The sequence below is a fragment of the Musca domestica genome, unplaced genomic scaffold, assembly GCF_030504385.1.
Source record: "Musca domestica strain aabys unplaced genomic scaffold, Musca_domestica.polishedcontigs.V.1.1 11, whole genome shotgun sequence".
Taxonomy (NCBI): domain Eukaryota; kingdom Metazoa; phylum Arthropoda; class Insecta; order Diptera; family Muscidae; genus Musca; species Musca domestica.
The window spans coordinates 12,359,881-12,465,848 of record NW_026712133.1 but is presented as its reverse complement, the minus strand read 5'-3'; the positions used below and the strand labels follow the sequence as shown (position 1 = coordinate 12,465,848).

The 105,968-nt window shown below is 35.7% G+C and overlaps 2 protein-coding genes across 3 annotated transcripts; one reads left to right on the top strand and one right to left on the bottom strand.

Moving 5' to 3' along the window:
• The first annotated feature begins 32,243 nt into the window (after nt 1-32,243).
• Nucleotides 32,244-95,468, top strand: LOC101897890 (uncharacterized). 2 transcript variants are annotated; one of them, XM_059131183.1, is made up of 6 exons: nt 32,244-32,437; nt 33,029-34,130; nt 61,911-62,014; nt 86,764-86,880; nt 86,944-87,419; nt 89,884-95,468. In XM_059131183.1, exons 3-6 carry the CDS (start codon nt 61,913-61,915, stop codon nt 90,233-90,235), a joined length of 1,047 nt encoding a protein of 348 aa, XP_058987166.1. In that variant the 5' UTR covers nt 32,244-32,437; nt 33,029-34,130; nt 61,911-61,912; the 3' UTR covers nt 90,236-95,468. The 2 variants fall into 2 exon arrangements, with proteins under 2 accessions (XP_058987166.1, XP_005175885.1); XM_005175828.4 differs by having other exon boundaries at nt 32,244-34,130.
• A 3,618-nt stretch (nt 95,469-99,086) lies between these two features.
• Nucleotides 99,087-104,223, bottom strand: LOC101897722 (protein farnesyltransferase/geranylgeranyltransferase type-1 subunit alpha). Its single transcript, XM_005175827.3, has 3 exons — nt 103,956-104,223; nt 103,540-103,894; nt 99,087-99,768 (listed from the first exon to the last, which is right to left on the bottom strand). Exons 1-3 carry the CDS (start codon nt 104,089-104,091, stop codon nt 99,279-99,281), a joined length of 981 nt encoding a protein of 326 aa, XP_005175884.1. The 5' UTR covers nt 104,092-104,223; the 3' UTR covers nt 99,087-99,278.
• Nucleotides 104,224-105,968: the final 1,745 nt, after the last annotated feature.

The window sequence follows — 105,968 nt, the reverse complement described above, 5'->3', positions numbered from 1 at the left end:
TGCAGGTTCTGGCATGGTGCAATAAAAGGTAAGGTGGAGCTACCAGCTGATTATGATGTTTTTTTCTAAGTGTGCCCGACTTCTGCCAATTTTGTGTATGTATTTATTGTTCTGAAGAATAGAAACAAAATATTTTCAAAATCAATGATTGGAAGACGTGTAAATTGCGGGACGCGCATTGAAGTTATTCGCCAGTTTTGCCATGTAATTGAAAGATCGAACTTTTTCGATCATATCAAGCATTTCATTAATTTTTCGCACTGTTTAACTGATTTTAAAAAATGAGGAAAATAATAAATAAATGAAAACGACTTGGTTGCATGTAAATTTGACAGAATGCGGGCATAGCCTCAGGGCTGTATTTCTATAGTTTTACGAAGCTGTTCTACCCAACTGTTTTCATTTATTTGATATTTTGTGTTCACTTTTAAAATGAGTCAAATATCGCGAAAGATGAATGAAATTCCTGATATGATCCTAAGTGTTCAATCTTTCAATTCCGTGGCAAATCTGGTTAATATCATTAGTGCGCGCCCGCAGTTTAAGTTTCTTCCAATCATTGACTTTGAAAAGATTTTGTCTTTGTTTTTCAAAACAACAAACACATACACAAAATTGGCAGAAGTCGGGCACACTCAGAAAAAAATTGTAATCAGCTGGGAGCTCTACCTTACCTTTTTATTGTACCATGGTTCTACCTCCTTATTGTATCATGGGTTCTGGAACAGAGCATATATTAAAAAAAAACAAGTTTAATTCATTCGTTTGGTTTTAAAATATCCTGAAAATATTGCATATTTTCAGTTGTATGCAAATCCATCGCTTCATCGTCTAATTTCTTATGTTGTACTTTCCATTGATTGCAAATGCTAGCGATGAGAGGATCAGGTGATCAGGTCAACAAATAATTAAATAAATCTTCGTTAACGCAATTTCGTTATGTTTCTCTATTTCCCTTTCCTGATCTTCTTCTGATAGATCTCCGATTTGTAGGATGCGATTATAGGATATTTTGTCACAGTGACAGACATATTTCGTCATCCATATTTTGTATTATATATACGCCCAGTTTCCTTGGTATATTTCTCAAGTTTTATCGCATCAAATTTTTCATTGCCTGCAAAGTACATCGGTAATCGTTTTAAATCTTGAAATAAAATTTATATCCACTACTGTTATTTAAAGATTTTACTCCAGTTCCGAATTATATAATACTTATTCGGGGACGTCGTTTAACTTGCTGGATGTGGTCCCACATATAAGACAGCTGGATGAAACTTTAAAAGCCAAAAATAAATATAATTCCCCTTTCAAAAAGAGGCGATGCTGAAATTAAAGTGGTAGATCGTGTCATGTAGAGCAGTGTCATATGCTGTTCTATCAGCGGATGATCTTTGGGGTCAGTATTCACTCTTCTATGACTGCGTCAGTGTTAATATTTTTTAATAATGTTTATCAAGAGTATACCCCTCTCTTTCTTTTATATCTCTCCAGCTGTTGGAGGCCTTTCTCTACAAGTTTTGACAGATGTTTTAGTCTGTTCCAGAACTGCTAGAATGAAAAACGTTTTACTACTATAACCGTTTTTTCCTTTATGATATTGAAAAAATGGCAAAACTAGTAGATTCTCTTGCAGGTTCTCGGACACAGCATAGGTTTATTACGATTATAACGCCATCAGGAGGGCTTGAAATACCAGAGGGGAAGATGTTAAACAGTTGGCCATCATGGGGATTTGTATGGATCTTCGACAGCTTGTTTCTGTTTTCTACGTACAACTGACTCCCACACATGTAGTTGACGATCCAACGCTTCAAACTATCTCATAGGGTCCTTCAGCTGCATGGCATGAACAACTGATGATAAAAGTAACATCGGCGCCCTTGTCTGGCTTCATTATCGCGTTGCATCAAAATCGCCACAGAAATCCAGTCTGTATGACTTTGCGCTGTATGACTTTGCACACTTTGGTATTTTTTAGAGCCAACCTTGCTTTCCAAAATACTCCCGACACAAAAGTCCAACGGTGGCCATTGTGCACTGGAAATGAAGCGAGGAACCTCATTTCATAACCATTCTTTGGTGGCGCGTGCTGAGTGCGATGGTGCTGAGTCCTGTGAAATGTTCAAGGTCTGCGGCCAAAATGTTTGCGTGCCCAAGACTTTAATACAAGCTCCAGAATATTTTCGCGATAATAATCGGCATTTTTCTGATGCCACGGTCGAATAATACGAGCGGAGAGGTGCACATTTTCAGCTGACCTCTTTGGCAAGTAAACACGATCATTTTGTTTGGTTACAAACTGCTGGACAACGAATGTTTTATCATCAGAGAAAACCAAATTCGACAGTTCACCACTTTCGGCCAAGCGAAGCAACTCTTTAGCCCTTTTGAGTCTATTTTCCTTCTGTTGCGGTGTAAGTTCTTTCACTTTTTTGAAATTTTAATGCCTTTACCCCGAGCTCATTTTTCAACATTTGCCGAATGAAATATTGCGATATTTTCAGCTCATGAGCCATTTTTCGGCCTTTTCGGACCATTTCTGTTGATATTGCTTTGTTCTTCCGTCCACTTCCATGACGTCGGTCTACGCTACCAGTATCATGGTAACGAGCGATGGTACGGGACACAAAAGATTTATTCACATTTAAATGCTGAAATGCTTTTACGATAGCCACTTGTGGTTTTCCAGCCAAATATAAAGAAATCACACTATCACGCTAGCATTCCATCAAGAATAACTTTTTTTTTCTGGAAAATTGCTTTTGTACGCTTCTAAACAATATAATGAGCCGTCACTGGAATAATTTTAACAACTGTCGGACGAGTGGCTTAGAAATGACAGCAGTCTGAAGTTGGTAGCAGTTTTTTCATTTCACCCTGTATGCTTATCAGCTAACCTATTTATCTCAAAAGTCAATTCTTTGACTTTGGAGTCATTGTTTCGTGCGAATTAGATCATTTGCTAACCCTGCTACTCTGTTGGGAGATTTGGCCTTATTTCTGGTATTGAACCAACAGATACAAAGCCAAAGGCTGTAGCCAAAAGCAGTGATGGTTTCCTGGAAGAACCTATCTACTATCTGAACATCAGAGGATTTGGGCAGTTCATTAAAGTGGCAATTGATGTTTGCTTTGAAGTCTTGCCAATTGGTTATTTCATGGTTAAGAAAAGCTCATAAAGTCAGGTGGTCTACTGATGGCGACCATAATGGGGAGGGGGTCTAGGGAATATGTAGCTGTTTTGATCGCTCCTGGTAGGAGAATTGTTTCTCCGAGCAGATCGGTTGCATAGAACCAGTCATCGCGGGATTGCATAATCTGCATGGTAATTATTAAGGCCTTAACACATTATGTGAAACCGTTTCCATTCATTTTCACTCGGATGCCGTAATGAAAAATGAGATTGTCGACATATGAGTGTAAGGAAATACAATCGGTACGGATATTTCTGTGTTCGGGATATTTCTTTTGTTTTCTAATTTCTGTCTCTTCACAAAAATGATTTGACTTTTGGATGGGAAAGGAATTTCCAATAAAACAACACAAGTACGTTGCAACTTGTTGTATTCATCTGTAATTGGCCCGAATCCACTGCAGTCCATTTTACCACAGTCGATAGTGTCAATATTTGTTGTCCTCAATGAACATTGGTGTTGTGTCACCGACCGTCCAAACGACTAACCAATTCTGTTACAAAAGAAAAACCTCCGAACAAACAATGTACGTACATATGTATGTAAGGCTAGCGTATGTGTGCAACGACCTATAACTTTGGCCTTATGATGGTATTTACACTCTGCTTAGTGCAGTTGTCGTCAATATCAAAAGTTAGTGATTCATAAACTCTTATTAGGGATAAACGACGAGGGGTTAGAAGGGAAAACTGAACCGAATGACTGTTGTGTGGCTTTCTTTTTTTCGGAGAACATTAAAAATTGGCATGTACTTACATGTGTTCTAATATAGTTCACTAGGAATTTTTATTTGCTGCCATGCATAACAATGAGTTGGATACACTCGAAAAGGAAAGGCAGTTCAATTCGCAAAAAAAAAAAATTGAAACATTCTGAATTCACAGATTCAAAGAAGTTGTGAAGAGCTGTGGAGTTAGATCCTTCAAAAAAGTTGATCTTACAATTTTTGCTAGTTTTTCGTTCCCGTAGTTTTGAGGCAATTTAACAATTTCTGGAAATGGCAATATTTATTTTTATTGCGGACAAATTGTTTTGTTTTGACAAATCAGCTGAGTTTTTGCAAGTCTTTGCAGGGATTTCGTCTGTTTTCAGAGTTTTCTTGCAAAAAAGAATAAAACAACCAAAAAAGCATTCCCATCTCTGCATTTTCTGTAATTTACCTTGTCACATTTCACTACATAAAAACAGGTTCCCATCTCTGATTTGTGTATGTATAAATACAAATTTTGGATTTATAAATGCAAATTTTGACAATGAGAAGTTGTCAAATGAATATTTTTTGAAAAAATTGTAAACATATGACTCTACATCCTTGTTTCTACCATGAAAACAACCTTATTTTATCAGAACAAAGCTGATGGACAATTCCTACAGGAAAAGTAACCATCAAGCCCATTATGCGCTCATACTTGTCCTAGCTTGAGCAAAATTATACTTAGACGAAAAAAAAATCAACCATTTCATAATCAAGCCTCACATTACCAATGGGTTTGATACGTTAGTTTTCTGGTTTATATTCATCCTTGATAATACCATCTATCAGTGAAAAGGCGTTAAAATAACAAATTATCTGGGCTGTAATAAATGAAAATTTCTTGTCAGTTATACGTCTAAATCTAAGGAAGAACCATGGTACAATGATATCAAGGTAGGGCTATGATACCATATGATTTAATTTTTTTTATTTTCTTGGCTTAATATGTCATCCTTATTTGTTTATGTATGTGTTTTCTTTTCAATAACAAAAAAATGGTTCAGAAAACATTCAAATTCGGGTGTTTTCAAAATGTTTATTTCAACGTATGCATCGACAAAATCTAGAGTTTTTGTAGCGAAATAATCCTTTAGAGATATATAATACATGATTTTGAAAAGAAGTGTTGACCTTTCATTCAGTCATCGCGGTTTTCAATTATTTATTTAAAATAAATGCAACAAGTTGTTTGATTTTTTATTGTTTTGATACTAATTCTGACATTAGAAGCCAAACGGGTAGACCTCTATACTTGCAATTTTTTCAGAGTTAGCCTACCTTCTCTTCATTGTACCATGGGAAGAACTAAAACATATAGGGTAAGATAAAAGTAAGGTAAGATTTTTTTTAAACTTTATTGAATGAAAACAACAACAACAGCATCAAATTTTAGAATACCATTAGATTTGTTCGAATTGGTCACCTTTGGCACGAATTATGGCCATCAAAAGGCCAATGAAATCGTCACACGGTGCCCGAATGTTGATCTGCGGTATTTTGACCCATTCCCGGCGAAGCGCTTGCTTGAGGTCATCGGCACTTTGGTATTTTTTAGTACCAACCTTGATTTCCAAAATACTCTAGACACAATAGTCCAACGGATTGATATCCAGAGATTTTGGTGGCCATTTTGCGCTGGAAATGAAGCGAGGAACCTCATTTTGTAACCATTCTTGGGTGGGGCGTGTTGATGGCAATGATGTTAAGTCCTGTTGGAATGTCCAAGGTCTGCGGCCAAAACGTTTACGTGCCCAAGACTTTAATACACCCTCTAGAATATTTTCGCGATGATATTCGGCATTTATTCTGATGCCACGGTCGATACGAGCGGAGAGAAACCATCGCCTGTTATGGCTGCCCACACCATCAACATGGCCTGCGCCTGAGTTCTGGTGGCCAACCGAAGGTGCACATTTTCAGCTGACCTCTCTGGCAAGTAAACACGATCATTTTGTTTGTTTACAAACTGCTGAACAACGAATGTTTTCTCATCGGAGAAAACTAAATTCGGCAGTTCTTAAGTTCTTGTAAGTTCTTGCACTTTTTGGAATTCCAATGGCTTTACCCGAGCTCATTTTTCAATATTTGCCGAATGAAATATTGCGATATGTTCAGCTCACGAGCCATTTTTCGGCCACTGCCACGCGGGATTCGATCAAGTGGCTTCTTTACTTTTCGAACCAATTTTGTCGATGTTGCTGTTTTCTTCCGTTCACTTCCTTTACGTCGGGTACGCGACACAAAAGATTTATTCACATTTAAATGCTGAATTCTCTAACGATAGCCACTTGTGGTTTTCCAGCCAAATATAAAGAAATCACACTATCACGCTTGAATTTCATCACGAATAACTTTTTTCTGGAAAATTCTCACCAAAATGCTTTTGTGCGCTTGTAAACAATATAATGAGCTGTCACTGGAATAATTTTGACAGCTGTCGGACTAGTGGCTTAGAAATGGCAGCAGTCTGAAGTTGGTTGCAGTTTTTTCATCTCACCCTGTATAAATTTGACAATGAAAGGACGTCAAATAAAAAAATTAATCGTATTATTGCATGAGACTACATTTGTAATTGTACCATGCAAAATAGCAACAAAATTTTAATTAAAATATGTTACCCAAGTTTGAGACGAAATTGTCATAAACTACTGAAAATTTAATATTCAGGGATCCCTTGTTTGAATTTCACATGCCATTTTTGTTTGAGTGTACACAGGATGTTTTATTTTGATATTCGGTTGGTGAACATTTAATGAAAACAGAAAAAAAGTGAAACTGCTTCTCGAAACCATGCCATATTTGACCATGACATTAGCTCTAACCAACATGGGGTACGGATATTCGATGGACTAGTTCGGTCATACACTCACACACACAAATACACGCAGTTTGAAAACTTCGTTTACATTTGTTTACCTTTGCTTCATTTTAGACAAGAAACAGTTGTTTCAAAACAAACACAAGATGGCCCATAAACAATTTGAAATGACGTTTTCCGTTATTCGATACGAACTACAATTGGGAATAATTAAATGGACAGAACTGAAAGTGACAGTTGCAGGTACATATAGAATTCGGTGGTGTATGACATAAGTATAGGAAAAAGTCTACTAAAGTTTAATTGATTGTCGATGACAGACTAAAAATCTGTTTTTATTCATTCGAGCCCTGTGAGATAAATCATAAATAATATAAGGCCTGACTACACATCAAGTTAAATTCATATGTAAAGTGACATTCCACTCTACCTTTTGTATTTTTATACCCTACACCACATAGTGGCAAAGGTATTATGCCTTTGTGCATTTGTTTGTAACATGGACAAGAAAGCGAGATAGACCCATAGTTACTTTTGAGGATCTTCATAGAATCACTTTCTGATGTCGCATTAATTATCCGATTGATCCAAGGACGAACCCTATTGAAATTAGTGAGAATCGGTTCAAAATTCAGATATAGCTCCCATATATATGTTCAACCGGGTTAATTGTGCACAAAAGGCTAATATCAGTCCAAATGTCCTGAACTTTGGCACATCCGACCAAATTCAGTATAGAAGAAAGTACACCGGCGGCCAAAACTAAAGCAACTAAAATCGCAAAGACAATAAATGCCCTGTAACTTTTGCAAAAATAAACAAATCGTAATTATTTTTGCAGTTTACAATGAGGTACTTTATTCACTTTTAAAAAACTAAAAATTTAAAAATAATTTTGAATGAAAAATAATATATGCAAAACTAAAATGAACCAATTTTTTCTTGGTCAATACTAGAGCAAATTCTTGATTTTTTATTTAAAAATAATTAAATTTTGGCTAGCATAACCATTATTTTTGATAGCAGCTGCACATCTACGAGGCATTGAATCTATAACACGCTCAATTTGATCCATGGGTATACTTTCCCAGGCACCCTGAATTCTTTGGAAAATATTGTGCTTATTTGTTTCCAAAGGTTTTCTATGGGGTTTAGGTTTTCTATGGGTTTATTTTTGACTCCCGCAACCAAACTTTGACAAGTTTTGAGGCATGTTTAGGATCATTGTCATGCTGAAACACCCAAAATAAGCCGAATATCAGCAAAAGGGAACAACGTCATGTACAACACATCTTTGTGAACAAACAGATCCATAACTTCCTTTATTTCATGGATAGGCCATAAGTCCATAGAAAGAAAAACAGCGTCACACCATTTTTGATCCACCCTGTCTCACTTTACCCTTGCAACACTGTTTGAGTCTTTCATTTTTTTGGTTTTTCGACGGATTCCAATTAATATTATCTTTTCCAAAAGCTATCCTGGCTTTCCGATTTTTTCAAATATAAATAACTTTTTGATGGCTTACTGGCATGCAGACCAGCTGCCACTACTCGTCTACGCACTGATCTCGAGCTTATATCCAATGATAGATAGATAGATTCATAGTTACTGATAATTTGCTGTTTGATTTATGTACTGCATTTGCTTCTAGCCATTTTTAAACTTTTTTGGGCAGTACTTAAAAAACGAAAACAAACACGTGCTGTTGTAAAAAACTTCTCAAAAATGAACTATGACAAGCGAAATTGTTGAAGGAAGCAAAAAGCGATACATATAATAGTAAAAACAACAGAAATTGCAGAATGTACAACAGAGTTGCTATTGTTTTGTCCAAGCCAAAATCGGGTTAATTGACTTTACCATACATTATTTATTTTTTAAAAAATGAATTTTGGCTTTTTTGTTTTAAGTTTTAAAAAGTGAATAAAGTGTCTGATTTGAAAAGTAGAAGAACTTTCTCACTTTCTTATATATATATATTATATATATATATATATATATATATATATATATATATATATATATATATATATATATATTATCCGATATCATATTTATTGAGCACCAATTACTGGAACTTGAAAGTTGGTGAAAATCGGTTCAGATATAGCTAAAGCTCCAATCCGATTTGGGGTCTTAAGTCCCTTGCATGCGTAATATGCACAACAATGATATTAAATATCGGACATCAGATACTCGTCGAAAATACTGCCAAATTTTATCGATTTTATCAGTTCAGATTTTTATATAGCTTCGATATACATGCTCACCATAGATGTAATACCAGCTCAAATTGAATAGATTTTTACATATTCAACAGAATTTTACCATTTGGTGAAACTCCGTACGGTATATATATTGCTCCAAAAAATACGTTTTAATATGTGTTCGGCCCGGCCGAACTTAATGTTTTTTATACCCTCCACCATACTATGGAGGGTAATATTAATTTTGTCATTCCGTTTGTAACTCCTCGAAATATTCATGTCAGACCCAACAAAGTATATATATTCTTGATCAGCGTAAAATTCTAAGACGATTTAGCCATGTCCGTCTGTCTGTCTGTGTGTCTGTCTGTCTGTCTGTCTGTCTGTCTGTCCGTCTGTCTGTCTGTCTGTCTGTCTGTTGTAATCACGCTATCTTTCGAACAAATTGAGATAGAAGGCTAAAATTTTGCACACATGTATATTTTCCCAGTAGGCAGGTTAAGTTCGTAAATGGGCCATGTAGGTCCAAGTTATCATATAGCCCCCATATAACGGTACCTCCCGATATTCGGTATTTTGATGATTTTAGCGACATTATTCACCGGAATTATTTCAAATTTGGTATTTGAAGTTCGTAATGGATACTACAGCCTAAGACAGAAAATTATCTGTGCAGGTCCACGTCTTCATATGGCCCCCATATAACGGTACCTCCCGATATTCGGTATTTTGATGATTTTAGCGACATTGTTTACCGGAATCGTTTCAAATTTGGTATTTGAAGTTCGTAATGGATACTTCATCCAAAGTCAAAAAATGAGCCATGTAGATCCACGTCTTCATATAGCCCCCATATAACGGTACCCCCCGATATTCGGTATTTTAATGATTTTAGCGACATCATTTACAGGGATTCTTTCAAATTTCGCATGTGAAGTTCGTAATGGATACTTCAGCCCATACCAGAAAATTGTCTGTGCAGGTCCACGTCTTCGTATACCCCCCATATAACGGTACCCCCCATATTCGGTATTTTGACGATTTTAGCTACATTATAAACAGATTTTTCTTCAAGTTTCGCATTTAAATATTGTAATAATTTATGACAAAAGTTGCCTATGCAGGCCCACGTCGTCGTATAAGCATTCGGTATTTTTAAGATTTTAACAGAATTTTTAACGGTTTTTTTTTTTGGAAATTGCCAAATTTGTTCCAAATGGTGGAGGGTATTAAAAGTTCGGCCCGGCCGAACTTACAGCCTTTTTACTTGTTTTTGTTTCTAATGCTTTTGTTTGCTGTTATATTTCTATTACATGTTTGTCATGTCATTGTATTTAATGGTAAAACTAAACTGTCCAATCTTTGTCCAATAAAATGTATTATAGTTTTATGGCTTTGATCATACCATGTGGGAGAATTCGACTACAGTTGATGGAATTAAATAATTTCTGAGAAAAAATTGTCTTCTAAAATAGTTTGGCTTAAAATTAAAATGCATCACATATGTATGCATATTATTAGTGTCAAATTTAAATAATTATTTGGAACTACTTTCAAAATCGTTGAATATATGTCTCTTCGGTGGTGAAACACTGGTTGGGTTAAGTGTGAACCAGCGAATTTAAAGTTTCATGATTCAATGTGACTCACAATTATTTAAGTAAGTGTGTACGTAGGTTTGTTCATGTATTGTATAATATAAAACATAAAATCAAATCGTAAATAAAAAAGTGTGTTTGTGTGTTGTTTGCATGTGTGGTTGTAACAAAATTAGCGCCATAAAATAAACCAAGGACATCTTGACAAAAAATAATGAAAAACAAAAAGAGAAAATAATAGGATGGAAATTGTGCTGCTACCATAACTCAATTAAAGGAAATGTCCTTAAACAAATAATACATATAGACATACATATAGCCATAAGACTTAACGTCTTTGTTTTTATACCCTCCACCATACTATGGAGGGTATATTAATTTTGTCATTCCGTTTGTAACTCCTCGAAATATTCATGTCAGACCCAACAAAGTATATATATTCTTGATCAGCGTAAATTTCTAAGACGATTTAGCCATGTCCGTCTGTCTGTCTGTGTGTCTGTCTGTCTGTCTGTCCGTCTGTCTGTCTGTCTGTCTGTCTGTCTGTCTGTCTGTCTGTTGTAATCACGCTATCTTTCGAACAAATTGAGATAGAAGGCTAAAATTTTGCACACATGTATTTTTTCCCAGTAGGCAGGTTAAGTTCGTAAATGGGCCATGTAGGTCCAAGTTATCATATAGCCCCCATATAACGGTACCTCCCGATATTCGGTATTTTGATGATTTTAGCGACATTATTTACCGGAATTATTTCAAATTTGGCATTTGAAGTTTGTAATGGATGCTACAACTTAAGACAGAAAATTATCTGTGCAGGTTCACGTCTTCCTGTAGCCCCCATATAACGGTACCCCCCGATATTCGGTTTTTTGATGATTTTAGCGACATTGTTTACCGAAATCGTTTCAAATTTGGTATTTGAAGTTCGTAATGGATACTACATCCTAAATCAAAAAATGAGCCATGTAGGTCCACGTCTTCATATAGCCCCCATATAACGGTACCCCCCCATATTCGGTATTTTGATGATTTTAGCGACATTGTTTACCGGAATCGTTTCAAATTTGGTATTTGAAGTTCGTAATGGATACTTCATCCAAAGTCAAAGAATGAGCCATGTAGGTCCACGTCTTCATATAGCCCCCATATAACGGTACCCCCCCATATTCGGTATTTTAATGATTTTAGCGACATTATTTACAGGGATTGTTTCAAATTTCGTATGTGAATTTCGTAATGGATACTTCAGCCCATGCCAGAAAATTGTCTGTGCAGGTCCACGTCTTCGTATAGCCCCCATATAACGGTACCCCCCATATTCGGTATTTTGACGATTTTAGCTACATTATAAACAGATTTTTCTTCAAGTTTCGCATTTAAATATTGTAATAATGTATGACAAAAGTTGCCTATGCAGGCCCACGTCGTCGTATAAGCATTCGGTATTTTTAAGATTTTAACAGAATTTTTAACGGTTTTTTTTTTTTTGGAAATTGCCAAATTTATACCAAATGGTGGAGGGTATTAAAAGTTCGGCCCGGCCGAACTTACAGCTTTTTTACTTGTTTTTTTTCTAAATGGCGGCCAAGCAAGCCACTACAGCCGCTGTTGGTGTAATGCAGTTGTCATTACCATCGAACTGCCTCTACGAAGTTGCATGTATTTGTATGTATGTGTGTTTTTTTTTTTAATTTATTGGAACAACAAACAAACAAAAGTGGCGACTGACCATGAAAATATTCTAACTGGTATTGTTTTCGTCGCACTCTGTCTGACGGTCATGACTTTATTTTTAAATACCAACATGAATGTCATCACATGTTTTTATGAGTATTTAGTACCCCAGGTAATTTAGAGAAAATATTTTAACAAGATCCCAGAATTTTCAAAATCTGAATCCATTAATACACATTTTATTTCCAAATTTTGCAATTTTTGCAAGTAAATGGGGGTTATTGCAAATAATCGCAAACGACATCCCTTACTCACAAACACACACATTTACATATGCATGTATTTACCTGAATGCATTCATCCACGTGTTGCCAATAATTATTGCAGCAGAATTTTTATTTAGAATTATCAACGTAACTTGATCAAGAGCCCATTACAACTATAACAAAATACAATGCCAGTATAAGAGAAATTATAATTTTTTGAGTAAGACTTAAACGATTTTAATAATGTTTAAATTAAGTTTAAATTTACGAAATTCTCGATCTCAAATGTCATTTCAATAGCGTATACGTCAAATACTATCCAATGGATTTATGAAGACGATTTACGTGACATTTACGCTATGGAGTTGACATTTGAAATCGAGTGGATTTCGTGGGAACGTGCTCTTAGAAGACTTAAGGCCCAACAACACATAATCTTAGGTTTAATATGGCATTTTGTTAGCTTTTATATTTTTGGCAACACTGCTTAAAACAACTCCCGCGCGTTTCGTGTTTTGTTTGATTGTCAAAAATGTCCAGTTTGGTCTATAATTTAACCATAACTCTACGAATAAAGCTTGAAAATCATTAAATCTCGGTATCTCTAAATTTAGTACTATTTAGTACACCCATAGTACACATTTCCAAAACCACTTCCATACCTCTATTTCAGATACCAACAGAGACCTCAATATCAAATTTGAGGATTGCAGACCTATTCCCTCAACTAATACCAAATTTAGTGCCATTTAGTACTTTTCTTACAAAATATAAGACACATATTTTTAAACCACTGCCAAATCTCAAACACAGATACCATCAGTAATCTAAATATCAAATCTCAGAGTTATATCTCTATCCCTTTACCCAATACCAAATATAGTACCATTCAGTACTTTTCGTACAATTATAGAACACATTTTAGAAACCACCTCCCTATGTCCAGGCTACACATGAACAGCGTCCCTAATATCATGTTCAAGATTTAAAAAACTATCTGTTCACCCTATTGTACCAAATGCAGTACTATTTAGAACTTTTGGTGCGCTTGTAGTACAAACCTCCAAAATCACCTCTTTACCACAAACATACCACCAATAGGGCCCCAATGCAAAATTTCTCCCTAAACTGTCCCATGTTTCGTACCATTTAGGACATTTCGCATTCTTCGTACACATTTCTAAAACCACATTCATATTCCCAATTTGATTCTCACACCAAATTTCAAGTTTTAAGCTCTGTCCGTACCAAATGGTACCATTTCAGAAGTTTAGTTTAAAGTTCAAATTCCAAAAAACCCTTTGGTACATCTATCCTGTACTCCATCAGTGACTCTCATTGCAAATGTCATAATTCTAGCACATTTCGTTTGTCCAACTTTTTATTACTTTTCGTACTCTTTTAGTACGAATTTTCATGAAACTAGACTTCTCACATGCCTACGTATGCTCGTACAGCTGTTTTGTCTGGGAGTTGATTATTTTATATAGGTAGATGCATAATACCAAATTTAGTCCTTTTGGGACTTTTCTTCCACGTAAGTATTCATTTCCAAATCCAAATTCCAATTCCAAACACACTAATGTCGACCATATTTCAAATTTTAGTACTATTTAGTAGTTCTAGGATAAGTATTTCTAAAACAATCTCCATATCTCAGCACTACACACCATTTCTGAACCCAACTCCAAAATTTAAAAATCTAACTATTTATTAGCTTTTATAACTTTGTACTTTCTTATTTCCAAAAATATTTCCAATTTTCTGGATTTCAGCTCTATAGGTTCACACAAATCCAATTTGGACCAAATTTAGTACTATTTAGTACACATGAGTTCGAATTGCCAAAAGTTCCTTCATAACCCAATTCTATACTTCAACAGTGATCTTAATTTCAGGAATACAGCTCTATAGGTTTGCCCTAATCCAAATTATACCAAATTTAGTACCATTTAGTACATACCCCAATTCTTCACACAAATCCATATTTAGTACACATAAGAATTAATTCAAAAACTTCCTACATACACCAACTATACACTCCACAACTTCCAAAACTACCTCCGTAGCTCAATCATACAGTTCCATAAAAATAATGTTTCCAAATTTCAGAGTACCAGCTCTATCCTCCAAATTCAAATTGTACCAAATTTTAAAGTAAACAAATTTAAAATTTTATATTAAACAATTCCAAAACAACCTTCCTACATCGACCCTACTCTTCAACATTGATTCCCATTCTAAATTTCAAGTTTTTGGCTTTAACCGTTTACCTGATACGAAATGGTACCAAATATAGTACATTATAGTACTTTTCGTACACTTATTCTAAATTTAAGAATTGTCGTCAAATACAAGAGGTACCATGTTCAGTAGCTTTTAGTCCGTTCTAGTACGAATTTCCAAAAAAAACCAGCCACCTTCGGACCAAGTGTGACCCTCACCCAAAAATTCAAGATTCTAGTTTCAGCCGGTTGGTCTGGGCGTTGATGAATTGTCAATTACTTTACTCGATATGACGATATGCTAAGGTATTTTGCCTTGTATATTTAAAGTATATAACTCCTTTTTTGGAGTTCTGATAGGTGGCCACATCCACTTCGATTGCTTCCGTATTGGGGTTCTGTTGCATATGTTACCCGGCCCGTATATTATAGATGAGGATATTGCTCTTTTAAACTTATCGGAAACATTTTGTTAGGAAAAACTGGCGGGAACGAGAAGCATTTATCTACCGGATGTAATTTAACCTTTAACTATCAAGACGTACAATAATGACCCTAAATGATAAACTTTGTTGGAAACTTCCGAACATTGTCTCTTTTAAGAATACAAAATTATGGTAATCATTAATCTTTATTTGAATGTTGTAGTTCCCCTTACTATTGAAAGCTCATCCTCATTAAGGGTCATAACATGGATAACCACAAATAAAAGCCAACCGAAAAAAGCCTACTCGCTCCGTTGTTGAAGAATTGCGTGCCAGTTTGGCGTCAAATTGGCGTATGTGCTAGATTTTCACGAACAGTTAAGTGAAGCAATGGCCGTTTGGCAACAACACCAAAAACAAACACTGAATCAGCCACACACACATACGCACAAACACTAACATACACACACACAGAGAAGAAAATGAATCGCGTGATATTTTAATCTGTCGTTAAATGGCAAACTCAAAACAATGCCGTATAAACGCCAAAAATAATATTGAAAACTCCCTGAATGCCACTTAACACAAAGGCAGAACAGATACGTATATTTGTCAGCATGGATTACACAATTTTACTTTGCACTTCTTCCTCTTCTTCGGTTCGAGCAACACTTTTAGTCATCAATCGCATATGAATGGTAAAATTGTTGGTCTTTAGTGATAATACCAAGCAACAATGGTGGGATCATGGACTGGCAGATGGGGAACTCAAAGTCGTGGTGTAGTAGTTTGGTAGAGAAAGGCTCCAAATGGGTTCGAGGAAAAATCTCTTTGGGGGGATCAACACCATTCGACTCTTTTAGTTTTCTAGTCATGATGGTATAATACCGGCAATGAAATTGAAAAATGCATTTGAATCAGTGTTTGCTATTTTCAGGAAATCTCTAATTCTTGTCTCAGATTTTGCTTCGTATCCAGTCTATAGGGAAAGCTAAAGAAGCTGGGAATTGTAGTCACTCTCGGTACGATTCTGGGGCAGAAAAATTGAGGAGCGCGAGAAAAATGTCTCATTGCCCTCTAAAAATGACACTTTTCACGTTTTGGTCATACACGAATTCTGAACTTACCTACAAGTCGGGATATTCTGGGTGAACATATGTCCACCTATTTCGACTTCAACTTCATGGACGCAACTATACCGGAGAAAGACGCTTGGGCTGGTGAAGAACCTCTTCTGGAAGGTGTGGACATTTACCCAGATGGTTTCAAGATGGATGAAGGTGCAATCTTTCCAAATTCAATTATTAAACGCTCATATTAACTTAAAACAATTATTAAGTTTGTCAGACGGAGTTTGTTGCAATCAAGGAACAGCGGAAATGGTAAGCGAACTTTGTAGTAACTGGACCAGTGACTATATATGTCGATAGCCAGGCGACCCTCAGAGCTATCAAGTTAAATCGGGAGATATTCTTGACTTAAAGAAAACACTTCTTGAAATACGCGAATTCATTAAGCTTTGTTGGGTTACAGGACATAATAATATAGCGAGGAATGAAATGGCTGACGAACTGGCGCGAAGTGGTTCCCACTATTCAGATATCTCACATCAAATTGGGATAACGGTGGTTTGACTATTGTAGATTATGTCAGGACGAAGAAGATGTAGAGACGATTAAACATCTACTATGCACGTGTTCCACGCTGTCAAGCAAGATACATAGTCTCTTCCGTAGGTGAGATATAGAAACTCTAGCGTTCTTCTCAGACACAGATCCCGTCATCATCTATAGGTTTTCTAAAAGCAGATATTTTAGACAGATATTTTCTATCCCTTATTCCTTTTTTAATTTATATATCTTTCCTAGCACCATTAATTCTTCCTAGTCTGCGAGTGAAGCAGCTGTCAACTTCAGTGCTGTTTAGCATCCTGTAGTCTAACCTAACCTAAATGGGGATCTATATCGAAGCAGGAGCCAAATAATTAATATCAAAGGATCTGAAGTTCGTACTATTACTATTTAGACCAAGGATCGCTGTTCGTGAGAAAACTAAGAGTGCAAAAACAACACAGATAGAACAACCACCACTTCAGTCTCTGCAGTGTTCGATGATGCAATGATTTTAAACACGATGATCATGGGGAGATCCAGAGTTACTCTCAAAGTCGTCGTTGTGGAGTACGGAAGCAATTGCATATGTATAGGTTGGCGACCCCCGTAGACATTTAGAAACCCACGGTACTTTAGAAGAGATACCCTTTCTGAAATTTTAGAATGAGGGTCGAACACAAACACATGGCGGAGACGGATTGCAAAAACCTGATTTGGCCAAAAGGTTGTAGGATGATTAGTATTAAAAAAATCTAATGATAAAAAAAATCTTTTAAGCAAAAACATTACGGAAGGAGATTAAATTCCTACAATCACTTAGATTCCAAATAGATATGAATATACCAACAAAAAAGGAGTCAAAAAAGGAAAAATTTAAGTAAAACAATATGTCCTTGATGGGTATGCATATATGCATACCTGTGTAAATTCATTTAAAGTACACATTCTTATTCCAATATGTGACTTCTCTCTCAATTCACCGCCAATACATCTCAGTACTAAAAATAGAAAATTTCGTAAATTTAAAAGTATTTTTTTTTCAAACTTAGTTTGTTTTAAATTAAAATCCTTTTAGTTTAGGTGTTGACCTTGAAAGCTTCACACAACAAAAGCAAACATAAATATTGGCGCTGGTGCGTATGTGTGTGTGTTTTGTTTTCCTTTATATCCTTTGGCCCCATTTGTATGTCGCCGGTCTCCTCAAAAAAAAGGAAAGTTCTAAAATACATTGAATGTTTGTCAGCGAGAATGTCTGTGCGTGCCTTTGTGTAAATGTTTGTGTTGTTGTCGTTCAGTAACTGTTTCATTTTTTGGCAGCCAACCATTCTTCACAGCGGCAAAGAAGAACAACAACGGCTTCCATTAACAAGAAATACGCACATTCCCATACATACATATATTTATAAAATAATTGTTTTAGTAAACGTTTGATTCAATCTTACCGTGGCTCAAAATAAAAAACAAAAATAAAAAATATATATAAAATTCGTCAGAAAAGTAACAAATTAGGAGGAGCATGTGCCTCATGTGCCACACTAAGTACATCCTTGAATTGTAACGAGGTGATTATATGACATAGTCCTAAATTCATACCTCACAATATTTTTATCACACCTAAGTCAGATTCACTGGGGCTGTTTGTCAGTTCTCCTACCAGGAGCGTCCCCAACGGCGGATAGGGGAGATGGATGATCACACTATTTTGCAGGAACTAGGGAGTCACTATTACGAACTGATTGGAGCGGATTAGTGTGATCTCCCGTTTCTGGGGATCTTTGGATTTCCCCCTAAAACAAAAAACAAAACATCGAAGAAGACGGAAAAATGTTACGGTGCAGGGCCTAAATAACCAAGTACCGGTGGGTGCTTGCGATCGAGCCAAGAGTCACACCTCGCCGTTATCCAACGATCGTGAGCAAATTTCTTCCGAAGATGTGGGTACCTTGGCATCTGTGGTCGAAGGTATTGCCACAAGCACACAGCCTTTGGGCAAAAAAAAAAGACAAAGAGTCTGAGGATCTCCAGGGAAGCGTACGCTCGACCCAGCCTTCAACGAATCCCAACACTACCGTTTTGCAAATCCCAACAAAGGAGTGTTGCGATGGAAGAAGTGTGCGACAGCTTGGCGAAGCTCACAACTAAAACGAAAAAGTTGTCTGGGGCTCAACGGCAAAAGCTAAGGAAGCAACAGACGAGAAAAATGCAGAGTCGCAGAATTCTTTAAAGGGGGCTACGAGTACTCCCCCACGCCTCCATTGGAGGTTCTGCTCCCAGAGGAACAGAACACTGCAAAGCCGCCGAAAAAGAGCTTCCCCCCTTCTTGGACCTCGCAAAGAACTGTAGTAAGAATCCATTGACCGAGGGGGCGAGGTTGGCCCCAACATCGAAAAGGTGAGCCCGGCCGCGAAATCGACTGCTAAGCCTGGGATTTCTGAGAAGAAATCCCTAACCCGACAGAAGGAAAAAATAAACACAAGTAAGATACACAATGGATTAATTCACGATCCTTGGAAGTTAAGAACGAGGTCTTTGGACTAAACCATTGTAACTACTAACTGTTCTTGCCAATACAGGGTCATACCGAGAATTTGTATAACATGTCACAAAAATTTATGTTTTCTTTTCTCTCCAGTCCGTCGGAACTTCCGCGGCTGGCAAGCAGGGCAAAACAAACAGGTAACGAAGTACTTATGCTAACTCACATCATATTAACACTAACAAAAGGATCCAAGCCCTACTAGATTATCTAAATACTAACGACCTAATAATTCTTAACATTGGGAATAAAGCAACCTTTGTACTTTTTGTTCAGAAAACCTTATAAACGAGAATCAAAATTGGAGGGTTTCGGATGAACACTCCTTTTTGGATCATCGGTAAATAAGATTTGAAATCACACGGCCACCACCGAACCCCAATAAGTTTTCGGAACAAATCCAAGACTGACTAGAAGTTTGGGAGACTAGAAAAAGAAAGACTAGGGCAAAGCAACTTTGAAGGCCTAAGGATAGATAAAATAGTCAGGTATGTCAACAGGTTAACGGAGACCTCAGTAAAGTCATTTGAATAATGCTGTTCCCTTCAGGGGAGGAAATCTGCCTAAAAAAAACTCTGGATGACAGGGGAAATTCGTAACAAAGGAAAAGATGCCCGAACACGGCTTAACAATAGAGCTCAACGTAAAAAAAACTATAAGTAATCTGAGATACCTATCATAATAAATCTAAAGAATACAGGTTGATAGCATAAATGATGTTTCAAAAATTAAAAAGTTTCTACACAAGCCGAGACAATGTTAGATGATATGGAAACAATAGAGTATTGCAACACATGAAGATATATCGGTAGATAGAGGAAGGACTAAGGACTTTAACCAATGAAGGCTTTGAACCAGTCTGGTATGCAGAAGACGTTATAATACTTCTGAGGGGAAAGAACCCTAACTTGCTGTGCAGAAGGGCCGAGTCGGCTCTAAAACTTGCTTACAACTGGGCCAGATCGAGAGGTCTTAACGATAACCCGGAAAAAACTCTGTGTTTTCTCCAGGAAAACTAAACTGGGCGATTTCGATAAGCCAGACTTACTGAATAAGACAATCAACATTTCCAATAAGGTAAAATATCTGGGCGTGATTCTAGATGGGAAACTTAATTGGGGAGACCACATCCAAGAACGAGCAAATAAAGCTAATCGATGTTGAGCAACGTGTAAAGGGGCTATATGGTGTTTCCAAGAATACAAGGATGACTCAATGGCTATTCAAAAGCTTAATTAGACCTGCTCTAACATACGAATCAGTAGTCTGGTGGACAGCTATGCATAAATAATGTAATACTAAAATATTACAGAAAGTCCAGCGAATGTCTGCGGGCTTTAGAGAAAAGTCCAACTAGGGCTATAGAGAAAATGTTGAATGTTCACCCAATATATATCCAGAGACGAGTGGATAAATAAAGGCCACGTGACATTCCATCAAACGATTTTACAGGTAACAACGGGATACCTGAAACAATTGTATCTGCCTCCTGTGAAACATTAATTCCCACCAGAGACTCGCAAATGCCGACTGGAAACTGTTGTTATACAGGTGGCTCAGTGCGAGGGGGATTTTTTTCATTGAAGAACCATATACAGTAATCTCTTTCCGTAATCACCCAATCATAATAAGACCGCTAAATGTGTCATGTCTAAAGGGCAAGAGACGTATATATTTCCCTATGGAAAAATAAAAACGTAGGGGAAACCACAAAAATTCTGTGGCGCGACCCCAATGAGATAAAAACGAAGAACCCTTTATTATTAGGCAAGAAAGAGATTAGTGGGGTAACAGGCATCCTTACTGGTCACCTGGGCGTACAAGCTCACCTGAAGAAGATAGGTAGATAACATACGGGGAAGATGATGATACTTTGGAGCATTTTTTCTGCCAATGTCCAGAGTTTGCAAAAATCAGATCCCAATTCAATGGAAACGACTTCATACCAGACCTAAATCAGATCATGATCATGAAACTGAGTTTCAAATATAATAGACAGTAAACTGACCGTCTTCTTAAAACAAAAAAAAAACAAGTAAAAAAAGTTCGGCCGGGTCGAACTATGAATACCATTTGGAACAAATTTGGCAATTCTCAAAAACAATAAAGTCCGTTAAAATCTTAGAAATACCGAATGTAGCCATTATATTAGGGTCAATATGACGACATGGACCTGCATAGGTAATTCTTTTCATAAGCCAATACCGATTATCGGGAGGTACCATTATATGGGCGTTATACGAAGGCTTGGACTTGCACAAACAATTTTCTGTCTTAGGATTTAGTATTCATTACGAACTTCAAATAGCAAATTCGAAACAATTCCGGTGAATAATGTCGCTAAAATCATCAAAATACCGAATATCGGAAGGTACCGTTATATGGGGCTATACGAAGACGTGTACCTTCATAGACAATTTTCTGCCTTAGGCTGTAGTATTCATTTCGAACTTCAAATGCCAAATTTGAAACAATTCCGTTGAATAATGTCCCTAAAATCACCAAAATACCGAATATCGGGAGGTACCGTTATATGGGGGCTATATGATAACTTGGACCTACATGGCCCATTTACGAACTTTACCTGCCTACTGGCAAATTAAACATGTGTGCACTTTTAGTATATTTATATTATTTTTTAACTCTACACAATTAAACATTCTGGGTAGAGTCTAACACTATGCTTTAAGATGCTACGTGAAAAAATCACTTTACATATGACTCTAACGTCATGTGTAATCTAACCTTTAATTGAATATATTTAATATTAATTAATGATATTTGTTTTAATGATATTTTTTTTTACTTACTAAGCAAATATTGAAATTAATGCAATTAGTCTTAATTTTTTGCTTTTTATGTACTTACTTTTAGCTCCTCACATTTACTCATTTTGAGCCACTGTATGTTTGTTCTGTTAATTAAATAAGATGTATAATAATTTTTATACGAATTTTCCACAACATTGCCAAAAATTGTGTGCCGCATTTTCCGATTTTCGCTCAACAATTCTGCTCTGTTTATTTGTCAGACAGTCGCTGAACCAAATTACTTTTTGACGTTAAGTTTGCCTTAATTATGTCTTCCTTTATAAGGATTGGTTATTCGAACTCAAACTCATTTCTGAGGAAGAGGCAGGATTAATTACGTGATATTTTTGTTGTGTATGGCTTCCCATCGCCTACAACAGGTCAGTTGCTTTGATTAATTTGGAGACTCGTGTTAGTTACCAGATGTTTCGCATGAATTTCAAGGTTACAATAGGTTAGGTAGGTTTCTTGTGAATACCTACTGTGTATTGTTTTGGTAGATTGGAGGACATGCCTTTTGAAAAGTTAAGTCAAATTGTTAAATTGTTATTTAATAAAAAGATCCTTCGAGTTTAAGGCAAGTTTTTTTTTTCATTTTCCGATATTTTGCAATTGGTCTAAACATATTGGAAATTAGGTCGAATAAACTCACAGTGACAAACATTTAATTTGTAAAATAAATGATTGCAAATGTTATTCAGAAGTTTCGTGATAAAACAAGATTCATTTAGGTCAGTGAATTAGCAGTGGTGAGTAGACCTCAGGCTGTTTGTAGCAAAAATAGTGCTAGGGAATTGATAAAGTATAGTGCTAGGGAATTGATAGAGTTGAGCGGTTTCATTTTTTATAACTGTGGTTCTTGTTTCTTAACCTTGTTGTACCATTGGAACGTTGTTAGATAATTTTGCGTTGAAGCGAAAATGTTAAATTAATTAGAAGTCCATGGTAGACACACACATTAACGCGCACCGTTATTGCCATATTCAACCTGTTGTTGTTATTTCAGTAAAAGTATAAACTGTAGTAGTAGCTAGCATTAGCGACAGTGAGCTGCAGATTCGAACTCGAACGGTTATTCCACCAATTTCCGATTCATCTTATCGTCTGCTGCCACACCCTACATATCGACTACAACCCCAATACCAATGACATAATTACTTTCAGTTCGTCAACATACAACGGCCACTCAGCGGAGCTCCCGATCGTAAACAACATGAACCCCAATACCGTAATTCCCGATAACCCACAACACTTCAACACTCGTCGTCCACATTTCATGGTTTAAATATCATAATTCATTCTACAATCAGAACACCTCAACCTAAAAATCAGCATCGTCATTCTCGACCACCTTCAATATATGATATACTTTTCCGACGTATTATACATATATCGAAAAAGTCGTAAACCTAGGTAAATAGGCCCGAATTGCAATCTGAACATTATACATAATAACTGGCAAATGATATCCAGATTATCTTCAAATCGTCAATCAACTTAATGTCAACACTAGTATTCCCATTTCCCTGCGAATCGTCATGAATATCGAATTACCAAACATCAACTTCAAGTAAAAAAGTATCGGTCGATCGGTTTTGCCGACAGATGTATACTCTCAGCCAATGTTCCATTATTTTAAAATATTTTGACTTCTGTTATGAATTTAATATGATATATAATATTTATATCATATTTATTTAGGTCCGATACGAAATGGACAATATTGACCCATTCTTTCCAAACCCACTCCATAGATGGTCAAGAGTTTGAAAATTCATAATTCATATAAATCCAATTATGGGAAATCATAAATTACATATTCTGGATAAGAGACATATATTTACATATAGGAAGATGTAAAGAATCGCTGAGTTGTTTCGCAATTTATTACAGATAAAAGTATTGAACATTTTGTCCCTTTGTGGGTGAGGTACCAGAAGGGGTTCGCAGATATATAGCATCTTCACAACAGATCTTTCATTAGCAAAAATGTTTGTGTGTGTGAAATTTGAAGAGAGTGGGATGCTTATTTCTATTTCTTTGAGTGTTATGTTTTTCAAAATTTTGAACGTTTTGTGGGGGAGGTACTTGATGGAGTGCACCGATATTGTCCATTTTCACACCTGACAGAAATACTAGGATTTCCAAAGTTGTTGCAAAATCCGTTTATCCGTTCTACTTCTGTGCAAACAATATATTTTTGAAAATTTCGACCTTCTCTGGTGGAGGTACCAGAAGGAGTGGACCGCTATTGTTATCTTAACACCAGACCTTGGGTTTATATAAATATTGGGATGTGTGAAATTTGAAGACAATCGTTATGAGAGTTGTAATTATTCAAAATTATGACCACTTGTGGGGGAGGTACTTGATGTAGTGGACCGATATTGTCAATTTTCACACCTGACCTAGCAAAAAAAATATATTTTTTGAAAATTTCGGCCTTCTCTGGGGGAGGTACTGGAAGGAGTGGACCGATATTGCCCATCTCCGAACTCAATTTAAGTTTGACTATAATATTACGATGTACCAAGTTTGGGCCAAATCGGATACTCCCTTCGAGAGTTATCGTGCGCACCACCCATACGGGCGGATATCGCTAGATCGACTCTAAATGCCCTGAAACGGATTTGGTCCAAAAACCATTAGGGTCTAAAACCATTATTATTCGACTAGCCACGTTTTGACCGTATCAAATGATATATACCCATCCTCTCTAGCCATATAGCTGAGGGTATAACTACTACGATAATCGATTTTCCGGTTATAATATGAAAAAGTTGCGAAATTAATAGATTCTTGTGGGTTCTGGAACATACCATAGATATTAAGAAGGAACTTTAAAAATGTTGTAGTCGAATAAAAAGCTTGAATGAAACCCGTTATATGGGAACTATACGAAGCTATACGTGGTCTTACATAAGTTTGTTTCTTGTCATAGGCTGTACTTATGACAAGAACTTTAAATACGAAATTGGAAACAATTCCGTTAAAAATTGTCGCTAATATAATCAAACTGGAAACAATTCCGATGAATAATGCCGCTGATATCAAAATACCAAATAAAAGGTGGTGCCGTTATATGTGGGCTATATGAAGACGTGGACCTCCATAGACAATTTACTGGCATAGGTTGTAGTACCCATTACGAGCTACAAATAGGAAATTTATAACAATTTCGGTGAATACTGCCCCTATAATCCTCAAAATACCGAATACCGGGAGGTATCGTTATATGGGGGCTATCCGAAGACATGTAGACGGTAGTACTCATAACGAACTTGAAATACTAAATTAGAAACAATTTCGGGAAAAAAATCGCTTATTTGGGGGCTCAGTTGTATGGGGGCTATACGATATCGTGGACCTATAAATACAATTATCTTTCAGCGCGTAAAGTACTCAAAACAAACTCCTTGTGTCGATTTTCAGACAATTCCATTAAAAATGTGGCTAAAATCATCAAATACCGAATATCGGGAGGTACCGTTATATGGGGTGTATGCGTTATCGTGGGCCTTATATGTGGTGCAGTTATATGTGGGCTATATGAAGACGTGGACCTATATAGACAATTTTCTGCCATATGATGGAGGGTATAAAAACATGTGAGCATAGTTTATCTCAAACAGCTACACAAAATATATCTTCGTTTTATTACATTGGAGTTTCTTTGGGTTTTCTATCTAATCGTTTTAAGCTATGATGCTGAATCCAATCGATGTTCTGTTATTCACATAAAGGCACTAGTAAAGGGTGTTTTTTAAGCTAGATAGAACTTTAAATTGTAAAAAGTAACACAAAAAATTAAATTTTGATGAAACTTTTTTTTAAACAAAACTTTGCTGTGAAAAAGATCTGCCAATAGAACTTGAGTCGAACCTGGAGAGTTTCTAGTGTATAATTCGCATATGCTAATTTGCAATAAGTTCGAAATATATACTACTTTCCAGAGAATGGCCCTTGTAAGCCATCATCCACACCAAATATGCCTGATGAGCCGCTTAACCAACGGCGAAACGCGTCGCATAGTGGTGAGTGTGTGATAGTGTCTATCTGGCTTTCCTTTTCACTGCAAATTCCTGATCATTAAGCTCGTCTCAAAAGAGAAAACAAACACATAAATCATAAAAAAACAAGTAAGCAAAGACTACAGTCGAGCGGGGCCGACCGTTGAATACCCTACAACACTATAATAAACCATACAGTTTATATAGGAGTGATACACGAAAGAACTCCACAAGATATTGTGACAAATAATAAAAGAAAACCATCGGGTTTCTTTCTCTAATTTTCGAATAATAGCAATTTAAACGAATTTGCTCATTTCCAATTTATTGGTAGATGTTGCACGTAAATGGTCTTCCTAGATCTGGAACCAATATTTCCCAAAGACCTATAATCTCTCAGAAGTGGCAAAAGATTAACATTTATTATTGGTTTTTGACTGAAACGCATCTATATGAGATACAGACATTTGACTATATTCTTCAACGAAATCAGCGTTAACGAAATCGTCGGAAGTGCGTCTTTCCTGTATTTGTGAATTCTCCAAAAAGTCACTGGAATGGACATTTTCGTACTTAGTCTACAAAAGTTGGCAAACCATTTCACACATTGAATATTTTTGGATGGCCATCCGAAACTGCTTGGCTTTTGCAATGTGCGGTAACCCCTATTAAAATGTGCATGCGGATCGGGCGATAATTACGACCTGCTGACAATTTTGGAGTTTTTGGCCCATTTCAACCCCTAAATATATAGTGATCATCTCCAAAAAGAGTAGGCATCTATTCTGATCCTCATATTATCCCCATGCAAAATTTCGTAAGGATCGGGCCATAAATGCGATCTGTATATGATATCCTGATATCCTAACTACTTAGTTTTGCTAGCTGTAGAAATATTACCAAATGTTTAATTCAAAATGAAAATATGCCAAAAATGTGACAAAATTGAAAAAAATATGAGAAAATTTTACAAAATCAATTTTTTCATCTTTAGAGAGTTATTTTTATGCGATTTTTTTAGACGTTTTATGTTTCCTGCCAAGAGGCCATTCTGAATTAATGAGAACTGTCGAAATCAGTTCAGCCGTTCTCGACATATAAGAGATCTTTCAAGCATATCTTCTTTGATAGACATATATATCGCACATATTTTGCTATATATACGATTTGTTGGATGTTAACATCAATGTAAAGATCAGAAGTAACCTTGTCATGGCTTTGTGGTTTCGCCAGGATTTAAAATATTCGCGGGTTAATGAAAAATTTTGAATTTTTTCAATACAAAATATATGATCTATTTTACCCGCTAAATATTATCCGATGACCACCCAAATTGGTAGGCTTCTTCCCCGCCTTAAACTCTAGCTACATGCGAAATTCCGAGTCGATTGGTCTCCAATTGCAACCTGTATAGGTACTGCAAAATCCGACATTTTTTCAGTATTTGGTCCATTTCAACCCCTAAATATTATGCGATCGTCTCCAAAAGCAATAGGGTTCTATTCTGAAATTTTGTGAAGATCGGGCCATAATTGCGACCTGTAGAGTGATTACAAATTAACATGGACAGACGGACAGACGGACGGACGGACATACATAGCTAGATCGACTCAGCTCGTCAAGATAGGAAGATCCATATATACTTTCCTATGTGGGAAATCAATATTTCGTGGTGTTACATAATTTTTGGCCCAATCAAACTTATAATACCCCCAACACATAGTGTTGTAGGGTATAAACATATGATCTTCACCTTAACAAGACAAAACTCGAAACTTTTTTTATTTGTTTCAGTATACTCTGATAAATCATCATGATCATAGACTCACGCTTGAACAACGCTACGAAATTATCCAAATTTGCTTTGAAAATCAGGCTCTAGAGCAGTTGGCAAATGACCCGTTGTTTTATCGCAAAATTGTATTCAGCGATGAGGCGCATTTTTGGCTTAATGGGTTTGTTAATAAGCAAAATTGCCGCATATGGAGTGAGACCAATCCACAAGAGAGCCTACAGACTCCATTTCATCCAGAAAAATGCATCGTATAGTGCGGTTTTCACGCTGGTGGCATCATCGGACCTTATTTCTTCAAAATAAGGTTTCAACAGGATGGCGCTACGTGCCATACGGCGAACGCAACCATCGACTTATTGAAATCAAAATTTGGCGATAAGTTGATTTCTAGAAGTGGACCTGTCAATTGGCCTCCAAGGTCGTGCGATTTGACACCTCTCGATTATTTCCTGTGGGGCTATGTGAAGTCACTGATTTATGCTGATAAACCAGCAACAATTGACGCCTTGGAGGCCAGCATTGTTCGTGTTATTCGTGACATACGGCCAGCAGTGCTCGAAAAAGTGGCCAAAAATTGGACGTCCAGAATGCACTTCGTCAAGAACAGCCGCGGTGCCCATATGCCCGAAATCATTATTATACCCTCCACCATAGGGTATATTAACTTTGTCATTCCGTTTGTAACATCTCGAAATACTCATGTTAGACCCAACAAAGTATATATAGTCTTGATCAGCGTAAAATTCTAAGTCGATTTAGCCATGTCCGTCTGTCCGTATGTCTGTCTGTATGTCTGTTGTAATCACGCTATCTTTCGAACGAATTGAGATAGAAGGCTAACACGTGTTTATTTTTTCAGTAGGCAGGTTAAGTTCGTAAATGGGCCATGTAGGTCCACGTTTTCATATAGCCCCCATATAACAGTACCTCCCAATATTCGGTATTTTGATGATTTTAGCGACATTATTCACGGGAATTGTTTCAACTTTGGTATTTGAAGTTCGAAATGGATACTACAGCCTATGACAGAAAATTGTCTGTGCAACTCCACGTCTTCGTATAGCCCCCATATAACGGTACCTCCCAAAATTCGGTATTCTGATGATTTTAGCACCATTATTCACCGGAATTGTTTCAAATTACGTATTTAGAGTTCGTAATGGGAACTGTGTCTATGTTGGTCCAGGTCTTCGCACAGCTCCGATATAATGGTACCTCCGTATATACGATATTTTGATGATTTTAGCCACATTATTCACCGTTTATTTCAAGTTTCGAATTTGAATATGGTAATGGCTAATGGCAAACAATGCCTATGCAGGTCCACGTCGTATAGACCCCAATATAAAGGCAATATTCGGTATTTTTAAAATTTAACAGAATTTTTAACGGATTTTATTTTTTTAAATTTCCAAATTCGTTCCAAATGGTGGAGGGTACTCAAAGTTTGGCTTGGCCGAACTTACTGCTATTTAACTTGTTTTCAAATGTTAATGTCACGTATTGATCTTTCGAATAAAAAAACAATTTTGATTAAAATTTAGTTTTTTGTGTTACTTTTTACAATTTCAAGTTCTATCGGGCTTAAAAAAACACCCAGTATATATCAACAGGTGAAATGTACAACATTATTTTTCATAAACCACTTATATAGAATGTCGCAAGTCGACCCAACTGAGTCTATGTTATACATAACAAACTAAAATCACGTACATAAATAAGTACATTCATATTTATTCGTTTGTGTGTATCCATGCCGACTTGGGCCGACTACACCTGTTTACTTTCGTTTGCTTGTAAATTATGTATTAATGCATGGAAAGTGTACATAAATAAGTTCAGTCACAGACACATGCACATCGTACTTCGTGTACATTTTGCGGATATTTTCGTTTCAAAATCATGGATACAGACAGAATTATGTTTTACTACAACAGCAACAACAACAACAATTATTACAAACAAAACAACAACAGCGGATTACAGTCTCGTACGGACAACATGAATTTATCTGCAAACTGTTGTTATTGTTGTTGTTGCTGTCAAGTCTTCAGAAATGAATGCTGAAAGCACGTGTATGACGAATTTGTTGTTGCAATTTTTATAGCAAGGTGAAAAAACTCCACATTGTTCTCAGAGAGCACGTGCACGCTGACTAACATGAATATCTCTCACCGGACTGCAAAAAATCAACCCTCATGAGAATTGTCGCTCCTCTACGCAAATGCGAAACTAATCGCATTCGCCAACACATATTTCGAATGACATTCATTCACTGGAAGCGATGTCCGACATAATTTCACAGATTGCTTTCGCATTCAGACAGTGATGAGAACTTGGGTGTTAGTGATGTTAATATCTTATTATGTTGTGTGTTACCATCTCGATTCACACTGATTTTTATGAGTAACCAGGCTAAAAGTGGACACTTGTCTTAAACAAGGATGCAACAGTCAAGAAATTTGTTAAGACAAGTTATCTGCATGTTTGCTCAGTTACGAAAAACCGCTTGAGTCAACAACGCTTTGAAAGTAGGATTCAAAATCTGAAAGAAAGGCCTCCTTTATGCTCCCTGGCAGCCACAAAGACTGTGATGTCTTCAAGTTAATCATTTATATAAAAAATCAGAAATCATTGTAAATTTCTTACATTTCTCTTGCTACTGGAAGAGGACACGATGGCTATTTCACAGGAACAAAAACATAATATTTATCCTGGTTTATTTTTGTGTATTTTGAGAGTCATCATTTGAAGTTATATATTGGGCGCCATATTGTATAAAGACAAGAAAGAACAACGAAGTTGGCTGTAGTCCGTCAGCTACTATTTCATAAAGATCTCATAGCGTTCAGGAAGAATCGGGTAGAAACGAAAGGAAACAATGAAAGCGTTACAGAGATCCAAGTGAGCAACTTTTTTTAGAATATTTGGGCGTTAAAATTAATTTCGGATTTCGGTGCATTACTGTAAACAGACCGAAGTTGTGTTAGAACGTAATATATTTTTCGTGGGGAATTCCGATATTTTAGTCTTGTTCCAAGTGGCGCCCAATGCGTATTATTATATTTTTTTTTGGTCATAAATTTTAGTCTTGGGAAAATGTTTTTTGAGAAATTTTAGGATTCTTCAATAACTTCCCAATAGAACCTGGAGTCATGTCGGATGTGTCGTAGAGCTGAATCTTTTCTCATAGCAAATAATACGTCGCCATAGCAAATAATACGTTGCCTGAAGCAATGACCTGACAGTCATAAGCGTATGACACAATCGAATCATATGCTGGGGGAACGGCAGGCTCCGCATGAATAATATTTAATTAATAGGACAAACGAAACAGCTTTAATGTTTTCAGTGTCAGTGATTGTGTGCGTAGCACTTTAGATTCAGAAGTTTTTGTCCCAAGTGGTGCATTTGATGCTATGTTCGAATATTATATCTTTATTTTTAGAGCTTAAGATCTCGGGCTGTCGTTCTTTTCCTTCTTCTGAATTTGATGTTTATTTGACTCCTTGGTCCTTCTAAGAACGGTCAGACTCAAAGTTGGAGACTAATTGGGTTTGGATTGTATCGATTGGGCATTTAAAATAATATTTTATTTTCTTCAGAACAACTGCAAAGTATTTGTCTGGGATATAACGCTCTATACCTACTTAGAAATACTGTTTTGCATAAATATTCCCCAACGATAGAAATCACATTTAAAGGGTTAATAGAGGGTATGAATTGCAACGTTATTTACGCTCTCTCTCCCTTGCAAACTCTCACAAATACCGGCAATATACAGACAAGACACGTGTACCCAACAACATTATGACAACAATGACAACAAACGTGTGTTGTAATTTAAGGGTGGTAATGCTTAACGCTCTCTCGCTCCCTCTCTCTAAAATGCATTCAATCAACATTGGGAAATGAGAATGAGAGAAACATTTGCATTGAGTATTGAAGAAAAAAAACTTTTGCCATAATTTTGAATCACAACAAAAAGAAAGGCGGCTGATTTGTTGTTATGGTATCACACAAACAAACATACACACACACTCACGGATAATTTGCAAAGAGCACAACAAAAAGCCGCCCCATTATTACAAATGTGTAATGGACTACATTTGTTCGTCCACACGAAAACAGCCGCAATGGCAACAACAAAAAGTCACGAGACAGAATAGGAAAGCAAAAAAAAAAAACTTTGAGAACAACAGAGAAAGCCCTTGCTCACACACACACACACACACAGTCATACATGCATGCTCACCGCCAATACACGGACACGCATGCAGAAACCTAAATAAAAAAGCAGGAAAAAAGAGTCATAGTGCAACATCTGCTCCTTGGCCAAACATCAGTACAACGCCAGTCAGTATCCGAAGAAGAACAACGAACCAGAAGAGGAGCAAAAAAATAGTTGCAGACGTTTAAAACGTGAATCAACCAACCAACTACTCCTAAAAAAAAGGAAAAATTATCTATTTTTTGTTTAAAAGAAACGGAATCCGCAAAAGCAAAGTAAAACCTATCGAGAAAAAAGTAGATATTCGAAACAACGTCCTACATTTTTATGAAACTCTACGCTAAGTTTTAAGAAAAAAAAAATACACACTCACATACATACGGGATAGAAATCGAGGCAGAAAACGGCAATTGAAAATCGTAATGCACTTTGCAAAAACGCAGTGAACTTGAAATAAAAGATATTTAAATTACATTTTTAGTATACTTGTATCTGTTGCAAAAAAAAAAAAAGAAAACACATACCTATCTACCAACAGACGGAAAGAAAAACCATATGTGTGACATCGGCATCTGTAATCTAAACTGTACGCACTGAATCCCCCTATAGTTTGTTGGGGTACCCCGCACATTTTCATTTCTTGTCTCGTTTTGTTGTTTGCCTGCCAGCCTGCCACGGACAGCGAATTTCCGAAAACCCCAAAAGACATTTGGCTCCATTCAAGTTAAGGGTGTGAGTCTTGCTGTCTGTCTGTCTGTTTTATGTGTGTCTGTGTGTGTGTGCGTGAATCTGTGAGTTTTGTTAAATGTGAAATTGGTGTTGAAATATAAAAGGAAAATAAAAATTATAATACCTACTCATCACAGCTAAGCTTCTATCTTCAAAAAAAAAAAAGAGTATATATTACCTTAAATCAAGGACATAGAGAAATCATCATACGCTCCCAAGTAGAGTCGAAACAACACCACTTAACAGCAACAATAACAACTAATTCAAACCAAAGCTGAGTCACGCAGTGTTCAGCAACAACAACAGCAACAGTGAAAATTGTTCGGAAAAAGCCTCATAAACCATTAAGGCAACCAGCCAACACACATTCGATATCAAAACACGCGACTTTAAACACCACATCACTCGCTAGTTCGCTTGTCGTTCCAAAGCCGAACACAAACTACAGTTGTGTTTTGTGAAAAATAAAGCAAAAAAGAAAAATTGAAAAAAGAAAATCAATCTTCAGACAAAAAAGAAAACGGAAAACCTCAACACTTCAAAAAAAAGGAGCAGAAACTCTAACCTCTTCAACCGACCAATCAATCTTTTTTTGAGTCAGGCCAATTGGAGGTGCTCCGGGGGGAGTTGAAACACACCAAACAACTGCATACCGAGCATAATAAAAAACAAGTCCAACTTCCTTCGATTTCGCAAACAACGAACGGAACCAAACAACAAGAACAACAAAACAAAAACTAAAAGGCAAAGACAAACAGCCTCCCGTCATCTCCAAACACTGTAACGGCCGCCCTATTTAAATATCAACAACATACCTATTTGGATTATTCAAAATTACTTAAGTAAAATTAATTCTTACAAAACCAACCAAAAATTTGTTTTGAAACCAAACAAAAAAATCTGTGATTAAAAAAATATAAAAAATAAAAGTATATTTTTTAATACTGCACCCTTTACTCAAAAATTTCGCCATACGTTTTTTGTGCACTTTTTTATTTTGATAATAACAACTACCAAACACTACATATTTAATTAGAAACAAAGAAAAAAACAAAAACAACAAATAAAATAAAACGAAAACACAACAACTGCAACTGCAACACAGGCCAAAGGAGCAGAACAGAACAACATTTGCAGCAGAGCAGCAGCAACATCACAAAAAAAAAAAACTGACAACCAACCAAAGACATCCCACTTTTTTTCCTCTCACTCGTGGCATTCTTAGCCAAAAGTTTATTTGTAAGTACAATAATTGTCTTTGTCGTCCCTTTTTTTATCAACATCTCTTTATCCACTCGCTCACTCACCTGTGTGTATTAACAAGAGGTTTTTTATTTATTTGTTTTTAAATGTATTTTATTTTAAATGCAACCCAGCGAAGTGAAATGACAGTTTTTTTAAATAAAATTGGCATTGTTGGTGCCATTTCTATGTCGGTTTAAAGATCTTAGGAAAGTGATTCTAAATTTGGTAAAAGGTGGCCAAACCAGTGATATAAAATCCACTGCTAGTGAAAATATGTGTGCTCTCAAAATTATAAATTTTTCAAAATAATGGAAGAAGTTAAAAAAGAGTGATAAATACATTTCAATATCAGTAGATTATTTCAAGGTACCCCCCCAAGTCTTTAGACGGTTTAAACGTCTCCATTGTGTTAATCGAATTTAAACTGCTTACAAGGGACTCGGTCCTTGCAATTTAAACGCGTAAAAAGGCAGCTAAGTTCGGCCGGGACGAACTTTTAATACCCTCCACCATTTGGAGGGAACTTAACATTTTTCAAAAAACTTCCGGAAACTACCACTTAAATCAAAACTGTTATAGCGACATTTTTTACCATGGACTGTACCCATTATGTACTTCAAATACCAGATTTGAAACAATTCCGGTGTATAATGTCGCTAATGAAAATACCGAATATCAGGAGGTACCATTATATGGGGGCTATATGAAGATGTGGACCTGCATACAAAAATGTTTGTCATAGGCTGTAGTACCCATTACGAACTTTAAATATGTAATTTGAAATAATTATGGTAAATACTGTCGCTTAAATCATGAAAATACAGAATATCGAAGACGTGGACCGACATGGTCATTCCCATTTACGAACTTAACTTGCCTACTGGTAAACTATGCGTGTGAGCAAACTTTTAGCCTTCTACCTTAATTCGTTTAAAAGATAGCGTGATTACAACAGACAAACGGACAGACAGACAGACGGACATCGCTAGATCGTCTTAGAATTTTATTATCAAATCTTCTAAAATACCAAATATGAAAAATTTACCGAATGTCGGTGGGTATCGTTATATGTGCGCTATAGAAAAAAGTGGAACTAATTATTCAATGTTCTGTCACCGGGCTAGAACCCATTATGAACTACAAATACCAATTTTTATTAAAATGTCGAATATGGACATTTTCGTGGGAAATCATAAAAATACCGAATATCGGGAGGTACTGTTATATGGGGATATACAAAAACGTGGACCTATACACACAATGTTTCGCCACCGTAGCTATAACCCATTATGACCCACAGATAACAATTTTTAGACAAATTCGTGGGAAAATGTAATAAAAATCATCAAAATACCGAATATCGGGAGGTACCGTTATATGGGGGCTATACCAAAACGTGGACCTATACATGCAATGTTTCTCCACTAGAACCCATTATGACCTACAAATACTAATTTTTAGACAAATGCTCGAAAAAATGTTTCTTCACCGGAGCTATAACCCATCATGACCAAAAAATTTAAATTTTTAGATAAATCTGGGAAAAAATGTAACAAAAATCATCAAAATATCGAATATTGAAAGGTACCGTTATTTGGGGACTATACCAAAACGTGGACCTATACATACAACGTTTCGCCACACAGCTAGAACCCATTATACCCTAAAAATGCCAATTTTTAGACAAATCCCTGAAGTAAAGTGGCAAAAATCATCAAAATACGCGAATATCAAATCGGTATAGATTTGGATATAGCCCCAATATACATTTCTGGCCGATTCCATATATTTGATGCATTAAACACGCTGTGTACGCAACATTTTAATGAAATTTGTAATGTGTAATGGAATTTGTCTAAAAAAATTGCTTTGATGCACCAAAAACGCTATGTATCTCTAATCCAAATAAAATTTGGAATGTGTAACGGAATTTAATACGAACATACATTTGCCAAATTATATTGAAATCGGTACAGATTTGGATGTAGCTTCGTTTATTTGATGCACCAACACGATACTTATGTCCGATTCCAATGAAATTTGACATGAGTGACTAAATTTGGTACAAAAATAAGTTTGTCAAATTATATTCAAATCGGATCAGATTTGGATATAGCTCTTATATTTATTTTCGGCCGATTTTACATATTTGATGCACCCAACGCGAATCCTATTCCAATGAAGACGAAAGAGAGACGAAATTTGGTACAAAAAAATAGCCAAATTATATTTAAATTGGTTGAGGTTATGTATGTTATGCACCAAACACGATATGTATGTCCGATTCCAATGAAATTCAGAATGTATGGCTGAATTTGGTTCCAATAATAAATTTGAATTTGAAATTACTGAATTTGTCTTATTTGCTTTTAACCCAACAAATATTCCTATATAAAATTTTGAATGCATATCAAATCAAAAGGGGTAGAGAAGCGCACCGGGTTCAGCTAGGATAATATATATGGTGAGCAATAACCGGAAGAAGATTTATATCGAAGCTATATAAAAATCTGAACCGATTTCGATATCATTTGGCAGAGATATTTTCGGCCAGTATCTGATGTCCGGTATCAAATATCATTGTTGTGGAGTGCATATTACGCATATGAGGGACTTCAACAGTAAATCGGATAAAACATAAACATAAGAGCTATAGTTACAAAATTACATTTGGTGCACAAAACCCTGAAATCGGATGAATATGAATATGGGAGCTATATTCAAATCTGAACCGATCTTGACAAAAGTTTAACCACTTATTTCTGAGCTGTATCTGATATCTGGTACTAAAGATTCTTTTTGTGAAGTGTTGAAAACGTTATTCGTTTGTAAGACAATTCATGCTTTAATTATTGAGCAAACTGAAGATATTTTACAGTAAAACAAAACACGGAATGTGCGTGAGCTGTTAAACTAGTATTGCTAAAAAATGAAAGCGAAAAAAATCATCCTTTACAATGTCTTAAACTTAAAGTTTTCTTGAAAAGAATTCCGTTCAAAATAGATGAAATATATGAATATATATTTTCATTTCATTTTGGACCACTCCACAATTGATATATATTAGCCTTAATCAGCCTTTTTATCGCCGACACTTTTACTGGGAAACAAAGATAACAAACACATAGTTGTACATATGTATGTTTGTACATACATACCCACGAGAGGGAATGTTGGGGTTGATAGAATGCACCAAACACATGTTCATGTCAATAATAATGCAGTGCGAATGCAAATTATGGCATTGTTTTTGATTAATTGTTGTTGTTCTTTTTTCGTAGACTAGACTTGTTGTTGGAATAGTCATAATCGTGTGTGTACCGAGATATCACTTGTACGTACAGCTGTTGTGGATTTGTGGAGATTTTTCTCTTTGTGTGATGCTCTTTGAGCCCAGTGTGTGATGCCCAGTGAGCGTATTTTCGGAAAACTGTAGGACTTTGATTTTTAAGAAAAAATATTAATATTAAATGAATAAAAATATTTAAAATGTATTTCAATGCATCCATTATTTATTCATTTTACAAGAAATTTGCTTCTTTCTAACAACCCTAAATACCAAATAATAACCATTTCCAAAAGTGTTCAACGCTATATACCTGGAAAAGGCCAGACCTTTATATGGGGAAACATGGAACAAAACGTGTACCAATTTTGATTTCTTTTGTTTTTTTTTTGTCGATCAGAATGCCAAATTCCAAATTTTAGCCAATGTCATTTGAAAACATGGTCCAACCCTTCAAAATGCCTAGATTTTTTTTACTGCACAGAAAGAGAAAGGATAATCTAATTTTGCTCAACTTTACAAATCCTGATATTTGTATCAGTGCTAGGTCAGGCGTGAAAATGGATAATATCGGTCCACTCCATCAATTACCTCCTACACAAAGGGTCCAAATTCTGAATAATTATAACTCTTATAAAATGCGATGTAAGTGTAAAATACACACCTCATAATATTATTATTAAACAAAGGTCTGGTGTGAAGATGGAATATGTGAGTCCACTCCTTCTGGTCAAAATTTTGAATATTCATGAAGGTCATAAAACACGAAATTAATATCCGATTCCATTCAGACTTGGCACATCTAAATATTTCCATAAACACTAGATATTTTATAAAGATGGTACAGATCGGACTATTTCTTCTTCCCACTTAGGCTTCAAGATTTTGAGAAATCAAACGCTCAAAGAAAGCGAAATAAGCATCCAACTCTCTTCTATATATATCTGTGAACCCCTTCTGGTACCTCACCCACAAAGGGTCATAATTTTCAATACTTTTATCTGTCATAACTTGAGAAACAAGTCAGCAATTTTTTACAACTTGCTGTATCTAAATATTTTTCTCAATATAAATGTTAGAATTTTTTGTTATTTTGTCCATACCAAGATTTTTATCTGTATTGGATGAAGTATGAAAATGGAATACATCGGTCGACTATATCTGGTACTTCTCGCACATTTTAACATTTTCTAAAAATTATAACATATCTCACATAAAGTGAAGGAAATGACCTATATAGTCCAAACCTGGCCCGTCGCAATATTTATATCACATTTATTAAGGTCCGATAAGAAATGAACAATATTGGCCCATTCCTTCGGAACCTTCTCCATAGAGTGTCAACAATAACAGAAGTCAAAATATATTTAAATAATCGAACATTGGCTGAGGATATACATCTGTCAAAAACCGACAACCTTCAAGATCATGAATATTTTTAAAATCTTTTATTTTCTCACTTTCATCATTAGGAAATCGCAAGAGGTTCGATGCAAAAAAGACAGGTGTGATTGTTATCGCTTCGTTGGCTACAATAGTTTCCCAAAATACGCTTCTATTCATGGCCAAATATTTTTTTTAGTTTTCAATGTAGCGTAGCTTTTTCCTCATCCGCCTAGATGGACGAAAACACAGCATTGTTATTCCTAAAAAAAAAAAAATACCATGCGTTCCCAAAAATTCCACACAGACATTTGCACTTTAAACGATAAAAGTTGATTGTAAAGAGTCACTTAAGTAGAAGTCTGTTATTTTTTTACCATTAAAAAAAGATTAAAAAATATGTATTGAAATTTGATTAATATAGTAGGACTGACCCGCAATGCTTGGTCCACCTTTAAGTGTCATCTGGTTGCATCTCATTATAATTAAGCAGGCGCCATGTGGCTTTAATCAATAGAGAAATTTATAGTTGTGCGATTAACCTATTGACATCCCTGTCTATTTCATCCTTACTTACGCAATCAAAGTTCCCTTTCCCTAGCCTTTCTTTTACCAATCTCTCAAACTTCATCCAGAAAACTTATTGGATTAGGCGGCGGCCGTGTTAGTTCAAATCTTACATACCGATCATCCGAAAAGAAGTGTTCATCCGAAACCCTCCAATTCTGATTCTCGTTTAACTGAACAAAAAGTAATGTCTAAAACCTCCTCCTAATTTTATTTACAAAGGTTGCTTCACTCCCAATGTTAAGAATTATTAGGTCGTTAGTATTTAGCTAACCCACCAGCCGCTGCAGTTTCGACGTAGTCGAACGGTAGGTATATTGACGCTAGATATGCTGCCATTCCCCTTCTTCAGTACTATTGCGTCCGATGTTGACAACTCTGGGGAGAAAAGAAAACATAAATTTTTGTGACATATTATACAAGTTCTCGGTATGACCCTGTACTGGCATAGAACAGTTAATCCAGAGACCTTGTTCTTAACAGCCCAAGGTCCCTGAATTAATACAAAGTATTAATTAGTTCCATCAGAGCTATAGTTGCAGTTTTGCTCCGATGAAGATTGATCTGGATGATCCTCCTGTAGACGGGATTCTTGAGAGTCGCTGATGGTTTTTTGAATCCCTGTTTTGTGTTACTTTGGGGCTCTTCTTTCTTCTCCTCGCTGTCGCTTCTGATTTCATCACCTAGGCCGATTCTCACCTTGTTGATCTTCAATCTGACCGTATTTGAGACATAAAAAGCTTTGCCCTTAGTCTATGGCCATGTCAGAATGGCCATGGAGAGATCGTCAATTCCAATCACAAGGAGAGTGATATCTTCCTCCTACTACCTGTGGAATACTTCCCATATCTTCACATCCAAGGTCTTGTTTTGTCTTCTAAAGACTTGTAGCAAACGTTCAGTCTCGAACTTGCTGCCAAAACCTCTGACGTATACCGTCGAATTAGTCAGGCGAGGAATATCATATTTTTCCTCGCCAGCTGGAGGCTGCCGTTTTCCTACGGAGTTTTATCTTCCCGATAATCTCCTTTAGGGCGGCAATGTTTGAATGTGTAGCAAGCTTAAAGAACAATTTGTCGTCTTTTATGCCGCTACTCATGATGGAAATTGGATCACCGCCTTCCATTATGTGATCCAAAATTTTATTGTTGGCCATTTCCTTTATCGTCATCGTCTTTACGTAAATTGCCTGAACCTTTGTTGTGTCGATCAATGTGTAGTGCATTTCGTCTCTATAATATTTGCTGGCTGCTTTTGCGTAAGATGGTGGCTTCTTATCAGTTTCCCCGGACGGCTACCTCTTCTGTCGGGTCAGGGATTTCTTCTTAAAAACCCCAGGCTTAGCAGTCGATTTCGCGGCTGGGCTCACTTTTCGGTGTTGAGGCCAACCTCGTCGCCCTCGGTTAAAAGATTCTTATTACAGTGCTTGATTGGGTCTTCCCGGAGCACTTGAAGGTGGGAAGCTCTTTTTTATACCCTCCACCATACATAGTATGGAGGGTATATTAAGTTCCTCATTCCGTTTGTAACTCATCGAAATAATCATTTTGGATCCAACAAAGTATATATATTCTTGATCAGCGTAATATTCTAAGACGATTTAGCCCTTTCCATCCGTCTGTTGTAATCACGCTACAGTCAAAACGAATTAAGATAGGAAGCTAAAATTGCACAGATCTCTCTTTTGTCTGCAGGCAGGTCAAGTTCGAAGATGGGCTCGGTCCACGATATCGTATAGCCCCCACATAACGGTACCCTCGATATTCGGTATTTTGATGATTTCAGCCAAATTTTTCAACGGAATTGTCTGAAATTTTACACAAGGAGTTTTTTGTGAGCACTTTACCCCTTGAAAGAGAACTTTCTATATAGGTCTACAATATCGTATATCCCCCATATATCAGCAATTTCCAATATTCGGTATTTTTAAGATTTTAACAGAATTTTTTAAAAATTTATTTTTTTGAAAATTTACTAATTCGTCCCAAATGGTGGAGAGTATTCAAAGTTCGGCCGCGGCGGCTTCGCAGTGTTATGTTCCTAAGGGAAGCTGATACTCTTCCCTGACTCCAATGGAGGGGGGTGGCACTCGTAGCCCCCTTTCGAGCATTCTGCGACTCTGCATTTTTTATCGTCCGTTGCATCCTTAGTTGAGCCCCAGACAACTTTTTCGTTTTGGTTGTGAGCTTCACACTTCTTCCATCATTTTGTGCATCTCCTACTTTGTTGGGATTCGCGAAACAGTAGTATGTTTGCTGCTGCTGCCAGATTCAGAGTCTGAGGCACTACCTGTCGAGCGTACTCTTCAGGCTGTATACTATTCTTTTTGCACAAAGACTGTGGGCTTGTAGCAATACCTTCGACCAGAGGCACGCACATCTGCTCACGATCTTTTCTCTCTTTACCTTCTTCTCCGATTGCTTTTTGTTTTAGTCTCTTTTTTGACCGCGTGGAATCCGAAGATCCCCAGAGACGGGTGATCACACTATTCCGCTGCAATCAGTTCGTAACTGTGACGCCATAGCGTTAAATTGTACGATCTAGTGGTACAATTAACTGGTTCCTAAAGTAAAATATTCACCGAACTCGAACTAATTCATTGTTACGCGTGCTGTGTGGCATGAGCACAGTCACGTTAGCACTCACCATTCACCGTTACATTACGATTCGCATTATCTTTCAAGAAGTACGGTAAATGAAGCCACCAGACCAAAAATCTCAACAAACCGTGACTTTTTCTGGATGCATTGGTACCTTTCACAATGCATCTGGCTATCTTCACTCCAAAATAGGCAGTTCTGCTTATTTGGGTACTGATTGAGCCAAAAATGCGACATTTTCAATATCCTACACCACATTGTGGTATAGGATACTATATATTTGTGCATTTGTTTGCAACAGGAAAAATGAAACGAGATAGATCCATAGTTAATTTATTTGACCCAAGGACGAAACCTATTGAAATTATAATTGGTTCAGAATTAGATATAGCTCCCATGTATACCATCGTCTGCTTTCTTTTTTATTGTGCAATATTAGCCCACATACTTTGAACTTTGGCACATATAATAGAATGCATTCTTGAAGCAAATTTCAAATTTGGTGAAAATTCATTCAGATATAACTACAGCTTCCACATATATATGATTCATCTGATTTGACGTTAAAGTCTCCCATAGCTGTAATGAATTTTTCTGATTTCTTTACTGATATATGACATTTCGATGATATTTCTTGTTTTTAGAGGATCCTTTCATGTTGAATATTTTACCAAGCCTTATACGACAGCATAAAATGACTCATATGCATGTAATCGAATTCGAAATCAACCAAACAAAAAAAGAACATGAGCAAATCATTAATTTCAACCTCCTTCAAAACACAGATGTAAACATCTAACAAATGTATTGCCACTCATTTGTTGGTAACCGAGACGGTGAAGCTTTAGAAATGTTAATTAGTTATTTAATCAAACCCTTCCCCCACCCACATCATCCTACCCATCCCTTAAAACAAAAATGTCCATATGCTTGTATGTGTGTGTGGGTGTGTTTGCATGTCGATAGCTATGGAAATAATTAAATCGAATAATGTTGCTGAGAAATTGTTTAACAAGCCTTTTGCATTGACATTGACCATGGATGATGGCGCTCTGTAATTAATGTTGGAAAAATTAATTTGTTGTTGTTGTTGTTCTCCCGTTTCATGCAATTCAAAATGTTCGAGTTTCTGTTCTGTTATGAGTCCAGTAAGACCACTTGAGATTTAGATACACATCTTTCAAATATCTATTTTAGTATCGCACAGTGCCATAGTAACTAGATAACGTAGCAATGAAATTAATGAGGCTACCGAATTCTATCGACAAATCTTAAAATGTATAAATGTGTGTGTGTCATTTCTGGAAATGTATCGAAAATATCGACACCTACAATTTTAATAGCAAAAAAAAAATTGTTTTATTAATGAATGAAATGGGGAATAGGGGAATCCTGAAATGCGTTTGGGGGTGAGATTACTCCCCGACACAAGCAAAAGTGTCTGCTCGAGCAACGAATAAACCTGAACGAATACGATTTATATGGAAACCACTTGAGTACAAAATGTAAGTCTACATTTAAATTAGGCATTTTTAAGGGTCTTCTTTTACATGAAAACCAGACTAAAATCCTTATATCCATTAAATGTAGAATATATTTGCATTGGGGTCCCTGCCTGAGACAAAAAACTAAAGTGGAATAACTGCGACATGGTGTATAACATTCCTCTTCTTATTGCTTCTTCAAGCACAGCCCTGAGGGTATCTATAATTTGATAGGTTGTACTCCACACGTCTTTTTGAACGAAATTCGTTTTATGATATTTGAAATCGATCTAGCGTCGATATTCGTCCGTTTTTCTGTATGGCTGATTAAGGCATGCATCAGCTCCCGAAGGGATTATCCCATTCGCTCTATACTTAGTACATTGTAATGATTGGAAATTAAGATAAAAACCTGCAAATAAAATAACATATTTCCTTAAAAATTAAGGGAACATCAATGTAAGACCTAAGACTCAGATTCCGAAAAGAATTGAATAGATCCTCCACTCTTTTTTGTACTTCGCACAACTTATAAGGTTATATCCAGTATTCATAAGGGATAGTTTGACACACTCCCTTTGGTACCGGTGTTAAGTACAGATATTGCCCAAACTAGGCACTATCACGCAGAAGTCAATGAGAAAATGGACGATATCGGGAACGATTTCTCGTAGAAGAGGTGTTATATCCCCCAAAATTCTAAGCCCATTCAATTGGAAATTTTCATCAAGACCCTCGAAATAAATTTAATCGAGAAATTTTTATATATCTGACCTACAACCACCTACATGGATCTACTTTTCAATTGACAACAAAGAGATTTTCCATGCTCTGAGAAACTATTTGAAATCAAATCGATTGGAAAATATGGCCAAGACCGTCGGAATAGCTAAAATCATAAGGTAAGGGCTGTATCGAAACATAGACCAACATTGAAAATTTTTTTCAAGGATTGTTTTTAAAGAGCGTTTTTTAGCTATTTTCATATTAGAAACACTTATTTAAGTAGCTTACGCACGTTTTGTGTTTTGTTTCACTTGAAAACATCTTCAGTTTGGTCTATAATTTTACCATGAATCGTCTCACAAATGAACAAATCTTGGAACACGTTTTATTTTCAAAATTCTAAATGTTCAGCGTCTTAACTCATTTTTGGCTCAATGGCTGGGGTTTATGCGCTGGCGGCAACATCACCCCGTACTTCTTCAAAGATGCTGCGAATCGTAATGTAACTTTGAATGGTGAGGGCTACCGTTAGATGAAATCCAACATTTTTTCCAAAATTGAAAGAGCTTGACCTGCATGGCATGTGGTTTCCACAAGACGACACCACACGTTACACAGAACGCCTAACAATGGACTACTTCTGAATCGAGGTCGGTAAACCATTTATTATATCCTCAGTCATATGGCTAGAGAGAGTATATATCATTTGATACGGTCAAACGTGCCTCATCGAAATAACGGTTTTAGATCCTAGATCTCTTTGAACCAAATCTGTTTCAGGACATTTGGAGTAGATCTAGCAATGTCCGTCCGTCTGGTTGGTGCGCACCATATCTCACGAAGGGAGTATCCGATTTGGTCCAAATTTGGTATAAAGTAATATTATTGTCAATCTTAGATCGATTTCGGAGATGGGAAATGTCGGTCCACTGTTGGTCTGGTACCTCCCCCACAAAAGTTCGAAATTTTCAAAATATATTTTACTGCACAAAGAGAAAAGATGATCCGATTTTGCTCCAACCTTGCAAATCCTAATATTTCCCTCAGTGCTTCGTCAGGTGCGAAAATAACAATATCAGTCCACTCCATCAAGTACCTCCCCCACAAAAGGGTCAACATTTTGAATAATTATAACTCTTATAAAATGTGATATAAGAGTCTGATTGTCTTCAAATCGCTCACATCACAATATTTGTATTAACCCAGGGTCTTGTGTGAAGATGGAATATATCGACCCACTCTTTCTAGTACCACCCCAAACGGTCAAAATTATTCAAAATGAAGCTCATAAAACGCGAAATTAACTTCCGATTCCATTCAGACCTGATACATCTCAATATTTCCATCAACATAAGATCTGTTATAAAGATGGCAGAGATCGGACAATTTTAACTGGTATCTCCCCCACAAAGGGTTAAATTTTTGAAAAACCAAAACAATTATAAAATACGAAATAAGTATCCGGTTCTCTTCCATATTTCACACATCCCATTGTTTCTACTAACACAAGATCTGCTGTAACGATGGAGTATATCGGTCCACTCCTTCTAGTACCTCCCCCACAAAGGGTCAAAATTTTGAATATCCATAAAGCTCATAAAACGCGAGATTAACATCCGATTCCATCCAGACCTGATACATCTGAATATTTCCATGAACACAAGATCTGTTATAAAGATGGTAGTGATCGGACCATACCTTCTGGTACCTTCCCCACATAGGGTTAACTTTTTGAAAAACCAAAACAATTATAAAATACGAAATAAGTATCCGGTTCTCTTCCACATTTCACACATCCCATTATTTCTAATACACAAAATCTGCTGTGAAAATTTGATATGTAGAAGGAATGGGCCGCTTCTGGTACCTCCCCTACAAAGCTTCAAAATTTTGAATATTCATGAAGCTCATGAAACGCGAAATTAACATCCGATTCCATTCAGACTTGGTACATCTCAGTATTTCCATCAACACAAAACCTTTTATAAAGATGGTACAGATCGGACAATTTCTCCTGGCACCTCCCCACAAAGGGTTAAATTTTTGAAAACCCAAAACAATTATAAAATGCGAAATAAGTATCCGGTTCTCTGTTGTGAAGATGGGATATATCGGTCTACTCCTTCTGGTACCATCCCCACAAAGGTTCAAAATTTTTAATACCCATGAGGCTCATAAAACGCAAAATTAACATCCGATTCCATTCAGACTTGATCCATCTCAATATTTCCATTAACACAAGATCTTTTATAAAGATGGTAGAGGTCGGACAATTTTTTCTGGTATCTCCTTCACATAGGGAAAAACAAAACTCTCAAAGAAAGCGAAATAAGCAACCAACTCTCTCTAAAGATCACTCATACAAACATTTTTGCTAACACAAGATCTGTTGTAAAGATGATACATTTCTGCGAACCCCTTCTGGTACCTCACCCACAAAGGGTCACAATTTTCAATACTTTTATTTGTCATAACTTGCGAAACCAGTCAGCGAATCTTTACAACTTTCAATATCTAAATAAGAATAAGAATGAGATGAATATGGAATTTATGATTTCGCATAAAATTAGATATAAATGTGATATTTTCTTGTAATTTTTATCTGTATTAGATGATGTATGAAAGTGGAATGCTTCGGTCGACTATATCTGGTACCTGACGACCATTTAAATATTTTCTAAAAAAATATCGCACAAGGAACCAATAAAGTCCAAACCTGGCACGTCGCGATATTTATATATATATTTATTTGGGTACGGACGAAATGGACAATACTGGCCCATTCCTTGGAACCTACTCTATAGAGTGTCAGCAATTTGAATAATCGAACACTGGCTGAGGGTATACATCTGTCGGCAAAACCGACCAATACTTTTTTACTTGTTTCTGTTCCATTTTGTTATTCAAGATTTTAGTTCTTTGTGGAAAAGGTGTAGGATGTGAAGATCCATTTGTAAATTTTTGCTTTCGCTTCACAACGATATTGAAACACGTACATAGAATTATATAATGAAATTCTTGAGAAGACCTCTGGCAATGATGTGCAAAGAAGGCGTAATAGGAGTAGTAATTATTGTTTTTTTTTTAATTAAATCTCATTGAGGCAGTCCGTTACATAAACTATGTTTAAAAAATCGTTTTCTTTTTTAAAGACCAAACTTTATATCACCTTTTGCACACTTTATATTTAATATAGGTCAGATTTTAAAGTATAGTATTTTAAGTGAAATTGCGACCTTTCAACTTAGTTTATCTTGTTCCCTTTTCATATGTTGAAAATAAAACTATATCTGATAAGTCCAAACAACAACAAGTCACAACTTCTAAAAATACTCCAATGAGTAACACATACATACTTGGTTGACAGCAATTTTTATGGCTTTTTCTCGTCGACTAGTCATAAAGTGACCCCATTAGAAATTCGGCAGAGCATTTGAATAACGCCAACAACTCGAACAATAAAGAAATAAAATAATAAATCCTAGCAACGGCAATTTGTTGCCATAAATCAGAATCGGAAATACGAACATATTTTTACATAACAGTTTGTAACATATAGCTCTTGTATGTGTGCTGAGGTGGAGCTCAAAACAAAATTATCAATTGGATAATACATAAAATTAAATTTAAAAATAAAATTCAAAAATCAAGTTTTTATTTCTGTGGCCAAGAAAGTGGAATAACGCAATAATGCTAGCTGAGGAGCAATAATAATCCTATAACTTTACATTATATCCTAATTCGAGTCCAACATTAAATTTCCAACAAATAATAAAATGTTTAACAATCTCAGAAGAATCTAATAATATTAAATGAAGGAGCTAACCTTAATGGCACCGATATGCAATTTAAATTCCAAACATTCTATAAGTAATATTATCATTTGGACATGGAGACCTCTGTCGTGATTTTAACAGATATATAGTGGAAAAAGTTGGATATAACCTGGAAAATTTACCATTTTTAAGCAGCCAGCCAAAAATTTCACTTAGGCAAATATTTTCCTAAAAAATTTCTTCCTGGTTTTTTTTTTAGGATTTTTCAAAATTGTTATTTCAATAACACACTGTATTGAGTATCTCAGGAATGTCGGTTAGCAAAAAATATTTTAATATGTTTTTTCCGGCATATGTCATTGGCTGTTTTTTTTAAGCAGGAGAGTTTATTTCTGATCTTAATTTCGAATAGCCCTTAATTTGAAATATGTTTGGTATGTCTTGAGAGCTCATATTTTCAATGTGAATTTTTGGTACAATAATGAACCCATTCCATAATTGTACACACTGTAAAACAAGTAAGGAAAGGTCAAACGTCGTGTGGGGCCGACTTTTCGATTCCCTACACCACTATGCGTATTTAGTAGAGCTCCCGTGACAAAAAAAGTTTATATTGGGAATTTATGTGAAGTAGATCGTACCAACTATGACCAAATAACATTGCTGTATAATGCATGATATGACTTCGATAAGGATTATATTAAAAAGTATTTATTGGAGCAATAGATATAGCGGACCGAGTTTCACCAAATGGAAAAAATCGGTTGAATATGAAGATATCTATTCAATATATGGTGAGCTATAATTGTAAAATCAGATGAAGGTATATATCGAAGATATATACAAATCTGAACCGATCTGGATAACATTTGGCAGAGGTATTTTTAGGCTGTATCTGATGTCCGGTATGAAATGTCATTGTTGTGAAGTGCATATTAGGCATGTAAGGCACTTAAACCTACAAATCGGATGAAACATATATATGTGACCTATAGCTATATCTGAGCCGGTTTTCTCCAAATTTGAAGTACTTGCTTCTCCAATGAATTTGGTCGGATGTGCCAAATTTCAGGTCATTTGGATTGATACTGGTCATTTGGTACACAATAAACCTGATATCGGATAAAGATATATATGGGTGCGTTATCCAAATCTGAACTAATCTTGACAAAAATTTCTAGGCTGTATCTGATATCTGGTACAAAAGATTATTGTTGTGGATTATATTTTACGCATGTGAAGGACTTTAACACCAAATCGGATGAAATATTGATATGGATATAGCTATATCTTTCGTTCGTTAATGTACTTGCTTCAAGACTGAATTCGGTCGGATGTGCCAATATTCAGGCTATTTGGACTGATATTGGCCATTTTGTGCACAATTAACCAGAAATCGGTTTAAGACATACAGGGTGAGATGAAAAAAACCAACCAACCAGCCAGCCAACTTCAGACTGTTGTCATTTCTAAGCCACTCGTCTGACAGCTGTTAAAATTATTCCAGTGACAGCTCATTATATTGTTTACAAGCGTACAAAAGCAATTTGGTGAGATAATTCCAGAAAAAAGTTATTCGTGATGGAATTCAAGCGTGATAGTGTGGTTTCTTTATATTTGGCTGAAAAACCACAAGTGGCTAGTGTTGGAGCACTCCAGCATTTTAATGTAAATCAATATTTTGTGTCTCGTACCATCGCTCGTCCCCGTGATACTGGTAGCGTAGCCCCATATCAAGGAAGTGGACGGAAGAAAACAGCAACATCAGCCAAAATGGTTCGAAAAGTAAAGAAGCGACTTGATCGAAACCCACGTCGCAATGACCGAAAAATGGCTCGTGGGCAGAACATATCGCAATATTCCATTCGGAAAATATTGAAAAATGAGCTCGGGCTAATGCCATTGAAATTCCAAAATGTGCAAGAACTTACACTGCAACAGATAGAAAATAGACTCAGTGGAGAGCTAAAGAGTTGCTTAGCTTGGCCGAAAGTGGTGAACTGCCGAATTTGGTTTTCTCCGATGAGAAAACATTCGTTGTCCAGCAGTTCGTAAACAAACAAAATGATCGTGTTTGCTTGCCAAAGAGGTCAGCTGAAAATATGCATCTTCGGTTGGCCACCGGAACTCAAGCGCCTGCCGTGGTGACGGTGTGGGCCGCCATAACAGCCGATGGTCGCTCTCCGCTCGTATTAATCGACCGTGGCATCATTATCGTGCCGAATATAATCGTGAAAATATTCTCGAGGGTGTATTAAAATTCCAATATGACTTAGCTCGCGCCATCCAAGAATGGTTACAAAATGAGGTCCTTCGCTTCATTTCCAGCGCATAATGGCCACCACCGTTGGACTATTGTGTCTGGAGTACTTTGGAAAGCAAGGTTGGCACTAAAAAATGCCAAAGTGTCGACCACCTCAAGCAAGCGCTTCGCCGGGAATGAGCCAAAATATCGCAGAGCAGCGTGTGACTGTTTCATTGGCCGTTTGTAGGCCATAATTCGTTCCAAAGGTGACCAATTCGAGCAAATCTAAACTTATTCTAAAATTTGATGCTATTTCCGACATTTTTGCTTTCATTCCATAAAATTAAAAAAAATTAAATTGTGGCATTTGACTTTGTTGCAGTTTTTTTTATCTTGCCCTGTATATCCATATTTTCTATTGATGTGATGTGATCTTTCCGCCTTTTAAGTAACAGGCATTTAGGTCATCATATATTCCTTTTTGAAATGAAAACTTTTGGAAAATTAATATGATGGGTGTTATTTACTACACAAAGAGATGCATTTTACTTAATTTATTGCAGACTTGAACATATGAAACAACAAATTAATGCTGTCATGTTTTGCAAATAGTTCGTAATCTATTGATGTTGATATGACAAGATTGTGTTGAATTTCAAATTGAACAATATGCGATGTCCACATTTCCGGCATATTCAGAGAGTAAAAAGCTTATTAACCATTACAAATGCCATATTCTCATGAATACATTTGTATAAACCTATATAACTTTGAAAATTTTAAAAATCAGATTTATTTGAATTACTCTCAAAATCTTCCTACTCAATGATTTAGGGTATAGCAGATACTTTCCCTTCAAAATTACTAACTAGCAGCTTCAAACAAATCGCCTTCGCCCCATGTTACCTCAATTTGCTGAAGGAATAGTAAATTACCCAATTGCTTTTTATTGGCGATGTTGTTAGGTTACTATGGCGCTACTGTGTGATACCCGCTGCTTCCAAGAATACTGGTATGTCAACCGACTCTGCCAGTGGCGAGGAAGTAAACACAACAGGAAAAGTTCAAATGTTTGGTGTCGGTAAAACGAATATCTGTGTCAAATTCTTTTTGTGAAAAAATCTCCTCCCCTCAGTCCCCAAAAACAGAAGGACAGAACAATGAAAGAGAAGTACAAAAACAAAACAAAAACTAAAAGCAACCACAATGTAATCAGACAATAAAATGTGTCAATAGTATCCAATTTGCAGGAAGAAACCATTTCGTTTAAATACTTATGTACATGCATATGTACACACACACACAGACACACACACACACATATATATATATATATATGGGGGTTTATCAAGTGGCATGTGTAGAGAATATAGCATTACAGCAGTGACGTAGAAAGTGGACGACGCTGCAACAACATCAACGACGTAGCTGTGAAGGGGAGGGAGCAACACTGCTTTATTTTATTCGAAAAAGTTCACATTTTGTAAATAATAAACCCTTTAGAAGTTGTTGAAATGTATTACTACCCCTTTAAAATGGGGGAGTCACAGGAGCCAAATTCCCTATTAAAAGATAAAGTAAATAAACGACTCGTAAGTAAATAAGCGGACCTCGGTGTGCAGCCAACTAGAAGTTGCCGTCTCTACGTTCAGAGCCATTAACCCGTCTTCCTAAAGCAGCACTAAAACAAGTGTATGCATTGGAAGCAATGTAGTTGTTGTGGACAAAAAATCCATCACTACAAAAACAAAACTTTGCTGTGAAAAAGATCTGCCAATAGAACTTGAGTCGAACCTGGAGAGTTTCTAGTGTATAATTCGCATATGCTAATTTGCAATAAGTTCGAAATATATACTACTTTCCAGAGAACGGCCCTTGTAAGCCATCATCCACACCAAATATGCCTGATGAGCCGCTTAACCAACGGCGAAACGCGTCGCATAGTGGTGAGTGTGTGATAGTGTCTATCTGGCTTTCCTTTTCACTGCAAATTTCAGATCATTAAGTTCGTCTCGAAAGAGAAAACAAAACACATAAATCATAAAACATATGATCTTCGCCTTAACAAGGCAAAACTTAAATAAACGACTTTTTGTATTACCAGAAGTTTGAAATAAATGGGTTATTTCTTGAAAAATTACAAATTTATTTTCCTCATTACCGGGTAATAATTACCGACGGCACAGAGAGTGCTCATCCCACTACAAATCCAAAGGTTATGAGTTCGAGACCCGCATCAAAGCATCATTCTGTCGAGATCCCCAAAAAACATCATTCTGTCGTTATGAAATTTTGCTTAGACACTGATATTACTTCTTGAATGTTTGGTATTTGTTTAAGTTAGCATTGCATTTTGCCACAGAATCCAGAGAGCCTGCGTTCGCCAAGTACTGACAGTAGAGGTTGCCAGCAACTCCCCTTGGAGTATACGTTCGCTTGGCATGGACTGATTTTCTCTACAACTCTCCTTGGGCCTACATTGGCACAGCTTGGATCGTAGGCAATTTTTTCAAGACATTGCTCTACAACTCTCTCTAGGTACTCTCTCAGCTCATGTTACTGTTGGAGATTTCCTGGAAGCATCGGTACTTCCAGCCACCGGTGCTTAAATATTGGCACATAAAAGAGGGTAATCTGTCGACTCGACTTACATATAATAAAACTAAGGGTGAAATAAAAAAGTGCAACAAAGTCAAAGGCCATAATTTTTACATTTTTTCTTAAATTTTATTGAATGGAAGCAAAAAATGTCGGAAATAGCATTAAATTTTATAATAAGTTTAGTTTTGTTCGAATTGGTCACCTTTGGCACTAATTAAGGCTCTCAAACGGTCAATGAAACCGTCATACGCTACCCGAATGTTGCTCTGCGGTATTTTTGGCCCATTCCTGGCGAAGCGCTTGCTTGAGGTGATCGACACTTTGGTATTTTTTAGTGCCAACCTTGCTTTCCAAAATACTCCAGACACAATAGTCCAACGGATTGGTATCCGGAGATTTTGGTGGCCATTGTGCGCTGAAAATGAAGCGAGGAACCTCATTTGTAACCATTCCTGGGTGGCGTGTGCTGAGTCCAATGGTGCTGAGTCCTGTTGGGATTTCCAAGGTCTGTGGCCGCAATGTTTGCGTGCCCAAGGCTTTAATACACCCTCCAGAATATTTTCGTGATAATATTCGGCATTTATTCTGGTGCCTAGGTTGATTTATACGAGCGGAGATCGGCCATCGCCTGTTATGGCGGCCCACATCATCACGATGGCCGGCGCTTGAGTTCTGGTGGCCAACCGAAGGTGCACATTTTCAGCTGACCTCTTTGTCAAGTAAACACGATCATTTTGTTTGTTTACAAACTGCTGGACAACGAATGTTTTCTCATCGGAGAAATGCAAATCCGGCAGTTCACCACTTTCGGCCAAGCGAAGCAACTCTTTAGCTTTCTTGAGTCTATTTTCTTTCTGTTGCGGTGTAAGTTCTTGCATTTTTTGGAATTTCAATGGCTTTACCCCGAGTTCATTTTTCAATATTTGCCGAATGGAATATTACGATTTCTTCAGCTCACGAGTCATTTTTCGGCCACTGCGTCACAGGTTTCGATCAAGTAGCTTCTTCACTTTTCGAACCATTTCTGCAGATGTTGCTGTTTTCTTCCGTCCACTTCCTTGACGTCGGGCTACGATACAGTATCACGGTAACGAGCGATGGTACGAGACACAAAAGATTTATTCACATTTAAATGCTGGAGTGCTCTAACGATAGCCACTTGTGGTTTTCCAGCCAAATATAAAGAAATCGCACTATCACGCTTGAATTCCATCACGAATAACTTTTTTTCTGGAAAATTCTCACCAAAATACTTTTGTACGCTTGTAAACAATATAATGGGCTGTCACTGGAATAATTTTAACAGCTGAGGGACGAGTGGCTTAAGAAATGACAGCAGTCTGAAGTTGGTTGCAGTTTTTTCATCTCACCATGTACTTTTATAACATTTTCATAAAATAATTTTCAAATTCTAAAAAATATTTTTCCAGAATTTGATGGGTGTTTTTTTTTTCTTTTTTTTTTTCAATAGCTCTAAAAATTTTTTTAGCTGTCGAAAATCGAAAAAAAAATTCTACAATTCTGTCAAAGTCTAAAATCGAAAGGCTACAAAATCTATTTTGTTCCCATTTTGTGTCAAGTTTGCAATAGGCCCAATTTAATATATTTAACACACCTTGTGTTGTAAATTCCTTTCAAAGAACTTTTCCTATGGCAATAAAAGTCAGGTACTAAAGAGCTTAAAAATGTCTTCTTTCGTCCAGCAATAACCTCACAATTAATAATATTACTAGACCTTCTAAAGAGATGAAGCTCGGCGTATGTCATTCGCTCGTTTATTTAACAGATATCTTGTTCCTTTCAATTTCCATGGAAAAAATAAAATGTGTCTAAAGTTAAATTCAATGAATGTCGGTAATGCAGTTTTGATGTAAATTAGATTAGGGTTTCATTAACATTGACACCAGCCAAACTAGTGGATAGTCGCAGTCGTAGATGGATCGTCGCCTTGGCAAAATGCCTAAAAACGCAAGTTAATAACACAGCATGGGCAGAGGGAGCAGGGACGCACATTAACAAGCCGCCAGCCTGTTGCTTCCAATTTACGAATTTTACACTCAAGCTCACTCACACCCACACAAACACAGAGCTAAGGCGACGGAGGAAATGCCCGAGAGCACCGGGAACAGCCAGAACAGACAAATCGATGTTGTCACAGAACAAAGTTACTTATCTGTGAATATTGTACGCCTCCTTTAACACCCAGTCATTCCGCCCACACACGGCTACTCAGACACTCTCACAAACGATGCGTAAAATATTCATTGAGAATGAGTCGAAAATTTGAATGGTGGCTGAGGGCGGCGGCAAAGGATGTTTCACACATACATACACAAATATTTTTAATAATTTTCGAAAATTGTTTGTAACCATGTGTCCAGGTGACGCACGCAATATTTTTGTATGCGTTGCATGTTCACTGAACGTTACATGCAACTGTGAGGGGACATGCTTGGGGACATTGTGTGGGTAGAGCAGCTCAATTACAGGATGTGTAAATAACAATTCGACCATGTTATTGATATTATAATCCATTACATGAGAGGCAATTTACATTTTAAGCAAAGTCAAAATAAAACATTTTTTTTTTTTTTTGAAAACCACAACAAATCCTTTTACCAACACTGAAAGTTGAAGAAGTTGTTTGATTTTGAAGGGTATATATCTTAAGTCCACTAAGCGATAGTGAGTAAAGAGAGAAATTGTTCAGTTAAGTTACTGAGAGCTAGCAACCTCTCACTGAGAAAATTCGGTGAGCAAACTCGACCTATCACAGTTGTGATTGAGTACTTTAATACACGTGTCTGTTCGATCCGATGCGAAAAACGATCAATTAAAATCATGTAAGAGATCGAGTATGATTGAATTATTCATACTCGTTGCCGCCCTCAGCTCAGTAATAATTATCCAATATCATCCTCTGATTAAAAATCAAAAATCAAATTCTGCATGATCGATCGGTTCCTAAGCTTGAAAATATTATACGTTAGGCGGAACCGAATCCATACTGTGCTGAAGTGCAGTTTAACCTCATGAGCCTGAAGAAACTCCTGACCATTTGTCTCAATGAGGTTTTTTTTGACCAGGCCTCTACCATCAGAGTCAATATTGTCAGAATGCGTGCCGGATCCACGGAAGGTGGTGGTGCCCATGCTGACAGTATCTTCCGGCAGGGGATTTCCTTCTGGGAAACTTCAGCCAGCTCACTTTCTTCGCAAAGTTCACGAAAGCCAGCTACTGTGGTGACGAGAAAGTTCTTCATCTCACTCCTTTATCAAGGGTTGCGCTGCCGAACTGCAACCTTTTGGGATCCCATTCCCTAAGAAATATTATCTTTCTCAGACGCTATTCGATAAGCAGCCATCGACTTTCGCTGATTTTATTAATGACCGCTTTACGGTGGTTATCCGTGTACATAGTCTGCGAGTAGTTTCTTTTCCGTCCGATTTGCCTTGAAGATTGGGATTTGGTGGTTTCGTTGTGACCCTTTCCAGGCTTGAGGTCTGCGGGGGCTACATCCCTCGGGATGTAGTTCGTCAGTAAATCTCCCTCTCATCAACGTCGAGGATTAGAATTCCTTCGGACCGACGAAAAGGTTCAACCCTCTTTGCCTTGCCCTTTGCGCGGAAATCATCATCAAACTTCTTTGCCTTGCCCTTCTGCGCTTTTTTGCGGGGATCTTAGTCTCAGCGCAAACAGCATTCCTCTGTTGGTATGACAGTGGGAGCTGTCCTGCCGTCATCAGTTGCGTCGCTGACAGCCACAATTTCTTTCCGGAGGGATGACCTCGAAAGCCCACCTATTTTTTTTCTTTTTAGCGAGGTCAGTGGGTGGGAGATTGAAAGCATCTTGGTCGAGAAACAGTTTGGAGGGCCATCTCATCAGTGCCGACCAATGAAGTTACGCCATGACCCTACCTGAGCTTTAGGGGAAGTGTTCTCTGTGGTTTCCGGCTCAACTTTTTTTCCGAAGGTATGACAGTGATGCCGAGACAGAAGTGACAACAGAGGGAGCACTCTCCTGACCGAATCTCAGTATCCTGTAGTTTTTTTTTCAGGGGGCAGATAATTGCTTACTTTGTCGATTAATTATGTCACATATAACGTCACGGTTCGTCATAAGTCAGTCATCCCCACTCGCATTCCAAAACGTGTCCCGCCTCTCCCGAAACATTTTTGTTGTTTGTGATTGTGGTATTTTTGTTTGCTTTTATTTTTAAAACTTTCCATTCGATATTTGGACAGTGGAGGAGATGAGGCCCTTACCATGGTGTGGTTGCCTGCATACCATGGTAAGGACTTGACAACTAAGCCTGTTGTTCGCTGAGAAGCCCAGGTATGAAGAAGCCACCGTTCGTATAGTCTGTACCCTGGCTGCAAATCGAGGAACACTAATGTTCACGGTTTACGTAACACCCCAGCGTTTGGAGTCCCTTAAGTCGACATTCTGCAAGAGTTGGTTATAGCCCTTGTATGGAACCCCAAATTTTGATAGAGGCATAGTTTTCAAGTCCAAATCGCCATCAAAATAATGCATTGTCACTCAGCCTTTTACCAAGGCAACACTTGCTATAATTTCAATATATCATAATCTTTTTATGCATCACAAAGATTTGTCATCTCCACAGGTATTATGGGATTCATTTATTATATAATTTGTTTAATGACATTGCTTGTCATTCTGAGAAAATACAATTTGAATACATTTCAGCAAACTACTCAAATTACTCATTTTCGTTCGTTATGAACCGCTCTCACATAACCATAATAAACGTGACCCATCCAAATTTGCTTCGTAATTTTTATTTATTTTTATTTTATTCCGAGATTCTGTGTCTAATAATTATAATTTCATCAAAATATGAACATTTTTAATAAGGCAACGCCTTAAAATTCTGGCCCTGAGCCAAAGGTCAAATAATGTACAGCGAGCAAATCAAAGTGAGGTAGAGAGAGAGGGAGAGCGGGGCAGAGAGAGAGAGAGAGAGAGAATGAAAGTTTCGAGTATTAGCAACCAAATTTAGATATTGCATCATTGTGCTGAGGCGGTTGCTGACTTCGTATTTGCAACAATTAAAGTTTTTTTTTGAGCTTCCAGCAGTTAAGTCGTTAAAAGCAACTGAAAGCCACCATCACCACCTCGGCCACTACAACTCTTCATTTTGGAATCTGACACAAACAACAACAACGACAATAAAAGTGAACAAAAGAAACACGCGTAAATATTTTGCATGTTTTTCCAGCTTATCTGCATATTTTTGTTTTATTGCGGTTGGAAATCTCCTCTCCTCAGTTAGTAGCCGGCCAAAGCCATCATTCATCTCCAATGACCAACAATGACAAAAAAAACAACAATGAAATACTATCTTTTTCTATATGACATAGTCATCATCATCCTCGTCAGAGCCATCGCCATTGCCAGAAACGCCGACAACGCCAGCAATGATTTGTTGTCGTAGATGTGGCATCCTTATAGCGAATATTATGGACACTCAAGGACATCATTGCTGTTGAAACGCAGTGATTTCATTTTTAGATTGTAAGATTGGATGAAATGTAATGTCGTTACATTCCAAGCAGTTAGTCAGTCCGTCAGTCAGTCCGTCACAATAATGACAACAATAACAACAAACAAATCGAAAAGTAATAATATATGCGGCATACATTTATATAATTTATTCGAAGCATACGCCAACCAGTCATCCATCTGCAGCAGAACCACCCATTTATCCATACATCCATCCATCTATCTATTCATCCATTCGCATACCTATCATTTACATTGATTTTCCACAATTGTTTCATTTTCATGAAAATGTGTTTTCTTTTTTATTTACATTTTATTTGTGTTCTCGTCTGATCTGTTTTTTTTTTACTTTCCATTCCACCAATGTTTCTCAATTTCATCATTGGCCTTGAAAGGTTCTTTCATATGGCAGGCATGAATAGGAGGAAACGAAGAAGAATGGACGAACCAAAGCCATGTGGATGATGAAAATCTTTTTAATTTAGAAAATATCCTTTTTGAGCGCAAGCGATTTTAATAACAAGCCTGGCAAACGAAATTGGGGAACAAAGTAAAGAAGAGCGTCGAAAGGGGGTGGGGTGGACTCTAAATTGACGAAAGCTGATTAAGCTTTTAACTAACGGCTCAAGAACGCAACAATAGAAACTCGTTTATCCTTAGATTGTTAAGAACAAAGGCGTAGTGGGTGTGAAAAGGACATTAAATTTAATATAAATAATATTTATGAAATGGATTTTTGTAAAGAGGCATACAATTAAAATTATAAATCCCAAAAAAAAAAAAAATAGAGAGTCAGCCATAAGGCTACAGAGGGTATATATCATTTGATACGCCCAAAACGTTCCTCATCGAAATAACGGTTTTAGACCTTAGGTCTCACTACCATCGAGTTCGGAGAGGAGCAATATCGGCCCCTCCTTCTGGTATCTCCCACACCAAAGGTAAAATTTTACTGCACAGAAAGAGAAATTGTAATCCGATTTTGCTCCATCTTTGCAAATCTTATATATTTGCATCAGTGCTAGGTCACGTGTGAAAATGGACAATATTAGCTCCCTCCATCAAGTACCTCCCCCACAAAGTGTCAAAACGTCAGAAATTAACATCAATATTTCTATCAGCACAAGATCTGTTCTAAAGATCTCCCACAAAGGTTCACAATTTTCAATACTTTTATCTGTCATAACTTGCGAAAAAGTCAGCGATTATTTATACCTATAGAATTTAGGATTTTCCATAAATTGCATATAAATATACGATTTTTTTGTAATATTGCCCATACCAATATTTTTATTTTTATTAAATGAAAAATGAAAATGTAATACTTCGGTCGACTATGTCTGGTACCTCACGCACATGTTACAATTTTCTGAAAATTATCATATATGTCATGTAAAGTGAAGGAAGTGACCAATATAGTCCAAGCCTGGCACGTCGCAATATTTATGTCATATTTATTTAGGTCCGATACGAAATGGCCCATTTTTAAATAATTGTACCTTGGCTGAAGGTATTCAGCTGATACTTTTATACTTTTTAATACTCACTACTTGCCTAATTATAATTATAATTATATATATATATATATATATATATATATATACATTTTTTTTTAATTGTATATATATATATATATATATATATATATATATATATATATATATATATATATATTAAAATAGTTCAAAATGTACAAAAGTACAAAAAGAAGAGTGGACGTGTGTTTTGTGAAAATTGATATGCATATATATATATATATATATATATATATATATATGTACTTTTGTACATTTTGAACTTTTAATATTTTTTCAGAAGTACGTATATAACACCTGATTATGGTTGAGGCAACGCTAATCGATAACATTTAATGAGAGTGCGGTTCAAGTTATGGACATGGCTACGGCGATGTTGTGTGTCACGTTGAACATTAAACACTAGAAGTTTTTCTTGCATAGATCTCAAATATCACCACATAGAGGCTTGTCAACGAATGTAATTTAGGATCTTGTATGTTACGTCTAACAAGAGTGATTCTCTCTCACATCCTAAATCATAATTATCCTATCTAGAACAAAAACAAACGTTGTTGGTTGAAACTTTGTGGATCGTAATATTTATATCAGATATCGAAAATATCGGTCCATCGATGATTTGGTCTAGCCAATGCTTGCGATGTGGACATAAATGGCAAGCCAAAACAGTTTGATGATGAGGAATCAGAAGTATTGCTCTACGAATATTTTGTGAAACAGTAGAAGGCCTTGCATTATCATCAGGTGTCACACAAATTTAATTTAATTTGAATTCAATTCCTTCAATAGCAGGTCACAAATACTGCTTGAAATCTACTAAAAATCGATTTCCTATTGTTTCGCAATTAATTGAAAAACTAATGAAATAAAAAAAACATTAAGTTCAACGATTGTTATCTATTCCAAATTTGAAAATATTTCGTAGGTAAATGTGACTAGGATTATCCAAATACCGAGTATCGGTGGGTACCGTAATATGTGCGCTATAGGAAAACGTGACCCATTATGACCTACAAATCCTAATATTTCAAAATCTGTGGAAAATCCATCAAAATACCAAGTATTGGGAGGTACCGTTATATGGGGGCTACACCAAAACTTGGACCGATATATCTCATTTTCAATACAAACCATCCTAGTCACAATACTAATTGTGGTGCCAAATTTTGAAGCTCTACGTCCGATATTTTGGGCTGTGTCGTCATTTCAACAGACAGACGACTCTGAATTTTATGCTGATTATGAATATATACACTTTATGACGAATATTTAGGGATCTTACAAACGGAATGATAAAATTAATAAAATTAATTCAAGGTGGAGGGTATAAAAATCAATCCATGTAAGGGAAATATAGTATGATACGGTATATTCCCACAAAGGGACACAATTTTGAAAAATCATGACTCACATACAATTTATATTTAGTTTCCGATTTTCCACAAACTTATAATTTGTCGAAGCAAGTTATAGATATTCTCGTTCAGTAACTCTCCCAGACGGGGACGTGCTGACACAAATCTGAAACATCAAATTAATTCATTAAAATTTTCTTTGGTTTATGATTATGATTGTTCAAAATGTTGACCCTTTATAGAGAAGGTACCAGAAGGACAGGTCCGAAGGTTTTGCGTTGGTTAAAATATTGGAATGTGCCAAGTTTAAAAAGAATCGAATGCTCATTATGTGAGAGTTATAGGTATCTAAAATTTTGACCACAGGCAGTGGTTCGATCTGTACCATCCCCATACCAGACCAAGATATGGGATATGCAAAATTTCAATAAAATCCCACTCTTATTTCACAATTTTTGAATCTCAACACATATTCTTAAGAATTATCTTAGTTTTTTGTTTATTTTGTAGAATTTTCATTTCGACTATGAATCAATTTCTTGCTTTTTTGGTTAAACGATATATATACAATCCTTCTAATTGCAGAGGATATTCACAGGTTCTATTTACTTTTTCTCCCAGTCTTGTGCTTTTTTACACCATTAATCTATATTTTAATTTACTTTTTCTCTCCCTCTTCTTTCATTTTAGAAATGGAAATCATTCCTGAAGGCAGACACTTCCGTTTGGTGCAAGAATCAGAGCTTCCCGAAATATTGGAGTATTTAGAACGCTTTCTGCCGGAATCACTAAAGGTAAAAAATTAATTTGATCTCACCTTTGCGTTTTGTTTCTCAATGGTGGCGATACGGGGTAAAGTTTTGTTAAAGTTCGTAAATAATTTCATTGTTGCCAAACACACGCTACCAGATTTATGACACACTAAACATAATGAACTAATTAATATTGGGGTGGAACGATTGGAACAATTTATGGAATTATTTCAATATATGGAAAAGTTTCGAATTATAAGAAGAAAAAAATACAAAAAAGAAATAAAATATAGAATGTGGACTCAAAGATTTGTAGTGGAATTTTTATATCGATAAGCTAAGAGTCATGATCTGAATATAATCTCTAAGCATAAGGATGTGTAAATAAAGCTGACAAATTGCACAAAGAGAGAGAAAATAACAGAACATTATTTATTAATATTCCAATAATAAAACCTCCTAAACAAATATCCTTTTCACCATTTTCAGTTATTTTATTCTTAAGTTTATCTATCTCATCGGACTACCCCTAATACAATCATTTGTCAAATACACTTACACGCACATGTACTCATATATACATACAAACTAGTTGAAATCTAAGGAGCCAAATACATTTCAATGGCAAAGTGAAAGCAGCACAGAGTGCGGAAGAATATGATTAATTCGAATACTTTTTTGTGGCTTTTGATATTTTTTGCACAACCCAACGAAAGTTCTGCAATTATTATTCTTTTTTTAATTTTGTTTACATTTTGACTTTGTGCGTTGATACCTTCAACAACAAAGACCACAAAAAATAGGAAAGGTGTGAGGAAGTTAAGCCCAAAATAGAACTCAAAGAAAATGCTGAAAATTAATGATGACAGAAAACAAATGGCCCCATGATATTTTCCCATAAAAAAGCTATACAAACACTTATACACGAATTACATGAGACAGAATTTTATTGAACTTGAACAACATTCTATAGGAATTTTGAGAGCAGGTTTGTGGCTGCAAAGAAATTTCGAGGTAGACCAATATTTTTAAATAAATTAATAAATAAGCAATGAAAGTATTAACATCTTATAAACGACTGCATAAGTGAGATCAAGATTCAATAGGTAATTAGTAGAGCGATTTCCACATAAATGTTATTGAGCTTGGATAATTATTAAATTTTTTTGAATGCTAATTATCGCCACTAAAGTATTTAATAATCGTCGTATAATTAAAATTTTCTCCTAAAAGTATGCTTATGTTTATAGAGAACTCTGAATATCACAAATCAGGATTTCTATAGAAATCGTGGGAAATCAGGAACGGAGGTCCTATATGTACAAAATACATTTCTGAAGGTTAGAACTATTTATATACGAGGCATCTGCAGTTTATATATCAAAGATCTCGGAAAGGTAAACAATTACAAACAACCTAAACGCAAATATACATTTTTCTCAAATAGTCCTCTACCCATAATGAATAGTTAACAGACGTTACTTCAACCTTCAGCATCAACCACCGAATCCTGGACCCACCTAAATGTGTTTAGGTTCGGTTACGAAATGTTGTATCAGTACTACTGTATGGGACGTGTGTCAAAATGTGGACCGATATTGACAATATTTCGTAGGGCGATGAGAAATGAGAACTGCAAGTGAGAACTTCAGAAGATCTCATAATAAGAATACAGGTTTACATGGGGTACATATTGGAAAATGCATTTGAGCCCTTCGGAGTATTTAAAATCTAGTGGGACTGTTATATGAGGAAAAGTGACCAAATATTATTTACTTTAAAGGTCCTGTTTACAAAAATTAGGTAAAAACCTGTTAGAAATTATGGCGTAATTGTTTCGAATACCCACGAAAATCAGGAGGCACAGTTTTGTTAACGTAGACCGATTCTAGCGTTAGGCTTTAAGATGAGGCTTTAAACGTTTAAGAAAAGATTACACATAATCTTAGAGTCATATGTAAATGTAGCATAGTTCTCCCAGCTCAAAAGAAACTATATATCACATACATGGTGAGATAAAAAAACTGTAACAAAGTCAAACACCATAATTTTTACATTTTTTTTAATTTTAATGAATGAAAGCAAAAAAAGTCGGAAATAGCATCAAATTTTAGAATAAGTTTAGAGTTGTTCGAATTGGTCACCTTTGGCACGAATTATCGTCTTCAAACGGCCAATGAAACCGCCACACTCTGCCCGAATGTTGCTCTGCGGTATTTTGGCCCATTCCCGGCGAAGCGCTTGCTTGAGGTGATCGGCACTTTGGTACCTTTTAGTGCCAACCTTGCTTTCCAAAATACTCCAGACACAATAGTCCAACGGATTGGTATCCGGAGATTTTGGTGGCCATTGTGTGCTGGAAATGAAACGAGGAACCTCGTTTTGTAACCATTCCTGGGTGGCGCGTGCTGATTCCTGTTGGAATATCCAAGGTCTGCGACCAAAATGTTTGCATGCCCAAGGCTTTAATACACCCTCCAGAATATTTTCTCGATAATTTTCGGCATTTATTCTGATGCAACGGTTCGATTCTGATGCCACGGTCGATTAATACGAGCGGAGTGTGACCATCGGCTGTTTTGGCGGCCCTCATCATCACCATGGCCGGCGCTTGAGTTCTGGTGGCCAACCAAAGGTTCACATTTTCTGCTGACCTCTTTGGCAGGTAGACACGATCAACGAATGTTTTCTCATCTGAGAAACCCAAATTCGGCAATTCACCACTTTCGGCCAAGCGAATCAACTCTTTAGCTCTTTTGTGTCTATTCTGTTTCTGTTGCGGTGTAAGTTCTTGGACTTTTTAGAATTTCAATGGCTTTATCCCGAGCTCATTTTTCAATATTTGCCGAATTGAATATTGCGATATGTTCAGCTCACGAGCCATTTTTCGGCCACTGCGACGCGGGTTTCTATCAAGTCGCTTCTTTGCATTTCGAATTATTTCTGCTGATGTTGCTGGTATCTTCCGTCCACTTCCTTGACGTCGAGCTACGCTACCAGTATCACGATAACGAGCGATGGTACAAGACACAAAAGATTTATTCACATTTAAATGCTGGAGGGCTCTAACGATAGCCACCTGTGGTTTTCCAGCCAAATATAGAGAAATCACACTATCACGCTTGAATTTCATCACGAATAACTTTTTTTTCTGGAAAATTCTCACCAAAATGCTTTTGTACGCTTGTAAAAAATATAATGAGCTGTCACTGGAATAATTTTAACAGTTGTCGGACTAGTGTCTTAGATCAGTCCTAAGTTAGTTGCAGTTTTTTCATCTCACCCTGTACTCACAAAATTTGAATATTTTTTCAATAGCACTAATTTAGTGAATTTTTAAATACCACTTAATTTAGTGGTAGTGCAATTAAATGTTTAGTGGTGGAGCTGATTAATTTTTCACTACCACTAACCCTTAGGTTAGAATAGTGATAGTGAAATTATTTGTGCGCTAAAAATATAGTGCAAAAATTAGTGGCGTGAGTCTCCTATGCCTTATAAAATCGAAATTCCACTCACACTGTACAGCATATTTTATTATGGCCATTTCAAAGGCCTGTCTTAACCTGTACCAGTACCTTCATTACTGGAATTATAGAAAACCTTGTTAAAATATACCCCACATGAGTTTTCTTCCTCATTCTTCTTCTTTATGTAAAACATTCCGGTTTATGTTTATGATTTCGGTGTAATTATGTTTATATTTACTGCCCTCGGAATTCCATCAATCAATATTAATTTCCTTTCGACCAACCACCACTTAACCCCCTCTAAAATCCTTTTTTTCTCGGTTTGCGCGTAATTTACAGTTAAACCATAAACATCAGCAAACTATCACAACTACCGTTTATTATGACAGATGAGGCCTCTAATTCAGGTTAAATTGTCATGTTTATAAGCATGGCAGACAGACGGACGGACAGAGGGACAAACAAACAGCCAGTCATAACGTGGTATTATTAAATTTTCATTACGGCCATTTGGCCATTGTTTTGTGGATTATGATTCGTGAAAAATGTCCTTCAACCAAATGTGTTTGGACGTGTATGAGAGTATGAGTGCGAATGTATATCTGTGTGTGAGTCAAAGTATTCCCCTTGACAAAACGGAAATGTCGCAGGTCAATTCGCTGTAATGTTAGTGGGATGTTTAACATGACATCGAACAAAATGGACATCGAGAGTTGCCAACAAGACATTGTCATAATATGGGGTGACCACTATTACCATTTGCTACCGTGACCCCAGGGCCATCAGGGAACTATGGAGATTAAATTAGCCTCAGGAAATCACCCTACCTTCACGAGGGTCATATGAAATATAATTTCATTAAACAACAACATTTTTAAGAAAATAGACGTTTTGGAGCAAGAGAAGATATGGAAGATCTATTTGATGTCAATCCTAAACGATATAAATGTATATATCGCGAATTTCCAATAATGCAGCACATTTTCTCCACTTATACCAAGCTTCTGCTTTTTTTTTTCGTGCAACCTTTTGTAACAGACATCTGCATCGACATATCATAAATCACACAATAAATTAACTACGCCTCTGATGCCTCCATTGCTGTTTAATTTCACGACTAACACTAGTGACCAGTGAGGAGGACAAATATAAAAAAAGCTCTGACAACAATCTGCACATATTAATTATTCCGTGTTTTTTCTTCTTCATTTTTTTGGTGCGATGAGATGAGGTATATTTTTATTATTAATTGCTCAAACGTGACAATAACACGTTTTAGACAACTATTTACCAATGAGATTGAACGGAAAGGACAAGTGGTTGGTTATGCGCCACATCACAGCATTGCCACATGCTCTCGCCGGAGATGAAGAAGAACAAATCATTCGATGTATGAGGACTGCTATTGGCTACATGGGAAACAGGGTACGTGTTTTCATGGTTTTCATGGGCAAATAATTTCGTTGGCAACAATGAGAATGACAATTTTGAATGTAATGGACGAATTCGCATGCATTATTGTAGTCGGATATTTGTTGTGGAGAGCCTTGGTCCAAAATATAGCTTTTTATATCGTCAGACCTATAGCTATAAAAGGCACATAATTTGATACGGCCAAATTAGGTCTCTTTGGGAGAAATCCGTCCGTTTGTCTGTCTGCATGTGTACCTCTCTCTCAGGAGTACCCGATACACTCTCACTGACGACAAAATTTTGTATAATAATAAATCTCTGTGAAATTTCACATATGTTCAAATGTTCAAATAAATGGATAAAGCCTAAAAATTTTGCATCAACAAAATACTACGGTATCCCGAACAAACAAGCCACACTGTTCTATTTATAGACAAGGCACGGTCGACGAAGGGGTTTTTGTTGTAACAGACAAAACCAACTTACATGGTTATGCTACTTCGTTCAGGTTGAACGAAAGCATAACAAGTGGAGAAAGATGAAAATGTTTATAAGTGCGGTTGTAAGATTTAGAAGACTTTCCAAAAGAATTTTAGTTTTATGTAATTCTTTTGTTCCTCTTCTATTGAGCTTACGATCTCGTCACTTGGGTAAAAAAATGTTTTTTGTCATAGAAGTTATTTTTTTAAATAACTTCTGGGGAGAATATCCCAGACAAGAAACAAGGGAACTGATGAGGATTGGTGGCTCTTTCCGAAACCTAGGTATTCCCTGCCTTACCACCTGGTAAACATTACCATCGTTCTCCACTAATAAACAAACGTTGTTTTTATAAAAACAACAATAAAGGGATAAAGCCTAAAAATTTTGCAACAACAAAATACTACGGTATCCCGAACAAACAAGCCACACTGTTCTAATGTTCAAAATGTTTACAAAAAAAAAAAGTATTAGGAATTTGGGAATTTTTAGTTATAATTTAAAATCCAAAGGAACTAATATATGAGAGGAATATCCTCCGCTGAATCGATTTCTACTAAATTTGCCGAGGCAATTGCGCCTTTTTCAATTCGGGCTTGTAAAACCTATTTGGTTCACAATTAACTTGAAATCGGATAAATATATTTATTGGAGCTATATCCAAATCTGAACCGATCTCGATAAAATTGCAAAGGTATTTTTGAGCTGAATCTGATATATTTCCCTGAATATCGTTATTACAGAGTGCATATTACGACTGTGGAGAACAAATATAACAAATCGGATGAACAATATATGTGGGAGCTATATCCAAATCTGAACCGATTTTCACAAAATTTGACATACATGTTTTGACTCAATTTGATCGTAAGTGCCAAAATTCCATCCCATTCGGGACAATATTACAAGTTTGGTGCAGAATAAAAACAAATCAGACAAAGATATATATGGGAGCTATATCCAAATCTGAACTGATCTCAATAAATTTCAACAAAGGTATTTTTGAGCTGTATTTGATATATTTCCCGAAATATCGTTGTTACATAGGGTATATTACGGTTGCAGAGGACAACAATAACAAATCGGATGAACAATATATATGGGAGCTATAGCTATATCTGAACCGATTCGATCAAATTTGGCATATTTATTTTCAGGCCTAATTGGTCGCATTTGTATTCCATACCAATTGGGCTAATATTACATGTTTTGGTGCACAATAAAAGGCAAATCGGACGATGATATATATGGGAGCTACATCTAAATTTTGACCGATTATTTCAATCAATTTCAATTGGGTTCGTCCTTGAGTCAAGCAAATGATTTGTGAAAATTTTCATCTGGATCGGGCAATAAATGCCACCTGCACTTTGTTTAGAAAAATACATGGACAGACGGATGGATGGACACGCATAAATCGACTCAGAATTTGATTCCATGCTTATCTTGTTTCCCTGTTACAAACAAATGCACAAAGACATAATGCCCTGACCACCTTGTGGTGTAGGGTACAAGAGGAGATTAAAAGCGCACATTGAGCAAAGTGAGTTCCCGATGCAATTAATCTTAAAACATCGTAATATTTATATAAACTTAGAACACACCTGACAAGGACAATATTGTAATCCAGGACATTGCATTCCCAGAACATACATTCCCTACAAAAAAAGCAAATTATGAATAATAAAAACTCCCTTAAAGTGAGAGATCAATCAATTTCCTTCAAATTTTTCACATCGCAACATTCGGAATACATCGGTCCCAACCATTTGGGACCACCCTAAAAATGTCTTTAGATCAGGAGCGATCATAAAAAATATTCTCATATTTCCATCCAAAAGGTGAAAAAAATCAGTAAATTTGCGAAATTATTCCCAGTTTTCTTCAAATTTCGTACATTGCAATATTTTTAATAACATTTGCTCTAATTAAAATGGGTATACATAATAAGTAGTCATATGCTGAACGTGTACATATGTCGGAAAATTGATTGAAAATTACAAAAGCACCTCCATACCTCAATTTCAGATACTAACAGAGACATCAATATCAAAATTGAGGATTCCAGCCGTATCCCTTCATCCAATACCAAATTTATACCAATTAGTACTTTTCGTACACATTTCCGAAAGCACCTCCATATGTCAAGGCTACACATGAACAGCGACCCCAATGCCAAATTTCAGATTGAAAGCACTTTCTGTTCGTACTAATTGTACTAAATTTAATACTGTTTAGTACATTTTGTGCACTTATAGTACACATTTCATAAACCAACTCTACATCTCAGTCCCAGACACCATCCTCAATATCAAATTTCGGGATGCCAGCTCTATTCCTTCATCTAGTACCCAAATTAGTATCATTTAGTATTTTTCATACGAATATGGGACGCATTATCAAACCACTGCCAAATCTCAAGCACAGATACCATCAGTGATGTAGATATAAAATTTTACAATTTTATCTCTATCCCTTCACACAATACCAAATATAGTACAATTTAGCCCTCTTCGTACAATTATAATACACACTTCCAAAACCACCTCCATATATTAAGGCTACACCTGAACAGGGACTCTAACACCAAATTTCTGTTCAATCAATTCCTAATTGTACTAAATTTAATACTGTTTAGTACATTTTGTACACTTGTGGTACACATTTCCAAAACCACATCTTTAATCACAAACATACAACCAAGTTCGCAAACTTAGTACACATTTTCATTCTTCTAGCTTCAGCCGTTGCGTCGAGACGTCGATTCTCGATCAATTAGCCAGTCAGTCATTTCACTACCATTTTATACACATGGGTTTGATTGGTAAAGCGACTACGTTTGGTCGCAAACGGCTAAAAAGCAAAAACATGCAAATAATTTGATGTATATTTATTACACATGTATATGGGTACAAGGAAGATAAGATCGTGATCCGTTGTCCATCAATTTTATATAAGTGATTATGAGATAGTAACACAAAAAATATTTTTTGAATCAAACTAAAAGTGGAAAGGGTGTTGTTCACGATATCTAATCTATGTACTACAATTATTTATTGATACAACCCATAAAGGCATTCATCAACATTTCATGAACCTGCACTTGAGTCGAATCAGGAAATTTTAACAACTTTGTGGGCGAACCATGCTCTACAAATATTTGATGAATTCTCGAAAAGGGTAAAAAAACTTATTAAAGCACATTAAATTATACATTTTTATATCCTCAGCCATATGGTTTGATAAGGCCAAAACGTGCCTCATCGCAATAATGGTTTCTGACCCTATGTATCTTTGGACTAAATCCGTTTCAGGACATTTGGAGATGATCTATCGATGTCCGTCCGTCCGTGGCTGGTGCGCACGATAACTCTCGATGAGATATATTATTATCAAACTTAGATCGAGTTCGGAGATGGGCAATATCGGTCTACTCCTTGAGGTACTTGGGGGATGTACCTCAAGGAGTAGACCGATATTGCCCATCTCCGAAAAAGTCGAAAGTTTCAAAAAAATATTTTACTGCTCAGAAAGAGAAATGATAATCCGATTTTGCTCCAAATTTGCAAATCCTAATATTTGCATCAGTGCTAGGTCAGGTGCGAAAATGGACAATATCGGTCTACTCCATTAAGTACCTCCCACACAAAGGGCAAACATTTTGAATAGTTATAACTCTTATAAAATGTGAGGTCAGAGCCCGATCGTCTGCGAATTGCACACATCAAAATATTTTTATTAACCCAAAGTCTGGCGTGAAGATGGAATATATCGGTCTACTCCTTCTCCTTCGGTTCTCTTCAAATTACACAAATCACAATATTTTTTATTAACATAAGGTCTGGTGTGAAGAATATATCGGTCCACTCCTTTTGGTACCTCCCCCACAAATGGTGCAAAATTCTGAGTATCCATGTAGCTCATAAAACGCGAGAATAACGTCCAATTCTATTCAGACTTGGCACAACTTAATATTTCTATCAACACAAGATCTGATATAAAGATGGTAGAGGTCGGACCATTCCTTCTGGTACCGCCCCCACAAAGGGTGAAAGTTTTGAATAACAAAGACGATTATAAAATTCGAAATAAGCATCCGGTTCTATTCTATATTTCACACATACTATTATTCTACTAACACAAGATCTGGTGTGAAGATGGATGAAAATATCGGTTAACTGCTTCTGGTACCTCCCCCACAAAGAGTCAAAATTTTGAATACCCATGAAGGTCATAAATCGAGAAATCAATATCCGATTCCATTCCAGACTTGGTATATCTCAATATTTACATCAACACAAGTTAAAAGATTTCTTTGCTACCAGCCCCACATATGTTCAAGATTTTGAAAAAAAAACGCTTAAAGAAAGTGAAATAAGCATCCAACTCTCTTCAAATTTCACACATGCAAATATTTTTGTCAACACAAGATCTGTTGTGAGGATGCTATATATGTGCGAACCCCTTCTGGTACCTCAGCCACAAAGGGTCAACATTTTCAATACTTTTATCTGTCATAACTTGCGAAACAAGTTAGCTATTCTCTACAATTTGCTATATCTAAATATTTCTCTTATCCATATACCTGCGGTGAATATGAATTTTATGATTTCGAATAAAATTGGATATAAATGTTCGATTTTCTTGTAATTTTACCGATACAATATTTTTATCTGTATTTGATGAAGTATGAAGAATTTGGTAACTCACGCACTTTTTAACATTTCCTAAATATGATCACATATCTCATATAAAGTTAAGGAAGTGACCAATGTAGTCCAAACCTGGCACGTCGCAATATTTGTATAATATTTATTTACGTCTGATACGAAATGGACAATATAGGCCCAATGGACAATATTGGTCCATTCCTTCGGAACCTACTCCATAGAAGGTCAACAATTTAAATTATCATAACAGAAGTCAAAATATATTTAAACAATCGAATATTAGCTGAGCGTATACATTTGTCTGCAAAACTGACTTATACTTTTTAACTTGCTTCATTTCTTTGTTATTAGCTTGGAAAGGCATGTGATGTAATAACAGAAGAACTTGTCTTACGCTAGTTCTTATAAAACATGTCGCATAACTGGTGCTTTCTTCAATTAAAAGTACAAGACTGTAAGATTACTTTGCTCATAAACTTATTTCCTTGATATTATTTGTATAGTGTTTCTAAAAATTGCGGTATTTCAATATTGCTTAGATTTAATGAATTTACAAATTTTCTGTCTATTTATTATTTAAATCAAATAGAAAATTGAATATCGACCCCTTCTAATGTACATACCGACATGTTCATTGGTTTACCTGCTGTAGCACATCTGTCAAAAACAAAAGAATGATGTTATTGTCGAGTAAATATTTGCGTTGGTTTTTGTGAGAGGGGGTCAGAGAAAGAGAGAGGCATAAATTGTACAATGATAATGGAACATATGGGTGTTCAATACCCACACACAAACAATAATCATTAACAGATGATGTTGACATACTTCATTTTTATTAAAAAGGCTGAGACTCCGATGATGATGACGGTAAGACAGACCACTATCGAGTGACATAAATACAATTGTGGTTTTGTCTATTTGTGCAGATTAATTAGTGTACAGCAGAGTGTGTCTGTATGTGTGTCTCATGTTTTTCACTTGATTTTATTCGTAATGAACTTATTCACCATAGACACGGAAATCGAATCTATGAAATCAATTGAATGTGACACTACCACCTGGATACTGGTGTCGTATGAGTTATTGAAACGTTTACTTGCGTTAAGCATACGTCACCAAGTACAAACCACTTGAACGTTACTAGTTGATATTGTAGTATCCAAGGCAATGTTGATTATAAAAAATCTACTCATCCGTCGGCAGATCTAAACTTTGCTGTGAAAAAAGATCTGCCAATAGAACTTGAGTCGAACCTGGAGAGTTTCTAGTGTATAATTCGCATATGCTAATTTGCAATAAGTTCGAAATATATACTACTTTCCAGAGAACGGCCCTTGTAAGCCATTATCCACACCAAATATGCCTGATGAGCCGCTTAACCAACGGCGAAACGCGTCGCATAGTGGTGAGTGTGTGATAGTGTCTATCTGGCTTTCCTTTTCACTGCAAATTCCTGATCATTAAGCTCGTCTCGAAATAGAAAACAAACACATAAATCATAAAACATATGTATGATCTTCGCCTTAACAAGGCAAAACTCAGATCTAGACGACATTTTTCACGAATTAGACATTTCTATTTATGTAGGTATGCAGAGGTGTGCAAAAATGTATGTGTCAATATAGATTAGTATTGTTACCTTTTAATATTTTTTTGAAAGCCATTCATCGGAATTTATTTACAAGGAGTGGTCTACATTGACACGAAAGAAAAATGTAAGGAACATATTTGATGGGAAATACGTCGAAATAAAATTCGTTGAATAACATAGAAATATGACAAAATAAAAAAATGGAAATAATTTTTTTCCATATTTATCTCATGACAAACTTACAGACTCTTGTGTTAGGTTGGAGGCTCTTCCCAAAAACACATATTAACAAGTTAAAAAGGTATCAGTCGGTTTTGTCGATAGATGTATACCCTCAACCAATGTTCGACTATTTACATATATTTAAACTTCTGTTAGGATTATTCAAATTGTTGATCCTGTATGGAGTAGGTTCCGAAGGAATGGGCCACTATTGTCCATTTCGTATAGGACCTAAAGAAATATGATATAAATATTGCGACGTGCCAGGTTTGGACTATATGGTTACTTCCTCTACTTTATATGAGATATCTGATAATTTGTCGAAAATGTAAAAATGTGTGTGGGATACCAGATATAGTAGTATTCCATTTTAATACTTCATTCAATACAGATAAAAATATTGGTATTGGCAAAATTACAAGATATTCGAACTTTTATACCCAACTTTATCTCAGCTTTCTGGTTGAAAGAAATATTTGGCTATAGCAAATTGTAAAGAATCGCTGACTTCTTTTGCAAGTTCTGACAGATAAAAGTATTAAAAATTGTGAGCTTTTGTGGGTGAGGTACCAGAAGGGATTCTGTGATATATAGCATCTTCAGCACAGATCTTGTGTTAGCAAAAATGTTTTTATGCGTGTAATTTGAAGAGAGTTTGATGCTTACTTCGATTTCTTTGAGCGTTTTGTTTTTCAAAATCTTGAAACCTATGTGGCGGAGGTACCAGAAGAAATGGTCCGATCCATGGTACAATGTTATTAAGGTAGGGCTATGATATCATTTGTTTTTAATTTTTTTTTTATTTTCTTGGCTTAATATGTCATCTTTATTTGTTTATGTATGTGTTTTCTTTTCAATAACAAAAAAATTGTTCAGAAAACATTCAAATTCGGGTGTTTTCAAAATGTTTTTTTTCAACGTATGCATCGACAAAATCTAGAGTTTTTGTAGCGAAATAATCCTTTAGAGATATATAGTACATGATTTTGAAAAGAAGTGTTGACCTTTCATTTAGTTATCGCATTTTTCAATTATTTATTCAAAATAAATGCAACAAGTTGTTTGATTTTTTTCTGTTTTGATACTAATTCTGACATTTGAAGCCTCTATACTTGCAATTTTTTCAAAGTTGGCCTAACTTCTCTTCATTATACCATGATTTTAGCAACATTTTTCACCGATTTTTCGCATTTGAATATTGTAATGGATGGAAAATTTACCTATTGACCCTAATATAACAGCTACATTAGGTTTTTTTAAGATTTCAACAGAATTTTTAACTGATTTTATTGTTTTTGAGAATTGTCAAATTTAACTCAAATGGTGGAGGGTATTCAAAGTTCGGCCCGGCCGACCTTTCAGCTTTTTTACTTGTTTATGTTTTCGACTGTCATATACCATTATTGAACGTAGAAACAAGTAAAAAAGCAGAAAGTTCGGCCGGGCCGAACTTTGAATACCCTCCACCATTTGGAACAAATTAGAAAATTTTCAAAAAAAAAATCCATTAAAAATTCTTTTAAAATCTTTAAAATATCTAATATAGGAAGGTGCCGATATGGGGGGTTATACGATATTGTGGACCTATAAAGACAAATCTATGTCTGCGTGTAAAGTACTCACAAGGAACTCCTTGTGTGGATTTTCAAAATACCGAATATCGCGGGGTATCGTTATATGGGAGCTATACGTTATCGTTAACCTATATAGAGAATTCTCTGTCGGGGTGCTCACAAAGAACCCCTTGTGTGCAAAGAACCCCTTGGGACCATTCCGTTGAAAAATATGACTAAAAACATCAAAATACCGAATATCGGGGATACCGTTATATGAGGGCTATACGATATTGTGGGCCTATATAAATAGAGGACAGAGGACAGACAAGGCTAAATCGTCTTAGAATTTTACGCTGATCAAGAATATATATACTTTGTTGGGTCTAAAATGATTATTTCGATGAGTTACAAACGGAATGACGAACTTAATATACCCTCCATACTTTTTTTGGTGGAGGGTATAAAAAAAGTATAAAGCGTCATAAACTCTGTAATATTCATTCCGTCCCAAGTTGGTTGATAAACGTCAGGTCGTGTTATTGACATCTCGCTTATCAAAATGGTGACAGTTCCCTTGTACCAGTCGGTGTACTCTCAGTTTTCGGCTTTGCCTTTGCTTCAGGATCCGATGCTTTGCTCTGCGAAACCAAAACTTCATGAAATGTGCTGCGAACATTCCTACGTTCCTTCCTTATTGATGGGCAAATTCGGATCCCTATCCACGAATTTGTGGAGATACTAAATGGCATTCTTGTAGAATATTGAACCTCTAACTTCTTTAGTGTCAGTGCCGTAGATTGCATTGGATGAGCACTCTTGCTCAGAAGTTTTGACGTTTCGGGTACCGACTGTATAGGACGCGCTAGATTTAAGATTCGTTTCGTTTAGACTGTAGCGTGATTACAACAGACGGACAGACGGACGGACAAGGCTAAATCGTCTTAGAATTTTACGCTGATCAAGAATATATATACTTTGTTGGGTCTAAAATGATTATTTCGATGAGTTACAAACGGAATGACGAACTTAATATACCCTCCATACTTTTTTTGGTGGAGGGTATAAAAAAAGTATAAAGCGTCATAAACTCTGTAATATTCATTCCGTCCCAAGTTGGTTGATAAACGTCAGGTCGTGTTATTGACATCTCGCTTATCAAAATGGTGACAGTTCCCTTGTACCAGTCGGTGTACTCTCAGTTTTCGGCTTTGCCTTTGCTTCAGGATCCGATGCTTTGCTCTACGAAACCAAAACTTCATGAAATGTGCTGCGAACATTCCTACGTTCCTTCCTTATTGATGGGCAAATTCGGATCCCTATCCACGAATTTGTGGAGATACTAAATGGCATTCTTGTAGAATATTGAACCTCTAACTTCTTTAGTGTCAGTGCCGTAGATTGCATTGGATGAGCACTCTTGCTCAGAAGTTTTGACGTTTCGGGTACCGACTGTATAGGACGCGCTAGATTTAAGATCTTGCCAACTTGGTTGTCCGTACAGTCCTCCTCAACTTCCAACTGACTTAGGTCACCGTTCGATGACTTGCCTGAAATTATCGTCTAATTTAGGTAGACGTTTTCTGTGAGAGTAAGATTATTAACTGAGTCGTCGCGAGGTCAGTTCGTCCGCTATATTTATATAAATGTTAAGACTCCATCCTAGCTGAAAAACATGTGGGAGAATTTAAGGAATATTCTTCTTTAAGAGAATTTCTTGATATTGCGGGGAATAATATAGAGGGTCCTGTGTCTCTATGTCGACAGAAAATGCAAAAGAAAACCACATATCGACATATGCTTCCTAAAAAACTTCCCTCACTTATATGTTTATCCCAAAAAGTCACCTCCCTGTCAAGACTTCATTTTAAATTCAATTCTAATTAGATTTCTTCAATTCTTTTGTTGGCCTCTAACTTTACTACACTTCAATAAATAACTGGCATTTAAATATACATAAATATATATTTATTTGTTCTTTCGTTCGTTCCTTCGTTCGTTTGTCTTCGAATGTAAATATACCGTTAAGTTTATGCAAATGAAAGAGAAATTAGAAAATGTATGCAAACATTTTATTTCTTTTTATAAATAATTCCGCTTAGTCATTCGTGGTACCCAGCTAGCAAGCAACACATACCGCAAATAATCCCTCCGCCACATACATATGTACAAGTGTGTGTGTGTGCATGTCTGTCACACTGCCAACGAAGGTGGCCAAAGCCGAAAGCAACAATCAGCTCTTGTGTAACGGAGTGCCTTGCCATTTATCCTTTAAACCTCTATTGATTTCTTTGTGGATTACGAAATGTTGCCGGCATTTTCAATTGCCAATACATAGATACACACACACACAACCAAAAAGACCCACACAAATCCATATGATTGATTTATATCCCTGGGAGTAACACCTAAAAGTGAATATAAAACAAAATGTTTTCAATGATATCTATCGTTTTCCGTGCATTATAATCAGTTTTTATGGATGTGAAATGGAATTTTATATTCTCAAAACTCTGAAGCGTTCCGGACAATGGCAATATATTTTATATTTCATAAATCTGTAAGAGTTAAAACTACTAATATTGGATAATGTAAGTTCCGTCTTTATCATTGATGCATAACAAGATTAAGACCTATAGCTCTTAAATATTTGAAATAAGGTTTTTGCTGATTTTCTTATTTTTTCAATAACTAGGCAGCATAGTCTTGGTGCTTATGCGTGTGATAAGATCGGGTTTTGGGAAATTCATACTAAAAGGATACGAAAAGTACTAAAATGTACTAAAAATTAAATACTTTGTATTGGACAAATGGAATGAGCTAGAATTCTAAAATTTGGAAAAAGAGTCACTAATGGAGTGGATGATAGATGTACCAAATGATTTTTGCAAATTCGAACTTTGAGGTTATGAAAAGTTCTAAAATGGTACTATAATTCTAAAATGTTGCCATCTGGTATTATGTGAACGAATAAAGCTAAAAACTTGAAATGGTTGGAAATTAAGCTTTATATATGAAGGTGGTTTTGGGAATGTGCACTATATTGAATTGAGATATGCGAACTATACGGAATTGGAACAGTTTGGTTTGGGAAGAAACGGATGTAGGTGGAATTTTGAAATGTTGGTATTGGGTAGGTCAGAGATAAAGAATTTTTGAATTTTAAGGAAATTTGCACTATCTGGAATTGAGATATTCGAACTGTACTAAATTTGGAACAGTTTGATATAGGATGAATGGCTGAAGCTGACATTTTGTGTTGGGGTCCATGTTTGTGGTAGGTTTGTGATAAGGAGGTAGTTTTGGGAATGTGTACTACAAATACACGAAAAGGACTAAATAATAGTACATTTCGTACAATTTGGTTTTGGGTGAACAGATAATGCTTAGAATTTGAAATTTGGTATTACGGTCTCTGTTCATGTGAAGCCTGGACATATTGTACGTATTGTACTATATTTGGTGTTGGGTGAAGGCATAGAAATACAATTCTAAAACTTAACATTTCGTGGTTTAAAATGCATCCTATATTTGTACGAATAGTACTAAATTTGGTATAGGCTGAAGAAATAGAGCAAAAATTTGATGATTTGGGGATCTGGGAAATGAGTACTGTAATAGTACGAAAAGTACTAAATAGTAAAAACCTTGTTATTGAGTGAAGGTGAATAAAGTTGGAATCCTGAAATTTGATATCGATGTCACTGTTGGTGTCTGTGGATGATATAAAAGGAACCGGTTGTGGATATGTGTATTATGTTTGTACTAAGTACTAAATGGCAATAATTTGGGTATAAGGCGATAATTTAAATGGCAATAATTTGAGGTTTCTGCTGGTATCTGGGACTAAGATATGGAATTGGTTTTAGAAATACGTTCTATAATTGTACGAAAAGTACTAAATGGTACTAAATTTGGTCTTGGTTGAAGCGATAGAGATAAAATGCTGGAATTGAGGTACGCTGTTGGTGTCTGCGGTTAAGATATAGAAGTGGTTTTGGAAAAGTGTGCTATAATTGTACGAAAAATACTAAATAGTACTAAATTTTGTATTGGGTGAAAGGATAGAGCTGGAATTCTGAAATTTTATATTGAGGTCTTTGCAGGTATTTCGGATTAAAATATGGACGTGATTTTGGAAATGTGTACCATAATTGTACGAACATTACTAAGTCATACTAAATTTGGTATTAGGTAAAGGTATAGGGCTGGAATCCTTAAATTCTATAATGCGGTCTCTGTTGGTACCTGGAAGAGGTCTGTGGTTAAGGTGAAGATATATATATATATATATATATATATATATATATATATATATATATATATATATATATATATATATATATATATATATATAATATCCTGACGTGTGATATAGATGTCACTGGTAGTGTCTGCGGTTAAGATATAGACGTGGTTTTTTAAATATGTACTATAATTGTATGAAAAGTACTAAATAGTACTAACTTTCGTATTGAGTAAAGGGATAGGGCGGGAATCCTCAAATTTAATATTAAGGTCTCTGTTGGTATCTGGAATTGGGATACGGAAGCAGTTTTGGAAATGCGCTGGAAAACTGAAATTTGATATGGATGTCACTATTGGTATCTGTGGTTGTGAGATGAAGTATACGAAAAGTACTAAATGGTACTAAATTTGGTTTTGGTTGAAGGGATAAACATAAAAAACACATCAAATATGCCTGATGAGCCGCTTAACCAACGGCGAAAAGCGTCGCATAGTGGTGAGTGTGTGATAGTGTCTATCTGGCTTTCCTTTTCACTGCAAATTTCAGATCATTAAGCTCGTCTCGAAAGAGAAAACAAACATAAAATTCTGAAATTTCATATATTGATGACTGTTAGGGATAGAGCTGGAATCCCGAAATTTAATATTGAGGTTTCTGCTGGTATCTGGGATTGAGATTTGGTGGTGATTTGAAAATGCGTACTTTGGGTGAAGAGAATAGAACTGAAATCTTGAAATTTGATATGGATCTGTTGATGGTTTTGGAAAGGGTACCATAATTGTTCAAAAAGTACCTAATGGTACTTATTTTGGATCACTGTTGGTATCTAGGATGGAGAGATGTATATTGTTTTGGATATGCGTACTAAATATTACTAAATTTGGTATTGGGCGAAATTATAGAGCTGCAATTTTGATATTTGATATTGAGGTCACTTTTGTTTTCCAGGGTTTACATAGGGAAAATTTAAAATAGTTTTGGACAGAAAAATTGGATGTGGGTCCATTGATTAACATTTTCAATACCAAAAAATTCTGTGGACCTAACAGACGAAAATAGCTAATTCGATACAGAATTCTTATTTCGAGGAATTACAAATAAAATTAAGAACTTTAAAATATTAATTAAAATAAAATGTAATTTTTTACGACCAAAGGCAGACTTCGAATTTACACAATTTTAATTTTTAATATCCGCATAAAACACATAACTTTAGCAATAAACATACATACTTCCATAAATGAATATAAATTTGAATTGGAACTGGAACCCCTGCAATGAACACAAGGCGTAAATATCACTGTCTCGATGATGAGGAGTTGCTGTTGCCCTTTTGAATGTGCTTTACGTAAGGAAAAACATTTGAAGGACTTATTTAGATTGAGTATTCGAAAGGTGTGTTCTTCATACATACATACTCATACATACTCACACATACACACATATGCGAATGAAGTGGCATAGATTTGTTCCGAGGCCACAGCAACAGTCACACCAACACACAGAAACAGGTGAAAGCAATCACCTACCAAAATGAAAAATCGGGCAAAACAAAGGAATTTTACGATGCATTGGATGTGAGACCGCTTGATGGGTATTCCCTGCCTGAAGAGAGCAATCATTACTGCTTGGAGACATTTTATGCCATGTAGAGATGATGGCCAAAGTGCTAACCAAGAAATAAATTCCACTAAATACCCGTAATTACGATTCGAAACGATGCATTTGAAAGTGTTGTTCCGCCTTGGTAGTGACAAGGTCGAAACGAAATGAAGAATCCACACACGTTCGTCCTAACAATTTGCCAAGCAGTCATTTAGCATACATAATGCGTCATTTTATTTCTTTTTTTTTTTTTGGTATTTGTTTTGTCCGTGAAGATGATATAAACTTTGGCACACACACACAAATATGTACAAACATGTAGGGCTCCTTGTAGAATTGTATCGCCAATTTGTGGTGAATGTCAAATTCCGTTACTGCAGTAATGTTTACATTTCATGGACACAATGTAGTATTGCAAATACTTTCTTTGTTAAGAACATATATTATAGGCAATAGAGTTATTGTTAGATATCCCTGAACTTTCGGAATCATAGCTGAATGCATCAGAACAACTTCACTAGTTGCGGATGGAAAGCCCACATGTATTGGGGATCTGTGCAATAAAATAAACGTGACTGCCAAAAAGTCTTTGTTCGAAATATTCGGTACAATAATGAAGATGGGTTAAATTGCTAAGTCATATGTAAAGATACTTCTTCTACTTTCCAAAACTATATTCATCATATTTAGAAAATATTTTAAGGCGTTTCACCTAATACGTAATTTGAAAGTAAATGCTTTAGAGCATAGCATGCAGGGTGAGATAAAAAAAACTCCAACAAAGTCAAACGCCATAATTTGTACATTTTTTTATATGAATTTATATAAAAAACCAGTAAAGAAAGTCTTAAAGTCGGGCGGGGCCGACTTTATGATACCCTACACCACTTTGCTAATTTAGTAGAGCTCCACATAACAATTAAAAGTTTTTATGGTTTAAAGTTCAAAGGACTAAATATGCCGAAGCATTTGTATCTTTTAAATTCGGAGTTGTATTGCCCATTTGGGGCACAATTAATTTGAAATCGGATAAAGATATATATGGGAGCTATATCCAAATCTGAACCGATCTCGATAAATTTTGACAAAGATATTTCTGAGTTGTATTTGATATATTTCCCTGAATATCGTTGTTACGGAGTGCATATTACGGCTGTGGGTAACAAATACAACAAATCGGATGAACAATATATATGGAAGCTATAGCTATATCTGAACCGATCTACACCAAATTACTAGCTTCTAGACTCAATTCGGTCGTAACTGCCAAATTCCATCCCATTTAGACAAATATTAGACGTTTTATTGTGAACCAACAATAAAAGGTAAATCGGACGCAGTTATATATGGGAGCTATATACAAATCTGAACCGATCTCGATAAAATTTAGCAAATGTATTTCTGAGCTGTAATTGATATATTATCCTAAATATCGTTGTTACAGAGCGCATATTACGGCTGCGGAGGACAAAAATAATAAATCGGATGAACAATATATATGGGAGCTATAGCTATATCTGAACCGATTTCGATCAAATTTGGCATTCCTTTTTCAGGCCTAATTTGGGTGTATATGCAAAATTCCATACAATTCGGGCTGATATTACACGTTTGGTGCACAATAAAAGGCAAATCGGACGAAGATATATATGGGAGCTATATCTAAATTTTGACCGATTATCTCCAATTTCAATAGGGTTCGTCCTTTGGCCAAACAAATGATCTGTGCAAAATTTCATCTGGATCGGGCAATAAATGCGACCTGTACTTTGTTTTCAAAAATACATTGACAGACGGACAGACGAACGGACGAACATGCATGAATCGACTCAGAATGTGATTCTATGCAGATCATCAAAAGGAACTATGGGTCTATCTCGTTTCCTTTAGCCTGTTACAAACAAATGCATAAAGACATAATACCCTGACCACATTGTGGTGTAAGGTATAATTAATATATACTGTACAATTCCACAAACATATATATTACATATATATTTATCATATACTATGAATAAATTAATATACAGAGTGAAATGAAAAAATTGCAACCAACTTCAGACTGCTGTAATTTCTAAGCCGCTCGTCCGGCAGCTGTTAAAATTATTCCAGTGACAGCTCATTATATTGTTTACAGTTGTATAAAAACATTTTGGTAAGAATTTTCCAGAAAAAAAAATTGTTCGTGATGGAATTCAAGCGTGATAGTGTGATCTCTTTATATTTGGCTGGAAAACCACAAGTGGCTATCGTTAGAGCACTCCGGCATTTAAATGTGTATAAATCGACGTCAAGGAAGTGGATGGAAGAAAACAGCAACATCAGCAGAAATGGTTTGAAAAATAAAGAAGCGACTTGATCGAAACCCGAATCGCAGTGACCGAAAAATGACTCGTGAGTTGAACATATCGCAATATTCCATTCGGCAAATATTGAAAAATGAGCTCGGGGTAAAACCATTGAAATTCCGAAAAGTGCAAGAACTGACACCGCAACAGAAAGAAAATTGACTCAAAAGAGCTAAAGAGTTGCTTCGCTTGGTGAACTGCCGAATTTGGTTTTCTCCGATAAAAAAACAGTCGTTGTCCAGCAGTTTTTAACAAACAAAATGATCGTGTTTACTTGCCAAAGAGGTCAGCTGAAAATGTGCACCTTCGGTTGGCCACCAGAACTCAAGCGCCGGCCATCGTGATGGTGTGGGTCGCCATAACAGCCGATGGTCGCTCTCCGCTCGTATTAATCGACCGTGGCATCAGAATAAATGCCGAATATTATCGCGTAAATATTCTGGAGGGTGTATTAAAACCTTGGACATGCAAACACTTTTGCCACAGACGTTGGATATTCCAACAGGACTCAGCACCATCGTACTCAGCACGCGCCACCCAAGAATGGTTACAAAATGAGCTTCCTCGCTTTATTTCCAGCGCACAATGGCCACCAAAATCTCCGGATACCAATCCGCTGGACTATTGTATCTGGAGCATTTTGGAGAGCAAGGTTGGCACTAAAAAATAACAAAGTGTCGATCACCTCAAGCAAGCGCTTCGCCGGGAATGGGACAAAATACCACAGAGTAACCTTCGGCAGGGTGTGACGGTTTCATTGGCCGCTTGAAGGACATAATTCGTGCCAAAGGTCACCAATTCCAACAAATCTAATCTTATTCTAAAATTTGATGCTATTTCCGATATTTTTTGCTTTCATTCAATAAAATTAAAAAGAATGTAGAAATTATGGCGTTTGACTTTGTTGCAGTTTTTTAACTCACCCTGTATTACTTTTAAGATTAAAATTTTCTGGAAGTTCCTCAAAGTATGCTATAAAAATGTAAAAAGTACATGAAAAAGTTACTTTACATGCGATTTTAACATAACGTGTAGTCGGACCTTTACACTTGCCGCAAAGCTAGACCACATGTATTCATTTTACTTTGACCTTAACGTATTCCTCGTTACTTCCTGGAAGCCTCCACGAGTGCCGGGTGTCAGTGCCACATTTGTACCATGATATAGATATAAAGAGACTCATCTCCTAAACCAGAACTAGACAGAAATTAAAATGAACCAACAATCCTGGCTTGATGGTGAACACGGACAGATCTAAAAAACGGCGAGAAATACAAGCCATTAAATAGCACCAAGCACTTAACACTTGGCCACCTCTATTTTGATTCGTGACAAGCCATCGAAGTCCTCTAAGCATTAGCCGAAAATTTTTGTGGACGATGTCTACACTGTCCCAGACATTGTCCACCAAACTTTTCGGCTGGATCGAACTGGATCCGATGGCAGCATACATTTAACCATTATCCTAACGACATTGAATAGATGAGGAAGGACTCGAAAAAAAAAACAAAGTCTTGACACAACTACCAACCCCTTACCCCCGAAGTGAAGGAGAATCATGTATCCAAAAACTGCTATGATTTGGTCAAAATAGGTTTGACCGTGCTTCAGAAGCAATACATGGTGCTACAAATTGTCTTTTCATTTTGTAAGAGAATCTGTGGGCAAGGACACACCCCATTAAAGTAGTCTGCAGATTTGATTTAAAATCTTCACAGTTGCCAGAAAGAAATCTTGAGCAATACAATACAATACAACGCTCAGCTGCTAACTACAATAACATTGATTGATTGCTGAGAAGGCCCTAAAACTTGCAAAAATCTCGTGGAAAACAAAATGACCGAGTTCTCTTAACAGCCGGAGACTAAGCCCCCTCTAGGCAAGACTTCAATAGTTAGAAGACTCAGTAGGCAAAGGATTTTTTTCAAGCATAAGTTAATGGCTGGCTTTTTCGTAAAAGAACCAAGGACCAGTTTTTAATTATGGGCTTATTATGGATTAATTTATGCCAACGAAAAAAATACTCTAATGTACTCACACCTTAATTGTTGTTAATACAGTTTCAAAGATTGAATTTAGCCATTACAAGGCCAACAAAGTCGGCTCTTATAAAATGAAGAAATCCAGGGACTTTTGTCATAAGAGTCGGCGGCTTGATTCCAATGATTCCGTCCAATTTTACGGATTTCTAAGGTTTTATCTGATTTTTTCAAATGAAGTGCTTGAGATTCTGGAATGTCACATTGGAGGCCCTATTCATATTTCCCATGAGCTGATGCTTCATTCTGACATTGAAATCATTCATTAATATTGAAGTTCGGGTATAAAAAGTTCGATCAGGACAAGTTTATCGCCGTTTATATTTGTAATAAGCTATGTAGGATTGAATCCAGCTTGATACATATCGAACACCACGGAACTGACCTAACGGTCTTTAAAATTATGAGTTTTTCACGCAAAACAACGAGCGTTATAATAGATCATGAGGACAATGGCGCCCAAATGAAAAGATCTTTATCTTTGTACTTTTTCTCAGCGAAGACGAACAAGAAAGAACAGCTCTGCGAAATCAATGTTTATATTCCATGTATCAGTTTTAGGTGACTACTGAATTTTGAAAATACAAGTTGGCTATCTATTACTTCTAATACTTGCACATAGTAGGACTCTATTATTCTTTCATGATTGATTTCAAGGAAAGACAAATCTGCAGCTTGTCTTACCGTGTCACCTTATTTGGTTAATTTTTTTTTGTTAATTATTTTGATTATGTTCCTGTTTCAAAATTATTAAATAAGTAAAAATTCGACGCAGGAAAGTTATTTTGAAATTCTTTTAAAAATTCCCCTTTCAATATTTTGCCCATCTATGCTTGTAATATTCTCAATCGCTGCTTTCACTCTTTTTCTCTCTCCTTCTTTGTGTATCTCGATTTCAACTCTTCTCAAAATCTCTGCAGCATAGATGTCAAAAACAGTATATATTTCAATAAAAAAATATTATAGTTTCGACAGACAGACGGACATCATTAACCGACTTAAAGTAGCCGATTGTATTAACGATTTTAACTTCATATGTTCCCAAGTTAACGTCGTTAAGATTTAATCTTATATTACTATAGTAATACTTTGTTATATTCACTAATTCTGCATTGTTTTAATTTTCCTCCGTTTATTCTGTTTACTTTCAGTTTCATCAAACAATACGAACGTACCTGAATGATCGTGTTTGGGATTTTAAATTTTATGTATCGAAAGATTGGCCAGAGAAACCCATTATCTTACACTTTCCAGGATGCACGCTAACGGTAAATGGCAGATTGTTTTCTCTATTCTTTCAATGTTAAATACAATTTTATTTTTCCACACAGCCCGAAAACAATATATACCGAAGCTTTGGCATCTTCTGCCCTTCGGAACAGATCGAACATGTCGATCTGATGCGCACCGAAGACATTCTAATCGATTGGTCACTACCACTGTACCTGAATTTTACGCACATCGCCATTATGAATCGCCTGGATGATTTCTATAAGAAAATGGGCATCATGGAGCGGCTGGAGGGCGACATCTATGTGTGCAATAAACTCAATACGGACTTGCAATTGGATGATTTGCCCGACGACGCCGAGATGCGTCCACTCAAAGTGGAGGATGTCGAGCACATACATGATCTCTATCCGGCCAATGAAATCGAATGCGTTGATGTTTTTAATATTTTGGTTCGAGTACTGCCCGGCCTGGGTGTCTTCCGCAAGGATACGAACGAGTTGGCCGCATGGATGGTACATTCATATTATGGCGCTATGTTTTCCATGCAAACACGTCCAAACTATAGAAGATTGGGGTGAGTTTGGGAGATGTTTTGAATTATGTTGCTATCTGAATGGGTTGGCGAGAAATTAAGATCATTTTAAGGATAACTTACAACAATTCTCACGGCTATAAGAGCTGGGTTTTTTAAACTATATCTGAGAGTCATAGGCAGATTTTTTAAGAACATTTTGCTTAGGACATTCAAACGTAAGATTTTAAGACATAGCAATATATTTGGGAGCAAAATATTGGATTTTTATCGGGCTTTTCATTGAGATTTAGGGATAGAATAAATTGATTTAAAAAAAAAATTAGCAGGATTTTCAGAACTATAAGTGTGGGATTTTAAGGAATGTTTTCTGAAGCTTAATATTTTTTCAGAAGCGCCTCTATAGCCTATATATCAGTTAGTTTTTAAGAAAACTTAAGGTCAAAACACGTAAGCAGCTTGGCATCATAACATGGCATATTAATGTAAATCTATGAGGGAAAACGACGGCAGGATTCGAGTGCGACTCTGACATTCCTTTATGACAAAATGTATATCATTACCTTTAAGACTAACAAAGATCAGAGCTTAAATTATGAAAATTGCCAGAGCAACATTGCCGTATTTTCCAGCGGAAATCACGATTTAAGTTTGGCCTCTTTTAGCCTTTAGAGCTATAAGTGTGGAGTGTATAAATATTTTTTTGGGAAAAACTTTCAGAGCTATTATCTTAGAACTTTTACCCACATATTTTAGAAGACTTTCAAGTGAGGTTTTGAAAATTATATTTAAAAGACTTTGACCGATATAAGTGGGAAATATTTCATAATTTTTGGGAAAAACTTCCAGACTTATAAGTGATGGAAAAAATTGAGAGTACTTTTAAATATATAAGCATTGGTGTTTTGAAATCAAATTAATTGCACTATCTGAGCTATAAGAGTAAGTATAAGAGTGGGAGATTGAAGTTATTTGTGTAATGTTATAAAGGTCAAAACATAGTTAAGGCTTCCCTTCATTTTCTAGCTTTGCTAATGTCAAATTATAAAGGAATATCAGAGGCACTCTTGAAATTTAACGCAGTTGCTCTTTATAATTTGGCTTCGGCTTTACTGTGTCAATTTTGAAGAATACTTTGGGGGGACGTTCCGAGACATAAGAATATCCTTGGAAAGACATTCAGAGAAATACTATTTCTTTTTCCAAAATTACTGTTATTAATGAAAACATTGTTCAGCGCGAGATTTAAAAAAAATTGTGAGGTCTTTCAGAGATAATAATATCGAGATATTTAGGAATATTTTTGAGAGGACTTTTAAAGATATAAGCATTGATTTTTTAAAGAACATTCTGAGCTGTAAATGTCCGGTTACTCATTATGTTAGAGTCATATGTAAAGTGACTTTTTCATTCTTAATTGTTTAGATTATAGAATACTTTAAGGAGCTCCAAACAATTTTTAAACTTTAAAGTAACGCTATACTGTACATGTCTACAAAAGCACTTTCATTTTATTTATAATTTATTTAGAGTCTAACCGTATTAATTTATAAAGCGTTTCTCTTTATATTAAAAATTTGTGGAGCGTCTAGAAGTGTGCTGTAAAAATGTTAGAGATAGTTTTGGCAAAAAGTTCCTTTATATACAATTCTGTGTAATCTAGCTTTAAGATTGGGTTTTGAAAGTTATTTTTAAAGTACTGTAAAGGTTGCAATTTAAAATTTATGGGAGGAGAACTTTCAAATATATGTGAGGAAGTTTTATAAAAATAAGCGTGAAATTTTTTTAGATTTTTTTAGGATAGGTTTAGAGGCCTTTTAGAGAATATTTTTAAGAGCTTTTGAAAAAAAAAGAAGTGGGATTAAAAAAATTGCTTTTGAGAAGACTTTTAGATACGCGGGCTAGATTTTTAGGAATATCTTTGAGTGGACTTTAGAAACTTTGGGATTTGTGCGAATGATGCTGAGAGGATTTTTAGAAAAAAAAAATATTAGCCTAACGTTTTAATGAACATTTGAAAAATGCGTTTTAGAAATAAAAATAAGAATTTTTAAGAACAATTTTTTAAGATTTTCGGGGTTAGGTGTTTGATTTTAGGAGTACAATTTTAAACGATTTCCCGAGTCCCAAGAATGGGTTAAAAAATAATTTTTTAGGACATTAACATTCTTCATGAATTTACATGAATTATTTAAAAACAAATTGAAACAAGTTGATTGCATGATTTTTTCTTCTTAATTCTATCATGCCCTACTTGTGCTGAAATTCATGCGCTTATAACGTCTACAACAATTCCCAATTTTTCTAATTCATAAAGTGGGGTTTCCTTTACGAAAAAGACAGCAGGGTCGTTTGCCAGCAAAAATCCTTATTTGCACTCCCAACTTAAGTGCTATATCCTTGAGCAAAAATAAAATCCTAAGAATATAGCATACTTTTAGGATTAACATTAAATAGTTTTCTTTAAACAATTTTTAAACAAGTGTTTTCTTTTTCATCTTTTCAGTTATGGCATTCGTTTGGCTACAGCTTTAACCAAAAAAGTTATTGAACGAGGCTATAAACCATTTGTTGTGATACGTCCACAAAACGATGCTTCTCGTAATCTGTATACTAAGTTAGGTTTTGAAAAAGTCTATGAAACGTGCCGAGTCAAAATGACACCGAATCCTATACACACAAACGGTGGTCCTGAACCCTCAGCTCCCGAACTGGAACCAGAAGCGGAGAATAAACCCATAGATGAAGGCATTGAAGATATGCTGGCTGAAAAGTGTGATATTAAAGCTGCTGATGAAGCTTCGGGCCAAGATAAGAAGGCCACAACAGCCGATGAGGGCATCGGCGAGGATAAGTAAATCTCTAGTTAGGTATTATAACACAAAACTGCAAAACAAAATCACCAAAACAACACAGACACGCTATAACAACACAAATGAAAAACAAATTTTTGAATACTTTAACTAAATAAAAAATTAAAAAAAAAAAAACAAAAAACAATAAATAAAAACCAAAACACACACATACACTCACATACAGAAAGTAAATTTTAAAATAAGGCCGACAAATTTCTATTGCAGAAATACCGGGAAAATAAGCATGTAGTGATGAAAATAGAAAAACAAAATATAAAAATAAATTATTATTATAATATAATTATATATGAAGAAATGACAAGAGAAAGAGGCAACAGGAAAACTATATACAAAACAAATTATTAATAATAAAAAAAGAAAATAAAAACAAAAACAAAAAATGCAACAATGCTCTATTAAGTTTATTATTGAAAAACAAAAAAATGAAGTATTTAACAACAAACAAATCTCTCCCCCTATATACAAAACCAAAAAAAAAAAAACAAAAAGAGAAGGAAGAAAGCAAAACAAAAATAATGCATATAAAAATCTTATTATTAATTAAACCAAGAATATTGAATTAAGTAAACAAAAAACAAAAACTGAAACCACTAACACCCTCAAAAATATTCCCACAATTTTAAAGCGAAAACTACGAAAACAAAATCTTAACGAGGAAACCTCAACTATATATCTTTTATGAATTTTTTTGTTTTTCGCTTTGAAAAAAGTTTACTCACTCCTACTAAAAACACCCAAGCAAACAAATAAAAATGAAAATTGATTTTCTTTGTTTGTTTGTTCTTCCCAATACCAGTTAGGTTTTCTATGAAAATGTAACAAAAACCAAAATCCTAAAACAAAAATGTTGAATTACCACAATTCGAAAATAGTGTTGCAAAAAATTGCATTGACAAATGGGATGCATGAAAAAATCGTTGCTTAAAGTTAAATTGTTGATAAAATGAAGAAGTCCTGTGAAAGGTGGAAGTTAAGACAAAATGGATTGAAAGTGGAATTAAGGATTATCAAATGTATACCCAGAAACTAAAGATGTTAATTTTATTTATTATTTTTTTTTTTTTTTTTGCTGGGACCAAAATGTATTTTCGACGTGGCACGGCGAGGCCTACTGTTATCTTCTTTTGCTGTCAAAATACAACTTTTTGATTAAATATATATAAAAATATTTCTTTTCTGAATATACATGTACAACTTTAAAACGTAAAATTTGTGAGATGTTGTTTTCTTGGAAGAAAACAAAGAAAAGACTAAGGGCTAAATTCGCCTCCTCTGTGGCTTAATTAATAGGACTTGGCTGAGACTATTAGATTTATGTTACAGAAATATTCCCTTATTAGAGCGTAATGATCTATAACATACTTTTAGTTTTTGTGGTTATATAATCCGTCCTTGGTGCCATGAAATAACTTCCAAGTCTTTTTTTGGGACTTGTTAAGAAAAATATTATGTCCAAACATTGAAGATTCAAGATTAGGAAATCGCAATAATACATTCTAAATGCGTGTATAATCGATAAAATCCTTTTTGTTTTATGATTACCTAAAGTCTGTATTTACAAGTTTGGCATGACACGTCCACAAAAACATTAATCATATTCAACGAGTTTATAATTGATCACGCTATGAAGTCTATTTTGAACTTGGAGCCAGAGCTATGGATTTAAACGTATTATACAAGACTTTCAGATCAAATGTGGAGATTTTAAAGAATAAGTAGTGCGACACTGTAACTATGTTGTGAGTTAACGACAAAATATGCTTATGATTTCGGTAATTAACGGAATTTTTCGGCTTGTTAGCGACCAAATTAACTTTAATTTCGACTTTTTTCATTCATAATTCAATTTGTTCTCATTTATGTAAAATTGAAACTATTGCTAAAAATGTAGCATACTTTTAGGAGTAACATAAACTAATTCTCATTATACCACAAGGTGGTCAGGGTCTTTGTCTTTGTGCATTTGTTTGTAACAGGCAAAAGGAAACAATATAGACCCATAGCTCTTTTTGATGATCTGCATAGAATCACATTCTAAGTCGATCTATGCATGTCCGTCCGTCCATCAGTCAATGTATTTTTGTAAACAATGTACATATCGCATTTATTGTCCGATCCAGATGAAATTTTACACAAATAACTGTTTTGGCCCAAGGACGAACCCTATTCAAATTGGAGATAATCGGTCAAAATTTAGATAAAGCTCCCATATATATCTTCGTCCGATTTGCCTTTTATTGTGCTCCAAACGTGTAATATTTGGCCAAATGGAATGGAATTTGTCACTTAGGACCAAATTGAGGCTTGAAATAAGTGTGTTAAATTTGGTGAAAATCGGTATAGATATAGCAATAGCACCCATATATATTATTCATCCGATTTGTTGAATATGTCCTGCACAGTCGTAATATGCATTTTGTAGTAACGATACTCGGGGAAATATGTCAAATGCAGCTCAGAAATACCTTTGCCAAATTTTATCAAGATCGCTTCAGACTTGCATACAGCTTCCATATATATTTTTATCCAAATGGGTAATACAAGCCCGAATTGAAAAGTCACAAATCCTCGGCAAATTTAGTAGAAATCGATTCAAAGCAGGATATTCCTTTCAGAATACGAAACTTTTCATTTGAAAATCAGGATTTGTTGGCGAATATCGGAGTTTCAAAATTTCATTAGCCTTTAATTTTGATAATATTTTGAGATACTCACGAAATTCGTCTAGGGCTTGCAGATGAGGAAAATCTATGGAATGAATTCATGTATTGCAGCAAAACCAATAAAAATTTTACCGATTTCTCCACCAAATTTCGGTGTCGCAGCGAAGTAAATGCTTTTGCGAAATTTATTTTCTTGTAATTTTTCTTCGTAAGCGTTAAGAGAAATACAAAACCCACAACATTCATTGCATTTTTCCGCAATGAAAAATATATGTATTTGTTTTTGAAGTTTTTCCTTTCAAATTATATTATAATAATAGCTCTATTCACGAACCATAAAAATATATTACATATACATTTTTTTTACAAACTTCTTCCCGCGTGATTTGCGACTGGCTCATTCGACACCGTTTAGTGAATGTAATTTATTGTGGGTAATTAGTAGTGAAAAGGATCTTCACCAATGGATTAGCTTAGACAGGAGTTGTTGTTGTTATAACAGCAATACATGCTGCGTGCTGCAGTTCTGCTTATCTGATTTAAAAGCATACTGGTGAATACTCCTCCACCCCATAGCATTAGTACTCCTAGAACACACTGAGCCCTCAGTCCGACGTAATCCATAATAAATGGTCAACGAAAACGTCCCCTTATCTTTGCCTTGGCTTTCAGGATCTTGTTCCTACTTTTCAATTTATCGCAGACAATATGCTGTCGAACGTGTCCCATAGGATCTCGACTTGTGGATATTTTAGTATTTCTTGCTTGGAAAAAAGTGGATAGTTGGTTAACCTAAAGCGTACGTGATCAACGGCAGGAATCCATGCCATTATCATGGAATCATCAGCTATATCTACGCTGTCTGGAATTCCCAGTTTCGGGGATACATATCACTTCCTGTTTTACTCTACGGGTATGAACAATGCTGTTGTGGTACGATATTTTGAACAGAATCCATTTTGATGATCGGCAATTGGATATCTTTCCCTATAATGGGGAGAAGTAAAAGAACAAGTATCTTCGATCCTAACGACAAACCCAAAAGTCTCGCCTTTGTTGGCATCCTTGTCTGTTGGGCGTTCCACCCGGACATTGTCCAGTCTTGGACAGCCGTTTTGATGGCTAGCTACAGGTTAAGGACATCAACTTCTTAAACTCAACTCCTGGCGTATCCAGCTGTTTCAATATCACCCATAGTAAATTGTGGTGGTACATCTTCAACAGAAAGAGGGATGCCGTGTGTGTCTGCATTATTTTCTATGGAGTTCTGCCAAGCCACCGATGTAATACGATCTCTCTATAGTGGCTATTCAATGTAGTATTTGAAAACTCCTTTTTGAGGATGAAGAGAATAATATCAATTCAATTCCTGCCAATATTTTGGGGCGCAATCAATATTTCGCTCTATCAAATCTTACATTACAGACGAAAATCAGAGTAATTTCAATTAAATTATGTTTGGAAGGTATCATAAGAACATTTCTATTACAAAAAATAAAAACAATAAACATAATTCTACTGTTTTATACCTACTTCTTGGCATACTACATCAAATTGGCTACAGCACATCTTGTCAACCAACAGTTTGTATTTATGCTAAAGTTAGCAGTTAAAATCGACTGAGATCGGTCCAATTATTTTCTATCACTGTCGCAATTGTGTGTCTCGTATTTGCAATTTTTTTGGAACACTTTCGAATTGGTCAACATCAATTTGAGTTAACAAACTTTTAAAGTACTTTAATTATTAAAATCCATTGGAAACTAAACAAGGACGCAATTCTCTACTATATGCAAATGTATTGGTTTAGCAAAAACACCTATTTTTACATTAGTCACACTTCCAAAAAAAAGTTATACTTATTTCAATATTTTTTCAATGAAAAAGAAAAAAATAAAAAATCCTTAAATACTGAATACTCTAACTATAGTTTTCCTTAAGATACCAAAAAAAAACAAAAAGAGAGTCGTGCAACAAAGCCAACGGCACTATAAAAACTTTTTCAAATTTATTTATTATTATATAATCCTTTTAACTACATTTATACAACAATTAAGAAAAAAAACAAAACAAACAAAAAACAGGACATTCTAAATGTCTTAGGGTTCAAATTTTATTTCCGTTTATGTTTTTTATTTCTATTTTTTTATATAAAAATTTGAAGCTTTTTGCCCAAATATTTACTATTTATTATGACAATTTACGTACATCTATATATATTTAATAATTATTAAAAAACAACAACAACACACAACTATTAACAACAATAAAATGAACAAAGAAAAAAACAAATATTTTTTTTAAACATTAAAAACAACGTCTTCTTCTGCTTTAAGTTAAAAGCGATAAAAATTTAATAATTTTTATTAACAACAACAGCAACATAATTTCCAAAAAATGAACAAATGTTTTATGAAAATTGAAAAACAAAAACCGAAAAAGGTCACTTAATTAATAAATCTAAAACAATAAAATGAATAAAACATGCAACGCAAGAAGAAAAAATCAAAAACAAACTCCAAAAGCTGAATAAAATAAATTTAAATAAAAAACGAAAGAATGCATAAAAACAGTGAAAGAATGCAAACCAAGAAGAAAACTATGTACTCTCGAATGAGAAATTCGATGAATGATGTGAAAGCCCTTAAAAAGAAAAGAATGAAAATAAACAAAACATTGGTAAAACAAGAAAAACTAAAATGTCTTTTATTTGTTTGATGGAAATGTTATTGTGACGCAAGGAGAAAAAAGGTTTAAATTTTCAGGCAAAAATTAGTTTTTGGGGAGAGGCCGAAGAATAATATATTTATTATTTTCTTATATTTATATTCAATATCGCATTCAACTTGCTTCTTTCTGAGTAAACTCAGTTTTTGGCACAAAAATTATGCTCTAAAATGGATTTTCAGATTAAAAAATATTTGAAAATGCTTTGTTATTGCAAAATGGTCAGGCTTAATCCCTTTATTGTTGTTTTTATAATAACATTTGTTTATTAGTGGAGAACGATGGTAATATTTACCAGGGGGTAAGGCAGGGAATACCTAGGTTTCGTAAAGGCCCGACCTGACAATTTAAGCCTAACCATTTTGCAACAACAAAATACTATTGTATCCCGAATAAATAAGCCAACATTGTTCTATAAATAGACCGTGCCGACGAAGGGGTTTTTGTTGTAACAGACAGAATCAACGTACATGGTTATGATACTTCGTTCATGTAAAACGAAAGCATAACAAGTGGAGAAAGATAAAAGTGTTTATAAGTGCGGTTGTAAGATTTAGAAGATATTTCAAAAGAATTTTAGTTTTATGTAATTCTTTGGTTTCTCTTCTATTGAGCTTACGATCTCGTCACTTGGGTAAAACAAGTTTTTTGTCATAGGAGTTATATTTAAAATAACTTCTGGAAAGAATAATCCAGACAAAAAACGAGGGAACTCAGGAGGATTGGTGGCTCTTTCCGAACATTTTCCAACAACAAAATACAATGGTATGGTACACTGTTCTAATATTTGAAAATAAAAAATTTAACAAAATAATTGATTGATGTTTGCGTCAGTGCTAAGTCAGGTGCGAAAAAGCACAATATCGGTCCTCTCCATCTAGTAACTCCCCCACAAAGGGTCAAAATTTTGAATAATTACAACTCTTATAAAATGTGATGTAAAAATCCGATTGTATGCAAATTTCACACATCCCCATATTTATATTAACCCAGGGCCTGGCGTTATGAAGGAATATATCGGTTCACTCCTTCTGGTACCTCCCCCACAAAAGGTCGAAATTTTGAGTATTCATTAAGCTCATAAAACGGGAAATTAACATCCGATTCCATTTAGACTTGGCACATCTCAATATTTCCATCAACACAAGATCTGTTATAAAGATGGTAGAGTTCGGACCTCCCCCACATAGGGCTCAAGCCAAATAAGCATTCAACTCTCTTCAAATTTCACACATACAAACATTTTTGCTAACACAAGATCTGTTGTGAAGGTGATATATACTTGCGAAACCCTTCTGGTACCTCACCCACATAGGGTCACAATTTTCAATACTTTAATCTGTTATAACTTATATATTATATATGAATATTTCTCTCAATCAGAAACTTGGGATGAATATGGATTTTATGACGAAGTTAACAAAAGAGACCAAACCTGGTACGTCGCAACATTTAAAACGTATTTATTTAGGTCCGATATGAAATGGACAATATTGGTCCATTCCTTCAGAATCCACTCCATATAGGGTCAAGAGTTTGAATAAACATAACAGAAGTCAAAACATATTTAAATAATCAAACATTGGCTGGGGGCATACGTCCGTCGGCAGAACCGACTGATACTTTTTAACTTGTTTAATACTCAAAATGAACAATTTGTTCAGTTTGACAGAATTTTTTGATCAAAACTTTGTACATCGAACTGAATTTTCAGACTTCAAGGTTTTATATATTTTTGAGGTTTTTGCTTTTGTCGGAATGAACAATAAGAAAATATGTACCTTTTATGCCAAAAAGACTTCAAATCGTTCATTTGAAGTTTGAAGTAACATATTAGTAAAATTATTGCACTATTTCAACGTCTTCATATGTAAACCATTAAAACCCGATCAACCAACCAAATCAAATCTGAGCATTTCAGCCATATCTCTTTACCCAATACCAAATTTAGTACCAAAACCACCACAAGATCTCAAACGAAGATACCAAGAGGGGTTCGAGATCCAGGCCCTATACATTCACTCAATACCAAATTTAGTATTATTTCGTACTTTCCATATAATTTTAGTTTTCATTTGCAAAACCGTTCCATATCTCAATCATAGATACCAACAGTTATCGCAATGTGAAATTTCACTGTTTCAGCTCTATCCCTTCACCCGATACCAAATTTAGTTGAATTTAGTACTTTTCGAACAACTTAGTAAATATTCCGAAAGTCAACTTCAAATCTCAAGCTCAGATACCAACGGTTATCAAAATATCAAATTCCAGAATTATATCTCTATCCCTTTAACCAAGGCATAATTTAGTACCATTTAGTACCTATTACACATTTCCAAAACAACCTTCATATATCAAATTTACTTTACGATATCGATTTTCATAACAAATTTCAAGTTTTTAGCTGTATTCGTCCAAATGGTACCATTTTAGAAAGTTAGTACCATTTTAGGACTTTTCGTATCCAACAATTTCGAATTTCCAAAAAACCTTTGAAACATATCCTGTACTTCATCAGTGACTCTCATTCCAATATTCGGAATCTAATTCGTTCCGTTATTATTAGTATTGAATTTATAGTACATTTTGGTACTACTCACCAAAACTGACCCTTGTGCAAAATTTCAAGTCAGTTATTTCAGTACTCTTTTATATATTTAGATAGAAGGTATGCTTATCAAACATTTTAAATACCATAAAAATTGTTTTCAATCGAAAGTATTTCGAATGTGCGATGGGCACGAGGAGGTCATTAACTCATTCTTTGTATAAAATTATTCATTAATTATTATCCTATGTATACTCCATTTAAGTTTATATGGGAATAAACCCAATTCAGCTATAAGACCGAGAGTATTAACTCACAACGAGTACATATAATCAGCAATTAAATGGTGAACAATACGTATTATCAAATTACAATTTACATATCACTTCGCTTTATAGTTCCTAGGTTTTCTGTAAAGATACAATCTTGTTCAAACAAAACGCTTGATTAGATTTGGTGCATCGCATTTCCCAAGAGATCACCAACCGTTTAATGTGACAAGCGACTGTCTTCTCAAAATGATAAACATGTGTAACAATTTGGCAATAAATATATTCTTACCATAAATATATCTTTGTAAAATACTCATGTTAATAACTGTCTTGTGTTTTCATTAGATATGAAATATTATCGTAATGTTCATAGCCGCAATTTTCTGAATGAGACAAGAATATCCCCTTGGATACATTTCAATGTTAAACCCCACCATCTGTGAAAGGTAATAAATTGTTTTCGAGATAACATCAGTTCTGTTGACATTCTAAATATTCACGTTCACAGCATACGCAACAGATAACAAGTCCGTTTGTTTTATAAAACATACATACCTGACTAAACCACAGTAGCACTTAAAATGTTCATAAATAAAAAGAAAAACAAAACAAAAAAAGTATTCTTTATGTAAATAGTATTTTCTGTTTTTATTAAAAATAGACAATGAAATTAAATCACAAACATTTAGACAAAATCTGACTTGATGCAATCCTGGAAAAGTGACTGGTAGTGGCAAACTAAACCTAAAGTTAACTTCTTTTGTATGCAGTTTCTTGGAAGTGTGCTTTTGGCACTTTTCGATGCACAACTCTTACAACTGTTTCGAACCTACTTTCGATTTCAGCTGATCGGCAACATATTGCCAATATTTACGACGTATTATATCATGTTTCTTGGACATATCATCGCACAGTGTATACACTTTACGGGACAAAGTTTCTCGTTCACCACCATCAGACGTTGCTAAACATTGTTCACTGTAAACATCAATCAGGAATGCTATAAGGTACGGTGATCTAGAGTTATTATTGTAGAGCTCTTCACAAAATGCTATGACATGGGGGAATTGTGAAAGGGAACCACTTTCACTTTGTCGCAGAATACCCTTAAGGTAATTCCAGGAACTTTCGTTGTTTTTCACAATGCGTATACGATTCATGGTGTATTCCAATTCTCGTTGTATTACCTCCGGAGTGAAACCGAAATGTTTAAGTACAAAGAAACGTTGATTCCATGCCGAATTGTTGCGGATGTCCTCGGATATTAGGCGATCAGTAAATGCCAATTCACCGTCATAAAGACTGCAAATTAATAATAAAACAAGTAAATTAATATTAGTAAATATATCTAAATAAGGTATAAAGGCGAGAATGCATAAAACGTTTTCTTTTTTGTCTGGCTTTAGTCATCGGCTGGCTTCTTTGTAGGGGAACAAATGAGTTTTAGGTTGACTTAGTTTAATGTTGGCCCTAACCTCCTTTTTTCGAAGATGCCGTCCGATGACTTAAGCCAGTCAAAAAAAAAGACCTTTTATGGACTCTCACCTTTTTTGACATCTTCTTAGTGGTTTCATTCTTAGTCTAAGCTCATATTTAAACCGAATGCTGAACTCGATCAATCTGCATTTTACAATTAAGCATTTTCGTCTGACCACCTCGGTCGCCTTAAAAACGTTACATCCTGCCCAATTGTCTACAAGAAGCGCGGTCATTTGTTAAAATATCCAAAAATTCCGAAATATAGTCCTTTTAGTTCAAAAATGGAGCTAGGACCCTCGAAATACCCATAATTGTAGGCCTGGAGGATGGGGTTATTTTAAAATATGAACATATTCTACTTTGCGAAGATTTTTCCTACTCGTTAAAGTTCCAAAACAACTAAAAACATTCAAACATTTTAACTGCAATTTGTTTAAACCATTAAATTCTTTATCAATGCGAACACTTTGTAGATCTCTTGGGCTTTATGTTGTGCACAATTCCTGTCCGACGCACCTGGATGTTGCTCGTGGCACCACCTCATTGATTGATTTTTGCCTGGTCTCTGAGACCTTGGCTTTGAATTTTTCCTTGCAGGGGCAGTGTCCTGGTATTTCTCACCATGCGTTGATTTTTGGAGGTGTTGAACTCCCGGTTATTGCCGAAGAAAAAGTTATTGAATTCCTGGATTTTCGTAGGACCGACTGGCGGGGTGTGGAAGATTATGTCTGCAATTTTGATTTTAGTCCTCTGTATCTTACGAGTGATGTTGACCAACAGTTGGCGTTGTTTGATTTCTTGTTTCAAAATTTGTTGTCCTTCGTACCCACTGCTACCAGTTCTTTTTGCCCAAAAAATGATGCTTGGTTGGAGTTGGATGTGGTGAAATCGGCTTGTTACGTTAGGGATCAGGCTTATCTGGAGTGGCGTAGGTGTCCTACGGTTCGCAACAGGCAAATATTTTGTATGTACAGAAACCGCTGTAAGGCTGTCATGCGTAATGAAAGAAGGAAATTTTATGAGGAAATGTTTGGTCGTATGAGTAGTGTGCAGATATGGAAGTCGTTAAAGTCGTTTGGTTGTCTTGATGATGGTTGTGATGTCCCATTTATTGATGTCAATGCTGCTAATAATTACTTTTGTAGTGTTGGTAATTTAACTTCATCTCGGGATTTTGTGGTTAGTGGGGCAAATGGTTTTGATTCTTTTAGATTTGACTGTGTGTACATGGAGGATTTGTTGCGTGCTTTGCGGAATGTTAAGTCAAATGCTGTAGGTGTTGATGGTATACCTATCAAGTTCTTCAAATGTGTATTCCCTTACATTTGTTCTCACTTTCTGCATTTTGTAAATTGTATTTTTATGACGTCAACCTTTCCGCTTGCGTGGAAGGTTGCTCGTGTAGTGCCTGTGCCGAAGAAGGGGAGTTCTTATCAGCAGACGAATCTTCGACCTATAAGCATCCTGCCGGCTATGTCGAAGATAGTTGAGCATATAATTAAGGATGCTATTGTGGAGTTTCTGGATGACCATAGATATTTGAGTAGTTCTCAGTTTGGATTTCGGCGTGGTTCTAGCACCACTATTCATCTTTTAGCCCTCACTGATCTCATTCGTGATGTGTTCAATGGTTCTGATGTTGGTTTGCTCGTTGGCCTTGACTTGTCTAAGGCCTTTGATTCCGTGGATCATGCGCTTCTGCTTTATAAGCTGAGAGACAAATTTGGTTTTTCTTCTTCATCATGTAGATTGATATCGTCGTATTTGAGTGGGAGATCTCAGTTTGTTGTGCACAGGGGTGTTGAGTCTGATGTTTGTGCTGTTCGGTGTGGTGTCCCGCAAGGGTCTGTACTTGGCCCTCTGCTTTTTATAATGTTCATTAATGATATTATGGGTTCCGTACCTAATTCTGCGTGTGAGGTCTTCATGTATGCGGATGACATTCATGTCTTCTTTAGAAGTGCAGATCTCTTTGAGTTGCAGAATGGCCAACGTAGTGGGGATTGCTTTCTGCATGGATCTCCTCTAATGGTTTGTCTGTCAATTGGAATAAAACCGAAGCTCTTCTGTTTAATAGTCCTCGTAATGTTCCTATGCCGTGCATCTGTGTTGGCTCTTTTGTGGTTAATGTTTTGGATGAGATGAGATGTTTAGGTGTAGTCCTTGACACCAAGCTTAATTTTTCTGCGCATGTTGATTCATTGCTGTCTCGTGTGCGTTTTCAGCTTAGGAGGCTCTATAGTCTTCAGGCTCACTTGCCTCTTGGTGTTAGGATGATGGTAGCCAGATCCTTATTAATGTCTCATGTCAACTATTGTTTGGAGGTAATTTCTGGAACCAATGCTTGCCAAATTTTGCGCGTGCGCAAACTTGTTAACTCTATTGTTAGGTATGTGTTTGGGTTGCGCCGTAGTGATCATGTAACACAGTATGTTATTAAGTTTCTTGGTCTGTCTTTTGACAGATATGTTGAGTATCGCCTACTTTTGTGTCAGTACAGGATTATGATTAATGTTAATTCTCCTTTATATAATAAGTTTGTGTTTTGTAGATCATCTCGGAATCCGCAATTGCTACTTCCGAGGTTTTCGTCTTTAGTTGGTGAAAAGGCGTTTATTGTGAGAGTTGCGAGATTGTGGAATCAGTTGCCTCTGACCCTACGTAATTTTACCTACTATTTTAATACATACAGGAAGAGGTGTTTTGAATATTTGTCTGTTCATTGAGTTTCTGGTTGCGGGTTATTTTTGTTATTTCTTTTTAGTTATTGGCTGGGGGGCCATTTTTATGGTTGTTTAATTTCTGTTGAGTAACGTTATTATTTTATTTTTCTTTTCTCTTTTGTAAGAATTTCGTTCTTATGCTTGTAGTTGCTACATTTGCTCGATTTGAAGCGAGTGATGGTTAGCACCTTAAGGTATGGATGCCTCTTGCATTTTTCCTCTCTGCCTTGCTTAACTGTTGTTCAGCTTGGTGGAGAAGTTGTGTCTGAGGGTCTGATTATTGTTATTTAAAGTATTTTGTTTATAAATATAATTTGTATAATTCTTGTAAATTTGTTGTTATGTATTAAGGTTTTTTTTTATGTTAATATAGTTATAGGCTGTGTTTATACTGTTGCATATTAATATAAGATTTTGGCCATGTTGGCTTATTTATATTGAATTGTATGAAATAAATGAAATGAAATGAACACCATAAATGAGGCAAACGTGGACGGATATTAAAAGAAACGTTCATTCATCTGAGTGATGGAAAGGCATCGTAAAATGATTTAAGAAGTTTCTGACGAACATTTCGAAATAAACCATAAGTGAAAATTTTAGAAAGTATATTTCCGCGCTGTTTATATAAGTTAAACAACGTCCTTTACGGAATGGAATAAACGAGAGGATTTTTGACGCTTCTCTCAAGTTAACTCTTATCTCGAACATGATATTATACATTCGAAGGTTGATAACTATCAATATTAAATTAATTTGTTTGAGTATCCTTCCACTTGTAGGTTCATGTCTTGAGTACGTCTTGGGCCGACTTTTCCAAAACGTCAGCAACGATGCGTATCGACGTTTTTTTACTAAACCAACTACTTACTTGAATGTTCTTATAGCCCATTGTCTGTGCTGCCAAGCATGATAGTTTTTGGCATCAGTGCCTAATGCCATTTCTGTCAGCTCCAACTCTTTGGATGCATCATTCAACATTTCCACAATAACACGACGATGATGCCAAACCTGATAGTTTTTGGCATTCTCCGTAATAACTTCTTCAATATAGCTTAACTCCTCGTTCAGATCGCTACCCAACTCTCGCAAAATGTCACGTCTATACTGCCATACAGTGTAGTTAGCCGGATTGAGGCGCAAGGCATCTGTTGTCAGCTCCAAAGCCCTAGCGGATTTTTCTTTGCGAGCCAATATAGCACGGAAATAATCGAATATTTCACGGACTGGAAAAAAATTGTTTTACATCGAAAAAGGAAAATCTAGCACAAAAAAAAAAATTCTTACATTTTGCACTGTAGGCAATTGCGACAACTGGATGCAATCCATCATCCTGTGGTAATGGGGTTATATCTTTCCATTCATTTCTTTGGCTGTATGGCACAAAGGATTCACTCCATTCGTCATCAGAACTATCGCTCATGTTGATTTGTAAGAATTAAAATCAGTTATGGAATAGAACTTCTTATTTGCGGCCTTTATTGGGCAATGACTAAGTCCAAAAGTAAAGTTGTAATGTTAGAAATGCAATATTTCTCTCCTGACTACAAAGTCTCTGTCAGAAATGGCGCCGTTCCAATCAAGAAATGTGACGGAAGAAAAAATTGTAATAAAGCTCCGAATCAAAACAAAATGAACGACAAGACAGCAAGAGATTTAGAGATCGAAAAATATATAGGGAATAGTTTATACAAATCGACTTTTGCTTGAAAACTGGTGACACGTTCATACGTTGCCCAAACTAATGCCGGTATATCGTTTGAGCAAATATAACTTGAAATGCCCCAAAGGAGCAAAAGTGAAAAAATTCTTAAGACCATGGTACAATAAGGAGGTAGAACAGCTTCGTAAAACTACAGAAATACAGCCCTGATTCTGTGCCCGCTTTCTGTCGACACAATTCAAATTATATGCAAAAATTTGTTCTCATATTTTTCCTCATTTTTAAGTGAGTTTAACATGGCAAAATTAAGAAGGTAAAATCATTTCAAATAAGTATCCCCATCACTGCATTTTCTGTAATTTACCTTGTCAAATTTCACTGCATAGAAAAACGGTTCCCATCTCTGATTTGTGTATGTACTATGTATTTATAAACATACATTTTGACAATGAGATTTTGCTAAATAAATAATTTTGAAAAAAAATTGTAAATATATGATTGCATGACTTTACCTTCTTAATTCTACCATGGAGTTTAATAGCGCGAAAAATAAATGAAATGCCTGGATTTTTTTCGAAAATATGATCCAACTGTTCAATCTTTCAATTCCATGGCTAGACTGGTTAATAGCTTTAATGCGTGAGCCGCAATGTACGTGTTTTCCAAGCATTGGTTTTAAAAATATTTTGTTTTAATTTTTCAAAACAATAAATACATACACAAAATTGGCAGAAGTCGGGCACACTTAGAAAAAATTGTAATCAGCTGGTAGCTCTACCTTACCTTTTTATTGTACCATGCTTAAGACCAACTCTCAGTCGGAACTAGAAAAATATATATTTTTGAACTAAATTGATTTGTTCTGCATATTATGTATATCTGATACTATTTACAATTTTTTACTGTGTTGTATGAAGAACAACTGGTAATAATTATACTACTACAACAAGACCAATTAGTACCATGGCAAAATAACTGAAGGTAGAACAAAGGTAACCCCTTTTGATGCCCTTATTCTGTCAAAACATATACACATTTTGTGTAAGTGTGTGTATTGTTTTGAATAAGAAATATAATAATTTGAAATTATTTCAAATTTGTTTGGAAAATAAATGCAAATTTTCGACGTAAATGGGTACCATGTTGTACAATTTTGTTATTACAAGTTTCATTTAAATATGAACTGCCCGGTAAGCGAAAGGTCACACCATTTTTTCTTTATCTTTTAATGTAAAGTTTACTGAATTCATGTTGCCATATTTTATATTGATAGTAAGGTAATAACAGCAAATTTAATCAAATAAAAAAATTAATATCGCAAATCGTTTTTTTATATTGAAGAACTGAATTATAGATTTATTTCACGAAATTTATTACAAATTCGTTTTGTTTATTATTTTTAAACTAAAATGAAGATGCCGTTGTGAAAAAAATTCAATGACTACTAGTTACTTTTCCAAAACGCTTGCCATATCTCTGCAAAAAAAAAGGATATATCTTAAAGGAAATATGTAATAATGAGAACCCGATAATTTAACTTTATCCTTCACTATAAAGAAAATATATAGGAATGGCTGTGTGTATGATATAAAAATGATAAGAATTGTTTGGCGTTTATTTGTTGGGATACCATAGTT

What these genes read in the sequence shown, in the direction of transcription:
- LOC101897890 (XM_059131183.1), top strand. Translation starts at nt 61,913, where the DNA reads ATGGAAATCATTCCTGAAGGCAGACACTTCCGTTTGGTGCAAGAATCA. An exon ending in TTCTGCCGGAATCACTAAAG is followed by an intron (nt 62,015 to 86,763) that starts GTAAAAAATTAA and finishes GTTTACTTTCAG; the next exon opens with TTTCATCAAACAATACGAAC. An exon ending in CCAAACTATAGAAGATTGGG is followed by an intron (nt 87,420 to 89,883) that starts GTGAGTTTGGGA and finishes TCATCTTTTCAG; the next exon opens with TTATGGCATTCGTTTGGCTA.
- LOC101897722 (XM_005175827.3), bottom strand. Translation starts at nt 104,091, where the DNA reads ATGAGCGATAGTTCTGATGACGAATGGAGTGAATCCTTTGTGCCATAC. An exon ending in AATTGCCTACAGTGCAAAAT is followed by an intron (nt 103,895 to 103,955) that starts GTAAGAATTTTT and finishes ATTTTTTTCCAG; the next exon opens with TCCGTGAAATATTCGATTAT. An exon ending in TGGGCTATAAGAACATTCAA is followed by an intron (nt 99,769 to 103,539) that starts GTAAGTAGTTGG and finishes ATTAATTTGCAG; the next exon opens with TCTTTATGACGGTGAATTGG.